Source organism: Oncorhynchus gorbuscha, linkage group LG16, assembly GCF_021184085.1.
Source record: "Oncorhynchus gorbuscha isolate QuinsamMale2020 ecotype Even-year linkage group LG16, OgorEven_v1.0, whole genome shotgun sequence".
Taxonomy (NCBI): Eukaryota; Metazoa; Chordata; class Actinopteri; order Salmoniformes; family Salmonidae; genus Oncorhynchus; species Oncorhynchus gorbuscha.
The window spans coordinates 36,069,258-36,194,408 of record NC_060188.1 but is presented as its reverse complement, the minus strand read 5'-3'; the positions used below and the strand labels follow the sequence as shown (position 1 = coordinate 36,194,408).

At 42.6% G+C, this 125,151-nt stretch overlaps 3 protein-coding genes across 7 annotated transcripts; 1 reads left to right on the top strand and 2 right to left on the bottom strand.

Moving 5' to 3' along the window:
- Positions 1-18,817: 18,817 nt before the first annotated feature.
- Positions 18,818-34,968, bottom strand: jpt2 (Jupiter microtubule associated homolog 2). 2 transcript variants are annotated; one of them, XM_046306662.1, is made up of 5 exons: positions 34,811-34,968; positions 25,489-25,637; positions 21,469-21,617; positions 21,303-21,351; positions 18,818-21,077 (listed from the first exon to the last, which is right to left on the bottom strand). In XM_046306662.1, the coding sequence occupies exons 1-5, from the start codon at positions 34,864-34,866 to the stop codon at positions 20,833-20,835; spliced, it is 648 nt and encodes a 215-aa protein (XP_046162618.1). In that variant the 5' UTR covers positions 34,867-34,968; the 3' UTR covers positions 18,818-20,832. The 2 variants fall into 2 exon arrangements, with proteins under 2 accessions (XP_046162618.1, XP_046162619.1); XM_046306663.1 differs by having other exon boundaries at positions 21,469-21,584.
- cramp1 (cramped chromatin regulator homolog 1) lies at positions 34,519-89,910 on the top strand. Of its 4 annotated transcripts, none has more exons than XM_046306661.1 (20): positions 34,519-34,598; positions 38,472-38,842; positions 41,040-41,245; positions 53,662-53,815; positions 54,429-54,512; positions 54,870-54,918; positions 56,738-56,823; positions 57,066-57,189; positions 61,480-61,561; positions 61,836-63,008; positions 63,460-63,634; positions 66,488-66,651; positions 70,184-70,258; positions 70,377-70,458; positions 70,750-70,860; positions 77,126-77,286; positions 77,506-77,698; positions 77,812-77,976; positions 82,220-82,365; positions 88,086-89,910. In XM_046306661.1, exons 2-20 carry the CDS (start codon positions 38,473-38,475, stop codon positions 88,197-88,199), a joined length of 3,714 nt encoding a protein of 1,237 aa, XP_046162617.1. In that variant the 5' UTR covers positions 34,519-34,598; position 38,472; the 3' UTR covers positions 88,200-89,910. The 4 variants fall into 4 exon arrangements, with proteins under 4 accessions (XP_046162617.1, XP_046162616.1, XP_046162615.1 ...); XM_046306660.1 differs by lacking the exon at positions 34,519-34,598 and adding an exon at positions 34,690-35,027; XM_046306659.1 differs by lacking the exon at positions 34,519-34,598 and adding an exon at positions 36,688-36,788.
- Positions 89,911-114,934: 25,024 nt separating this feature from the next.
- Positions 114,935-122,398, bottom strand: dhrs7b (dehydrogenase/reductase (SDR family) member 7B). Its single transcript, XM_046307278.1, has 7 exons — positions 122,241-122,398; positions 116,807-117,006; positions 116,507-116,625; positions 116,177-116,390; positions 115,934-116,026; positions 115,568-115,720; positions 114,935-115,463 (listed from the first exon to the last, which is right to left on the bottom strand). Exons 2-7 carry the CDS (start codon positions 116,955-116,957, stop codon positions 115,258-115,260), a joined length of 936 nt encoding a protein of 311 aa, XP_046163234.1. The 5' UTR covers positions 116,958-117,006; positions 122,241-122,398; the 3' UTR covers positions 114,935-115,257.
- Positions 122,399-125,151: the final 2,753 nt, after the last annotated feature.

Below are 125,151 nucleotides of genomic sequence, written 5' to 3'. Positions count from 1 at the left end.
GAACAGAACCGAAAACCAGAAAATAATGACATTTTTCAAGAAACATAAGCGGAACCTGGAACAAAAGTGATCAATACTGTTCTGGAATTGAACCGATATTTTAATAACTCCAGGCATTTTTTTCTGCGCGCTAACCAAGGTTGCCAGGTGCACGGTGTACCCTCTGACGCATTGGTGCGGCCGGCTGGTTTCCGGGTTGGATGCGTGCTGTGTTAAGAAGCAGTACGGCTGGTTGGGTTGTGTAACGGAGGACGCATGACTTTCAACCTTCGTCTCTCCCGAGCCCGTACGGGAGTTGTAGCGATGAGACAAGATAGTAGCTACTACAACAATTGGATACCACGAAATTGGGGAGAAAAAGGGGTCAAATTCAAAAAAATTAAAAATTAAAAATAAGAAGAGACTTTCTCGGGCCAAGAAACACGAGCAATGAACATTAGATTGGTGGAAATCTGTCTAATTTGAGAATTTTTGGTTCCAACCGCCGTGTCTTTGTGAGACGCAGAGTAGGTGAACGGATGATCTCAGCATGTGTGGTTAACCTCCATGAAGCATGGAGGAGGAGGTGTCCTTTGGTCTGATGAGACCAAATTTGAGAATTTTTGGTTCCAACTGCCGTGTTTTTGTGAGACGCAGAGTAGGTGAACGGATGATCTCTGCATGTGTGGTTCCCACCGTGAAACATGGAGGAGGTGTGATGGTGTGGGGGTGCTTTGCTGGTGACACTGTCAGTGATTTATTTAGAATTCAAGGCACACTTAACCAGCATGTCCTCCACAGCATTCTGCAGCAAAACACCATCCCATCTGGTTTGCGCTTAGTGGGACTGTCATTTGTTTTTCAACAGGACAATGACCCAAAACACACCTCCAGGCTGTGTAAGGGCTATTTGACCAAGAAGGAGAGTGATGTAGTGCTGCGTCAGATGAACGGGCCTCCACAATCTCCCAACCTCAACCCAATTGGGATGGTTTGGGATGAGCTGGACTGCAGAGTGAAGGAAAAGCAGCCAACAAGTGTTCAGCATATGTGGGAACTCCTTCAAGTCTGTTGAAAAAGCATTTCTCTGGTTGAGAGAATGCCAAGAGGGTGCAAAGCTGTCATCAAGGCAAAGGGTGGCTACTTTGAAGAATGTAAATTCAAAAATATATTTTGATTTGTTTAACACTTTTTTGGTTACTACATGATTCCATTAGTGTTATTTCATAGTTTTGATGTCTTCACTATTATTCTACAATGTAGAAAATTGTAAATAATAAAGAAAAACCCTTGAATCATTAGGTGTGTCCACTTTTCACTGGTACTGTAGGTATTCACACCGCCGATACATATTAGACATGTTACATGTTAGAATCACCTTTGGCAGTGATTACAGCTGTGGGTCTTTCTGGGTAAGTATCTAAGAGCTCTGCACACCTGGATAATTCAATATTTGCACATTATTATTTGTAAAATTCTTCAAGCTCTGTCCAGTTGGTTGTTGATCATTGATAGACAGACATTTTCAAGTCTTGCCATAGATGTTTAAGTCCATTTAGGCCACTCATGAGCATTCCATTTCTTTTCCTGCTAAAAAAAAACTCCCTCGTCCTTGCTGATGACAAGCATACACATAGCAGGTTGTAGCTACCACCATGCTTGAAAATATGAAGAGTGGTACTCAGTGATGTGTTGTTGGATTTGCCCCAAACATAACGCTTTGTATTCAGGACATAAAGTTAATTTCTTTGACACTTTTTTGCAGTTTTACTTTAGTGTCTCATAGAGCCCCACAGTGGAGGTGTCATAATACCCATCAAATCTAGGGGTCAAACAAGGAAATGGTTCCAATCATATTCCCATACAGGATTGTAGAAACACTTAAAATAAGGGCTGTGTTTTGTGTAGGCTTACCCTGGCGTGACGTTTTGATAACCATGTATATCTCTCTTGGACAAGTAGACTTTTATCAATATACTCGCCTCCATTTACTCTCAGATTCGAAAATTCTAATTCGTATCAAAGTAGACATCATGCAAAACTACAAATCCCTGAAAGCTCCTGCACGTCATCTCTAGCTGACACTTTTACTAACAGGTATTGTGACAATTTTAAAATTGCACAAGACAGTTCACAGAATTTCCTATTTAAAGAAATATAGCCAATTTATTAATGACTACATTTAGCTTACATTAGATAATTAATCCAGAGATTCTTACCTTTGCCTCGATTCGGCAGTCTCGTCTTGGCATTTGTAGTTCTTTATGATTAGCCACATTAGCAGCTAATTAGCATAAAACAAATTGGGGGTAAATACAGTCACCTTGTCCTAGAAATGTACATGGTTATCAAAATGTCACGCCAGGGTAAGCCAACACCAAACACAGCCCTTATTTGAAGTGTTTCTAAAATCCCCTATGGGAAAAATCTATGGTTGAAAAACGATTGGAACCTTTTCCCTGTTTGACCACTAGGTTTAATCGGTATTATGATTCATACTCACAAACTTTTACAAATGCACAATTTGTAAGTATCACCACCTGGTACAGCAACTGCACCGTCCATAACTGCAAGGCTCTCCAGAGGGTGGTGCGGTCTGTCCAACGCATTACCGGTGGCAAACTACCACCCTCCAGGACACCTACAGCACCCGATGTCACAGGAAGGCCAAAAAGATCATCAAGGACATCAACCACCCGAGCCACTGCCTGTTCACCCCGCTATCATCCAGAAGGCGAGGTCAGTACAGGTGCATCAAAGCTGGGACCGAGACACTGAAAAACAGCTTCCATCTCAAGGCCATCAGACTGTTAAACTGCCATCACTAGCACATTAGAGGCTGCTGCCTATAGGCATAGACTAGAAATCACTGGCCACTTTAAGGAATGGAACACTAGTCACTTAATACCTTTTACAGATCTTGCATTGCTAATCTCATATGTATATACTGTATTCTATACTATTCTGCTGTATCTTAGTCCGTTCCACTCTGACATTGCCCATCCATATATGTGTATAGTCTTAATGCATTCCTACTTAGATTTGTGTGTATTGGGTATGTGTTGTGTAATTTGTTAGATATTACTTGCTCGATATTACTGCACTGTCGGAGCTAGAAGAACAAGCATTTTGCTACACCCACAATAACATCTGCTAATCACATGTATGTGACCAATAAAATTGGATTTGATTTACCGTGGTACTCTATTGCAAATAGAATGCATATTTTTTATTCTGTAAAGGCTTCCTTTTCACTCTGTCATTTAGGTTAGTATTGTGGAGTAACTACAATGTTGTTGATCCATTCTCAGTTTTCTCCTTTCACAGCCATTAAACTCCAACTGATTTAAAGTCACCATTGGCCTCATGGAGGAATCCCTGAGCGCTCTCCTTCCTTTCCGGCAACTGAGTTAGGAAAGACGCCTGTATCTTTGTGGTGACTGGTTCTATTGATATACCACCCAAAGTGTAATTAATAACTTCCCCATGCTCAAAAGGATATTTAATGTCTGCTTTTTGTGAATTCTGTTTGAAATTCACTGCTCAACTGAGGGACCTTACAGATAATCGTATGTGTGGGGTCCAGAGATGAGGTAGTCATTACAAAAATAATGGTAAACACTTAATAATGCACAAAGAGTGAGTCCATGCAACTTATGTGTCATGTTTAGCACATTTTACTCCTGAACGTATTTAGGCTTGCCATAACGAAGGGGTTGAATACTTAGTCTCAAGACATCTCAGCGTTTCGTTTTGTCATACTTGAGTAAGAGTAAACATATGGGTGTTTCGATAAATTGAGGGGCCTAAATGTGTGACATCAGTGTCAACATTTTTAAATGCTTTGATATACATTTAAATATGATTTTCTTGCAGCTTCACATGTGTAGTTACAGGAATACATTTCTAGGTTGGTACAATGAGACCATAACTCCAGCAACAACAAAACATCTACATGTAATTCAAAATGTCACAAGAAACATGGACACCGCATCTTACTTTGTCATACCTAGTTGCCAGGTCTTTTTGTGCTTTAGTCAACTTCTCTAACATGCCATGCTAAATATTCCTGAAGAATGAGAAATATAATCAGTATTTCCCTATGTTTTAATAGATTATATAATATAATACAATGAGTTCTGTCAACAAAATCATTGACAATAATAACCAATAATGAAATCATTATAATCAGTAAACTCTTCTAGCATTGTGTGTTTGTGAGTCTATCTGAAAAATAGCTGTCAAAATTTTCCTTCCTCTGCCCTTGTTTCCTACACTCCTTGTCTTGCCTCTCCTTGAAAGTGCATTGTAGCCTGAGGAGAGGAATCTTCACTGCTCTCCCCAACTTGCTTTGAGAAGGAGGTGAAGAATGGGCGAAATAAGGGGAGAATCTCAATCTCAACGACTCCAACACCATCATTAAGTTTGTTGATGACAGAACAGTTGTAGGCCTGATCACCAACAACGATGAGACAGCCTATAGGGAGAAGGTCAGAGACCTGCCTGTGTGGTGCAAGGACAACGTGATCAAGACAAAGGAGATGATTGTGGACTACAGGAAAAGGAGGACCGAGCATGCCCCCATTCTCATCGATGGGGCTGTAGTGGAGCAGGTTGAGGGCTTCAAGTTCCTTGGCGTCCATATTACCAACACACTAACATGGTGTCCAAGCACACCAAAACAGCTGTGAAGAGGGCACGACAAAACCTATTCCCCTTCAGTAGACTGAAAAGGCTATCCTCAAACGGTTTTACAGCTGCATCATCGAGAGCATCCTGACGGTTTGCATCACTGCCCTTTTATGGCAACTGCTTGGACTCTGACCGCAAGGCACTACAGAAAGTAGTGTACAGTACATCACCAGGGCCAAGCTTCCTGCCATCCAGGATCTCTATACCAGGCAGTATCAGAGGAAGGCCCTAAAAATGGTCAAAGACTCCTACCACCCTGGTCATAGACTGTTCTCTCTGCTACCGCACGGCAAGCGGTACCGGAGCACTAAGTCTAGGTCCAAAAGACTTCTAAATAGGTTCTACCCTCAAGCAATAAGACTCCTGAACATCTAATCAAATGGCTACCCAGTCTATTTGCGATGCCCCCCCACACACTTCTATGTTGCTGCTACTCTCTGTTATCTATGCATAGTCACTTTAATAACTCTACCTAAACACAGCAAAAAAAGAAACATCCTCTCACTGTCAACTGCTTTTATTTTCAGGAAACTTAACATGTGTAAATATGTGTATGAACGTAACAAGATGCACCAACTGTGACATAAATTGAGACAGACATGTGACTAACAGAAATTGAATAATGTGTCCCTGAACAAAGCGGGGGTCAAAATCAAAAGTAACAGTCAGTATCTGGTGTGACCACCAGCTGCATTAAGTACTGCAGTGCATCTCCTCCTCATGGACTGCACCAGATGTTCCAGTTCTTGCTGTGAGATGTTACCCCACTCTTCCACCAAGGCACCTACAAGTTCCTGGAAATTTCTGGGGGCAATGGCCCTAGACCTCACCCTCCGATCCAACAGGTCCCAGACGTGCACAATGGGATTGAGATCCGGGCTCTTCGCTGGCCATGGCAGAACACTGACATTCCTGTCTTGCAGGAAATCATGCACAATGCTGGAGGGTCATGTCAGGATGAGCCTGCAAGAAGGGTACCACATGAGGGAGGAGGATGTCTTCCCTGTAACGCACAGCGTTGAGGTTGCCTGCAATGACATCAAGCTCAGTCCCATGATGCTGTGGCACACCGCACAAGATCATGACAGACCCTCCACCTCGATCCCGATTTAGAGTGCAGGCCTCGGTGTAACGCTCATTCCTTTGACGATAAATGCGAATCCGACCATCACCCCTGGTGAGACAAAACCGCGACTCGTCAGTGAAGAGCAGTTTTTGCCAGTCCTGTCTGGTCCAGCGACAATGGGTTTGTGCCCATAGGCAACGTTGTTGCCGTGATGTTTGGTGAGGACCTGCCTTACAACAGGCCTACGAGCCCTCAGTCCAGCCTCTTTCAGCCTATTGTCAGACAGTCTGAGCACTGATGGAGGGATTGTGCATTCCTGGTGTAACTGGGCAGTTGTTGTTGCCATCCTATACCTGTCCCGCAGGTGTGATGTTCGGATGTACCGATCCTGTGCAGGTGTTGTTACACGTGGTCTGCCACTGCAAGGACTATCAGCTGTCCGTCCTGTCTCCCTGTAGCGCTGTCTTAGGCGTCTCACAGTACGGACATTGCAATTTATTGCCCTGGCCACATCTGCAGTCCTCATGCCTCCTTGCAGCATACCTAAGGCATGTTGACGCAGATGAGCAGGGACCCTGGGTATCTTTCTTTTGGTGTTTGTCAGGGTCAGTAGAAAGGCCTCTTTAGTGTCCTAAGTTTTCATAACTGTGACCTTAATTGCGTACCGTCTGTAAGCTGTTTGTGTCATAATGACCGTTCCACAGATGCATGTTCATTAATTGTTTATGGTTCATTGAACAAGCATAGGAAACAGTGTTAAAAACCTTTACAATGAAGATATGTGAAGTTATTTGGATTTTTACGAATTATCTTTAAAAGACAGTGTCCTGAAAAAGGGACATTTCTTTTTTTGCCTAGTTTACATGTACATATTACCTCAATTACCTCGACAACGGCACATTGACTCTGTACTGATACCCCCTGTATATTGCCCCACTATTGTTATTTTACTGCTGCTCTTTAATTATTTGTTATTTTATCTCATACTTTTTAAGGTATTGTCTTAAAACTGCTTTGTTGGTTAAAGGCTTGTAAGTAAGCATTTCACTGTAAGGTGAAACACCTGTGAAACACCTATTGTATTATTTTGTATAATTTATTTCCCTGAGCCTCATTTAGCCCTTGAAATGCTCAGTCTGATCATATGGGCGTTATCAAACAAATGTTTAGATATTTCCATGCACAGCTCTGATTGGCTGATAGGATGGTCTAGAGCCCGACCCCTTCCCAGATTAACAGTAATTGGTCTATTATAATCAGATCACATTGTGACATCAAGATGTGGGCCAAAAGTTCCATCCCACCTGAACAGGCTGAAATTCCAGGCATTTTTTTCAAACGGCTCTTACACACACACATTGTTAAACCTGAAGGGGTTGCTTCTGGACAGAACCTCACTACCCTCTGGGTGTGTGGTGGAACTACAGCATGACTTCAGATAGTGGTGGGAGATTTCATTCCATTGCTATACACACAGATGGATTTGCACAGGTGTCAGAGGTCAGAGGTTCTGAGCGCACTGGAGCAGATTTTCATCAAGGATCTCTCTGTACTTTGCTCCATTCATCTTTCCCTCGATCCTGACTAGTCTCCCAGTCCCTGCTGCTGAAATACATCCCCACTGCATGGTGCTGCCACCAACATGCTTCACCGTAGGGATGGTGCCAGGTTTCCTCCAGTCATGACGCTTGGCATTCAGGCCAAAGAGTTCAATTTTGGTTTCATCAGACGAGATCATCTTTTTTCTCATGACCAGAGTCCTTTAGGGGCTATCATGTGTCTTTTACTGAGGAGTGGCTTCCGTCTGGTCACTCTACCATAAAGGGCTGATTGGTAGAGTGCTGCAGAGATGGTTGTCCTTCTGGAAGGTTCTCCCATCTCTACAGAGGAACTCTGGAGCTCTATCAGAGTGACCATCGGGTTCTTGGTCACCTCCCTGACCAAGGCCCTTCTCCCCCGATTGCTGGGCGGCCAGCTATAGGAAGAGTCTTGGTTGTTCCAAACTTCTTCCATTAAAGAATGTATTTTTTTATTTTATTTAACCTTTAACAAGGCAAGTCAGTTAAGAACACTTATTTTATCTTATTTACAATGACAGCCTACCAAAAGGCAAAAGACCTCCTGCTGGGACGGGGGCTGGGATTAAAAATACAAAATAAAATAAAAAATAACATAAATATAGGACAAAACACACATCAAGACAAGGGAGACAACACAACACTACATAAAGAGAGACCTAAGACAACAACATAGCAAGGCAGCAACACATGACAACTCAGCATGGTAGCAACACAACATGGTAGCAGAACAAAACACGGTACAAACATTATTGGGCACAGACAACAGCACAAAGGGCAAGAAGGTAGAGACAACAATAGATCACACAAAGCAGTCACAACTGTCAGTAAGTGTCAATGATTGAGTCTTTGAAGAGATTGAGATAAAACTCTCCAGTTTGAGTGTTTGTTGCAGCTCGTTCCAGTTGCTAGATGCAGTGAACTGATAAGACGAGCGGGTTAGGGTTAATGGGTGTTGTATGTGGAGGATGAGGGCTGCAGTAGATATCTCAGATAGGGGGGAATGAGGCCTAAGATGGTTTTATAAATAAGCATCAACCAGTTGGTCTTGCGACACGTTTACAGAGATGACCAGCTAACAGAGGAGTATAGAGTGCAGTGATGTGTCCATAATTTTTTCTTCAGGCTAGGGTCCTTTTTTCTCAATTTCCATCTGACTGACGTGCCCAAAGTAAACTGCCTGTTACTCAGGCCCAGAAGCCAGGATATGCATATAACTGGTACCATTGGATAGAAAACACGTTGAAGTTTGTAGAAATTTTAAAATAATGTATGAGACTATAACACAATTGATAGAATCCAAAGAACAACCAACCAGAATTTTTTTGGAGAGCCCATGCTATTACAATGGAAAGCATAGGGGCATATGCAATTCCAGCTCCCATATTGCAATTCCTATGGCTTCCACTAGATGTCAACAGTCTTTGTTCAAGGTTTCAGGCTTGTAACTTGAATAACGAAGAAGAACTATGAGTTTTAGTACGACGACACCAGTTTGGAAATCCGTGTTTGTTTGCATGAAGAGGACGCACACCTGCTAATTTTGCTTTCCAATTGAACATACTTCTTTCCGTATGAAATATTATAGTTTAATTACATTTTAGGGTATCTGAGGAATAAATAGAAATGTATTTTGACTTGTTGAAACAAAGTTTAGGTGCAGTTTTTCAGATTCCTTTCTCTGCAACGAGTGGATTATGCAAATCGATGGTGCCAACTAAATGGACTTTTTGGGATATAAAGAAGGATTTTATCTAACAAAACAACACTACATGTTATAGCTGGGACCCTTTGTATGACAAATCAGAGGAGGATTTTCAAAAAGTAAGTTAATATTTAATCACTAGTTATGATTTTATGAAGCCTGTGCCGGTGGATAAATATGTTGATGTGGGGCGCCGTCCTCAAACAATCGCTTGGCATGCTTTCGCTGTAAAGCCTATTGGATATCGGACAGTGCAGTTAGATTAACAATAATTTAAGCTTTTAACCGATATAAGACACTTTTATGTACCTAAATGTTTAATATCCATAATTTTTATGATTATTTATTTGATTTGCGTGCCCTCCAATTTCACCGGAAGTTGTCGACACCTAGCACTAAGAAGTCCTGTAAGGAGCATTGGTGGCAAATCTGATGGCCGAATGGTAAATGGTAAAGAACATCTAGAACTCGAGAGCACCATAACCTGCCGATCTATAAATGATCTCTCCGTAATCTGGCATGGGTAGGATTGTCATCTGAATCAGGGTTAGTTTGGCGGCTGGGGGTGAAAGAGGAGCGATTACCATAGAGGAAACCAAGTTTAGATTTAACTTTAGCCTGCAGCTTTGATATGTGCTGAGAGAGGTTTTTAGCAAACCAGACCAAAGACCCATCAGAGACACTAATATTCCTTAGCCAGCCCACAAGAATAGAATGGTCTACCATATCAAAAGCTTTGGCCAAGTCAAAAGAAATAGCAGCACAACATGCTTAGAATCAAGGGCAATGGTGACATCATTGAGGACCTTTAAGGTTGCAGTGACACATCCATAACCTGAGCGGAAACCAGATTGCATACCAGAGAGAATACTATAGACATCAAGAAAGGCAGTCAGTTGATTATAGACAAGTTTTCCCAACACTTTTGATAAATAGGGCAAAATAGAAATAGGCCTATAACAGTTAGGAACAGCTTGATCTCCCCTTTAAATAAAGGACGAACCGTGGCTGCTCTCAAAGCAATGGGAACCTCCCCAGAAAGAAGAGAAAGGTTAAAAAGGTTGGAGATAAGCTTGGCAATGATAGTGGCAGCAACCTTAAAGAATAAAGGGTCTAAACCATCTGACCCAGATGTTTTTTGGGGTCAAGTTTCAGGATCTCCTCTAGCACCTCGGACTCAGTGACTGCCTGCAGGGAAAAACTTTGTAGCGTGGCAGGGGAAAAAGAGGAAGAAGCATCAGGGATAGTTGCATTAGAAGGGGTGGGAGATGAGGAAATGTTGGACGGGCAAAGAGGCATGGCTAACTGATAGGAATCCCGACTTAATGAAGTGGTGATTAAGGAGCTCAGCCATGCCCTTCTTGTCAGTAACAACCACGTCATCAACTTTAAGGGACATGGGCAACTGTGAGGGGGAGGGTTTATTCTCCAGGTCTTTGACCGTTTTTCAGAGCTTTTAGGGGTTAGACCCACAGAGAGAGAACTGCTCCTTAAAGTACCTTTGGCCTTCCGGATAGCCTGAGTGCACTTATTTCTCATTTGCCTGAGCGAGAGCCCGTTAGCCTGAGAATTTGTGTGCCGAGCATTTGGCCAAATGATATTTTTGAGGTGGAGTAACTCTGCGAGATCGCGGTCGAACCAGGGACTGAACCTTTTTTAAATTCTCATTTTCTTTATGGGGGCATGTTTGTTAACAATACCACTGAAAATATTTAAAAAAGAAGGTTCAAGCATATTCGACAGAGGGGATCAAGCTGATTCTATACCATTTTACAGAAATCCACCAAGAATGATGGAGGCCACGGTGTTCTTTGGGAGCTTCAATGGGGCAGACATTTTGGTACCCTTCCCCAGATCTGTGCCTCGACACAATCCTGTCTCGGAGCTCTACGGACAGTTCCTTCAACCTCATGGCTTAGTTTTTGCTCTGACATGCACTGTTAACTGTGGGACCTTATATAGACAGGTGTGTGTCTTTTCAAATCAATTGAATTTACCACAGGTGGACTCCAGTCAAGTTGTAGAAACATCTCAAAGACGATCAATGGAAACAAGAGTTCCACGTTCCCGATTGCTCCATTTTAACTTGGAGAAAATAAAGGATCAAAACTTAAAAACGGACTGTAATCTTACCTCAGGAATCTTGACATAATGACAATAATTAGCCTATGTCCATGACATAGGCTAATTATCTTGACTACAGTAACAGACACAAATGTTTTGTACAGATCAACATTAATTCCCGCACTATGGCCGTTGTTCAATTGCGTGCAGTATCACATCCACTCTATCACTTGACTATCATTCAGAAAATCCTTTCCTGAATCAACTGATGTTGCACAATACATTTCCCCATGTAACTAAACAGCTAGGCATCAAATGCTATTATTATGCCTAATTACTGAAGAACCCCTTTAATGACAGAATCGATTTTTGTGATTAATCGTGACAAAGTTACTCTTTCTGTTAGAAACATGCGATTTTGCAATCCATACATTGTTTTGGATATGTGTGCCCATGAAAACTGTTCACACCATAACATAGGGAGATAGGAAATGTTATGAGGTTACAGTGCACTTCCCGAGATCTCCATACAAAAGTCAGACATCAATATCCAGGAATATTACAGGATCAAGTTCAATGAGCAGTTCAATTGTAAAATGCTTAATATATAACGACAAACAGCAGTATCATAAATGTAAGGAAAGACATCTCATGATTTTTGCCAATATATGTATAGACTCCAACAAATAGAAAGGTTTTGATTCAACTAATGCATTATATTGAATGTATTTATGTTACCCCTTTATACCCTAATGTATTCACATGAAGAAGAAAAAAATGCTATTAATGACTTTAACAGCTCCAAACAGATGTCCACTGCAATAAATGCTCACTGGCTAGTTTATAGAAAGACCGATGAGCCAGGGAGCAATTTCAGCACTATGCAGAAATCATTCTGCCATTTCCTGGTTGCTAAAAATCGAATAGTTCGCCTAATTTCAGTTTATGTTAAGCACATATAGTGTACAGAATCATTGTACCATCTAAACTGCAGTGAAAAATATTTTCCATAACCCAAAATATTGGATTTTAAGCTGGTGTACAAAACAAAAGTAAAAGAAGCAACACTCAACTTAACGGGAAGCATAGAAATAGCACACAGATCTACTGCTTTGGAGACGTGATTTGAATGAGAAAGAAGTGTGTTTTAATACAAAATTGCTCACGTAAAAGTCACCCAGTAAAAACACTAGTTGAGTAAAAGTCAGTGATCAATTAATCTTATGCTACATAAGACAAATAACATACATTTTTCTAAATTAATCTAATCATTATATTTTGTGCACCTGAAATTGTTGTTCGAGTGTAAATGGCTTAGGTAGTCTCCTCATACGGTTCCCTGGCGTCATTATGAATGCACATTGCAGGTGAATAAAAAAGGTTGAGTAATGGCAGTACATTGGGGTTTATAGTGTAGGTTTCTCCCCCCTTTCCCGGCCACTGTGCTTCCACTTCCCATTGCTCTTTGGGGTCTACGCAGGGTTACTGTAAAATAACCGTTTGCTGATGTAAAAATGGCTTTATAAATACATTTAAGTGGTTGATGATTATTATAATTTATGAAACAGTGAGGGTGCAGCCCAGTGGGGGGGGGGGGGGGCAGGATGTAATCATTAGTCCAGCAGTTGCAAAGGAGAGTTTCTATTTGACAAATTCAGATATGTTAATCCCTGTTTCGTTCTGTTTGCTTCCATTCAAGAAACTCACGGACGACTAGTAAAGCTCAAACCAAGTTTATTCACCAACTGGGTCACAGAGCTGCAGAGCCCCACCAGCACAAGTACTTATACCCCCTTTTAGGTGGAGTCTACTCCTTTTCTCTAAACATTGCATCTTTGTTGATAGGCAGGAAGTTAAGTGATGTGGGTAATAAACTGTTCCTTCTCCCTTCATGTGACCTGACGTTGGTCCCCATTCCGCACGAATCCACAGCTATCCACCCTTATCAGTGACCGCAACCATGCGATTGCCTTTTTCCTTACTTGGAGAGTTACTAAGCCCATGGCTCATATCCCCCCTTAATTGACCCCACCATATACATTCCTCCTATCTATATAAACATTAACTTCTAGTGTAGCAAGTATTTCAAATTACAACTGAACAGCCCCTCCTATTTGAATAGTAATGTCATAGTGTTCAACATCAAACTTTGAAATTACATATAAATGAACGAAAAATAAAAAATAAACATGATTGATACTCACAGATGATTTGTCTATTTACACCTCAGATTTATGGCCTCTGATCTATAATCCCACTATGCACACTCTTATTTCCATCTCTCGTCGGACAACACTTCAGCTGGAACTTCATAGTAGTCTCTATATTGTGCACAGTTAGCTGTCCTTCCTCTCCTACGAGCTATCCCTGATATCACTATACACAGAGGAGTGGTAATCGCTATACACAAATATTCTAATACCCCCTTCCTTAATTCATGAGCCACACAGATCTCCGCTCCAGTCCATTCCGCTTTACATAGAATTGGGAAAGTTAATGCCTTGGTTTTTGGGACTTCACAGAATAGACTGCAACTAACACCCTTATGCAAACATTCTGTCTCAAACACAGGCCCCGTATGTACCTTGCCTCCGACCACAAATACATTTGCAGATAAATCATTCCATATCTAACCCATAACAGATTAGTCACTACTGCTAATCCACTTAAAAACATACAAACAATTTCCAACAATCCCTTGTCTGGAACAATGATCATTCTCATGTTCCACGACACCTAGAAAACATTTTGACTTGAACAGGGAGAGAAAATACATGTTTAATCATTTCACACCATCCTTGATGCGAATGAGACTGGGGCAAGAACCGTCCATCCATTCTATGCCAATGGGATGCTAGTCTCCATGCCAGTCTCCTTCATCCTCAGGTGTCAAAGCAAGATTGACTATGAGCCTTGTACGTAATTAATTGTCCTGTATCATCCAGCAAGCCAGATGTATTGATGTGCTTTAACTTTAAGATTCTGCTGACATGGTAAAACAAGAAGCCCTTACTATCAATGTCCCCCTCATGATTAGCCCAAGCTACTATTGGTTCTCTAATAGCTCAGTTGGTAGAGCATGGCGCTTGTAACGCCAGGGTAGTGGGTTCGATCCCCGGGACCACCCATATGTAGAATGTATGCACACATGACTGTAAGTCGCTTTGGATAAAAGCGTCTGCTAAATGGCATATATTATTATTATTATATTAATAACCTCCCTCTCAGAGGACACTAAAATATAAGGTTTCCTGGGAGGAAACCCTCCCTAGACTCAATCAATTTGAGCAGTGCATCCTCCCCTCACTTTGTGCAGCGCCCTCTCGCTCTCCTTTCCTAATCATAATTAAAATATTTGATAAATTATCCAACCCAAATTCAGAATGACAGTCCTTAGTGCTTTACGTTGATTCTATCACTCAAATTCAAGACCCCCAACTTAGCACACACTGACACTGTTAGAATGTACATTTGCAAACAGGGACAATATATAAAAGTGTGTACTACTTATATCGCATATATGAACTTCTCATTAAGGCCCCCGTTTGTTCCTGTTTTACTGTCGCGAGTGGCATGTCAATGACAGATCGGTAATCTCAATGCATTTTTAACCTAAATTACCATGAACTTCCCAGTGTGTAGACCTCCAAAATCAACCTGATACCCCATATAAACAGTTTATGGTAACCCTAAATCTATTTACAGGCACAGTTGACCACCCCCTCCTCCCCAGCACGCTTCTTCTGGCATATCTTCTTTTTCTTCTTGAGATAGCGTTATAGTTCATCTTCCCAATGGCACATATTCAAAATGGATGGCCCTTGATAATGTCTCTCACCTGAGCCACCACTGTCCTTTACAGTCCATTATGTCTTGCCCATTGTCCTACCAGTACACCAGCAGCATGAAAGAAGTTTGGACGGGATCTCTCTTCATGCTCACTCTACGAGGACTCATGTCGCACTTCTGAGAGAAAAGGCATGAGAGAAAAAGGCAGTTGAAAGCTTCGACTAGTGAATGCCATTTTTTTCAGCCGGGGGGTGAAACTCACATTGTTCTCGTCGATTTATTCCTGTAGTCACTATTGCCATAACTTCAAGAGCCTGTAAGTAAGCATTTCACTGGAAGGTCTACACCTGTTGTATTCGGCGCACGTGACCAATACAATTTGAAAAACAAAAGTTTAAGGTATTTCTGATGAATAATATCCAAAACAACTATTTACTGTCTGACCAATGATTACCTTCCTAATTTTCTTCATACAAAATTCCTCAGACAAATGTCAAAGAGCATACCAGCACACTGTTCAAACCATTTTCCAAATTGGCTTATACTGGCGACCTCACCGCAGAGGTACTGGGTCAGGGAGTTCGAGCGCTAAACCTTAAGGGAGAAATCCCGACATTACAGCAGACCCAATCTGGCGAGTTTTGTGTCGAAAAACAAAGACAAAAACAAGAACCAAAACAACAGCAGCAATACACATAACAACACACATCACTGGAGGTGTGGAAAATCTCAATCCATTTGGAGTAACTGTCAACCATTATCAACATATCTTTTCCTTTTATAGGCAGACGTGAACAAAAACTATTTGCATATTTACCAAAGGGCCAGGGCCCCAGGAAACTTGTAATTTCCCCTTTGAACACTACTCATATCGTGATTCATTCGTGAAAAAAAACACTGTTAAAGCCTGTTAAATCAAAAATAAACTAAGAATAACAAATCAAATTAGAATTACAACTCTTGATAACGCCATTAGGAAATAATTGGATCCCATAAGGTAATGTTAAAATAGACTAGAGACAGGTGTCCATAATTCATATTATACTTACATCTCACCTAATGTCTCTATCATTTCTAGTGAGGTTGATCAGGCCTCACCAGAAAGTCAGGACAAAGGTCATTCAATACCCTTACATTTTCTTTCCCTGTACTTCAGAAACCATTAAATAAACATTTTAAACATTTCCATCATTCTGCGTACATACCCAGTTAACAACAAAATTAGAAAGATCCCACACAATAAATCAAACACGGTATTAACACCACTAACAAATATTCATAACCGTTGGATTGTGTGTGTCCTGGTGTGTGTAGTGAAACGTAGGGCAAAAACACACAAGCCAGGCCTTACTTATCTGGGAGTTCCCTTTACAGCCGGATCCATATACCTTTATACTTTGTAAAACTGCAGAATTTCACTAACTGCTCTCCCAATGAAACATTTCAAAGAGAGAGACAAGGTCACCCCATCCTCTCCTGGAAGGGAATTTCGTTAGTATTCACTATGCTACATCTTAAATCAGCAACACAAAAGTTTTAATTACAAACAAAACATGATAATGATAAGTCCACTGTCCTCCCTCCAATCCTTAATTGTTTGTTTTAATCCACCCCAATGTTTATGTACCCTTTATTTAGCATGTACTACCCTTAGACACGGCCACATTTATCTCGCCACCGAGTCTAAAGATTTACTTCCGTATATGACAGGTCTCTCTTTTCCCCATGATTTTCCGTAACCACTGCACTAAAATGCCCTTCATGTTCATAAACCAAAATTTTAAAGGTCATTTTAAGTTCGGTAGCCCCAATGGTGTCACTCAACAGAATTTCTTCTTAAAAACTCTACTAACAAATACTCACAAAATTAACTCCACTCTAATTTCTGGTGACCCCTCCTCCCTTTCATCAATTTTATAAATCTATTTCAGAATCAGACAAATACAATTTTCTGAACTTGCGAAGAGTGTTTCGCCGTGCCAATTCTCCTTGTTACCTTATAGAATCCATTCCCCTGGTATTTCGCATAGATCAGTAGGATAGTCAGTTTTACAAGGGTATGTTTAGCAGCATGATTGAAGAAGGCTGTGTTGCAAAATAGGAAGCTGATTCTAGATTCATTTTGGATTGGAGATGCTTAATGTGAGTCTGGAAGGAGAGTTTATAGTCTAACCAGACACCTAAGTATTTGTAGTTGTCCACATATTCTAATTCCGAACCGCCCAGAGTAGTGATGCTGGGCGGGCGGGCGTGGGCAGCGACCGGTTGAAGAGCATGCATTTAAGAGCAGTTGGAGGCCACGGAAGGAGTTTTGTATGGCTTAGAAGCTCATCTGGAGGTTAGTTAACAGTGTCCAAAGAAGGGCCAGAAGTATACAGAATGGTGTCGTCTGCATAGAGGAGGATCAGAGAATCACCAGCAGCAAGAGCGACATGATTGATATATGCAAAGAGAGTCGGCCCAAGAATTGAACCCTGTGGCACCCCCATAGCCTGCCAGAGGTCCAGATAACAGGCCCTCCGATTACACTCACTGAACTCTATCGGAGAAGTAGTTGGTGAACCAGGCAAGGCAGTCATTAGAGAAACCAAGGCTGTTGAGTCTGCCAATAAGAATGTGGTGATTGACATAGTCAACAGCCTTGGCCAGGTCGATGAAGACGGCTGCACAGTACTGTCTTTTATCGATGGCAGTTATATCGTTTAATACCTTGAACGTGGCTGAGGTGCACCCATAACCAGCTCGGAAACCAGATTACATAGCGGAGAAGGTACAGTGGGATTCGAAATGGTTGGTGATCTGTTTGTTAACTTGGCTTTCGAAAACTTTAGAAAGGTAGGGCAGGATGGATATCGGTCTAACAGTTTGCGTCTAGAGTGAATAAACAGAGTAAAAACTCACACACGACTAGTAAAATTCAAACCAAGTTTATTCACCCACTGGGTCACAGAGCTGCATAAGACAAAGACATGTCCCCACCAGCACAAGTATTTATAACCCCCTTTAGGTGGTCTCCTTTTTTCTACACATTACATATTTGTTGCTATGCAGGAAGTTAAGTGATGTGGTTAATAAACTATTCCTTTTCCCTTCATGCGACCTGACCTCAGCCCCCATTGCTCACTAATCCACAGCTTTCTACCCTTATCAGTGACCTCAACCATGTGACTGTCTGTGACCAGGCGAAAAAAAACCTTTCCAAGCTAAACCTTAATATCATGACTGCTACACATAACCAACATCGTTGTCCCCTCAGTCAACATAGCTACTAGAACTAACATGTTAGTAAAGCCACTACAATCTGCAAGCAGTTTAGCAATTACACCTGCGGACCCCGGTGGTAATAAACTAATAGAACCAAAAGCTTACCTTGGGAGTTCCAGTATTGGATTGCCATAGCCAGGTGTTTGAGTATGCTAAACTAGCTAGCTAAGTGAAAGTTTTTTTCTATAGCTAGCTCTCACTCTTCTTAATTTGGAAGAAATTACACCATTCAACTCCTGTCTTTCTCAGAGTCAACTACTCACATGTTATGCACTGCAGTGCTAACTAGCTGTAGATTATGCTTTCAGTACTAGATTCATTCTATCATATTTTGATTGGGTCCACAACATGTCAGTTCATACTGCAAGAGCTCTGACCGGTTGGAGGATGTCCTCCAACCTTCTTTGGAAGAGGGTGCGAACCAAGAGCTTCCTAAGTTTTGTATTGAAGTCAATGTACCCAGCGGACAGAAGCTAGCTGTCATCCAGCTACACCATGGAACTACCCTGCAGTGCTATTGTAAACCATAGCAAAAGCGTGTTTTAATAATTTGGTGCCATGTGAATATATTTAGTAAAGTTTTATTTAAAGAAAGTATAACTTAATGTTTCACTATTTGCAACCACCAAAGGGGGAAATTAGCATAGCAGCCATAAACACAGCAATAAAAATGATCACATGTAAATTGATAAAGCACTTTAATTTTATAGTTGTTAAAGGTCGATTGAACATATCAACTGTGAAGAATAAGTGAATGGAATTTCAAATCATGACATTTCTTTCATTCAGAGGGTTGACAACGCCTACAATAAAAGGGGTGCGGTCAAGATCCTATTTCAAAAAGCTAACAGAGGATGAACCCTCCCAACGTATTCGTCTGGGTTGTATTCACTAAACACCAGAAAGAAAAATGGGCCAAAACAGGAAGGGACCACCTGAACTTATCCAATAACTAGTTTTTCACTGCAAAACCTTTGCTATTATGCACCAACACCATGCTGAAAATGCAATGATTCACGATTCCATGATTTAATCAATATATTGACACAGCCAATACCTAAGCCCTGGAAACAGCAAAATAGACAAAAAGACAGTCAGAAAAGTTTTATTGCAATACACAGGTTATTTTTCCCTCTGCTGTGAACTTTGCCTGCCAACACTCCAACACTCAGGGGTTAAGATGGCACCAGGAGACCTTTTGCGTTCCAGACTGCCTGCAAACCGGCCACACAAATCAATTTAATACCGCGCCATCTAGTCAGTTGATGCCGTTACTAACCAGGTTTCCATCCAACCTTTTTATGAAACTAAAGTAGGTCCCATTTAACTTATTTTTTATTCAGTACATGAGAATTTAATAGCAAAATAAATATTTATGTGCAGTACGACATCATGCAGTCTTTAATCCACAACAAGTCAATTTGATAGAAACATTGTGGGAACATGCAAATATTGTTTTTATGCAGATTTTGAATTATTTGCATGAAAATCGGTTGAATCTGCTAGGCCAAAAGCTAACACCCTCCAAATATATGCTGAACCAAAGTGTTAATTAAAAGGTGTATAAGTTGACGAGAAACTAGTCATACTGGTTACTGACATTAAAAGGCTTATCCAGGCGTGGTAAGATTTGGTGTGCAACTGCTACGTAGACAGCCTGGAACGTGGTGCGGTGTGTGGTTGGCTAGGGGTGACTTAACGTCTCCAAGTCCCCACCCGTATTTTGCCCGGTCATGTACTATTCCAGAGTTCACTTGTGTACAGTAGCCGTTTTAATTTAAAACATAGAGGCCTCCGAGTGGACACCATCCTCTGATAACAGCAAGCAATTGTAACAGAGCAGGAAACAACCACAACATACAATACATTCGGCCATTTGCATGATCGATATATAAAATCATAATGAAATTTATTCCGAACAAGAACTTTGGGGGTGGGCAATACATAATGGGTACTGCCTGTGGCTCTTTGCTTTGCACTCACTAGTTAGTTGATTTTTTTCTTTTTTTCTCCCTGAACAAGAGTTTGTTTCTGGCTCCAGACAGAGACTCAAGATAGGTTTGATTATTAGAGGAGAGAGAGAAAAGGAGTGGGATGAAATGGAGGACAGAATGAAGATAATATAGGGATATGTGTTATTATCAAAGTGACAGTAAAGAGTGATTGTGATCACTTAAGGGCTTACTATGACAACCGTGTTCATTATAAATGTTTTCGGTATAAGTGACTAAATGAACTCACCCTGCCTTTGTAATCAACACAACATTCAAAACCATGTAATAAAAAAACATTTACAGCAAGAAATAGAAACCTTGCAATGAAACAGAAATTTAACCATTTTGAATGATTGGACAGGAATTTAGCCTGTAAAAATTATTGAGAATTTTCTTCCAGCTTGATAGCCACAAAATAAAATGAACAGGGAGGGAAGGACAGAGTGAATAGGGAAAATTAAGAGAACAGAGAATAATAGTGGGCATAGGTGGTGCCCCAAATGGCACCCTGTTCCTATACAGTCCACAAATTTTGACCAGGGCCCATAAACTAGCGTCCTGTCCAGGGGGTGTACTTGTACATCAAGCAGCCTCACGCAACAGAAACAAGAGATCCGTTCTGGCTCGGACAAGGGTTACTTATATAGGGAATAGAGTGCCTTTTGGGATGCATACATGAATAGATGGGATGGAGGAGCTGGTTCAGTAAAAGACCACGCTAGACTTCCCCCCTTGGGGGTTAAGGACCTTGTTGTGGGAGCGGGGGCGAGGGCCGAGGTGGGGCTCGTGGTCCTTCAGTGAGAGCTCACTAAGGGAGGCCTCTGGCTCTGGCTTCTTGGCCAAGGGAGCAGGTGCAGGTTCCACTGCTACTTTGGTGGGTGTGGGGGGAGGGGAGGCAACGTTCTCTTCCTTCACCTCCTTGGCCAGGCTCGCCTTTGGCAGAGGAGCTGAGAGCAAAACAGAAAGAGATAAGAGAAAAAGATTAAACCAAGAGAGATTTACCTGGTACATTAGACTTGGTGTCAATGCATCTTAAAGAAACCAATGTGTAATTAATTACTATGCAATTATTAGGTCATTATTATTAGCTCGGTCAACAAGTAATTTCTAGTAACTGCCCGGTTGACAGCGGGCTGTAAAGTGCCATAACACATTATCAGTGTCGAACTCACCTGGGGGCTCGGGTATGGGCATGGGACTTTCACCAACAGAAATATTGTCCTGGGAATAATAGGGATAACATGTCAATATAGCCTACACATCGTGTAAATTAGCAATCCATAACCATTAGTAGTTTGGAATGGGAGAGATAAGGGGGATAAGGGTGGTCTGGATTACCTTTGGCTTGTTGGAATGGGCTTTGACCGAGGGAGGGGCACTCTCTAACCCCCCGAATATGTTGCTGGTGTTGCCGCCTGAGGGTACTACGGGTCTCCGTTGCTCGGCTGGGGCATCTGGAGAACCAAATATCCCACTGCTTTTACCTCCTGCATTAAGGACAGCGAGTCAAATATGATTTTTTTTTTTTTACATTCACCAGGAATTTTACCTGGTGAAATGGCTCCGTCTACATCTTACATTAAAAAGTGAAGATTATTGAAGGCATTGAGGAAAAGGACAAACAAGTCAAATCTCTACACTCCAACCACTTTTTTTGCAATTAACATTTCAATTGAATTTTCAATACTCAAACCTCTTATCTGACCCTTTACTTGCAACATGACGACGAAACCCCCTCCAAACAAATTGAACCAGGCCACAAACCTCAACATACACACACACAAAGCTCAGTCCTACTTTCACTATGCTACAGCTATGGTTATTGTGAAGAGCTTGTTGCACAGCCTGGACTGACATGAGGCAATACATTTCACAGTAACATTTGAATATCTGGGTGTGTGCAGTCATAATTATTTCTAGAACATTCTACCACAGAGGCAGAAAGGCTGAAAGCCAACCAGCTCGATGTGCAGAGAAACAATAGAAACTCATGATAACATTTTAAATTTAACCATCGGAACCTTGGCCACAATTTAGACATATTGATCCAGTCATGTGATGTCATTAGATTACATGTGGTCCAAACCTCTTAACTAATGAAAATCTCGGTCCCGGGTTCCATGAGGAACATTTTTGCAGCAAAGATTTTAATTTACCGGATATCCAATATGCATCCAGTGTGTACCGCATTAGGGCGTCCACCCACTATACTCAAAATCACATTTAGATTGTAATTAATCTTAACAGAATAGAAATGAGCCTGTAACGATGTTTCGCTTCCAAGTGCTACTGCATAAGCTCGATTTAAATACACCAACTGTGCATGACACACATCATTACTCTAGTCTATCAATACATTCCAAATCTTTATACAATACGACAGCATATGTAGTGTATGTTGATCTTGCCTAGGGCGGCAGCAGAACTGCTAAGACCGGGCCTGAAATCATTTTTATTTATCTTATTTACTTGCATTTGCGGCGGACCTTGGCCTGCTCAAAGTTAGCCGCTGCCGTTGGGAAGTCAAAACTGTCCAACTCCTTGGAGCAGCTTGCGATGAGCATCAGCCTCGTTACTTTGTCCTCAAGAAGGTGTGACCTTGAGGCCATCTATACTCTGTTTTGGGGAAATAATTCCGTCTCGGTGTGAACACTATAAACGGGGATAATCAATATCGTTTTGCAATGGATTCTTTTTGAAAATTCGGACAATTTGGCTGGCAACCATTTCATTTATTGGCTTTTCACTTGTTTATTTTTTGCCAAAAGACAGCATTTACCGGCTAACGGAAACCCTGGCCAGGGTGTAATCCTACACTGGACTCAACAACGAATAGGCTGGGCTGTGGCTCTTAAGCATTCAGTTATTTCACTGCATGGAATGACAATGGCCTAACACTGATCGATACTAGGCTAGAATAGATCCTCGGCGTACACATCACTGACAATTTGAAATGGTCCACTCACACAGACAATGTGGTGAAAAAGGCACAACAGTGCCTCTTAAACCTCAGGAGGCTGAAGAACCAGCTTGGCACCTAAAACCCTCACAATTTCCAGATGCACAATTGAGAGCCTTCTGTGGGGCTGTATCAGGGCTATCCAGAGGGTGGCGCAGTCTGCCCAACACATCACTGGGGGCGAACTACCTGCCCTCCAGGACACCTATACCACCGAAGGCCAAAAAGAACATCAAGGACAACCACCACCCGAGCCACTGCCTGTTCACACCGCTATCATCCAGGAGGCGAGGTCAGTAGGGGGCAGCATTCATCAAAGCTGGGATCGAGAGACTGAAAAACAACTTCCATCTCAAGGCCATCAGACTTAAATAACCATCACTAGGTGGCTTCCACCCGGTTACGTAACCCTGCAAATTAGAGGCTGCTGCCCCATAGACATATACTTAAAATCACTGACTACTTTAACCTCTCGGGTAGGGGGCAGCATTCGGAATTTTGGATGAAAAGCATGCCCAAATTAACCCGCCTGCTACTCGGGCCCAGAAGATATGATATGCATATAACTGGTAGATTTGGATAGAAAACAATAAAGTTTCCAAAACTGTTAAAATAGTGTCTGAGTATATCAGAACTGATTTGGCAGGCGAAAACCTGAGAAAAATCCATTCAGGAATTATTATTTTGTTGTTGGTTTTGTAGTTTTTCATTCAATGCCATTACAGTATCCATTGACTTAGGACTCAATTTGCAGTTCCTATGCCTTCCACTAGATGTCAACAGTATTTAGAAATTGTTTCAGGCTTGTATTCTTATAAATGAGAGAGTAAGACAAGTCTGAATGAGTGGACCCTACCGTGTCGCAGAGCTTTTTCATGCGCAATCCCGAGAGAGTGCATTTCTTGTTTACCTTTTATATTGAAGGTGTTATTGTCCGGTTGAAATATTATAGATAATTTAGGCTAAAAACAACCTGAGGATTGAATATAAACATCGTTTGACATGTTTCTATGAACTTTACAGATACAATTCGGGTCTTTTGTCAGCGTTTAAGCTCGTGGATTACTGAAGAAAAAGCGACCAAAACAGAGGTTTTGGGATATAAAGACACTAAATTGAACAAAAAGAACATTTATTGAGTAAATTAATGTCTTCTGAGTGCCACCATATGAAGATTAAGATTAAAGATCAGATTAAATTTCTCTCTATTTCTGAGTTTTGTAATGCTTCTGCTTGGCTGGTTACGGTTGTAATAATTTCTCAACTGGGCTATGTTCTGGGCTAGGTATATTCTGGGCTAGGTATGCTTTTGCCGAAAAGCATTTTATAAATCTGACACCGTGGTTGGATTAACAAGAAGTTCATCTTTAAACCTACGTAAAATATGTTTTGTTTTCTGAAGTTTTATAATGATAATTTCTGTATTTGAATTTGCCGCTCTGCAATATCACTGGATGTTGGCCAGATACTCTAGAGAGGTTAATGATGGTAAACTAGTCACTTTAATAATATTTACATATTTTTGCTTTAGTCATCTCATATGTATATACTGTATTATATTCTGTATTTTGGTCTATGCCACTGACATTGCTCATCCTAATATTTATATATTCCTTTATTCCATTCTTTGGTCCTTCTGTAGCTCAGTTGGTAGAGCATGGCGCTTGTAACGCCAGGGTAGTGGGTTCGATTCCCGGGACCACCCATATGTAGAATGTATGCACACATGACTGTAAGTCGCTTTGGATAAAAGAGTCTGCTAAATGGCATATTATTTTATTTATTATTATTCTTTAGGTTGTGTGCATTGTTGTGCATGGTTAGATATTACTGCACTGCTGGAACTAGAAACACAAGCATTTCGCTACACCCGCAATAACATCTGGCAAACATGTGTATGTGACATATTTCAATTTTATTTGGCTGGTTGAGTCTTGTGACACTGAAGTGACCTGTTGCCCTTTTCAACACACACACACAGGTTTTGGGGAAGAGATTGTGAATAAGTTCACACTCAATGTCTCTTTTTCTGAACCTAAAAAAGGCTAACGTAGCACCTTAGTGGCAGTTTTCACACCACATAGACCTGAAAAGGCTCTTACAGCTCCAGGACCAGGGAGCCCTCTCGACTTGTAGGAAGAATCTTCCCTTTCCACTATTGTGCTGACATGAACTGTACTTTCCTGGCTCAGATATTTTCCTTTCACAGTCCTTTCTATCATGGTTCCATCATCTATGGTGGATGCGTAAACATTATTTTGTATTAATGACTAAAAGAACAGACTGCCACCCATGGTTTGGAACCATAACCAGGCCAGTGCAAAGCAGCTTGGATCAATTCAGCCTAGTAATGTGAAAAGGGAATTTGTATGCACAGTAAGGGGCCTTTGATTTCTCACCTGGGGGGTTGGTTCGTCTGATGACACCCTGGGGCTCTGGCGGGGCAAAAAGGTTGGAGGCCATCTTGTGGGGCCGTCTCGACGCAGCTGCTTCTTCCTCGTAGCCACCGAACAGGTCGCTGGAGCCACCTCCGGGGGGACGCAAGACTCTGAAAAGAAAACATCAGAATCATGTTGGTTCACGTAGAGTAGTGGATTCCAACCTTTTTTGGTTACTGCACCACCAAATGGTTTTGCTCTGCCCGGAGTGCCCCCTCATGTGCTTTATCAGTAGGCCTATGGTCTCATGAGTCTTCGCAAGAAACCCCTGTGGATAGGCCAAATGCATTAAAACATTTTCATTAAAATCGTTTTTATTCCGAACTAAAAGTTTAGTTGCTAAGGATTCCACGACACGGTTAGTCTTTACGGCTGGGACTGCAAGTTTGTGTTCATTTGTGTGTGTGGATTCCGCGAGTGCAAGCTGGCTGAACTACAGACACATGTCATAATCGTGGGAAAGACTCATTATCTTTTAATAAAACAACTGGTTGCAGTAAAGAGCCAATCTGGATACGAAGGAGATCCTGAGGGAAATTGACAAGTACCAACAGTTTTACGCTATGGAGGAACAACATAGTCCATCATGGAAAGATCCGACCACTTCAAAATAACTTTAAACCCAACAATTAAAAAAAATAAAAAAATAAATGAATCTACAAACACGGATGATTTACTTACCATTGAGGTAGAGGCTAGTGCTCTGGCTGGAATTCATGCAACACTGGAACAGTTGTATGAGGAGGTAGCAAGGCTACAGGGGAGTTTGGAGTTCAGCCAGAGTGAAATTCTCACGCTCCAAAGAGAAAACAAGACACTCACAACCAAGGTAAAAATTCACGATTCCAACATGGACCTTCTACTCAGGGAAAACAGGGTGATGAAGGAGTCGCTACTAGATATAAAAAGTTGTAGCATGCGTGAAAAATATTTTTTTCTTCCTGGGATTCCTTAAAACGCATTCAATAATCCAGAGGGCGCGATCAGAGAATTCATACAATCCGCCTGAAAACTTCCTATAGAGACTGTAAACAAGGTGGTTTTCCACCGAGCACACAGACTTTGAGCGACAAGACCAAGTGGCCCCGACCGATCACAAAATTTGAACACTACCAACAAAAGGAGCTGATCAAAAGCAGAGGAATGGAGCGCAAAAGGACTAAATTCGTTGTCAATGTCCAATTTCCAAGGGAGATAAACGAACGTTGTAAGAGACTATCTGGTGCAAAGACAACAAAGGAAGGGTGGTAGGCGTGCCTTTGTCATTGTGGACAAACTCTTTATAGATGGACAGCTATTCCAAGACGGCACCATAACACCGCTGCTGTACTAAATTCTACAGGGACTTCAGGTTATGAAAAAAAAGAAGGTATGGTAAACTGCAAAATTATCTGAACATTATGAAGTGAATATGAACACACACGTACTCAATTACATGCTTGCTTACACATACGGACTTAGGCATACACACCTGATCTCACTCTTCTTTCTCTCCCTATTGTCAAGAACTGTTTTATAATTTAACGCGTTTATCGTTTGTCTATCTTTCTTATGTATTTGTATACAAGTTTGCTTTCAACAAGCAAGGGGAAGATATCAGAATAGGGGCATTGGGGAAAAATAACATATGGTACAGAATACATTTGTACTGTAGTGAAGCCATCTCTAGAGTAATGCAAGGTCTCTTTCATGATCATGTGAAATGTCAATTGCTATGGGAATGCTGGGATGTTTTACCAATTATGTTATAAGTAATTAATAGGCAACTATGATGGTGATACGATATGGATTACAATTATCATCATGAATATTAAGGCTATACGCACTACATGTTACACACAGACACGTAACCATACAAATTGGCAAAGTAATTATGTATTTGGATTATTATTTATCACACATTACAGACATCGTACACACTCAATATTTCACATCCAATATCATACACAACCTACTTAGATTTGCTACAGACAATATCTGGTCTCAATTTTCTAACATTTGTGGCATTGGCTCACAGGTAAACATAAAATAAAATAAAATAAGTATTTGGTCACCTACAAACAAGCATGATTTCTGGCTCTCACAGACCTGTAACTTCTTTAAGAGGCTCCTCTGTCCACTCGTTACCTGTATTAATGGCACCCGTTTGAACTTGTTATCAGTATAAAAGACACCTGTCCACAACTTCAAACAGTCACACTCCAAACTCCACTATGGCCAAGACCAAAGAGCTGTCAAAGGACACCAGAAACAAAATTGTAGACCTGCACCAGGCTGGGAAGACTGAATCTGCAATAGGTAAGCAGCTTGGTTTGAAGAAAGCAACTGTGGGAGCAATTATTAGGAAACGGAAGACATACAAGACCACTATTAATCTCCCTCGATCTGGGGCTCCACGCAAGATGTCACCCCGTGGGGTCAAAATTATCACAAGAACGGTGAGCAAAAATCCCAAAACCATACGGGGGGGGGGGCATAGTGAATGACCTGCAGAGCGCTGGGATCAAAGTAACAAAGCCTACCATCAGTAACACACTACGCCGCCAGGGACTGCAGTGCCGGACGTGTTCCCCTGCTTAAGCCATGTCCAGGCCCGTCTGAAGTTTGCTAGAGAGCATTTGGATGATCCAGAAGAAGATTGGGAGAATGTCATATGGTTAGATGAAACCAAAATATATATTTTTGGTAGAAACTCAACTCATCATGTTTGGAGGACAAAGAATGCTGAGTTGCATCCAAAGAACACCATACCTACTGTGAAGCATGGGAGTGGAAACATCATGCTTTGGGGCTGTTTTTCTGCAAAGGGACCAGGACGACTGATCCGTGTAAAGGAAAGAATGAATGGGGCCATGTATCGTGAGATTGAGTGAAAACCTCCTTCCATTAGCAAGGGCATTGAAGATGAAACGTGGCTGGGTCTTTCAGCATGACAATGATCCCAAACACCATGCCCGGGCAACGAAGGAGTGGCTTCGTAAGAAGCATTTCAAGGTCCTGGAGTGGCCTAGCCAGTCTCCAGATCTCAACCCCATAGAAAATCTTTGGAGGGAGTTGAAAGTCTGTGTTGCCCAGCAACAGCCCCAAAAGAGGAGATCTGCATGGAGGAATGGGCCAAAATACCAGCAACAGTGTGTGAAAACCTTGTAAAGATTTACAGAAAACATTTGACCTCTGTTATATACCCTTTGTTGGCAATGACAAGTAATTGAGATAAACTTTTGTTATTGACCAAATACTTATTTTCCACCATTATTTGCAAATAAATTCATTAAAAATCATACAATGTGATTTTCTGGATTTTTTCTCTCATTTTGTCTGTCATAGTTGAAGTGTACCTATGATGAAAATTACAGGCCTCATCTTTTTAAGTGGGAGAACTTGCACAATTGGTGGCTGACAATACTTTTTTGCCCCACTGTATCTCAGTTTACTCACTTATGGCACTTGCCTACTTCTGATAATTAAGTTTTTCAAATCATGAGCAAAAAATATTTAGCTTTTTCTGGGACGCTAAACCAGACAAAATAAAACGTGTCTATCTATATAATGAGTATGAATAGGGTGGGTTGAGATTATTAAATATAAAAATCACTAAACCCCTCTCTAAAAGCTTCACCCATTCAAAAGATTTATTTGAACCCTAAATGGTTCTCAAGTAGATTACGAAAAACTCATCCATTGTTTAAAAAAAATGCCTTTTTGCAGATGGCCATGTGTCAATTACGATTCATTGAAAATAATACTTTTTCAAAGTACCTCTCTTTCAAACAAGCATTGCAGAGCTGGCTACAATTTCACCCCCCTGAAGAGATGGAACAAATATTATGGCTGAACTCAAATGTGCTGGTTGATAAGGGTATTTTGTTCTTAAATTATATTGTAAATTGGAATAGTAGAGTTATGTCCTTCATGGAGTTAGCAGAATTGTACAGAAAGGTCTGCTCAATCCAAGAGTACAACCAATTGATTACAGCATTGCCCCAAAAATGGAGGAGGCGGGTGGCAGTGGGAGGAGGTAGGGAACTGGTCTGTCTGCCCAATATAAAGGATCAAAACTGGCAGAGGAATAAAAATAGCATAAATAGGAAAGTATTCAAGTTTCAATTGAGGACCAGGATGTTGACAACTGTGCCAAACAGATTGCAAAATAGTTGGGAAGAGATTGTTGATGTACCGATTCCATGGTATGTGTTGATATATAAAAACACAAGATTCAAGACTGTGCTTTTCAGCTAAAATTATTATAGAGAATTGCCACCAACAAAATGTTGAATATTTGGGGCATAAAATCATCAAAGCTCTGCAGATTTTGTGGTGAGGGAGGATACAGAATCAATAGACCATTTGTTTTTGTATTGCCCTCGGGTAGCCTGTTTCAGGTTAAGGAATGGCTGAAAATGCATAGCATTGATCTAAAATTGACCCTAGAAATAGTACTGTTAGGAGATTTGGAGAGACCGGGTCAGTCAATTACTAATACTCTTAGTAAAAGTATTTATCTTCAACTCGCAATCTGTGGATTCTATTCGATTAGATAGATTGTACGTTAAACATCACAGCATATTTGAAAGATTTGTTGCGTAGAAACCCAAAGTGGGTGGCCAGCAGATAGATAGAATGGGCTGAGGGAAGCTGAGGGTTGATATATTGAATTGGAGACAAGAGGGAGTGAAGTTGCTGTGTGAGAGAGAATGATGGTGAAAGATAAAAGTACAAAGCATACAAAAAAAGTACATTTGAAATGTACAGTGGCAGTGTTTTTAGAACTAATGCCAGTTTGCCTGAGGCTGATGCCGTGCAGGTGTTTGTTCACATGCATATACAGAGGTCGACCGATTATGATTTTTCAACGCCGATGCAGATACCGATTATTGGAGGACCAAAAAAGCCGAAACCGAATTAATCGGCAGATTTCTTTCTCTGTATTTGTAATAATGACAATTACAACAATACTGAATGAACACTTATTTTAAGTTAATATAATACATCAATAAAATCAATTTAGCCTCAAGTAAATAATGAAACATGTTCAATTTGGTTTAAATAATGCAAAAACCAAGTGTTGGAGAAGAAAGTAAAAGTGCAATATGTGCCATGTAAAAAAATGTACGTTTAAGTTCCTTGCTCAGAACATATGGTGGTGGTTCCTTTTAACATGAGTCTTCAATATTCCCAGGTGAGAAGTTTTAGGTTGTAGTTATCATAGGAATTATAGGACTATTTCCCTCTATACCATTTGTATTTCATATACCTTTGACTATTGGATGTTCTTATAGGCATTTTAGTATTGCCAGTGTAACAGTATAGCTTCCATCCCTCTTTTCACTCCTCCCTGGGCTCGAACCAGCAACACAACGACCACCATCGAAGCAGCGTTACCCATGCAGAGCAAGGGGAATAACCATTCCAAGGCTCAGAGCGAGTGACGTTTGAAACGTAATTAGCGCGCGCTAACTAGCTAGCCATTTCACTTCGGTTACACCAGCCTCATCTCGGGAGTTTGATAAGCTTGAAGTCATAAACAGCACAATGCTTGACGCACAACGAAGAGCTGCTGGCAAAACGGCCAAAAGTGCTGTTTGAATGAATGTTTACGCGCCTGCTTCTGCCTACCACCGCTCAGTCAGATACTTGTATGCTTAGTAAGAATATATGCAACGCAGGACACGCTAGATAATATCATCAACCATGTGTAGTTAGCTAGTGATTATGATTGATTGATTGTTTTTTATAAGATATTTTTAAGTAGCTAGCAACTTACCTTGGCTTACTTCATTCGCATAACAGGTAGTCAGTCTCCTTGTGGAGTGCAACGAGAGAGGCAGGTCGTTATTGCATTGGACTAGTTAACTGTAAGGTTGCAAGATTGGATCCCCCGAGCTGACAAGGTGAAAATCTGTCCTTCTGCCCCTGAACGAGGCAGTTAACCCACCGTTCCTAGGCAGACATTGAAAATAAGAATGTGTTCTTAACCTGTTAAGTCTACCCCCTACTTTTTCTAACATTCTGTTAAAAATCGCGCAACATTTCAGCGCCCTGCTACTCATGCCAGGAGTATAGTATATGCATATGATTAGTATCTGTGGATAGAAAACACTCAGACGTTTCTAAAACTGGTTAAATCACGGCTGTGACTATAACAGAACGTGCGTTTCATCGAAAAGTGCAGGAAAATCTGATCACTGAAAATGGGAAAATATATCAATGCGCCACTTGAATGTATTGTTGAACCCGAACTACATTACCTGGAGCCGAGATTGCAATTCCTACAGCTTCCACTCGATGTCACCAGTCTTATCAATTGCCTAGGCTTTGTTTCTTGGTCAAACAAAGAAGAGACAGCCCATTTCTTCCGGTCTCCGACCGGTTGTTTTCAAGTAGAAATTTCTGAACATGAATTGAAGACATGAAGCTATTGAATATACATCACCCCGTGATCAATTTTATAGATTATTAACGTTTACTAATACCTAAAGTTGCATTACAAAAGTATATCGAAGAAAGTTTATCGTCGACTTTTTTAATTAAAAAAAATGACGTTGCGTTTTAAAACGGTCTTTTTTCCTGTATCACACACTTTTGATAGATCGATATCTAGGCTATATATGGACCGATTTAATTGAAAAAAAGACCCAATAGTGATGTTTATGGGACATCTAGGAGTGCCAACAAAGAAGATCGTCAAAGGTAATGAATGTTTTATATTTTATTTCTGCGTTTTGTGTAGCGCCGACTATGCTAATTATTTTGTTTACGTCCCCTGCGGGTCTTTTGGGGTGTTGCATGCTATCAGATAATAGCTTCTCATGCTTTCGCCGAAAAGCATTTTAAAAATCTGACTTGTTGGCTGGATTCACAACGAGTGTAGCTTTAATTCAGTACCCTGCATGTGTATTTTAATGAACGTTTGAGTTTTAACGAGTGCTATTAGCATGTAGCGTAGCGCATTTGCATTTCCAGATGTCTAGATGGGACGCCTGCGTGCCAGGTCGGATCAAGAGGTTAACTAACTATATATATTTTTAAAAATCAGCCAAATCTGTGTCCAAAAATACAGATTTCCAATTGTTATGAAAACATTAAAATCGGCCCGAATTAAAATCGGCCATTCCGATTAATCGGTCGACCTCTAATATACACACACTCATTCAAATAAACACATGCAACACACACATACAAGTAATAGCACCAGACATGCACACAAATGTATACAGTTGGCATTGCGGTTATGATTTCAGTTGTCCTTAGTTTTAAATAAAAATAAATATTTTCTCATTGTTTTCTTTTGTCTTTTCCTTTTTAGTTCATTCCCTTAGTTGGGGGGTGGGAAATTGAATTAACTGTATTTTATTTATATTTTCTTCCTGGGGGGGTGGATCTTGGAGGGTTCGGGTTCACGTTTTTTTTAGCCTGGTGAGAGATTGGTCAACATGCCCTTGAGCAGGGGATTGACCCTGGATGTGTCTGTGTGTCACTCTGAATGGGAATCTGTTGGATGACTGGCATGATGTAGTTATGGAGCGGCTTCACTGAAAGTACATTGTATATTTCAAATGTTCAATAAAAACAGTGGTTTTTTAGTTTTTTTAAATGGAGAATGTACCATAACGAAAAGGTGCATATAGCAAAATCTAGGAATAGAATATGCTGCATGCACAAGTTCTTATTTAACCCTCCTGTTGTGTTAGTTTCATGTTAAATAATTATGTGTCCCCGGTCCAAAATGACCACCTCATTATAGCTGATCATAAATCCATAAAAATCCATACATTATCACCTAATGTTGTGTTAAATCTTTATCAACTTAAGTTCTTGTTAACATTACAGGTTTTGAAGGTCTATTTGCCATGTATGGCCTTTAGGCCTCATTGACCTGAGCTCATATGACTCGTTTGAGTTAAAAAAAAGCATAATGTATGGATAGTTTTGACTATAACAAATACTCAGATGAAACATAGTGCTATTTATCACAGACTACTTTGTGTCAAAGTTTAACAACCACTCTCTCCTCCTCGCCAGTGTCATGATCAAAGATATGATCAAGCGCCTCAAATACAGCATATTGTTTGGTCATTGCGCTGCCAGAATGAATTGTGAGCAAGGTCTCAATAAAGCTTTTATATATCAGAGCTGCGAGAAAAGTTATAATATTGAAACAATGTTCCGATTGTGAGAAAACCAACAGGTGTGGTTCCTGTGGGGGGAAGATTCTATTGGAGAAAGGTTCACATGGGGGTTGCCATGAAAGCCAAGAAAGAGAGTGAGGTGTGTATGCTCAAACACACATGCATGTGGGAGTCTGGGAGAGGAAGTGTGTCCATCTGATGGGCATGTGCCTGAACGCAATTGTATACACTAATTGTCGTCTCACCCATTCATTTTTGACCAGGAACACCACAGGTGTACAAAAGTTAAATTAAACAGCTAAAATGTAATGATAAGTATCAAAGTGGATTTTGTGTGTTCAGATGCCCTGTGTGGACAAAGTCATGGAACCTTATGTCAATCAGGTTTAATTAACTACATTTTTCTGAGAGAACTTGTAAATCGGTCCAATTCGACCGGAACACAACAGGAGGGTTAAGACAGGCCACATTAGCTGTGGCTAAAGACCAAATAATCGAGTTACCTACTAATTGTAACACAGTATGACTACAGGCTACATAGGCCACTGACTTAAGTACTGTTTAAAAGTCACATTTAGCTGTGTAGCTGATCACACAACTCAAGAGTGACAGAAGCAATATTTAGCCAGTTAGCTGGCTGTTCTTGAAAAGTTCGTAGTGGGGCTAAACAACCATAGTTGAAAGATAAAAAAAAAAAGTTAAATATCCAATTACCCAAACCTTTTAGAAATAGGTTGTTGTAAACTGGGTGTGGGTGATCGTGCCCATTTTGAAAATGCAAGCAACAGAACAATGAACGTCAAATAAATTAGCTGGCTACGCTGCAAAAAAAAAAAAAAAAAGATTCCACGAGCTTCCATTTCCGCAGCCCCCCCAAAAAACCTCGCCCTGCTACGTCGGGAGCAAAGCCCATAGAAGCTAACTACCTGTACCAGACGAAAAGTTAAGTACTGACAAAACTTTATATTTTATCACTAACTTGTCTTATAACTAGTTAACGTTACTCTCATCAGTGTCATCTAGCAAGCTACATTGCTTGCGGGCTCGCGGCCAATGAACATACGGTAGTTTTCAAAAACATCATAGCTAACATTAGCTAGTTGCTTGAATTTTGCCTGCTGCAAATAAAACCTGTGGGTGCAATTCCATGTTACCTTGAACTTGGCTTTGCGCCATTATCGAGTCCTGAAAACATGTTCGTCGAAGTCATTGTGATGGCTGTCTTCGTGTGGGGGAGATAGATGTCGTAGCTAGCTCAATTTAAAAAAGTTTTGTTGCCTTTCAGAAACCGGGTAAAGCCCCCTTCACACTCGATAGGATGAGCCAGCAATGGGAAGAGCCTCAATGGTCAAAAACATTATCAGTCTAAAGGTATGACTAATTTCATTGGTTAAATTACTAAGGCTATAACGCCCTCTTTCAATTGTGATTTGGCTTTCCGCATGTCTGTCAAATTGGGTGCACGAGGTTTTACTCGCCTGGAATGGCCCGGTCTTTGAGCGGCATTTCCATAACTGGAAAACGAACCAACCTTAAGAGTTGAAACGGTTCCAGGTATGCAGTTTTCATTTAGCTTTTGTTTATTTTATGTCTTTCACTTGCTTTGACAAGGTAAACATATGTTTCCCATGCCAATAAAGCCCCTTGACTTGATAGTAAATTGGTGGCGCATGTCAAATCATCTATCTATCTATAGACATCTATCTATCTAGACTAGATTATATTTATATGGCCCATTTCTATACCCAACCTTGCAGATGAAGGGGTTCGATTAATCTCACCCGGGTGCCCGTGTAGGCGTGTTATGCACTGACAAAAGGCTCCCGGGCTTGAACTAGTAGGTTCCAGACTGTCCTGCGACAGCGAAATCGGCTCAATTTAGCATGTGTGGTCATTTGTATAGCGCTTTGAATTACAGCAAAAATCTCAAAGTAGCTCGTAAAACAACAAAACATTTCAGTGAGGCCATTTGACATTTTTGTCTGGAAGATCTTCCACGGCCATCCACAGAGCAGAGGCAGGTGAAAGTCCCCACTGGGTCCACGTCTCTTCTGACTGAGGCCCAGATGAACGGTTGAGCAAGGGGGAAACAAGTCAGAAGCCAGGACAGTTGGTAAAATAACTGACTTTACAGTCTTGCACTGTTGTGGATCAATCAATCAAAACATAGCTGGCAAAATAAGAGTTTATTTAAAAAGATTCCGTCAAAAAACACCTAAAACGATTAAAATATGTACGATATTTAGAGCATTCTGCATTGGCGACCTCACGGCTCCAATGGCAACCATGGATTCTGGGTGTTCCGATTTGATGTATTTATTTATTTTATTTCACCTTTATTTAACCAGGTAGGCAAGTTGAGAACAAGTTCTCATTTACAATTGTGACCTGGCCAAGATAAAGCAAAGCAGTTCGACAGATACAACGACACAGAGTTACACATGGAGTAAAACAAACATAATAATACAGTATAAACAAGTCTATATACAATGTGAGCAAATGAGGTGAGAAGGGAGGTAAAGGCAAAAAAGGCCATGGTGGCAAAGTAAATACAATATAGCAAGTAAAACACTGGAATGGTAGTTTTGCAATGGAAGAATGTGCAAAGTAGAAATAAAAATAATGGGGTGCAAAGGAGCAAAATAAATAAATAAAGTTGGATACAGTTGGAAAAGAGGTAGGGCGAAAGTGATTGCGTTTAATCTGTCTTCCCAATGAAAACTAGCGAGAAAATGCAAACGTTTATTTTACGATTTTTTGACGATGCACCTTGTTGTCAAAATGACCGAATGGCGCAGATTACTGTTCGATTTGAGAAGAGCACTCCTCCCTGCTTTCGCCGGATGACGTGTTTTGGCCCGGTTTAACCCGGGCGAATGTAAAATAACTCCCTGCTCACTCAACAACGTATGTAGATTGTGATATCCAATTGGTTCATTTGCATCATGCTTCTCATCAACAATTTGAGCTCTTGGATGTCAATCATATGTATTTCTCCCTCAACTGACCAATCAGGAGGTTTGTTTTCGAGTTGAAGTGGGCGTGCTTGTGCAAAGAGAGGGACTGTCAATCGGAGTTAGTTTAGCTTGCAACGTTTTCTTATGAAGACGTGAACACTAAAGTCAAGAAAAGGTAATTTATGAATTGCTTAAACTCTATATCTCACAAAAACTGAATTCAATACTGTGCATAATGTCGTGTGAATTTGTGCTTGAGACTATTTGTTTGCTAGTAAGTAACGTTAGTTGGCTAGGTTTTGGCCGCACATCGCTAGCAAACGTGGCCCAAAAAAACTTAGCTATCTAATGTTAGCTAGTAGCTAGCACCCGTGCAGCTGCTTTCTGGAGTGTGTAACCCGCTCCTCCTAAAATGTACCTATCGAAATGACACGGGTCACAAGAGGAAAGATAACAGCTGATTATGTCTACTGATTTATCATCTGAGGTGAGGATAGCAACCACAAAATAAAGCAATCAATCAATTAGCTACTGCTATACTTCTGCAGGAACATTTTAGTTTGATAAGTTTGCTCACTATTAGGTTGGACAATCATGATTAGAGAACACATCTGACAGTAATACGACATTATTGTTTGTGTCTGGTTTCCCTTAATGTGAATGTATTTCAAATAATTAAGGGTGCTTATTATTGTATATGTGAGACGTGCCAGTTGTTTTAAAGTTGTAGGCACAGTAGTAATGTTCCTGCCTCAAAATATTTGGAGATGGGTGAATCATAAAAAGGATGAAACGCCTGTGTCCGTGCGTGTCATTATGTTAGAAGTAATATGTTACTTGCAAATTATAGAGACGTTAAATGCAGTGTTCGATCTATATGTGTATGGTATGACATTATTGTAGTTGAACACTCATAATATTATATTGATTCGAATGCTTGTGGTTGGTTTCTCCAAGTGTACTTTATTTAATATGATGTATAAGGTATCCGTTGTTGCTTTCTGAAGCTGAGTTAATATCAGAAACAACTGTTTGATGCAGTTAACATGTCGTCGAACATCTTAATGATGAAAACAATTCTGGTGATGATGACGTAGTGATAAGCAAAGTTGAGACTGCGAGCGTTCTCTGCTCTTTTGTGGCTGTAATAAAAACTAAAACCAGCTAGCTTATTATTCAGATTACATTTAGCGTTTAAAGTGTGTTATATAGTAACATTTTTGGTCAAATATTTCAGCATATACCGATAATATTCACTTTGTTTAAGGCAATAAATTGAGTAATATTGTGGTACTCCGATAGTGAACAGTTGAGCTGCGCAGAGAGTTCAATTCAGTCGAAGCTTGAGCGAGGAGAAGACAGTCGCGGCTAGACCCTGTTCGTGCTTTGAATATGCCCAATTTTATATACTGTTGCATACCAAAACCGTCGGTTCGATGGTGAAAAGAAAGAAGACATCATCTGCTGTCGAAGAGCATGAAAATGGGTAACCTTGTCTGATAAAGAAGCACTTTAAATAGGGGTCGAATGTATCGAAAGGTTTTACGTTGTCGTTTCAGCGGGCGCTAAACTCAGGGGCGCTCGTATTTGAATTTCGGATAAAAATAAAACCATGTAAACTGTTAGAAGTTTAAGATAACTAACAAAAACACACGAGCAATGTATATTTATATTTTGGCTTTCAAAATGTAAATGAAAACACAGACCCAATTTTCGTGTTTCGATGGGACGGTGAGAGGGGATTTGAAACAAACAGCGGCGGCCATGTTGAGAGAAAGAGAACGTCGTCTTTTTTAAGTTGATTTACGTTGTGATGTCTTTTAAATTTCAATCATGTGTGTTGATTGTGTTTTGCCAGGATGACAGTTGGGCTGAGAGATGGCATCGGTGTCGATGGCCCGAATAATTCGGGCAGAAAGCTTGAAGGTTGTGACGAGGAGGAGAGCGGAGATCAGGGGAGCGAGGAGCGTAGTACAAAGAGAGACGAAGTGGAAATTCTTAATCCTTCAACTACGGGTTGCTCCAGTTCAGCACCGGTTATTACCACCTCCGTATCGAACCCATCTGGACCTTGCTCGAGCCGACAGCCCCCGTCCTCGACAACACCCACCCCACCGAATCACGACCAGCATCATTTTTTGAGATCCAGCGTTCGACCGCCGAGCAAACGAATCCGGAAGGATTCCATCGCCCCAACTATCAATGGTCACAGCGGGGCAAAATCGAAAGGTATGCCGTGAAAGTGTTTGTGCTTGGGGGTCACAACCCCATCCCTCTTCTCCCCGTTGGTAGTGGACTTAGCTACTTTTGCTAATCCATTGATGATGGTTGAATATGGTCAGTGTTCAGAATGCAGGATATTGCGTTTATGCTGGCACTATCGAAACAAAACGGAGACATTAATTGTTTCTAGGCAGGAGCCTGGAAACCATCATTAACTGCATTCAAGTTGGGAGGCCATCCCATATTATTGCTTATGAGAGGGAGCTCATATAGGATAACTCTTTATGAGTTGTTAGCATTAATTTATATTTTATTAAATGCTAATTTTGTGTTATTGGAATAGTACTCAACTCAGTACTAATTATGACTCAACATATTATTTTTAGAAGCAGTGCTCACTCTGTTGAGGATTGGGTTGTCTGTCCCCCCTGACCTGCACATTGTGAGGTGAAGGCCAGTGTTGCTCCAAGCCAGCCTTGAGTGTTGTTTTTGGAACTTCGCTCCACTCCTCGTTGCAGGCCTGGCAAATGGAACAGACTTGTTTTCCTGCTGCCTCACTTTGCCAGCACTTCAGCCACAAGAGGGGAGGGTCTCTGTGGTGTGTTTTTGTAGGACAATGATGTATGTGACACACTGGCCTCAGTCTGACTTTTTGTGCTAAAACTGATATTCTAAGTTTTTTTTTAAAGCTATTGGTCTCTCATTGTATTTGTCACATGCGCCGAATACAACAGGTTTTTGAGTGACATGCTTACTAGCCCTTAACCAACAATGCTTTAAGAATTTTTAAGATGTATTATTTTTATTAAGGGTTAAGTAAAAAAAACAAAAACATTTAAAGTCACAAATAATTAAACAGCAGCAATAAAATAACAAGCGAGGCTATATACATGAGGTACCGGTACAGAGTCAATGTGCTGGGGCACCGGGTAATTGAGGTAACATGTACATGTTGGTAGTGTTAGTAACTATGCATAGATAATAAACAGCGTAAAAGAGGGGTCTGGGTAGCCCTTTGATTAGCTGTTCAGTAGTCTTATGATTTGGGGGTAGAAGCTGTTAAGAAGCCTTTAGAACTTATAATTGGCACTTGGGTACCGCTTGCTGTGCGGTAGTATAGCGAACAATCTATGACTAGAGTGGCTGGAGTCTTTGGCAATTTTTAGGGCCTTCCTCTGACATGGCACACTGCCTGGTATAGAGGTCCTAGATTGCAGGATGCTTGGCCCCAGTGATGTACTGGGCCGTACGCACTACCCTCTGTAGTGCCTTGTGGTCGGAGGCCGAGCAGTTGCCATACCAGTCGGTGATGCTCTCTATGGTGCAGCTGTATAACCTTTTGAGGATCTGAGGACCCATGCCAAATCTTTTCAGTCTCCTGAGGGTAGTAGGCTTTGTCGTGTCCTCTTCATGACTCTTGGTGTGTTTTGGACCATGATAGTTTGTTGATGTGGACACAAAGGAACTTGAAGCGCTCAACATGTTCCACTACAGCCCTGTCGATGAGAATGGGGGCGTGCTCAGTTCTCCTTTTCCTGCAGTCCACAATCATCTCCTTTCTCTTGATCACATTGAGGGAGAGGTTGTTGTCCTTGCACAACACGGCCAGGTCTCTGACCTCCTCCCTATAGGCTGTCTCATCGTTGTCAGTGATCAGGCCTACCACTGTTGTGTCATCGGCAAACTTAATGATGGTGTTGGAATCATACCTGGCCATGCAGTCATGAGTGAACAGAGAGTACAGGAGGGGACTGAGCACACATAAACTGTCACAAACCATCTCAGGGAAGCTTGTCTTGCATACCCGTCGTTCTCACCAGGGTCTAGACATGACCGAAGTTCAGCATCGTAACCGACTTCAGTGGGCAAATGCTCCCATTCGATTGCCACTGGCATGCAGGAGAAGTGTGCTCTAAATGGATAAATTCCTGTTTCAACTACCTGGCAGATGGCAGACAGTGTGGATGGTGTCATGTGGGTGAGCGGTTTGCTGAGTGCTCCATGGTGGGGTTATGATATGGGCAGGAATAAGCTACAGACAACGAACACAATTGTATTTTGTTGAAGGCATTGTTGGTTAAGGGCTTGTAAGTCAGCATTTCACGGTAAGGTCAACATCTGTTGTATTCGGCGCATGTGATTGGTTGCATTTGTATTTATGTTAATTGTACTTTTCCTCACCTTCTTTCCCTTTTTCACACAGGGTCAGAGAATGGTCCCTCTCACCAAGTGTCAGCTGGTCACTCCGGCTCCACGTCAGTCTCTATAGGGCCCTCGGGTAAGGCGGCCCCTAGAGGCCAAGGACCCGGGGTCAAGGAGGAGCCGGTGGGCAGCCAAAAGAGACCCCGGAGACAGTGGGAGTCCTGGAGTGCAGAGGACAAGAACAGCTTCTTCGAAGGGCTCTATGAGGTAAGTCAACTTTGAGTAGTACGAAATATAAATAAATGTCACTTTTCAGGACACTGACTTTTAAATGGATCATTCGAAAAATCCAAGTAACTTTGCAGATCTTCATTGTAAAGGGTTTAAACACCCTTTCCCTTGCTTGTTCATTGAACCATAAACAATTAATGAACATGTCTTTGGAACGGTCGTTAAGACACTAACAGCTTAGACGGTAGGCTTTTAAGGTCACAGTTATGAAATCTTAGGACACTAAAGAGGCCTTTCTACTGACTCTGAAAAACACCAAAAGAAAGATTCCCAGGGTTGCTGCTCATCTGCATGAACGTGCCTTGGGCATGCTGCAAGGAGGCATGAGGACTGCAGATGTGGCCAGGGCAATAAATTGCAATGTCTGTACTGTGAGACACCTAAGAGAGCGCTACAGGGAGACAGGATGGACAGCTGATCGTCCTCGCAGTAGCAGACCACATGTAACAACACCTGCACAGGATCGGTACATCCGAACATCACACCTGCGGGACAGGTACAGGATGGCAACAACAACTGCCCGAGTTACACCAGGAATGCACAATCCCTCCATCAGTGCTCAGACTATCCGCAATAGGCTGAGAGGCTGGACAGAGAGCTTGTAGGCCTGTTGTAAGGCAGGTCCTCACCAAACATCACTGGCAACAACGTCGCCTATGGGCACAAACCCAATGTCGCTGGACCAGACAGGACTGGCAAGAAGTGCTCTTCACTGACGAGTTGTGGTTTTGTCTCACCAGGGGTGGTAGTCGGATTCGCGTTTATCGTCGAAGGAATTGGCATTACACCGAGGCCTATACTCTGGATCGAGGTGGAGGGTCTGTCATGGCCTGGGGCAATGTGTCACAGCATCATGGGACTGAGCTTGTTGTCATTGCAGTCATTGCAGTCAATCTCAACGCTGTGCGTTACAGGGAAGACATCCTCCTCTCTCATGTGGAACCCTTCATGCAGGCTCATCCTAACATGACCCTCCAGCATGACAATGCCGCCAGCCATACTGCTTGTTCTGTGCATGATGTGGTAGCCACACCAGATACTGACTGTTATTTTTGATTTTGACCCCCCCTTTGTTCAGGGACACAATCAATTTGTCTTAGTGACATGTCTGTGGAACTTGTTCAGTTTGTCGCAGTTGTTGATTCTTATGTTCATACAAATATTTACATGTTAAATTTGCTGAAAATTAACTTAGTTGACAGTGAGAGGACGTATCTTCTTTTTTTTTACTGAGTTTATATCAACCTTATTACTTTGTGTGGGGCAATTGGATCACATAGAGTAATTTATCACTAAGACTACTATGCACTCCTTCTAGAAAACCACAGAATATGCAAACTGAAGTACTTACTCATAAGGAATTAGAACATTTTAGGCTATCACTTGGGGAGAGAAATCTGATGGTGCCTGTTTAACTATAGACGTTTGTTAAAACCCGATACAGTCTAAGCTGTGGGGGTTCTGCTAGCATATATGGAATTGTTTTAAGGTCATACCAATGATCATTTTGCTATTTGATTTTGAATTAAAACACCTTTTAAGTATTAAAATAATTTGATACATTTTATTTGGCCTTACTGCCCATTCAAACGCATTGAATAACAGATTCACAACATGGAACAGTCCCCAAAAATTATGTAAGTGATGTTTGCTCTGAAGTATCTGAATATTCTGAGAGATGCATGAAAGGTCAGGAAACCGATATTTTTGCATGTATATATACACTGCTCAAAAAAATAAAGGGAACACTTAAACAACACAATGTAACTCCAAGTCAATCACACTTCTGTGAAATCAAATTGTCCACTGATTGACAATACATTTCACATGCTATTGTGCAAATGGAATAGACAACAGGTGGAAATTATAGGCAATTAGCAAGACACCCCCAATAAAGGAGTGGTTCTGCAGGTGGCAACCACAGACCACTTCTCAGTTCCTATGCTTCCTGTTTTGGTCACTTTTGAATGCTGGCGGTGCTTTCACTCTAGTGGTAGCATGAGATGGAGTCTACAACCCACACAAGTGGCTCAGGTAGTGCAGCTCATCCAGGATGGCACATCAATGCGAGCTGTGGCAAGAAGGTTTGCTGTGTCTGTCAGCGTAGTGTTCAGAGCATGGAGGCGCTACCAGGAGACAGGCCAGTACATCAGGAGACGTGGAGGAGGCCGTAGGTGGGCAACAAAACCCAGCAGCAGGACCGCTACCTTCGCCTTTGTGCAAGGAGGAGCATTGCCAGAGCCCTGCAAAATGACCTCCAGCAGGCCACAAATGTGCATGTGTCTGCTCAAACGGCCAGAAACGGACTCCATGAAGGTGGTATGAGGGCCCGACGTCCACAGGTGGGGGTTGTGCTTACAGCCCAACACTGTGCAGGACTTTTGGCATTTGCCAGAGAACACCAAGATTGGCAAATTCGCCACAGGCGCCCTGTGCTCTTCAGATGAAAGCAGGTTCACACTGAGCACATGTGACAGTCTGCAGACGCCGTGGAGAACGTTCTGTTGCCTGCAACATCCTCCAGCATGACCGGTTTGGCGGTGGGTCAGTCATGGTGTGGGGTGGTATTTCTTTGGGGGGCCGCACAGCCCTCCATGTGCTCGCCAGAGGTAGCCTGACTGCCATTAGGTACCGAGATGAGATCCTCACACCCCATGTGAGACTATATGCTGGTGCGGTTGGCCCTGGGTTCCTCCTAATGCAAGACAATGCTAGACCTCATGTGGCTGGAGTGTGTCAGCAGTTCCTGCAAGAGGAAGGCATTGATGCTATGGACTGGCCCGCCCGTTCCCCAGACCTGAATCCAATTGAGCACATCTGGGACATGTCTCGCTCCATCCACCAACGCCACGTTGCACCACAGACTGTCGAGGAGTTGGCGGATGCTTTAGTACAGGTCTGGGAGGAGATCCCTCAGGAGACCATCCGCCACCTCATCAGGAGCATGCCCAGGTGTTGTAGGGAGGTCATACAGGCACGTGGAGGCCACACACTACTGAGCCTAATTTTCTTGACTTGTTTTAAGGACATTTATTTACATCAAAGTTGGATCAGCCTGTAGTGTGGTTTTCCACTTTAATTGAGTGTGACTCCAAATCCAGACGTCCATGGGTTGATACATTTGATTTCCATTGATCATTTTTATGTGATTTTGTTGTCAGCACATTCAACTATGTAAAGAAAAAAGTATTTAATAATATTTCATTCATTCAGATCTAGGATGTGTTATTTTAGTGTTCTCTTAATTTTTGTTGAGCGGTGTATATTTAACCCATTACTTTTGCCACTTACATTTACATTTAACATTTAAGTCATTTAGCAGACGCTCTTATCCAGAGTGACTTACAAACTTTGGGCTCGGCGTTCCGCTAGCGGGACAACTTCCAGTGAAACTGGATGGCGTGCAATCCAAATAAATAATCGTAAAAATTATGGATAGTAAACATTTATATATATTCAAATGTCTTATATCAGTTAAAAGCTTAAATTATTGTTAACCTGTTGGTACTAGGGGGCAGTATTTTCATTTTTGGATAAAAAAAAACGTTCCCATTTTAAACAGGATATTTTGTCAGGAAAAGATTCATATAATTGACAGCTTTCGATAGAAAACACTATCCTTTCCAAAACTGTAAAGATATGGTCTGTGAGTATAACAGAACTGATGTTGCAGGTGAAAGCCTGAGAAAAATCCAATCCGGAAGTGCCCCAGGTTTTGAAAGCGCTGCGTTCCAATGACTCTCTATTTGGCTGTGAATGTACCATCAACGGGCTTACTTTTTCTACGTATTCCCCAAGGTGTCTACAGCATTGTGACGTAGTTTTCCGCATTTCTGTTGAAGAATAGCCGTAGGCAGCCACATTACGTGAGTGGTCACATGGTGGCTCTGAGAGAGATTTTCGCGTAAAATACAGAGGGACCGATTGGAGCTACTAGAGAAAAACGAATTGTCCCGACGGATATATTATCAAATAGATATTAGAAAAACACCTTAAGGATGGATTCTAAACAACGTTTGCCGTGTTTCTGTCGATATTATGGAGCTAATTTGGAATATTTTTGGGCGTTGTAGTGACCGCAATTTCTCAGCCAAACGTGAAGCACAGACGGAGCTGTTTCGCCTACAAAAATAATCTTTTGGGGAAAAAATGAACTTTGGCTATCTACCTGGGAGTCTCGTGAGTTAAAACACCTGAAGTTCATCAAAGGTAAACTATTTAATTTGATTGCTTTTCTGATTTCTGTGACAAGGTTGCCTGCTGCTAGCATAATGCTATGCTAGGCTATGATAAACTTACACAAATGCTTGTCTAGCGTTGGCTGTAAATCATATTTTTAAAATCTGAGATGACTGGGTGATTAACAAAAGGATAAGCTGTGTTCCAATAGATTTCACTTGTGATTTTCATGAATAGGAATATTTTCTAGGAAGATTAATGTCCGTTGCGTTATGCTAATTCGTGTCAGGCGATGATTACGCTCTCGGATCCGGATTTGAGAGTCACAAGAAGTTTTAATATAACTGCAGTCCGATTTTACAGTAGCCTTTACAGCTCAGCAAAAGGATGCCATGCAATTGTTTGAGGACGGTGCCCCACATGAAAATATTTTTCCACAGGCTTCATAAAATCACAAATAGCGATTTAAATATTCACTTACTTTTTGAAAATCTTCTGCTGATTTGTCATCCAACGGGTCCCAGCTATAACATGTAGTGTTGTTTTTGTTAGATAAAATCCTTCTGTATATCCCAAAAAGTCCATTTAGTTGGCAACATCGATTTTGAGTAATCCACTTGTTCAACGTGCCAAGTTAGGAATCTGAAATTCTACCCCTAAACTTTGTTTCAAGAAGTCAAAATACATTTCTATCTAATCCTCAGATACCCTGAAATGTAATCAAACTATAATATTTCATACGGAAAATTGTGTTCAATAGGAAAACGATATTAGCAAGTGTGTGTCCTCTGCGTCGCTCGCGCATACACAAATTTCCAAGTCTGTTTCCCTGTAGTAAAATTCATAGCCTGAAACCTTTAACAAAGAGTATTGACACCCAGTGGAAGCCATAGTAATTGCGTACTAGGAGCTAGATACATTTTTCTCCCTACAAGTTCCATTGGAAAGAGGATGTGCTCTCTCAAATAAAAATTCTGGTTGGTTTTTCTTTAGATTTTCTCCTACCATATCTATTGTGTGTTAGTCTCCTAAATTATTTTAACATTTTCTACAAACTTCAGAGTTTTCTTTCCAATGGTTCCAATTATATGCATATGCTGGCTTCAGGGCCTGAGCAACAGGAAGTTTACTTTGGGCACGTCAGTCAGGTGGAAATTGGACCCTAGCCCTAAGACCTCTTAAGTCACCATATATACAGTACCAGTCAAAAGTTTGGACACTTACTCATTCAAGTTTTTTCCTTTATTTTGATTTTTTAAATGTTTATATTGTAGAATAATATTGAAGACAAATGATGAAATAACACATATGGAATGATGTGTTAAACAATCAAAGTAGCCACCCTTTCCCAACCGTCTTGAGGGAGTTCCCACAAGCTGAGCACTTGTTGGCTGCTTTTCGTGCAACCTACGGTCCAACTCATCCCAAGTCATCTCAATTGGGTTGAGGTCGGGTGATTGTGGAGTAGAGGTGGGTGATATATCAATAATTATCGAGGTAATTACTTCCCTCAATTTGATAATGTTTAGATGCATTTTCGATAATGTCAATATATAATAATTTGGTACAGCAGTCCATTTCACCTTTGTGACACAGCAGGAGCATGGGGAGAAGTGACAATGTGCATGTGTAGAGGTATACGCCACTAAAAACCACTTTGCACCTCGTGATGGAGTAGCTTTTATTAACCACGAAAAATGCGTGATTTAGGCGGACACAGTGGCAGTGATAACCATGGAGAAGGAGCAGCTTCCAACGAAGAAATTATTGATTAAAAAGGGTTAAACTAAAAGTACAGGTATTGGAGTGGCCATCACAAAGCCCTGACCCATAGAAAATCTGTGGGCAAAACTGAAAAGGCGTGTGGGAGCAAGGAGGACTACAAACCTGACTCAGTTACACCAGCTCTGTCAGGAGGAATGTGCCTAAATTAATCCAGTTTATTGTGGGAAGCTTGTGGAAGGCTACCTGAAACATTTGACCCAAGTTAAACAATTTAAAGGCAATACTACCAAATTCTAATTGAATGTATGTAAACTTCTGACCCACTTTGAATGTGATGAATGAAATAAAAGCTGAAATAAATAATTATATTATTCTGACATTTCACAATCTAAAAATAAAGTGGTGATGCTGTCTGACCTAAAGACAGGGAATTTTTACGAGGATTAAATGTCAGGAAATGTGCAACTGAGTAAATGTACTTGGCTTCGGTGTATGTAAACTTCCAACTTTAACTGTAGATGTTCTTGAGTCCATCATCCAGGCATTGACCCAACTCCTAGAATTCGCAAATGCTCTTTCCGGTGAGTCATGTCAGTGGTTCTTACCTGAAGCCAATACTACACCTGTTCAATACAGAGGTCATGAAACCTGATGATGGCGAAACAGAGCTCACCCAAATCATCAAAACGATAGTTATGGCCTCTGAATGGGAAATATGATGACCTCCTGGACATGGCCTCGTTGGTCGACCCTCGGTTTTAAACACATTACCTCTAAGAGGAGAAGGTGGGCCACATAAAAGCAAGAGCTGTCTCTGATGGTCAATGAGGGACATGAAATCCCAAGCCCAGCACAGGGAGATGTTGCTGCTCCTTCACCACAACTACCAGCTAAAAAGAGAAAGTCACTAGGCAGTTTTTTTCAAAAAGTCATGCTCCACCACCACAGGTCTTACTGAAATCCAACTGGTAGAAGAGGAACTCAGCTGCTACTTTCTCTTGATGCTGACCTTGAAACCAATCCACTGGACTGGTGGAAGATCCACCCCAAAAACTTTCCCCAAGTCAGCCACCTGGCAATGCGCTACCTGTGCATTCCTGCTACCAGCTCCCCCTCAGAGCGTGTTTTTAGCACAGGTGGCAACATGGTGACCTGCCATAGGGTAGCTTTAAAGCCAGAGACCGTAGACAGACTTGTCTTTCTTGCTTCTAACAGTTATAATACACAGACTTGCACTATTTGTTTTTACATTTCCTGTTCTACTTCTGTCATGGCCTACCTCTTCCAAGATGGCGTAGCAGTGGGATGTTTTGATTATCTTGTCCTTGTATCTATTGTATATATTTTTAAAGAAAGAAACCATCTAATTTTTACATCTACGGACTGAACATACACTCCTGCAACCTGCCTCACCCAATGTGGTATGGATCTGCAATATTTTTTCTACTTAAGAACCATAACCCCCGTCAGAAGCTAGCCAGCTAACTAGCTAGCGGTCATCACCGTTAACTCTGACATTTTCCAGCTTTAGCCCGCTCAACTCCTGCACAGCGCGATATCAACCCAGATAATTTCGGACTGCTTTTCTCCACAGTATCTCCGGATTCCTACCGCAAGCTCTGAACCTTTACTCTGGATCGTCTGTTAGCTAGCTGCTAGCCGAGTGGCTACTCCTTATGTGTCTGTCCCAACACAAGCACCAGTTAACCTGGAGTTTGCCTCGAGCTAGGCCCATCTCCCGGCTAGCTGAAGAAATCCATTACATAATCCCTGGGCTTCAATTACCGAGAAAGAGCCCCGCCGATCCATCACGACTGGTTAACGTCCAAGGGGGTTTCAACAGGCTCCCCCGTTGAGACTTCCCCGAGGCCAATCTGCTAGCCCCGGCCTGCTAGTGGTCTGAATCACCCTATGATTACTTGGCAACACATGCCTCTCCCTAATGTCAATATGCCTCGTCTATTGCGGTTTTGGTTAGTTGTCTTTGTCTTATTTCACTGTAGAGCCTACAGCCCTGCTCAATATACCTTAGCTAGCCCTGTTGTTCTACCTCCCACACATGCGGTGACCACACCTGGCTTAAATGGTGCTTCTAGAGACACAACCTCTCATCGTCTCACAATGCCTAGGCTTACCTCCACTGTACTCACACCCTACCATACCCTTGTCTGTACATTACGCCTTGAATCTATCCTTCCGTGCCCAGATACCTGCACCCTTTTACTCTGTTCTGAACACACTAGACGACCAGTTCTTTGAACCTTTAGCGGTACTCTTATCCTATTCCTCCTCTGTTCCTCCTCTGATGTAGAGGTTAACTCAGGCCCTGTGTGTCCCCAGGCTCTCTAATTTGTTGACTTCTGTAACTGTAAAAGCATTGGTTTCATGCATGTTAACATCAGAAGCCTCCTCCCTAAGTTCGTTTTATTAACTGTTTTAGCACACTCCACCAACCCGGATGTCCTAGCCGTGTCTGAATCCTGGCTTAGGAAGGCCACCAAAAATCCTGAAATTTCTAACTATAACATTTTCCGACAAGATAGAACTGCCAAAGTGGGTGGAGTTGCAATCACTTGTAGAGAGAGCCTGCAGAGTAATGTCATACTATCCAGGTCTGTGCCCAAACAATCCAAACAACAAAAATCCACCTTAAACGAGTCTATCACCGTTGCTGCTTGCTATAGACCCCCTTCAGCCCCCAGCTGTGCCCTGGATACCATATGAGATTGGGGGTGATCAATTCAATCTTCAGAGTAAGTACTGTTAGGTGACCTAAACTGGGACATGCTTAACACCTCAGCCGTACTATAATCTAAGATAGATGCCCTCAGTCTCACACAAATTATCAAGGAACCTACCAGGTGCAACCCTATATGCGTAATCATGGGCACTCTCATATCATCCTGACCTCCTTGCCCTCTAAATACACCTCTGTCTTGAACCAGGATCTCAGCGATCACTGCCTCATTGCCTGGGTGCGTAATGGGTCCGCGGTCAAACGACCACCCCTCATCACTGTCAAACGCTCCCTAAAACACTTCAGCGAGCAGGCCTTTCTAAACGATCTGGCCCGGGTATCCTGGAAGGATATTGACCTCATTTCGTCAGTAGAGGATGCCTGGTTGCTCTTCAAAAGAGCTTTCCTCTCAATCTTAAATGAGCATGACCCATTAAAAAATGTAGAATTAAGAACAGATATAGCCCTTGGTTCACTCCAGACATGACTACCCTTGACCAGCACAAAAACATCCTGTGGCCTTCTGCATTAGCATCAAATAGCCCCCGCGATATGCAACTCTTCAGGGAAGTCCGGAACCAATATACTCAGTCAGTTAAGAAAGCAAAGGCTAGCTTTTTCAAACAGAATTTTGCTTCCTGTAGCACCAATTCCAAGAGGTTTTGGGACACTGAAAAGGCCATGGAGAATAAGAGCACCTCCTCCCAGCTGCCCACTGCACTGAGGATAGGAAAACACTGTAATTACCTTTTTTAAATCTACAAATATCCCCCTGCTTCTCCTTCACCCAAATCCAAACAGCTGATGTTCTGAAAGAGCTGTAAAATCTGGATCCCTACAAATCAGCTGGGCTAGACAATCTGGACCCTTTCTAAGATTACCAGCCGCAACCCCTATTACTACCCTGTTCAACCACTTTCGTATCGTCTGAGATCCCTAAAGATTAGAACACTGCCACTGTCGTCCCCCACTTCAAAGGGGGAGACGCCTTAAACCCGAACTGTTATAGACCTACAGTTGAAGTTGCAAGTTTATATACACCTGAGCCAAATACATTTAAACTCAGTTTTTCTCAATTCCTGACATTTAATCCTCGTAAAAATCCCTGTTTTTATGTCAGTTAGGATCACCACTTTTATTTTAATGTGAAGTGTCAGAATAATACTAGAGAATGCTTTAATTTCTTTCATCACATTCCCAGTGGGTCGGAAGTTTACATACACTCAATTAGTATTTGGTAGATGAAGCTTTTTAGTATTTGGTAGCATTGCCTTTTTAAATTGTTTAAATTGGGTCAAACGCTTCAAGCTTCCCACAATAAGTTGGGTGAATTTTGGCCCGTTCCTCCTGACAGAGCTGTTGTAACTGTGTCAGGTTTGTTGGCCTTGCTCGCACATGCTTTTTCAGTTCTACCCACAGATCTTTTATAGGAATGAGGTCAGGGCTTTGTGATAGGCGCTCCAATACCATGACTTTGTTGTCCTTAAGCCATTTTGCCACAACTTTGGAAGTATGCTTGAGGCCGTTGTCCATTTGGAAGACCCACTTGCGACCAAGCTTTAACTTCCTGACGGATGTCTTGATGTTGCTTCAATGTATCCACATATTTTTCCTCCCACATGATGCCATCTATTTTGTGAAGTGCACCAGCCCTTCCTGCAGCAAAGTACCCCCACAACATGATGCTGTTTCCTCATGGCACTTGATGGTTTTTGCGACTGCACTTGAAGAAACTTTCAAAGCAATGATGCACCGTCATTTCTCTTTGCTTATTTGAGCTGTTCTTGCCATAATATGGACTTGGTCTTTTACGAAATAGGGCTGTCTTCTGAAAACCACCCCTACCTTGTTACAACACAACTGATCAAATGCATTAAGAATCAACTTTTAACAAGGCACACCTGTTGTTTGAAATGCATTCCAGGTGACTACCTCATGAAGCTGGTTGAGAGAATGCAAAGCTGTAATCATGGGAGAGGGTGGCTACTTTGAAGAATCTTTCAAATTATATTTTGATTTGTACAATTTTTTTTGGGATAATACATGATTCAATGTGTTATTTCATAGTTTAGATTTTTTTCACTATTCTACATTGTAGAAAATGGTACGAATAAAAACCCTTGAATGAGTAGGTGTGTTAACTTTTGACTGGTACTGTACTGCCATTAATTTTTTAAATATTCAACTCGTACCGGTGGACCTTCATGCTTTTCTTGTGAGGCCTGTGGGCTTCCTAGAGCAAAATAACCAACATTTACGTGTTCGAGAGTCGTCCTTTCCATAGCGGGGTCATAACCGTGAGGACGCTGCGGACTATTTTGTGAGGAGACCGGTATTTGGGATGTCTCATGGTCTGACGAACACCGCTCTTACCTTTCACCGCAGATGTGTAAGTGCGACATCAACGGATGTGGAGGATTTGAGACATCCAATGCAAAAAAAACTGTCTCTTCCTTAAACCTACTGATTTTAATGGGGATTTTTCTATGCTAATCTGAAGGTGCTGGTCCCTGAAGGCATTCAAAATGCAGTTTGTGCATTCACTTTGATGTGGCAACAGTGATGGGTAGAGGAGAGTCAAGAGTGTTGTACCAATGCGTGCGGACGGTGTTGTAACTCGTTTGAAGGCCAGTTGTGAGGGTTTGCATCCGGAGTGGACGCAGGGCAAAGAGTGGGAGATGTATAGAAACCTCCTTTCAGTGTTCGTTGCGCCTTTGCAGGATGGGTCTGTACTTTCAGAAGTTCCATGACATGCAGGCAAAATGCAATCCCTAAAGTCAAACTGCATGCAGAGACCTACATATGGTATCCACAAGTTCATCTGACTCTGGAGAAGAATATAAAGTGCCTCATTGCCAAAATCCAGAGGTTTCCCTTTAAACAGCTAAGTTTGATCGGTAGCAGATAATTCTATTTTGATTTTAAGATTAGAATAGCAGAGGAGAGGATGCCTTTTGTCTTAGTTGTTGGGAAAGTGGCCAAAGTAGCTGATTTTTGTGTTAAGTTACATTGTTTACATTGAATAGAATGCGATGTTTGGAGTGACTATCACAATGGAACCTTCAGAATGCTGAGAAATTCCTGTATGTGGATGGAGGACAAAAAAATGGCTGTTTTAGTATTTTAAAAATAGCTCAAACTATTCCAGACTAGTCTACATGTTTTAAAGTTTGAACAGCGTTTCTAGCGTAAACCGTGTAAGAGGATTAGCTTTGTATAAAAATAAATAAACCTGTAAGTCCAAAATAATTCTTACAATATCTAGTGTTGCTGCTGTCGCAAGCCTTAAGTCGAAGTTTGTTGGAGATTTAAAGTGGGGACTCTTTCTTTGCAAGCCCCACTAATAATAATTGATTGCATTTTGATTGCAACTTTCCACCTACAGTAGGTGCTCAGTGCTTATCATTATAAGCGGGGGAAACACCTGTTCCACCACACATGTAGCACTGCAACCATTTTATGCCAGAACACTCACCATAAATCAGTTATTATGGTGGAAAGGTTAGGAGTGTTGTATGCCATTTGGAAATTTAGGTGGCTATGATTTGAAAGGGGCCAGGTTGGGAATTTAGCCAGGACACCAGGGTTAACACCCCTGCTCTTACAGAAAGTGCCATGGGGTTTTTAATGACCACCGAGACTGCACTCTATGTCCTGTGTTCTCCCATAGACCAGAGGGAAGAGTGCCCCCTCCTCCAACACAACTTCCATATCTCTAATAGTGTCGGTCTTTCTCTCTCGCTCTCTGTAGCATGGGAAGGACTTTGAGGCGATCCAGACGAACATAGCTTTGAAGCATAAGAAGAAGGGGAAGCCAGCCAGCATGGTGAAGAACAAAGAGCAAGTCCGACACTTCTACTACCGCACCTGGCACAAGATCTCCAAGCACATCGACTTCGCCAACGGTAAGCTAGCTTGTCTCTCTGTATCGCTCTCTTCTCTCGTTATTTTTCAAATAGAACTCTCCACTCACCTCTTGCTTGTTTACACAGTCTTATTTTCTTTTTTTATGCCCGTGTTTCGGTTTGTTGACTAAAACATTGACCTTCAAAATCAGTGTGAAACTTTGCCTGCGACCTGTATGCAAAGTTTAATTTGCGAATGCCAACTGGTCTTCATAAAAAGCAGGTTGGTTGCTATCTGCGTTCATTTCTTCTTTTGAATCCTATCATGTTTGATACAGACACACACCTGCAAACAACTCATTAAATGTGCAAGAGCGAAACTGTCTTTGGTCCTTCTGTAGCTCAGTTGGTAGAGCATGGCGCTTGTAACGCCAGGGTAGTGGGTTCGATCCCCGGGACCACCCATACGTAGAATGTATGCACACATGACTGTAAGTCGCTTTGGATAAAAGCGTCTGCTAAATGGCATTTATTATTATTATATTATTGATCTCACCATCAGTGTGAGACCTGTCTTTAAATTGGTTGTGGAGCACCCAAGATCACTGGTGTGCTGCAGTTGTTTTCTTTTCACTTTTATCCCATAACATGCCCAGTTCCTCCTGTCCCACAGTGTACTCCCGTGTGCTGAAGAAGTCTTCTCAGGAGCTGTATGGTCTCATCTGCTATGCTGAACTCAGGAAGAAGGTTGGAGGATGTAAGTCAAGCAGGGGTGTGTGTGTGTGTTGGGGGGGGGGGGGTATCTGTCTTGTCTTGGATGGTGTGTTTGACATTGGCCTCAGTCTGGCTCTGTTTCTGGGGCTGGTTGGCCACAATGGAGCTGATTTTAATTGTTTAGCTGGACAGGGCCGGTGTCATGAGGGACAGTTAAGTGTGGCGAAGGTCATGAAGGATGTGATGTTACTATGTCTGTGTTAATCTTGTGTCCAAAGATAGCTAGCTTTTCAAACTCCTGTTGGAGGAAATTTTTAGATATGTTAATGTTTGTGTTGTCTTCACAAAGCAAGATCAAGGAGGTACTCACTAGCTTTTCTAACTCTGTTGTTGTTCATAGTGATGGACGATAAGAACGTGGCCAAGCTTAACGAGCTCATCCAACAGGGGTAAGACTGAGACCAAAAATGATAACAATGTAACCACAGCTTTTAGAAATATACCACCTCTTTTCTCCAAGACTTTAGGGTTAAAAGTAGTTGATTTGTTTATAAATAGTTTACACATTTGAAATTAACCATTATATACACCTGTTTTTTATGTACACCCATCTAGTACCTCGTCGGTACCCCCTTTGCCTTTAGAACAGCTTGAATTTTTCAGGGCATTAGTTACAAGTCGGAAACGTTCCACAGGGATGTTGGTCCATTTTGATGCGATGGCATCGCACAGTTGCTGCAAATTGGACGGCGGTACATTGCCGCCACCAATCTGTATGGTTGACACCAGGAAGAATGGGTCCATGGACTCATGCTGCTTACGCCCAATTCTTCCTGTGCCATCAGCATGACGCAACAATAATCGTGAATCGGGACTGGCACTGTCAATGTTTTTTGTCCCACTATTCTCGGGAAACCCTGGAAACAGTCTTGTATGAAAAGCCCATGAGGTCTGCCGTTTCTGAGATACTGGATCCGGCATGCCTGGCACAGACTTATTATACCACGCTCAGTCGCTTATGTCACTCGCTTTGCCCATTCTAATGTTCAAACAGTAACTTGATGCCTGTCTGCTGGGTTTATATAGCAAACCACGGTCACGTGACTCACTGTCTGTAGCATCGAGCCATTTTCGTGAACAGGGTGGTGTAGGTAATAAACTGTCCGGTGTGGCGATATACTGAACAAAAATTTAAACACAAAATGTAATGCGTTGGTTTCATGGGCTGAAATAAAAGATCCCAGAAATGTTCCATATACAAAAAAATATGTATTTCTCAATTTTGTGCGTAAAGTTGTTTCCCTCCCTGTTAGTGAGCATTTCTCCTTTGTCAAGATAATCCATCCACCTGATAGGTGTGGCATATCAAGTAGCTGATTAAACACGATCATTACACAGGTGCACCTTGTGCTGGGGTCAAGAAAAGGCCACTAAAGATGTGCAGATTTGTCACACAACACAATGCCACAGATGTCTGAAGTTGAGTGAGCTTGCAGGAATGTCCACCAGAGCTGTTGGCAGAGAATTGAATGTTCATTTCTCTACCATAAGCTGCCTCTGACTTCGTTTTATTGAATTTGGCAGTATGTCCAACTGGCCTCACAACTGCAGACGACATGTAATCAGGACAGCCCAGATCCTCCACATCCTGCTTCTTCACTTGCGTGATCATCTGAGACCTACCAACAGGACAGCTGATGAAATTGAGGAGTATTTTTGTCTGTAATTAAGGCCTCTTGTGAAAATAAAAAATACAAATTCTGATTGGCTGGGCCTGGCTCCAAATTGGGTGGGCCTATGCCATCACAGGCCCACCAATGGCTGCGCCCATGCCCAGTCATGTAAAAACTATAGATTAGGGCCTAATTTATTTATTTAAATGAACTGATTTCCTTACTGTTAAATTAGCTAATGACGGAGGTAGCTTATGGTAAAGAAATGAACATGAACATTTCTGGCAACCGCTCTCGTGGACATTCCTGCAGTCAGCATGCCAATTGCACACTCCCTCAACTTGAGACACCTGTGGCATTTTGTTGTGACTAAACTGGACATTTTATAGAGGCTTTTTATTGTCCCCAGCACAAGGTGCACATGTGTAATGATCATGCTGTTTAATCAGCTTCTTGATATTTCACACCTGTCAGGTGGATGGATTATCAACACTTTACATGTTGAGTTTTTGTTCAGTGTAGATGGTTGATATTTTGTAATTGTCATTTTTGTTGTAGTTTGTGTTTATCTCATGTTTCTGCTCTATTCTCCAAGGGCCACCACGGTGCGTTCTAAAGGCAGGAACCTACGCATCAAAGCTCCCATGTGCCGTGCGCTCAAGAGGCTATGTGACCCAGATGGTGAGTATACATACACACGCACAAACACACATTGACAGACACTCACACAGCAGGGAGAGCGCGGAAGTGTATGAATGGGGACGTTGAGTCATGCATGTGGGCAGGAGGAGATGGATTTCCATGGCAATACTCGGGAAGGGGGCGGATGAGTAGGGGAGAGTAAGTGGTGGTGGTAATGATGCTGATCATCTTACAAATTGTATCCCTCTTTCCTTTACACCTCCCTCTCACTCACTCTCTAGGAGTGAGTGATGAAGAAGACCAGAAGCCTGTGCGTCTACCTCTGAAGGTTGCCGTGGAGCTGCAGCCGCGTAGCAACCACTCCTGGGCACGTGTTCAGAGTCTTGCCCATAATCCCCGCCTCAGGTCAGTGTCAACTAACTATAAAGACTATCATTTCTGTTTTTTTTCTTTTTGTGATAACTTCCTGTATACGAAAGGTGTACTGCAGGGGCAGTATTGGGACCAGTTCTCTTTTAATATTTATATAAATAAAACTGTTGAAACGTGTATTAATCTGTATGCAGTTCAACATGCATAACAGTATCCTCTACAATCTGACTTTGTTGCCTTACAACAAGCACTGGTTGGTTTAAAACTTGTACATAATGCGGGCTAAATGCATGTTCTCTAATTCTTTCAGATGGACTACATATTTATTCGTTGAGTGTTTTGCCCATAGATCGGGCATTTGGATTGATCAACACTTAACGTTGAAGAAACATACGGATGAAATTCATGGCGTTGTTTTGTTTTATAGTATGAAGAGTACAGCTTAACGTAGCTAAATAAAATCAAAAGGATATTTTCTCCAAACGATATGAGGGTGTGTACATGCAGCTGTTGTGTTGCACTGTTAAGAAAGTCTTGCTATCTGTTTTGATTTTTAATACATTCTAAGGCTGCATGACGCATCTAATAATTTGGGAAAAATTAGCATGAAAGGCATGAACTCTGCTTAGTTTTTTTTCGCCGGCTAAATACGCTTGATCCGTCTCATTCACATTTTGACAAGTACTTGATAATGCCTCGAATTTCCCGCCGGCATCCCCTTTTTGTGGCCGTAATCCCCCCTAAAAAAATACCTTTTTTGGCCAGTTGTGCCCCTGGCCTGAAAAATAATAATAATAATTCCCTTCTTCGTGCGCTGACGCACCTCTCGGTTATCTAAATTCTTATTAGCCAATGCCAGTATCGTGATCGGGTCGTTCTCAAGTGAAGACCACCACGTCGGGGATGCAACTGTGCGTGTCCTTATCGAATTCCGAGGCGCATGTTGAAGATGTTGGAAGAACTGTCCACATTTCCTTTTCGTCAGCCAACAAGATGAGTAGGCCCAACGAACAGCAAAAGCACTAGCCTATGTCAATCTACTATACCCCATAGTACAAAAGTTTACCTATTCTGTGATAAATAAATATTTCAAACAATCTGGGACAGTTGTGGGATGCGATAGATCCCAAATTAATACAACTAATAGCTTCAAAAAAGCAATGAGGCTTACACAACAGATCAGAACATTTAGCTTAAAATGTTGATAAACTATCAGGCTATTTCTTCACATTAAAAGTGCAGCAATGTGCACATGGCAGTAGACTATAAGCGTGAATGTTCCAAAATGCAATCAATTAGCGGGAAAACGTCATTCTGAAAAATCACTACAAATGCGATTTATAATAAAAGCATTACATGCATTAAGGTGCATTTTTATTTTAAAAATTATCTTCCCCAAACTTCAAACTCACGTGCTGCGTGTACTGTATGCCAGTTAGGCTAAATACCCGTTGTAAAGCGGATTAATATTCTTAATTTTAAGTTACTTGTCCACTTAAATTGTGACACAAACCTTATCAAAAAAATATATGCCTAATGGGCGAGGCTACATGATATGTGCGACTGAGTTGAAAAAGTTTTTTTTAAGGAGTGCTGTTTCTTGCTTTACTGCACACAAACTGGGCATCATTCACAAATGATAATATTGCCACCCATCAGACTATTCTTAATTTAATCTGGTCTTTACATATAATTTAGTACATGTGTGAAATTTGTTTTGATTTAGAATCGGCTATTATCATGCATCTGTCTTGGAACAGGGGCAGGGGGAAAAATACATGTCATCTATGCACTTAAATAGTGAATGGAGGATGCTTTTCCCGTGGTTCATTTTCATGCCATGAGGTAGGCTATACTGTTGTAAAGAGAAGTAATGTGCTTACTATTAGAACAATTAAATAAATAAATATAGTAGGCCTAGCCTATAGAAAGTTGATGGTAGCCTCTATTAAAAAGAGGATATCAAAACTGTTTTCTCACTTAATTGCATAGCCTATAGAAACATGAGCATAGACTCAACATTAAGTGATTTACTAAAATTTTGATTTTGATTTTGCATTGATGTCAGAGTGATTAGAGGGACAACTGTGCTGAATACCAGGCAGTTAGCAAGTTTGGTAGGCTACTAATGCAGCATCAGCGCTTGGAGAAGCCTAATTACCGTGACTAAACAGTCATTTTTTATTTTATTTCACCTTTATTTAACCAGGTAGGCTAGTTGAGAACAAGTTCTCATTTGCGACCTGGCCAAGATAAAGCATAGCAGTGTGAACAGACAACACAGAGTTACACATGGAGTAAACAATTAACAAGTCAATAACACAGTAGAAAAAAAGGGGAGTCTATAGACATTGTGTGCAAAAGACATGAGGTAGGCGAATAATTAAAATTTTGCAGATTAACACTGGAGTGATAAGTGATCAGATGGTCATGTACAGGTAGAGATATTAGTGTGCAAAAGCAGAAAAGTAAATAAATAAAAACAGTATGGGGATGAGGTAGGTAAAAATGGGTGGGCTATTTACCGATAGACTATGTACAGCTGCAGCGATCGGTTAGCTGCTCAGATAGCAGATGTTTGAAGTTGGTGAGGGAGATAAAAGTCTCCAACTTCAGCAATTTTTGCAATTCGTTCCAGTCACAGGCAGCAGAGAACTGGAAGGAAAGGCAGCCAAATGAGGTGTTGGCTTTAGGGATGATCAGTGAGATACACCTGCTGGAGCGTGTGCTACGGATGGGTGTTGCCATCGTAACCAGTGAACTGAGATAAGGCGGAGCTTTGCCTAGCATGGACTTGTAGATGACCTGGAGCCAGTGGGTCTGGCGACGAATATGTAGCGAGGGCCAGCCGACTAGAGCATACAGGTCGCAGTGGTGGGTGGTATAAGGTGCTTTAGTGACAAAACGGATGGCACTGTGATAAACTGCATCCAGTTTGCTGAGTAGAGTGTTGGAAGCAATTTTGTAGATGACATCGTCGAGGATCGGTAGGATAGTCAGTTTTACTAGGGTAAGTTTGGCGGCGTGAGTGAAGGAGGCTTTGTTGCGGAATAGAAAGCAGACTCCAGATTTGATTTTCGATTGGAGATGTTTGATATGATTCTGGAAGGAGAGTTTAGTCTAGCCAGACACCTAGGTACTTATAGATGTCCACATATTCAAGGTCGGAACCATCCAGGGTGGTGATGCTGGTCAGGCGTGTGGGTGCAGGCAGCGAACGGTTGAAAAGCATGCATTTGATTTTACTAGCGTTTAAGAGCAGTTGGAGGCCACGGAAGGAGTGTTGTATGGCATTGAAGCTCATTTGGAGGTTAGATGGCACAGTGTCCAAGGACGGGCCGGAAGTATATAGAATGGTGTCGTCTGCGTAGAGGTGGATCAGGGAATCGCCCGCAGCAAGAGCAACATCATTGATATATACAGAGAAAAGAGTCGGCCTGAGGATTGAACCCTGTGGCACCCCCATAGAGACTGCCAGAGGACCGGACAGCATGCCCTCCGATTTGACACACTGAACTGTGTCTGCAAAGTAGTTGGTGAACCAGGCAAGGCAGTCATCCGAAAAACCGAGGCTACTGAGTCTGCCATTAAGAATATGGTGATTGACCGAGTCGAAAGCCTTGGCATGGTCGATGAAGACTGCTGCACAGTACTGTCTTTTATTGATGGCGGTTATGATATCGTTTAGTACCTTGAGCGTGGCTGAGGTGCACCCGTGACCGGCTCAGAAACCAGATTGCACAGCGGGGAAGGTACGGTGGGATTCGAGATGGTCAGTGACCTGTTTGTTGACTTGGCTTTCGAAGACCTTAGATAGGCAGGGCAGGATGGATATAGGTCTGTAACAGTTTGGGTCCAGGGTGTCTCCCGTCACCGTTGGTGTGGCTGTAATACGGTTACTGTGACTAAATCTACTTTTTTCCCCCAAATTTTGTTGTGCTGTATTTTTATTTTACATTTGTATTGATTGCTTTTTCCTTTCACATTGCATTTGATTGTTGTATTACTTTGATCAGGGCACCCTTGAGAATGAGTGCCTGGTCTAAATGGGTTTTCCTTGAATAAATAATAGATTTTTTTATAAATCAAGATGGGCAGAAAAATCTTTATGCTTTTGGGACACCCAACCCTGATTGTTTGGATCCCTAAACATAGCGGCCATTACATGAAGCATATTGTCATGATCATATTGGGTTTTTCTAGGTTGTGTTGTGCTGAACATGCCCCTGTCAGTGTTTGAGGTGTGTGTTGTCTACAGGAGTTCTCTTTGCTGAGAAATGTAGTATTTTCTAACATTGTTTGTTCTTCTGTGTGGTGATGTAGGATGGTGGTGGAGCTACATAGGAAGGTGTCCAGCCTGATTGAGTTCCTGAAACAGAAGTGGGCCGTCCAGGACCAGCGGATCGTATCCTTCCACGTCACAACGGTTATGTCATGTCCGTCTTATAGCACTTAGACCACAACCTAACTGATTATATTTTTTATCTGGTCAAGTATAGAATCACATGAAATTAGCACCAGACACAACCTGCTGGTATAAAAATAAAAATAAAAACGTCTCAAATGAGCTGATCCATAGAACTTCAAGAGAGAAACCGATAATATTTAGCCAAGTTGATGCTCAATTCTCATTTTTGTTTGACATCTCTGCTGACCCTCCTTGACCGTACTGTGTTCAGCTGAAGAGCCTGCAGGAGCGCGAGGCGTTAGGGGGAACCCAGCATCACAGTGGTAGCGGCAGCCCTGCTCTCCCCTGTAGAGAAGACAAGGAGGACCTGTTCCTATACCCAGCTGAGACCAGCACCTTGACCCCCCTGCCCAGCGTAGCCCGTGTGGTTCACTCCAAGGCCTCCTGCACTGTCCACTGGCAGGAGAGTGGCAAGCCCCGGCCCGGCCCCAAGGAGTTGATCCCCACCGCCCAGATTCTGGGCATCCAGGGGGCCCCGCTCCTCCTCCCCCGGGGGGGCGTGGCCAAACCTGGACGCGGCGGTGGTGGTGGGGATGCTCGGCGTGTTGGGGGTGAGACCCCCATATCCACACCTGAAGGAGGAATGTTGGGAGGGGGAGCAGGGCCAGAGCACAAGAATCTGAACCAGATAACATCACCTATACCGCCACTTCCTCCTCCTTCGTCTTCGCTGCTGTTGTCTATGACTCAGAAACAGGAGGGTGGTGTAGCCGCGGGGCAGGTGGAACAGGAGAAGGGGCTGGGGGAAGGACCAGGGGTAGGGGAGGCCTTGGGGGCCAAGGGAGGAGATGGGGACTCCATTTCTCAGGACCAGGGGGGTAGTTCTTGTTCTGCAACTGTTCCGTACAGGCTTGAAGAGCGGGCCACAGGGGTTAATAGCAGTGACGGAGCCTCTCCAGAGAGGAACTCCCTCCCCCTGTTGGACCCCCTGTTTCCCACCACACCTCCACCGGCACTGCGACAGGTGGAGGACGTCCCTCCAGACCAGGGGCAGGGGAGCGCAGCAGCCCCAGGAAAGGAAGAGTCTGGTGGGGTTGGTGGTGGTGGTGGTGGTGGTGGAGGAGGAAGCAGCACACCAACCCTGGTGTCCTGTGGTCGGTCGGCCCAGCGGATCTGTGATGAGGGCTGGAGCTCGCGCGGGTCAGACAGCAACGTGACTCTGGCAGAGCTGTACCTGATGCTGGGGAAACCTGGGAAACTGCAGCTGGAGTACGAGTGGCAGCCGGCTGCTGTTGCAGTCCCGGAGATGGGGGACGAGGGGCTACAGGGACCAGGGCAGACATGCCCACAGCTACAGTCACCACGCCCCCTGCCCCCGCCCTCCACCCACCGTGTCCTGCGCTGTCTGCTCCGGCTGGTGTCATCAGAGGTCAATCCCAAACCTGTGAGTTAACACCGCCTAGTGATGCAAATTCTTCATAGCCACTGGCCACATTTGAATTCTCTACACTTCGTCCTAAGTGTGCACTCCTGCACTCTCCCTCATGGATTTAAAAGTAATCGACTGGAAAGGGAAAGGGGGATGCCTAGTCAGTTGTACAACTGAATGCATTCAACTGAAATGTGTCTTTCGCATTTAAACCAACCCCTCTGAATCAGAGGTGTGGGGGGCTGCCATAATCGACGTGTGAGGATTATGGTGCAAATGCCCTCTAGCCGTGCTTACACCAAACATTTAAATGCATGAGGTGGAGGGATCGAGTGCACACTTCTGGAGAAGGGTAGAGAATTGGAATGCAGGCACTTTGTAGGAGACTTTGTAAACAGATTATGGGATTTAATAGCCTTAAGTAATTTTGTTTTCTTCTAATGCCCTCTTCTTTCCTCTCCTTCAGGCCCCAGAGCTGTGCTCCACAGCCACGTCTCCGGTAAAGCCATCCCAGGAGGAACAGTCCCTCACCCCCCCAGGCAAGGCCCCGGCTGTGGGGGTACGGAGCCCCAACTGTGGACGACCACAGCCCCTGGGGGTCCGAGCGACAAAGCTGATGTTACCAAACACTGGGTCCTCCGGTAGCTTACCAAACTCTTGTCACATGCAAATGCACACACACACACACACACACACACACACACACACACACACACACACACACTAGAGGTTGACCGATTATGATTTTTCAATGCCGATACCATTTATTGGAGGACCAAATAAGCCGAAACCGATTAATCGGCCGATTTATTAAAAAAAAATATATAAAAAACATTCTAATTTTATTATTTTTATATATACATACATACTTTTTGCCCCCCTGTATGTATTTAGTCAGCCACCAATTGTGCAAGTTCTACCACTTAGAAAGATGAGAGGCCTGTAATTTTCATCATAGATACACTTCAACTATGACAGACAAAATGAGAAAAAAAATCCAGAAAATCACATTGTAGGAATTTTTTATGAACTTATTTTGCAAATTATGGTGGAAAATAAGTATTTGGTCACCTACAAAGAAGCAAGATTTCTGGCTCTCACAGACCTGTAACTTCTTCTTTAAGAGGCTCCTCTGTCCTCCACTCGTTACCTGTATTAATGGCACCTGTTTGAACTTGTTATCAGTATAAAAGAGACCTGTCCACAACTTCAAACAGTCACACTCCACTATGGCCAAGACCAAAGAGCTGTCAAAGGACACCAGAAACAAAATTGTAGACCTGCACCAGGCTGGGAAGACTTAATCTGCAATAGATACGTAAGCAGCTTGGTTTGAAGAAATCAACTGTGGGAGCAATTAGGATATGGAAGACATACAAGACCACTGATAATCTCCCTCGATCTGGGGCTCCACGCAAGATCTCACCCCGTGGGGTCAAAATGATCACAAGAACGGTGAGCAAAAATCCCAGAACCACACGGGGGGACCTAGGGAATGACCTGCAGAGAGCTGGGACCAAAGTAACAAAACCTACCATCAGTAACACACTACGCCGCCAGGGACTCAAATCCTGCAGTGATCCAGAAGAAGATTGGGAGAATGTCATATGGTTAGATGAAACCAAAATATTACTTTTTGGTAAAAACTCAACTCGTCGTGTTTGGAGGACAAAGAATGCGGAGTTGCATCCAAAAAACACCATACCTACTGTGAAGCATGGGGGTGGAAACCTCATGCTTTGTTGCTGTTTTTCTGCAAAGGGACCAGGATGACTGATCCGTGTAAAGGAAAGAATGTATTGTGAGATTTTGAGTGAAAACTTCCTTCCATCAGCAAGGGCATTGAAGATGAAACGTGGCGGGGTCTTTCAGCATGACAATGATCCCAAACACACCGCCCGGCAACGAAGGAGTGGCTTTGTAAGAAGCATTTCAAGGTCCTGGAGTGGCCTAGCCAGTCTCCAGATCTCAACCCCATAAAAAATCTTTGGAGGGAGTTGAAAGTCCGTGTTGCCCAGCAACAGCCCCAAAAACATCCCTGCTCTAGAGGAAATCTGCATGGAGGAATGGGCCAAAATACCAGCAACAGTGTGAAAACCTTGTGAAGACATACAGAAAACGTTTGACCTCTGTCATTGCCAACAAAGGGAATATAACAAAGTATTGTGAAACCTTTGTTATTGACCAAATACTTATTTTCACCATAATTTGCAAATAAATTCATTAAAATTCCTACAATGTGATTGTCTGGATTTTTTTCTCTCATTTTGTCGGTCATAGTTGAAGTGTACTACCTATAATGAAAATTACAGGCCTCATCTTTTTAAGTGGGAGAACTTGCACAATTGGTGCCTGACTAAATACTTTTTTGCCCCACTGTGTATAATTATATGAACACTTAACTTAATATAATACATCAATCATCAATTTAGCCTCAAATAAATAATCTGTTCAATTTGGTTTAAATAATGCAAAAACAAAGTGTTGGAGAAGAAAGTAAAAGTGTAATGTGTGCTATGTAAGACAGCTAACGTTTAAGTTCCTTGCTCAGAACATAATAACATATGAAAGCTGGTAGTTTCTTTTAACATGAGTCTTCAATATTCCCAGGTAAGAAGTTTTCTGTTGTAGTTATTATAGGCATATTTCCCTCTCTACAATTTGTATTTCATATACCTTTGACTATTTGATGTTCTTATAGGCACTTTAGTATTGCCAGTGTAACAGTATAGCTTCCGTCCCTCTCTTCGCTCCTCCCTGGGCTCGAAACAGGAACACAACTACAACTGCCACCCTCGAAGCAGCTTTACACATGCAGAGCAAGGGGAACAACCACTCCAAGGCTCAGAGCGAGTGACGTTTGAAACGCTATTAGCGCGCGCTAACTAACTAGCCATTTCACTTCGGTTACACCAGCCTCATCTCGGGAGTTGATAGGCTTGAAGTCATAAACAGCGCAATGCTTGATGCACAACAAAGAGCTGCTGACAAAACGCACAAAAGTGCTGTTTGAATGAATGTTTACGCGCCTGCTTCTACCTACCACCGCTCAGTCAGAATATATGCAACGCAGGATACGCTAGGTAATATCTAGTAATGGATCCCCTGAGTTGACAAGGTGAAAATCTCGTTCTGCCCCTGAACGAGGCAGTTAACCTGACCGTTCCTAGGTCGTCATTGAAAATAAGAATGTGTTCTTAACTGACTTGCCTCGTTAAATAATGGTGTAAAAAAAAATGGCCAAATCGGTGTCCAAAAGTACCGATTTCCGATTGTCATAACTTGAAATCGGCCATAATTAATCGGCCATTCCGATTAATCGGTCAACCTCTAACACACACAACCTACACTTATCGAATCTTCTCCAGTAACTCCATAGTTTTAGGTCCGAGGACCAATTCTTGAAGTAGTGTTTGTCTTTTACCTGAATCTTTGTATGACATCTCATGTACACCAATACTAATTAACTGTAACCTTGGCTTTGAACCTCTCAGGTCGTAACCTCCCGCGGTCTCTGCTGGTGTCTGGGGGGGACTCAGATGGTGGGGTGTTTGCCGTTCCCACCACCCTGCCCCCCAACAGCTCCCGACACTCCCGCATGTTCTCTCCCAACAAGGAGGCCGAGCTCGCCTTCCGACAACAGCTCGACTCAATCAACGTAAGGACGTTTTGCATACTCACTCCATATTTTGTCTGTCTCAGAAAAATAAACTAGCTGGACTCTATCCATATCTCTTCATTCCTTCCAATCTTTTTATTTTCCCTCTTCAGGGATGCAAACTCGTCACTTTTGTAGATTTTTCGATATACAGTGTATTCGGAAAGTATTCAGACCCCTTGACTTTTACCAAATTATGTTACAGCCTTATTCTAAAATGGAATACATTTACTTTTTAAAATCCTCAATCTACACACAATACCCCATAATGACAAAGCAAAAACAGGCTTTTGGAAATCCTTGCAAATAAAATAAAAAACAGAAATGCCTTATTCAGACCGTTTGCTATTTGAGCTCAGGTGCGTCCTGTTTCCATTGATCGTCCTCGATGTTTCGACAACTTGATTGGAGTCAACCTGTGGTAAATTCAATTGATTGGACATGATTTGGAAAGGCACACACCTGTCTATATAAGCTCCCATAGTTGACAGTGCATGTCAGAGCAAAAACCTAGTCATGAGGTTGAAGGAGTTGTCTGTAGAGCGCTGAGACAGTATTGTGGGGAAGGGTACTAAAAATGTCTGCTGCATTGAATGTCCCCAAGACTGGGGCGAAAGTTCACTTTCCAACAGGACAATGACCCTAAGCACACAGTCAAGACAACATAGGAGTGGCTTCGGGACAAGTTTCTGAATGTCCTTCAGTGGCCCAGCCAGTGCCTGGTCTGATCGAACATCTCTGGAGAGACCTAAAAATAGCTATGCAGCGATGCTCCCCATCCAACCTGACAGAGCCTCATGGTCATGCAACAATAAATGCGCTCCTTAATTTACGGGGCAGGGCTAGGTCTGTGTGGAACGCAGCATGTGGAGAGGGATGACGCAAGAAGCGGTGTAAACTATGAAATGGATGTTACACACAGCATATCACATTTAACACACTAAACATCCAAATACCGTTATAGAAGGTAAAGTTAAAAACCCAAACCGATCCGTGCATCAATACCGGAATATAGTAAAATATCGTATAGATTCTCCCACTGTTATTCCAATATTTTTTTCAAATCAATATCACGTGTGACAGCTGTGAGCAGCCAACTGCATCCCCTAACCAGCCATTTGCTTACTCAGCTGCTTCTCTCTATCCGTTCTTTCGGCACACCTCCATCAGTTTTCAAATGTTATTTACTGTGATGACGAGCTGGGGCTAGCAAACAGTGATGGGATTTATGTTACATTTGTTCAATCATTGGAGCAGCTCTCTGCATAAGTGAAGTGCATATATACAGTCAGGTCCATAAGTATTTGGACAGTGACACAATTTCCATAATTTTGGCTCTGTGCACCCCCAAAATGGATTTGAAAGAAAACAATCAAGATGTGCTTTAAGTGTAGACTTTCATCTTTAATTTAAGGGTTTTGTAAAAATAAAAAAGTATCGGAATTACAACCAATTTTTTTCAACGTAGCCCACCAATTATAGGGGCTCATAAGTAATTGGACAAATAACATGATCATTCATTTAAATTGTGTGTATTAATACTTGGTTGTAACTCCTTTGCAGTCAATGACTGCCTGAGGTCTGGAACACATAGACATCACCAGATGCTGGGGTTCTACCCTGGTGATGCTTTGCCAGGCCTTTACTGCAGCTGTCTTCAGTTCCTGCTTGTTCTTGAGGTGTTTTACCTTCAAGTGAAATGCATGCTCAATTGGATTCAGGTCAGGTGATTGATTTAGCCATTGCAGAACATTCCACTTCCTTGCCTTAAAATGGTATTGGGTTGCTTTCGTAGTATGCTTCAAGTCATTTTCCATCTGCACTGAAGTGCGTCCAATGAGTTTTGATGCATTTGGCTGAGTCTGAGCAGATAATATAGCCCTAAACACTTCAGAATTCATCCTGCTGCTTTTGCCAGCAGTCACATCAATAAATACAAGGTAGCCAATTCCATTGGCAACCATACATGCCCACGCCATAACACTGCCTCCACCATGTTTCATAGATCAGGTGTTTTTTATTTATTTTTATCTTGGCAAACTGATCTGGTCTTGTTTTTGAGGCATAGCAATGGTTTACATCTTGTGGTAAACCCTCTATTTACTCTGAAGTCTTGGTTGTTGACTTTGACACAGATACGCCTACCTTCTAGAGGGTGTCCTTGATCTGGCCACCTGTGAAGTGTTTTTTCTTCACCAGGGAAACAATTATTCTGTCATCAACCACAGTTGTTTTCTGTGGCCTTCCTGGCCTTTTAGTGTTCCTGAGCTCACCAGTGTTTTCTTTTAAAGAATGTACCAAATAGTTTTCGCCACACCTAATGAGTTTTGTGTTTTTTTTTTTTTTGCCTAATGATGGCTTGTTTCACTGGCAGTGCATGCTCTTTGGACTCCTCAATGCATGCTCATCTCAATATTAACAGCAACAGATTCTAAATGTAAATGCCATACTTGAAGTCAACTCTCGACCTGTTATCTGCTTCCTTGTAAATTATCTGAGGGAATAACACACACCTGGCCATGGAACAGCTGAGCAGCCAATTGTCCAATTACTTTTGGTCCCTTAAAAAGGGGATGATCACATATAAAAAGTGCTGGAATTCCTACACCATTCACCTGATTTGGATGTAAATACCGTCAAAGTAAAGCTGTAAGTCTGCACTTTCAGCTCATATTCAAAATTGAATTTCAACTCATATGCTGTGGTAGACAGCTAAAATAATAACTTGGTCAATGTCCAAATATTTATGGACCTGATTCTTTATTTTGCCTGTAGAGGAAAATCTGAGTACACTGACCCTCACGCTTAGGTCTTCAACAGTTAATGCCACAAGTTTCTAGCCCAAACCCTTTTCTACAGCGAATTGGTGCACGTTACATCATTTTATAAACCATGTTGCGGGCCCTTTTTAAACTACTTGTGGGCCGCAAGTGTTTGGTTTGATAACAAATTACCTTGTTTAGTAATGTTACCTGGCTAGTTAGATATCAACATGGTACCATGGCTATGCGCATGTTTGGATGGTACAGGAAAAATGTGAAAGGGATAGATAGCCTACTCGAAGAGATGCTTCAAAGGTAGGATGCATATGCCTAATCAATGTAATTCTAAGCTAAATCTGAATCATATCTGTTTTTCTTCTGGTGTTCCTTAAATTATTTTTGGTGCCTAACTGTTGGGAGGTGTGTGGTGTGAGAGTGTAGGCTATGTGTGTAAAGTTGTAAGCTAAAGATGGTTTCATTTAGGCCAAACCTGAGTGTAACCCTTACTGCCACAATGAAACTGCAGATCATTATACATTTTATATTCCTTCTGGCTAATCACAGGTAGGCCTTTTGGATATGTGCAAATCAGCTATTTTCGACAGTCACGATTCTACTCTGTATCGTGATACTTGATTTGGTATCCTATCGTTAGTAAATGTTGGTGTTGCGACAACCTCATTCTGAAAAAGGCCCATTTTTCTTGTAGTTTAGTTGTTGTTTTTGAACCTTTTTGGAGCCTCACCAATTTGCATCACTGCCTCTTACAGATGCAGTCAGACATTTTCCTGCCGAAACAAAGGAAAAACCGAAGCCGGCCACTTCGAAAGCCCCTCGTGGTCCAGGTAAGTCTTTAATCTTAGTCCATTGTTTGGTGCACCTATTGAATTGACAGTTATTCTTAGGACAGCTTGAAATCTGAACAGAATGTTTTAATGTGAAATTGTTGTTTTTGTTCCTCAGAGAACTCTGCTCCCCCGCACCACTGGAGACACTCCTCAACACGTCTGCTCCTTCTCCATCCTCTCCAACTCATCTGCCACAGGTATGCCACCTGTCAACATAACCCTAGTTTAAAAATGATAAATTAATTAGAAAACATGCTTTTACTTACCTAATCACAGGAAGGAAGTAGGAATGTTTGAAGTATCGGAGAAACATATATTTTTTTGTAATTATGCTGCAGGAATAAAAAGCACTGGGGAGCAGTAATATTTTGTGTTCAGGCCCAAAAATGTTTTATCCAACTATCTGAACAGGGCTAGAAGTACTCAACCACACTCACCTCCATAGTTTGGACTTGACTGACTTTTTTCTTCTTACTGCCCCCCCCCAGGAACAGGCTCCTTCCGGCCAATCCAGCCCCGTCTCTCTCCCGCCACCCGTCCCCTCCTCCCCAGAACTCCGCCTATTACCTCTGGCCCTGGGATGTCCAGTCAGCTCTCCAGTACGTACCGCTTCTCTCTACCTATTCAGGGCCTGAAACTAACTTTTTGGTCCATCAGCCACTGTGGCAGGTAGTTTAAAAAGAAAATCTACCAGCTACTCAGATTTCTTTAAAAAATTACACAGAAATTATCAAATAAAACCGATAAGCATGCTTTGATGTTTCTAAAACAAATGTATTACTATTAACTAGCCAAGACACACGAGGACAAAGTCTCACTTGAGTAGACTTTAGACCTACCTTGATGCCTGTGCGCAGCTGTGCTATACAGGATTCGTAGTTCTTTAACTTTGTGCGATTAATTTACCAGCTAAGTAACAAAATGGCAGAAAATCCTTGAAACCAGCTACTGCAGCATTTACACTATTTATATATGCATTTAAATATATATATATATACACACACACACACACACACACACACACACACACACACACACACACACACACACACACACACACACACACACACACACACACACACACACACACACATATACTAGAGGTCGAACCGATTATGATTTTTCAACGCCGATACCGATTTATTGGAGGGCCAGAAAAGCCAATGCCGATTAATCGGCCAATTAAAATGATATAATATTTATTTGTAATAATGACAATTAAAACAATACTGAATTAACACTTCTTTGAACTTAATATAATACATCAATAAAATCAATTTAGTAAACAAAGTGGAGAATAATGTAAACGTGCTATGTAAGAAAGCTAACGTTTCAGTTCCTTGCTCAGAACATATGAAAGCTGGTGGTTCCTTTTTAACATGAGTCTTCAATATTCCCAGGTGGTCCTTCTGTAGCTCAGTTGGTAGAGCATGGCGCTTGTAACGCCAGGGTAGTGGGTTCGATCCCCGGGACCACCCATACGTAGAATGTATGCACACATGACTGTAAGTCGCTTTGGATAAAAGCGTCTGCTAAATGGCATTTATTATTATTATTATAAGAAGTTTTCTGTTGTAGTTATTATAGGACTATTTCCCTCTATACCATTTGTATTTTATTAACCTTTGACTATTGGATGTTCTTATAGGCACTTTAGTATTTCCAGTGTAATAGTATAGCCTCTGTCCCGCTCCTCCCTGGGCTCGAACCAGCAACACATCGACAACAGCCACCACACCGAAGCAGCGTTACCCATGCAGAGCAAGGGAAACAACCACCCCAAGGCTCAGAGCGAGTGACGTTTGAAACGCTATTAGCGCACGCTAACTAGCCAGCCATTTCACTTCGGTCACAACCAGCCTCATCTCGGGAGTTGATCGGTTTGAAGTCATAAACAGCGCAATGCTTGACGCACAACGAAGAGCTGCTGACAAAACGCACTAAAGTGCTTTTTGAATGAATGTTTACGCGCCTGCTTCTGTCTACCACTGCTCAGTCAGATACTTAGATGCCGTGGATTGATGGCAGCATTCGCGTGAAACTGAAAGCGCGAACCACTGCTTTTAATCAGGGCAAGGTGTCTGGCAACATGACTGAATACAAACAGTGCAGCTATTCCCTCCGCAAGGCTATTAAACAAGCTAAGCGTCAGTACAGAGACTAAGTGGAATCTCAATTCAATGGCTCAGACACAAGAGGCATGTGGCAGGGTCTACAGTCAATCACGGACTACAAGATGAAATCCAGCCCAGTCATGGACCAGGATGTCTTGCTCCCAGGCAGACTAAATAACTTTTTTGCCCGCTTTGAGGACAATACAGTGCCACTGACACGGCCTGCAACGGAAACATGCGGTCTCTCCTTCACTGCAGCCGAGGTGAGTAAGACATTTAAACGTGTTAACCCTCGCAGGGCTGCAGGCCCAGACGGCATCCCCAGCCGCGCCCTCAGAGCATGCGCAGACCAGCTGGCCGGTGTGTTTACGGACATATTCAATCAATCCCTATACCAGTCTGCTGTTCCCACATGCTTCAAGAGGGCCACCATTGTTCCTGTTCCCAAGAAAGCTAAGGTAACTGAGCTAAACGACTACCGCCCCGTAGCACTCACTTCCGTCATCATGAAGTGCTTTGAGAGACTAGTCAAGGACCATATCACCTCCACCCTACCTGACACCCTAGACCCACTCCAATTTGCTTACCGCCCAAATGGGTCCACAGACGATGCAATCTCAACCACACTGCACACTGCCCTAACCCACCTGGACAAGAGGAATACCTATGTGAGAATTCTGTTCATCGACTACAGCTCGGCATTCAACACCATAGTACCCTCCAAGCTCGTCATCAAGCTCGAGACCCTGGGTCTCGACCCCGCCCTGTGCAACTGGGTACTGGACTTCCTGACGGGCCGCCCCCAGGTGGTGAGGGTAGGCAACAACATCTCCTCCCCGCTGATCCTCAACACGGGGGCCCCACAAGGGTGCGTTCTGAGCCCTCTCCTGTACTCCCTGTTCACCCACGACTGCGTGGCCACGCACGCCTCCAACTCAATCATCAAGTTTGCGGACGACACAACAGTGGTAGGCTTGATTACCAACAACGACGAGACGGCCTACAGGGAGGAGGTGAGGGCCCTCGGAGTGTGGTGTCAGGAAAATAACCTCACACTCAACGTCAACAAAACTAAGGAGATGATTGTGGACTTCAGGAAACAGCAGAGGGAACACCCCCCTATCCACATCGATGGAACAGTAGTGGAGAGGGTAGCTAGTTTTAAGTTCCTCGGCATACACATCAGACAAACTGAATTGGTCCACTCACACTGACAGCGTCGTGAAGAAGGCGCAGCAGCGCCTATTCGACCTCAGGAGGCTGAAGAAATTCGGCTTGTCACCAAAAGCACTCACAAACTTCTACAGATGCACAATCGAGAGCATCCTGGCGGGCTGTATCACCGCCTGGTACGGCAACTGCTCCGCCCTCAACCGTAAGGCTCTCCAGAGGGTAGTGAGGACTGCACAACGCATCACCGGGGGCAAACTACCTGCCCTCCAGGACACCTACACCACCCGTTGTTACAGGAAGGCCATAAAGATCACCAAGGACATCAACCACCCTAACCACTGCCTGTTCACCCCGCTATCATCCAGAAGGCGAGGTCAGTACAGGTGCATCAAAGCTGGGACCGAGAGACTGAAAAACAGCTTCTATCTCAAGGCCATCAGACTGTTAAACAGCCACTACTAACATTGAGTGGCTGCTGCCAACACACTGTCATTGACACTGACCCAACTCCAGCCATTTTAATAATGGGAATTGATGGGAAATGATGTAAATATATCACTAGCCACTTTAAACAATGCTACCTTATATAATGTTACTTACCCTACATTATTCATCTCATATGCATATGTATATACTGTACTCTACATCATCGACTGCATCCTTATGTAACACATGTATCACTAGCCACTTTAACTATGCCACTTTGTTTACTTTGCCTACACACTCATCTCATATGTATATACTGTACTCGATACCATCTACTGTATGCTGCTCTGTACCATCACTCATTCATATATCCTTATGTACATGTTCCTTATCCCCTTACACTGTGTATAAGACAGTAGTTTTGGAATTGTTAGTTAGATTACTTGTTGGTTATCACTGCATTGTCGGAACTAGAAGCACAAGCATTTCGCTACACTCGCATTTAACATCTGCTAACCATGTGTATGTGACAAATAAAATTTGATTTGATTTGTATGCTCAGTCAGAATATATGCAACGCAAGATACGCTAGATAATATCTAGTAATATCATCAACCATGTGTAGTTAACTAGTGATTATGATTGGGGTGGCAGGGTAGCCTAGTGGTTAGAGCGTTGGACTAGTAACCGAGCTGACAAGGTATTTACTTGAGGCTAAATAGATTTTATTGATGTATTATAAACCCTGAGCTGACAAGGTACAAATCTGTCGTTCTGCCCCTGAACAGGTAGTTAACCCACTGTTTCTAGGCCGTCATTGAAAATAAGAATTTGTTCTTAACTGACTTGCCTAGTTAAATAAAGATGAAATAAAGGTGTAAAAAAAAAAACGTCAAATCAGCGCCCAAAAATACCGATTTACGATTGTTACGAAAACTCGAAATCGGCCCTAATTAATCGGCCATTCAGATTAATCGGTCGACCTCTAATATATAATTATAATCTTTAGAAATGCAATGGAACGCAGCTACCTCTGATGGGAGCACGCCTGACTGAGCTGATGGCCTTCTGGCAGACCCCTTACTCAATCAGCTCTTATTCTCTCCTTCACAGAAGTGTAGGGCGATTATGATTTTTCAACGCCGATACCGATTATTGGAGGACCAAAAAAAGCCGATATCGACTAATCGGCCAATTAAAATTATATATATATTATTTAGTTGTAATAATGACAATTAAAACCATACGGAATTAACACTTAATATAATACATCAATAAAATCAATTTAGTGTGGTTAGAGCGTTGGACTCGTAACTGGAAGGTTGCAAGTTCAAACCCCCGAGCTGACATGGTACAAATCTGTCGTTCTGCCCCTGAACAGGCAGTTAACCCACTGTTCCTAGGCCGTCATTAAAAAATAATAATTTGTTCTTAACTGACTTGCCTAGTTAAATAAAGGTAAAAAAAATAAAAAGTCTGAAACAAGGTTCTAAATACTGTTGACATCTAGTGGAACCCTTAGTGTACATCTTGTCCGATTGCACTTCCTATCTTGGATAGGCAAAGAGTTGAAAAACTACAAACCTCAGATTTCCCAATTCCTGGTTGAATTTGTTTCTCAGGTTTTTGCCTGCCATATGAGTTCTGTTTTGCTCACAGACATCATTCAAACTGTCTTAGAAACTTCAGAGTATTTTTTTATCTAAATCTACTAATAATATGCATATCTTAGCTTCTGGGCCTGAGTAGCAGGCAGTTTACTCTGGGCACCTTATTCATCCAAGCTACTCAATACTGCCCCCCCAGCCATAAGAAGTTAACTCAATCATCGGTGTGACCGCTCTAGGTCGTGGTTGTTATCGTTTGGGACTGCACTGGTTATGGATCGCATATATTAGTAGCAACATTGTTGCTAAGCTTTGACATACAAACCATCAGACGGTTCAACTGCAAGCCTGAAGTCAACAGCTAAGATCTCTCCTGCTCTCTCTTTCTCTTACCTCTATTGTTCCATTGCTTTACACTGCAGCAGACTTTCTATTTTTCCCATGCGCTTCCCGTTGATGTTCATTGTCGGACTATTATTGCTATGCCAGAAGTATTTGGGTTGACATTTTAGTTAAAGGGGAGGTTGCTTGCAAGTCTGTATTGTTATTTGAACTGTATTGAAGTGGTGTGGTACTGATGATATGTGGCCGAGAAGATTTTGGACATTTTAAGGCCTTTGATTTGTAAATGAACACACCCACATTCATAGCCTCTGCACTCATCCACTGGGAAGTAATAGAGATTATTGCAAATCCTCAAATGTTGATGACTGGGTTCTTTCTTGTAAATTGTTTCTATGAAGTTGCCGTTCAATTGTTCTGCTATTATTATTAATATTATTATTGTTGTTGTATATGTTGTATGAGGTATTATTGGTGGGGTTACCCCTGTGCTGTGACATGGGTTTCTATTGTGTGTCTAAGCCAGTGAAGAGTAAAGATATCTGCAAACAGGCTACACTCTAGGCAGTCTCTTCTGCTGATGTGTATGGGTCTGGTAGTGGTACTTTCTCGATCCTACTCTTTTCCTTTCAGGAGAATTAATACCCGCCTGGTGCCCGAACAAAATCATTATCTTTACACGTCTCTAACAATACCGCTACAACCTCACAGATGCTCTTGTGGAAGAAAGTCCCCTCGGCAATGTTCCAATATCTAGTGGAAAACCTTCCCAGAAGAATGAAGGTTGTTATAGTCGCAAAGGGGGTACCAACTCCATATTAATGCCCATGAATTAGGAATGATATGTTTGACGAGCAGGTGTTCAATTGCTTTGGTCATGTAGAGTATATTGCAATAAATGTGATCATACTTGGTTATTTCATTAACAAATGTGAGAAATTCTCGCACTGTGGAGCCCTGACCACCCACCAACATGGCTGGTGAAATAGACCTCTTACCCGCCAATGCCAAAACCGACTTGAATTTGGCAGGTGGTGGGTGTTCGTTTAGGCCCTGGTCATGTTTTATTTTTCTCTTGTTTTTCACCTTTTTAGTCCATCTATTTTAAGGCCAATCTAGGCCAGGCCCCACTGATGCTGGAAATTAGCGTACTCCGACTCTTGACAATTTAACGGGGGATGATTTTATGTTTTTCCATCCAGGTGCCATTGACCTGGCAGCCAAGTCAGCAGGCATCATCCCAGGCAGTCCCTGTCGAGAGCTGGAGGCCCCCAGTCCAGACGGAAGGCCCATCTCAACCTCTCAACCTGGAGTGGTGTATGCTGGTCCTCCCCAGCCACAGCTCCTCCAGCAGGCCTCTGAGGTGAGTGGAACGCTGAAAGAAGGGAAAGAAAAACGGTCATATGGAGAGATCTAAAAGACAATGTACCCTATCTCTACCTGGGTCGTGTTCAAAAGGCCGGACACTGTTTTGTACAAGGGAGGTGCTACAGGAACCTGTCCAATAAGAGCACAGATTTTTCATATATTTTTTACACATGAATTCTAACCCTGTATCATTCTTTCCCTAACCCTCCACCAGGTTTCGCTACAGAACGGCCTCCCCCCTCCGTCTCCAGGAGTAGCAGGTGACTCGCTCCTCTCCCCGCCCAGCGTGGCTTCTCTGCTGGACATCTCTCTCCCGGGACCCCCAGAGGAAGCGATGGCTCCTGGAGGGCCACAAACACACATCAGTGACTCAATCATTGAGCTGGCCATCAACTCAGCACACTACGGTAAGTGAAGGGGGCGTTGTTAGAGGTGCGTGTGCTTCTAAAATAAGATTTTGTACTGTTTGTAGTGTAGCCTGATCTGTTTACATCTCTCTTGTGCTGTCGCTCTCTCTCAGGTGATGAGGCATCCCTCTCTCCTGCCAAGCTGAATGGTAGTGAGTGCTCTAAGCTCCTACCCTGTACCTCAGTCAGCCCCTCCAGAGGCTGGATCCCTTCCCCCAGCCACGACCCTCAGTGGTACCCCAACGACTCCACTGACTCTTCATTTGGCTGCCTGCTTTGTAAGACGGACACACATACTTTTATATGTACAGTGGGGCAAAAAAGTATTTAGTCAGCCACCAATTGTGCAAGTTCTCCCACTTAAAAAGATGAGCCAGGCCTGTAATTTTCATCATAGGTACACTTCAACTATGACAGGCAAAAAAAAAGCAAAAACAAATCCAGAAAATCACATTGTAGGATTTTTAATTAATTTATTTGCAAATTATGGTGGAAAATAAGTATTTGGTCACCTACAAACAAGCAAGATTTCTGGCTCTCACAGACCTGTAACTTCTTCTTTAAGAGGCTCCTCTGTCCTCCACTCGTTACCTGTATTAATGGCACCTGTTTGAACTTGTTATCAGTATAAAAGACACCTGTCCACAACTTCAAACAGTCACACTCCACTATGGCCAAGACCAAAGAGCTGTCAAAGGACACCAGAAACAAAATTGTAGACCTGCACCAGGCTGGGAAGACTTAATCTGCAATAGATACGTAAGCAGCTTGGTTTGAAGAAATCAACTGTGGGAGCAATTAGGATATGGAAGACCTACAAGACCACTGATAATCTCCCTCGATCTGGGGCTCCACGCAAGATCTCACCCAGTGGGGTCAAAATGATCACAAGAACAGTGAGCAAAAATCCCAGAACCACACAGGGGGACCTAGTGAATGACCTGCAGAGAGCTGGGACCAAAGTAACAAAGCCTACCATCAGTAACACACACACTACGCCGCCAGGGACTCAAATCCTGCATTGCCAGACGTGTCCCTCTGCTTACGCCAGTACATGTCCAGGCCCGTCTGAAGTCTGCTAGAGAGCATTTGGATGATCCAGAAGAAGATTGGGAGAATGTCATATGGTTAGATGAAACCAAAATATTACTTTTTGGTAAAAACTCAACTCGTCGTGTTTGGAGGACAAAGAATGCTGAGTTGCATCCAAAGAACACCATACCTACTGTGAAGCATGGGGGGTGGGAACATCATGCTTTGGGGCTGTTTTTCTGCGAAGGGACCAGGACGACTGATCCGTGTAAAGGAAAGAATGAATGGGGCCATGTATCATGAGATTTTGAGTGAAAACCTCCTTCCATTAGCAAGGGCATTGAAGATGAAACTGGCTGGGTCTTTTAGCATGACAATGATCGCAAACACACCGCCCGGGCAACGAAGGAGTGGCTTCGTAAGAAGCATTTAAAGGTCCTGGAGTGGCCTAGCCAGTCTCCAGATCTCAACCCCATAGAAAATCTTTGGAGGGAGTTGAAAGTCCATGTTGCCCAGCAACAGCCCCAAAACATCACTGCTCTAGAGGAGATCTGCATGGAGGAATGGGCCAAAATACCAGCAACAGTGTGTGAAAACCTTGTGAAGACTTACAGAAAACATTTGACCTCTGTCATTGCCAACAAAGGGTATATAACAAAGTATTGAGAAACTTTAGTTATTGACCAAATACTTACTTTCCACCATAATTTGCAAATAAATTCATAAAAAATCCTACGATATGATTTTCTGGATTTTGTTTTTCCTCATTTTGTCTGTCATAGTTGAAGTGTACCTATGATGAAAATTACAGCCCTCATCTTTTTCAGTGGGAGAACTTATACAATTGGTGGCTGATTTTAATGTTTTTTTTTGCCCCACTGTGTGTATGTATGTATATGTACAGTTGTGTTTATTTATTTACATGAATGTACAGTTGAAGTCGGAAGTTTACATACTGTTGGAGGCATTAAAACTAGTTTTTCAACTACTCCACACATTTCTTGATAAAAAACTATAGTTTTGGCAAGTCTGTTAGGACATCTGCTCGGTGCATGACAAGTAATTTTCCCAACAATTGTTTACAGACAGATAATTTCACTTATAATTCACTATCACAATTCCAGTGGGTTAGAAGTTTACATATACTAAAAAACAGCTTGAACATTACAGAAAATTATGTCATGGCTTTAGAAGCTTCTGATAGGTTAATTGACATTTGAGTCAATTGGAGGTATACCTGTGGATGTATTTCAAGGCCTACCTTCATGCCTCTGCTTGACATCATGGGAAAATCCAAATAAATCAGTCAAGACTTCAGAAAAACAATTGTAGACCTCCACAAGTCTGGTTCATCTTTGGGAGCAATTTCCAGACTCCTTGAAGGTACCTTGTTCATCTGTACAAACAACAATACGCAAGTATAAACACCATGGGATCACGCAGCCATCATACCGCTCAGGAAGGAGACACGTTCCGTCTCCTAGAGATGAATGTACTTTGGTGCGAAAAGTGCAAATCAATCGCAGAACAGCAAAGGACCTAGTGTGGTTGGACCATTTCAGTTTGTCCATGATGTGTACGCCGAGGAACTTAACTTTCCACCTTCTCCACTACTGTCCTGTCAATGTGGATAGGGGGGTGCTCCCTCTGCTGTTTCCTGAAGTCCACGATCATCTCCTTTGTTTTGTTGATGTTGAGTGTGAGGCTGTTTTCCTGACGCCACACTCCGAGGGCCATCACCCCTCCCTGTAGGCCGTCTCGTTGTTGTTGGTAATCAAGCCTACCACTGTAGTGTCGTCTGCACACTTGATGATTGAGTTGGAGGTGTGCATGGCCACGCAGTCATGGGTGAATAGGGAGTACAGGAGTGGGCTGAGAACGCACCCTTTTGGGGGTCCCCAGTGTTGAGGATCAGGGGGGTGTCGATGTTGTTTCCTACCCTCACCACCTGGGTGTGGCCCGTCAAAGTCCAGGACCCAGTTGCACAGGGCAGGTTGAGACCCAGGGTGTCAAGTATAATGACAAGTTTGGAGGGCACTAAATGCTAAGCTGTAGTCGATGAACAGCATTCTTACATAGGTATTCCTCTTGTCCAGATGGGTTCGGGCAGTGTGATTACGTCGTCTGGACCTATTGGGGCATTAAGTAAATTGGAGTGGGTCTAGGGTGTCAGGTAGGGTGGAGATGATATGATCCTTGACTAGTTTCTCAAAGCACGGGGGCAGTAGTCGTTTAGCTTAGCTTTCTTGGGAACAGGAACAATGGTGGCCCTCTTGAAGCATGTGGGACCAGCAGACTGGGATATGGATTGATTGAATATGTCCGTAAACACACCAGCCAGCTGGTCTGTGCATGCTCTGTGGACATGGCTAGGGATGCCGTCTGGGCTGGTTGCCCTGCGAGGGTTAACATGTTTAAATGTTTTACTCATGTTGGCTCTGGTGAAGGAGAGTACGCAGGTTTTGGTTATGGGCCGTGTCGGTGGCACTGGATTGTCCTCAAAGCGAGCAAAGAAGTTGTTTAGTTTGTCTGGGAGCAAGACATCGGGGTCCGCGACGGGGCTGGTTTTCGTTTTGTAGTCCGTGCCACATTCCTCTCGTGTCTGAGCCGTTGAATTGCGACTACTTTGTCTCTATACTGACGCTTAGCTTGTTTGTATTCGGTCATGTTCGGTCATGTTTCCAGTCATCTTGCCCTGATTTAAAAGCAGTGGATCGCTCTTTCAATTTTGTGCGAATGCTGCCATCAATCCACGGTTTCCGGTTGGGGAAGGTTTTAATAGTTGCTGTTGGTACAACCTCACCGATGCACTTGCTCGTAAACTCAATCACCGAATCGGTGTATACATCGTTGTTCGATGCTATCCTGAACATACCCCAATAAATGCACCCTCGGGATAGGTGGTTTCCAGTTTACATAGAGTCCAATGTTCTTTCTGGGCCGTCGAGGTGTCTGCTTGGGGGGGAGATGTACAGGACTGTGATAATAATCGGAGAGAATAATCTTGGTAGATAATGCGGTCGGCATTTGATTGTAAGGAAATACTAATAGAGTTTATGTAAACTTCTGACCCACTGGGAATGTGATGAAATAAATAAGTTGAAATAAATAATTCTCTCTACTATTATGCTGACATTTCACATTCTTAAAATGAAGTGGTGATCCCAACTGACCTAAAACTGACCTAAATTTTTTTACTAGGATTAAATTTCAGGAATTGTGAAAAACTGAGTTTAAATGTATTTGGCTGGTGTATGCATAAACTTTCGACTTCAACTGCATGAATCCAAACACACGTACAGTATATATGCTTACGCAGCCATTATCACCCGTCTCTGGCAATGATGATTTTCTATTGAACTGAACCTGATGATGAAGCCAATTGAAGCAGGATTACTCTGAGCCCAGAAGCATTAGCTCAACTGAGATTGTCTTGAATTGTTGTCTCAATTTCAAACAATTTTAACTCATTTACCCCCCCACCAACAGCGAGCCTGGTGTCCCCTGATAAGGGCAGACGAAGCTCCCTGACTCCCTCTGGCCCCTCCAGTGGAACAGCCCTCCTCGGACCCAGATTTATGGACTGCAACTCCCATGATTCCTTTCAGTCCCGCGGTCTGCCAGACGTAGCGGAGGTAAGACCACCCCAGTAGGAAGCATATTACTACATCCCTCCCTTGCACAATTTTAACCTTTTTGTTTCTTTACAGTTTTAATCAAATGTATTTGTCACATGCGCCAAATACAACAGGAGTCCTTATTGTAAAATGCTTACTTACAAGCCCTTAACCAACACTAGTTTTAAGAAAAATAAAAGAACAATAAAAGAACAAGAATGAGGCTTTATACAAGGGGTACCAAGTCTACGTGAGGGGGTACAGGTTAGTCAAAGACATGCCTACTCAGGACACACCTACTCATTCCAGGGTTTTTCTTTATTTTTACTATTTTCTACATTGTAGAATAATAGTGAAGACATCAACTTGATATAACACATATTGAATCATGTAGAAACCAAAAAAGTATTAAACAAATCAAAATATATTTCAGGTTCTTCAAATAGCCACCCTTTGCCTTGATGACAGCTTTGAACTCTCTTGGCATTCTTTCAACCAGCTTCACCTGGAATGCTTTTCCAACCATCTTGAAGGAGTTCCCACATGCTGAACACTTGTTGGCTGCTTTTCCTTCACTCTGCGGTCCAACTCATCCCAAATCATCTCCGTTGCGTTGAGGTCCGGTGATTGTGGTGGCCAGGTCATCTGATGCAGGACTCCATCACTCTCCTTGGTCAAATAGCCCTTACACAGCCTGGAGGTGTGTTGCGTCAGTGTCCTGTTGAAAAACAAATGATAGTCCCACTAAGCGCAAACCAGTTGGGATGGCGTATCGCTGCAGAATGCTGTGGTAGCCTTGCTGGTTATGTGTGCCTTGAATTCCAAATAAATGACAGTGTCACCAGCAAAGCACCATCACACAACCTCCTCCATGCTTCAGTGGGAACCGCACATCCGGAGATCATACGTTCACCTACTCTGCGTCTAACAAAGACACGGTGGTTGGAACGAAAAATCTCAAATTTAGACTCCTCAGACCAAAGGACAGATTTCCACTGGTCTAATGTCCATTGTGTTTCTTGGCCCATGCAAGTCTCTAATTCTTATTGGTGTTGCTCAGTAGTGGTTTCTTTGTGGGAATTTGACAATGAAGGCCTGATTCATGCATTCTCCTCTGAACAGTTGATGTAATAATAATAATAATAATATATGCCATTTAGCAGACGCTTTTATCCAAAGCGACTTACAGTCATGTGTGCATACATTCTACGTATGGGTCTGTTACTTGAACTTGGAAGCATTTATTTGGACTGTAAAGTGACTAGTTAATAGATCATAAATATAGAGTAGTGGCAACATTTAAATAAAAAAAATTGAAAGTGGTGTCAATGCAAATAGTCCAGGAAACCATTTGAGTAGCTGTTCAGTAGTCTTATGGCTTGGGGGTAGAAGCTGTTAAGGAGCTTTTTGGACCCAGACTTTGTGCTCCGGTACCGCTTGCCATGCAGGAGCAGAGAGAACAGTCTGACTTGGCAATTTCTATGGCTGTCCTCTGACACCTCCTGGTATAGAGTTCCTAGATGGCAGGAAACTTGGGTCGTACGCACTACCCTTTGTAGCACCTTGCGGTCAGAGGCCGAGCACTTACCGGGGACGCAACCGGTCTCACTCAATTGAGGTCATTGCCATGATATATGGGCAAAAAAACTAGGCCTTAATTTGACCAAATCTTGCAATTTTAGATAAACACTTGGGTGAACTTTTGGAATCATGGAAATAGAATGTTTATTCTAATTCTATAGTTAGAATATAAATAATAGGGGGCACTTTGAATGCAGTGTTTCACATGACAACGAATGAAAATGCCATGGACGAGTTAATGTGACAGGGTAGGATCCGAAGTGATGTTCCGTGGACCCTATAATCTTTGGCTACATTAAATCTTTATTCATGTAGCCAACATATTCATGCTTCGCCTATTCCTCATTGATTTAGAAGATACTGTTACACAAACAACATGCTGATTTAGGCCTCCACCAACACTGGTATCAGGCTTGTATTAGCCAGCTACATTTGCTCTGACTCAGTACTTTTATTAGCTTAGCTCGTTAGCTAGCCAGCTAACTAGCGATTAGCATTAGTGGCTAACACAAACTAATATTGGAATTATAGAACACTTGTGGATTTATATTAAGATTAAATTAAAAACAACATTGTTGCATGTGCTGCATTGACCATGCAGACTGAACGAATGTGTCTCGTGCTCAAGCGACAACAAATGCGCTCTTTGAGTGACGGGTTGGGACTAGGTCTGTGTGGAAAGCGGCATGGAAAGAGAGCGGAGAGGGATGACTCAAGTTGCGGCATAAACCTATACAAATGGACGTTACACACGCCGTATCACATTTAACAAACCAAACATTCAAATACCGTTATAGACTGTAAAGTGAAAACCCAAACCGGTCTGTGCATCAATAACGGTATATACATTTACATTTAAGTCATTTAGCAGACGCTCTTATCCAGAGCGAATATAGAAAAATAAAGTATACTGCCCAGCCCTAGTTTGGACCATGATAGTTTTATTGGTGATGTGGACAGAAGCTGTCAACCTGCTCCACTACAGCCCCATTGATGAGAATGGGGGCATGCTCGGCCTCCTTTTCCTGTAGTCCATGATAATCTCCTTTTTGTTTTGATCACGTTGAGGGAGAGGTTTTTGCCACACTACCAGGTCTCTGACCGCCTCCCTATAGGCTGTTTCATTATTGTCGGTGATCAGGCAAGCTTAATGATGGTGTTGGAGTTGTGCTTGGCCACGCAGTCATGGGTGAACAGGGAGTGCAGGAGGGGACTAAGCACCACCCCTGAGGGGCCCACATGTTAAGGATCGGCATGGCAGGTATTGTTGCCTACCCTTACCACAGCCCTTCAGGAAATCCAGGATCCAGTTCCAGAGGGAGGTGTTTAGTGGAGAGGTCGACCGATTTATGATTTGTCAGTGACGATACCGATTATTGGAGGACCACAAAAAAAAACCGATGTCAATTAATCGGCTGTTTTTTAAATGATTTTTTAAATTTGTAATAATGACAATTACAACAAATACTGAATACTGAAATACTGAAACACTTATTTTAACTTAATATAATACATCAATAAAATCAATTTAGCCTCAAATAAATAATGCAAAAACAAAGTGTTGGAGAAGAAAGTAAAAGTGCAATATGGCCATGTAAGACAGCTAACGTTTATGTTCCTTGCTCAGAACATGAAAGCTGGTGGTTCCTTTTAACATGAGTCTTCCATATTCCCAGGTAAGACGTTTTAGGTTGTAGGAATTATAGGACTATTTCTCTCTACCATTTGTATTTCATATACCTTTGACTATTGGATGTTCTTATAGGCACTTTAGTATTGCCAGTGTAACAGTATAGCTTCCGTCCCTTTCCTCGCTCCTACCTGGGCTCGAACCAGGAACACATTAACAACAGCCACACTCGAAGCAGCGTTACCAATGCAGAATAAAGGGAATAACCACTCCAAGTCTCAGAGCGAGTAACATTTGAAAAGCTATTAGTGTGCACCCTGCTAACTAGCTAGCCATTTCACTTTGGTTACACCAGCCTAATCTCGGGAGTTGATGGGCTTGAAGTCATGAACAGTGTAATGCTTGAAGCACAGCAAAGAGCTGCTGGCAAAACGCACAAGTGCTGTTTGAATGAATGCTTACGAACCTGCTGGTGCCTACCATCGCTCAGTCAGACTGCTCTATCAAATTATAGACTTAGTTATAACATAATAACACACAGAAGTACGAGCCTTAGGTCATTAATATGGTAGAATCCGGAAACTATCATCTCGAAAACAAGACGTTTATTTTTTCAATTAAATACGGAACCGTTCCATATTTTATCTAATATTTCTGTTACCTTGCACAACATTCAATGTTATGTCATAATTACGTACAATTCTGGTAAATTAGGCGGCCCAAACTGTTGCATATACCCTGACTCTGCGTGCAATGAACGCAAGAGAAGTGACACAATTTCACCTGGTTAATATTGCCTCCAAACCTGGATTTCTTTTAGCTAAATATGCAGGTTAAAAAATATATACTTCTGTGTATTGATTTTAAGAAAGGCATTGATGTTTATGGTTAGGTACACATTGGAACAAGGACAGTCCTTTTTTGTGAATACGCACCGCATCGATTATATGCAACGAAGGACACGCTAGATACCATGTGTAGTTAACTAGTGATTATGATTGTTTTTTATAACATAAGTTTAATGCTAGCTAGAAACTTACCTTGGCTTACTACATTCGCATAACAGGCAGGCTCCTCGTGGAGTGCAATGAGGCAGGTGGTTAGCGCGTTGGACTAGTTAACTGTAAGGTTGCAAGATTGAATCCCCGAGCTGACAAGGTAAAAATCTGTCGTTCTGACCCTGAAAGAGGCAGTTAACCCACCGTTACTAGGCCGTCATTGAAAATAAGAACGTGTTATTAACTGACTTGCCGATTTTAAATAAAGGTGTAAAAGAAATTTCCAATTGTTTTGAAAACTTGAAATCGGCCCTAATTAATCAGCCATTCCGATTAACCGGCCGACCTCTAGTTTAGTCCCAGGGTCCTTAGCTTATTGATGAGCTTTGAGGGCACTATGATGTTGAACGCTGAGCTGCAGTCAATGAACAGCGTTCTTTGTTGTGAGCCATGACCAGCCTTTCATAGCATTTCATGGCTACTGACATGAGTGCTACGGGTCAGTAGTCATTTAGGCAGGTTACCTTTGTGTTCTTGGGCACAGGGACTGCTTGAAACACAGGTTGAAAATGTCAGTGAAGACACTTGCCAGTTGGTCAGCGCATGCTCGGAGTACACATCCTGGCAAGCAGTCTGGCCTTGCAAATGTTGACCTGTTTAAAGGTCTTACTCACATCGGCTACGGCGAGTGTGATCAGTCGTCCGGAACAGCGGGTGCTCTCATGCATGCTTCAGTGTTTGTTGCTTGCCTCAAAGAATGCAAGTCACTTATACATTTACATTTAAGTCATTTAGCAGACGCTCTTATCCAGAGCGACTTACAAATTGGTGCATTCACCTTATGACATCCAGTGGAACAGTCACTATACAATAGTGCATCTAAATCTTAAAGGGGGGGTGAGAGGGATTACTTATCCTATCCTAGGTATTCCTTAAAGAGGTGGGGTTTCAGGTGTCTCCGGAAGGTGGTGATTGACTCCGCTGTCCTGGCGTCGTGAGGGAGTTTGTTCCACCATTGGGGGGCCAGAGCAGCGAACAGTTTTGACTGGGCTGAGCGGGAGCTGTACTTCCTCAGTGGTAGGGAGGCGAGCAGGCCAGAGGTGGATGAACGCAGTGCCCTTGTTTGGGTGTAGGGCCTGATCAGAGCCTGGAGGTACTGAGGTGCCGTTCCCCTCACAGCTCCGTAGGCAAGCACCATGGTCTTGTAGCGGATGCGAGCTTCAACTGGAAGCCAGTGGAGAGAACGGAGGAGCGGGGTGACGTGAGAGAACTTGGGAAGGTTGAACACCAGACGGGCTGCGGCGTTCTGGATGAGTTGAAGGGGTTTAATGGCACAGGCACTTATCTCGTCTGGTAGGCTTGTCACTGGGCATCTTGTTTAGAGTTTGAATCCATTATATTGTAGTATTTTTATTTATTTTTATAACAACAAATTCATTAATGTTGGTCACTCACTTGTCAATACTCTGGAAGCATGTTCTTCAGCCATTCAGTGACTATCTAATATGTGGTTATCTTCATCCCTGCAGGTCGACACCCAGCTGGCCTGCATGATGAGTGAGAGCAGCGTGGATTACATCGCCCGCTTCAACGATTTGGCACAGGAGCTGGCTGTCACAGAGCCGCACCTCACACCCTCATAAATTTGAAATAATCTGGGGCAGGGTTTAGGATCTGTCTGTCAGAGTTGCCCCTCCCACTCCTTCAGAAGTGCAAGGATTTTGGGGGTGGAGAGACACTCCTTCACCTATATAGTTTGTGAAAGAAAGTGCAATAACCAAGGCCATTGGCCCGAACAGAAGAAGCACTCAGATCTACCTTGGCACAGTCCAACTGGAACAGGTTTAAACTCTTTGATTGTTCCTAATGGGTTCCGAAATGGTTTCTTCTGGTTCTGAAGGCCTGTGGACCGGTTTTAACTGGTTCTGATTGGTTTGGAATCGATTTCAACTGATTCTGATGGGTTCCATCTGGCTTGTTTGTTTGGACCATTCTGTCTGTTCTGCCTAGCGAGCCACCCTTTTAAAAAATAAAATAAAAATAAAAAAAACTTCAAATATGAATCCCGTTTACAAAACACAACCTCATGTAAAGAAACAAACAATGCCATATATGAACAAAAGCCGGGGTCTGTCCTTGTCCTCTTGTCTCCCTCTTCCCTCTGAGAAGTATCAAACTGAAGACATTTGAATGCAAAATGTAAATGTCAGACAAACTTGAAAATAACTACTGATGAACTTCTGAACTGCTGGTAGCGTGTCCTTCTCCGTCTTGTCAGTTTAATACGTCCATGTGAACGAACACCACTTAATAATTTAATCTGTTGAAACTGAACAAGCCATATGAGTGGAACTGATATGAATTTGTATCCCAGGCCAAGCATTCGTGTCAATGCAAAAAAGTTTGACACTCCACTTGAACATCTACTCTAACTCACCATGTTTTCTTCTCAACCAATGCTTTGAAACTTCCTAAAAGCTCATTTCAGTTTTCTGTAGCAAAATATTTTGTAACTTTGCGCCCTACTGAATGCAACCCTTGTGTGCTTTTGTTTAACACCACACGGCACTCTATCCTATGATGCCTGGTTGGTTGTCAGTCGAGGGGTGTGTTTGAGGTCCCCAGCTGACTAAAGGATCAATCATATTATGAGGGTTTTTAGACACAGAAATATGGTCACGCTCCAGGATGACTAAATTGGAGATGCTGCATTGCATCAACCAATGTTTGTATCATCAACTATGCAGTCCGGCATCAGATTACTACGCACGAGTTCCTGCCTGACTACATTGCAGCAAATGCCAGAAATTATGAAGCTTGTTTCCAGGACTATCTGTCCAAAATGGCACCCTATTTCCTATATAGTGCGCTGCTTTTGACCAGAGCCTATAGTGCCCATGTCAAAAGGAGTATGCTATGTAGGGAATAGGTTCCCAATTCGGACACACCCAATGACTAGTTGTCAGCTAAGCATTTTGATATGAGTAATCACATTGACACAATGTTCAAATACTAAATGTCATATTTTTATTTTTTAACACACTAAAATAAATGTTCAAGCTACAAATGTGGATTATGTCTAAAGACTTCTGTAGCAGATGTCTTATAAATTGGGGCATGGAGTCCTTTCTCTTTGTGTAACTTTAATCTATAACAATTCCAGTATTCACTGCGCTTTTGTAACATAATACTGTAAATTATTCTTATTTGGACTATTTATTGTAAACCGGTTGAGAAATAATTGTTTTAAAATGAGCCATGTAATATTTTTGCATTGTAATTTCAGAAAAATACCATAATATATCAGCAGTAATATTGGAGTGTTTAACAATGTTTAATAAAAAATGTAAAATATTGGGCCCATACAAAATTGGTCGTCATTAGTTACTTTAGGAACAAAGTCAAGAGTTTGTGTGATATTGTGCGTTTTATGGTTCGCGGGCAATGACCAATCAGATGAGGTGGTGTGCGTATGCCAACCGGCTTGCGGGGGAGACGAGAGCCATGCATTTCTTTTATCTAGTGTTCCATCAATGATTCCATTTTTTTATTAGCTATAATAAAACCAACAAAATGAAAAGGGTAATCAGATGTCTTATTCAAAGTCCGCTTGCAAGCTTATGTTTTCTCGTACTCCTGGTTACTTTTCTTAACCCAAAATAGGTTTACTTCAATATCTGTATTTTTAAAATGGCATGTAGACAAAACAAATTGACATCTTGATTTTAGATATATTTTAGTCACTTAACGTTGCCTTGCAGTCCACTTTTTTTGGTATGATGTACCAGTTTCCATTTGTATAAAGGCATGGAATATGGCAAAACACTTTAATAATTAGACTTACATGGCACTTTTCTAGACACCAAAGATCTTTACAGTAATATAATAATAATAATATATGCCATTTAGCAGACGCTTTTATCCAAAGCGACTTACAGTCATGTGATCCCGGGAATCGAACCCACTACCCTGGCGTTACAAGCGCCATGCTCTACCAACTGAGCTACAGAAGGACCACCAGTGTAAGGGGTACGGCGGAGCTCAGGTCCTCACTAGTATATACAACCTTATGTTATACGAGGGCAATTGTATTTACGTAGCTAGGGCTGATGGTGAGGACTTTTGAAGAGCAGAATCGACAACCTCTGCATAATCGAGAAGGTGTTTAGTTCACAGTTAACAATAGCTATCTGAAACGAACAAGTGGTCTGGCTTTGGCCCTAAGTGAGAGCAGGTCCGCCGGAGCCAGTGAGACAGATGCCGGTCTGCATAGCTGAAGACAGACAAATCTGAGCCTTTTGGGTGACACACTGGGGTAAATGCTGTATGGAAATGTGCAATTACAAAAATAATAGTAATTATTAGCCCATCCATGCTCTTCAGAGGACAAACTTTTTTTTTTTTTACTCTCAACTGAGTTCTTTTCATTCCAAAGGCTGTGTGTCTGAAGGTCAACAGATGAGCCTCCCGCTCTTTTCTATTCCATCAGTGTCACTCAGAGGTGTGGTTATTTCACAAGCAGAATCAATGGCAGAAATTGCCCTGACATTACCTAGTTGCTAAAACACGGTAAGTTGTTTATATTCACTTAGCTTCCACATGGGTGAGACATTCTACACATACAGTGCATTTGGAAAGTATTCAGACCCCTTTCCTTTTCCATATTTTGTTACACTACAGCCTTATTCTAACGTGTATTAAATTGTTTTTTTTGCACAACCTACACAATACCCCATAGTGACAAAGCAAAAACAGGTTTAGACATTTTTGCAAATTTATTACAAATTACATAAGTATTCACACCCTTTGCTATGAGACTCAATTGAGCTCAGGTGCATCCTGTTTCAATTGATCATCCTTAAGATGTTTCTACAACTTGATTGGAGTCCAGCTGTGGTAAATTCAATTGATTGGAAATTATTTGGAAAGGCACACACCTGTCTATACAAGGTCCCACAGTTGACAAGTGAGTCTTCCGGGTTGGAGCGAGCGGTCGCATCCGCACTTCGCTCCGCAGGTAGTATAACTTTTTCATTACATTTCATTATAGTACAACGGTTTGATTTGTCTAATCTTAGCAATTTCTTCTTAGCTAGCTACATAGCCGTCTTTGTATCAAAGATAATTGCGTAATTATCGTATTTCGTCGTCCTAACGTAGTCTTCACTGCTATTTGCCCAGCAGCTAGCCAGCTAGCAAACGTCCACCGAATAGCAGCACTGTAGAAACTATTACACTCAACTGAACGACTTGATTAGTGTAGTGTTAGCTAGCTACATAGTTGTCTTTGCTGTCTTCGTATCCAAGATAATTGTGTAGTTTAGAGTGTGTAGTCTTAGAGTGATAATCTTAATTTACCGAGGTTAGCTAGCCAGCTATTTGTCGTCCTTAACGTAGGAGACACTGCTAGCTAGCCAACAGCTAGCCAACGTCTACCGAATAGAACAACCCGGTCGCATTCCGCTTCGCTCCACAGGTAGTATCACATTTTCACTTCATTTCATTACAGTACAACGGTTTGATTTGTTTGATCGTAGCTAGCTACATAGCTAGCTACATAGCCGTCTTTGTATCAAAGATAATTGTGTAGTCTAGAGCGACTTTCTAGGTTAGCTAGCCAGCTATTGTCATTCTTTTAACGCAACGTAACGTAAACAACACTGCTAGCTAGCCAGCTAGCCCCCGAATAGCAGCACTGTAGAAACTTACACTCAACGGAACGACTTGATTAGTGTAGTGTCAACAACGCAGCCACTGCCAGCTAGCCTACTTCAGCAGTACTATCATTTTAATCATTTTAGTCAATAAGATTCTTGCTACGTAAGCTTAACTTTCTGAACATTCGAGACGTGTAGTCCACTTGTCATTCCAATCTCCTTTGCATTAGCGTAGCCTCTTCTGTAACCTGTCAACTATGTGTCTGTCTATCCCTGTTCTCTCCTCTCTGCACAGACCATACAAACGCTCCACACCGCGTGGCCGCGGCCACCCTAATCTGGTGGTCCCAGCGCGCATGACCCACGTGGAGTTCCAGGTCTCCGGTAGCCTCTGGAACTGCCGATCTGCGGCCAACAAGGCAGAGTTCATCTCAGCCTATGCCTCCCTCCAGTCCCTCGACTTCTTGGCACTAACAGAAACATGGATCACCACAGATAACACTGCTACTCCCACTGCTCTCTCTTCGTCCGCCCACGTGTTCTCGCACACCCCGAGAGCTTCTGGTCAGCGGGGTGGTGGCACCGGTATCCTCATCTCTCCCAAGTGGTCATTCTCTCTTTCTCCCCTTACCCATCTATCGCCTCCTTTGAATTCCATGCTATCACAGTTACCAGCCCTTTCAAGCTTAACATCCTTATCATTTATCGCCCTCCAGGTTCCCTCGGAGAGTTCATCAATGAGCTTGATGCCTTAATAAGCTCCTTTCCTGAGGACGGCTCACCTCTCACAGTTCTGGGCGACTTTAACCTTCCCACGTCTACCTTTGACTCATTCCTCTCTGCCTCCTTCTTTCCACTCCTCTCCTCTTTTGACCTCACCCTCTCACCTTCCCCCCCTACTCACAAGGCAGGCAATATGCTCGACCTCATCTTTACTAGATGCTGTTCTTCCACTAACCTCATTGCAACTCCCCTCCAAGTCTCCGACCACTACCTTGTATCCTTTTCCCTCTCGCTCTCATCCAACACTTCCCACACTGCCCCTACTCGGATGGTATCGCGCCGTCCCAACCTTCGCTCTCTCTCCCCCGCTACTCTCTCCTCTTCCATCCTATCATCTCTTCCCTCTGCTCCAACCTTCTCCAACCTTCTCCAACCTATCTCCTGATTCTGCCTCCTCAACCCTCCTCTCCTCCCTTTCTGCATCCTTTGACTCTCTATGCCCCCTATCCTCCAGGCCGGCTCGGTCCTCCCCTCCCGCTCCGTGGCTCGACGACTCATTGCGAGCTCACAGAACAGGGCTCCGGGCAGCCGAGCGGAAATGGAGGAAAACTCGCCTCCCTGCGGACCTGGCATCCTTTCACTCCCTCCTCTCTACATTTTCCTCTTCTGTCTCTGCTGCTAAAGCCACTTTCTACCACGCTAAATTCCAAGCATCTGCCTCTAACCCTAGGAAGCTCTTTGCCACCTTCTCCTCCCTCCTGAATCCTCCCCCCCCTCCTCCCTCTCTGCAGATGACTTCGTCAACCATTTTGAAAAGGTCGGCGACATCCAATCCTCGTTTGCTAAGTCAAACGACACCGCTGGTTCTGCTCACACTGCCCTACCCTGTGCTCTGACCTCTTTCTCCCCTCTCTCTCCAGATGAAATCTCGCGTCTTGTGACGGCCGGCCGCCCAACAACCTGCCCGCTTGACCCCATCCCCTCCTCTCTTCTCCAGACCATTTCCAGAGACCTTCTCCCTTACCTCACCTCGCTCATCAACTCATCCCTGACCGCTGGCTATGTCCCTTCCGTCTTCAAGAGAGCGAGAGTTGCTCCCCTTCTGAAAAAACCTACACTCGATCCCTCCGATGTCAACAACTACAGACCAGTATCCCTTCTTTCTTTTCTCTCCAACTCTTGAACGTGCCGTCCTTAGCCAGCTCTCCCGCTATATCTCTCTCAGAATGACCTTCTTGATCCAAATCAGTCAGGTTTCAAGACTAGTCATTCAACTGAGACTGCTCTTCTCTGTATCACGGAGGCGCTCCGCACTGCTAAAGCTAACTCTCTCCTCTGCTCTCATCCTTCTAGACCTATCGGCTGCCTTCGATACTGTGAACCATCAGATCCTCCTCTCCACCCTCTCAGAGTTGGGCATCTCCGGCGCGGCCCACGCTTGGATTGCGTCCTACCTGACAGGTCGCTCCTATCAGGTGGCGTGGAGAGAATCTGTCTCCTCACCACGCGCTCTCACCACTGGTGTCCCCCAGGGCTCTGTTCTAGGCCCTCCTATTCTCGCTATACACCAAGTCACTTGGCTCTGTCATAACCTCACATGGTCTCTCCTATCATTGCTATGCAGACGACACACAATTAATCTTCTCCTTTCCCCCTTCTGATGACCAGGTGGCGAATCGCATCTCTGCATGTCTGGCAGACATATCAGTGTGGATGACGGATCACCACCTCAAGCTGAACCTCGGCAAGACGAAGCTGCTCTTCCTCCCGGGGAAGGACTGCCCGTTCCGTGATCTCGCCATCACGGTTGACAACTCCATTGTGTCCTCCTCCCAGAGCGCTAAGAACCTTGGCGTGATCCTGGACAACACCCTGTCGTTCTCAACTAACATCAAGGCGGTGGCCCGTTCCTGTAGGTTCATGCTCTACAACATCCGCAGAGTACGACCCTGCCTCAAACAGGAAGCGGCGCAGGTCCTAATCCAGGCACTTGTCATCTCCCATCTGGATTACTGCAACTCGCTGTTGGCTGGGCTCCCTGCCTGTGCCATTAAACCCCTACAACTCATCCAGAACGCCGCAGCCCGTCTGGTGTTCAACCTTCCCAAGTTCTCTCACGTCACCCCGCTCCTCCGCTCTCTCCACTGGCTTCCAGTTGAAGCTCACATCCGCTACAAGACCATGGTGCTTGCCTACGGAGCTGTGAGGGGAACGGCACCTCAGTACCTCCAGGCTCTGATCAGGCCCTACACCCAAACAAGGGCACTGCGTTCATCCACCTCTGGCCTGCTCGCCTCCCTACCACTGAGGAAGTACAGTTCCCGCTCAGCCAAGTCAAAACTGTTCGCTGCTCTGGCCCCCCAATGGTGGAACAAACTCCCTCACGATGCCAGGACAGCGGCGTCAATCACCACCTTCCGGAGACACCTGAAACCCCACCTCTTTAAGGAATACCTAGGATAGGATAAAGTAATCCTTCTACCCCCCCCCCACCCTTAAAAGATTTAGATGCACTATTGTAAAGTGGCTGTTCCACTGGATGTCATAAGGTGAATGCACCAATTTGTAAGTCACTCTGGATAAGAGCGTCTGCTAAATGACTTAAATGTAAATGTAAATGTAATGTAAATGTAATGCATGTCAGAGCAAAAACCAAGCCATGAGGTCAAAGGAATTGTCCGTAGAGCTCCGAGACAGGATTGTGTCGAGGCACAGAGAGGTGACCAAGAACCCAAGGGTCACTGACAGAGCTCCAGAGTTCCTCCTCTCCTTTTGGAAGGTTCTCCCTTCTCTGCTGCACTCCACCAATAATGCCCTCATGGTAGAGTGGCCAGAAAAAAGCCACTACTCAGTAAAAGGCACATGATAGCCCGCTTGGAGTTTGCCAAAGGGCACCCAAAGGACTCTGTCTATGAGAAACAAAATTCTCTGGTCTGCGAAACCAAGATTGAACTCTTGCCTGAATGCCAAGTGTCACTTTCTGGAGGAAACCTTGCATCATCCCTACGGTGAATCGTGGTGGCAGCATCCTGCTGTGGGGATGTTTTTCAGCAGCAGGGAGACTAGTCAGAATCGAGGAATAGATGAACGGCGCAAAGAACAGAGATCCTTGATGAAAACTTGTTCAGGACCTCAGACTGGGGTGAAGGTTCACCTTCCAACAGGTCAAGTCTCTGAATGTCCTTGAGTTGCCCGGACTTGAACCCAATCGACCACCTCTGGAGAGACCCGAAAAAAGCTGTGCAGCGACGCTCCCCATCCAACTTGACAGACCTTGAGAGGCTCTGCAGAGAAGAATAGGAGAAGCTCCCCAAATACAGGTGTGCCATGCTTGTAGAGTCATACCCAAGACTAGGCTGTAATCGCTGCCGAAGGTGATTCAACAAAGTACTGCGTAAAGGGTCTGAATACTTAATTTAGTAAATGTGATATCAGTTTAAATGTAAATGTGCAAATATTTCAAAACTATTTTTTCTTCCCTTGTCGTTATGGGGTGATGTGTGTTGATTGAGAGATAAAAACATTCAATCCGTTTTAGAGAATGGTGATGCTGGAGAGACCGAAGAGTAATAGGAAAGTCTAGTGCGGGGTGAGTTGGGCTAGCAACTCTGCGAGGCAGCATGCCAAAAGGAACCATACCCCCAGGTCCTTCTGAGAGGGGTTTAGGTGGACGGATAACACTAACGACAAGGCTTGTAGAAAGTGTAACAAGATGCCCCTGCATAAAACTGTAGGAACAAAAGGACTACAAATCCACCAAACGAAGACGAAGTGCTGACCTGAGCCAACAAAGCAGCAGTGCACAGACTTGGTATCTGGTGAGACGCAGGAGGTTTCCAGTCAGGAAACACACCACAGATGGAGGCTGCCATGCCTTCAGAGGAGGAGGAGAAAGTCAGAGACCCCAGAGGATGTGGAACCCAGAGCAAGGAATGTCAAGTGGCCACAGATGAACAACAAAGCAGTCTGGCAACAGCTAGATGATACCATGGACAACATCTTCGAAATAACACTTTTGGGAAATGTGGAGAAGACACTCACTTCCCTGTCCAAGCTTGTGCAGTGAAAGTTTTGACAATGAAGAGGCCAAGAGAGCAACGGGCAACCCAACAGACAGAAAGTGGAGGTTTTAAGGCTTTGCAATGAGCTGCAGTCACTCGTAAAGCGCTTCAGGGAGGCAGATGCCACACAACGCAAAGCGCGAAAGGAACTGCAGGACACAGAGTAACCGTGAAGTCACTCCTGAATGCGGAAAGGGCAAGAACAAGGAGATGGGAGACAGCAAAGGAGAGGGCCAAGTTTATCTCCAACCCCTTCCACTTAATTTCATTTACACTGGAAGGGGAGAGATATGGCAGTCTTCAGGCAATTAAGGTGGACATAGAAGGGTACCTACCTCAAAGAAACATACTCCTACCAGGGAAGGAACTAACCTTTTGGACCGTGCCTGAGAATCGACCAACCCTAGTTCCAACATGGAGGGAAGTCGTGGTGAAAAAGGCCAGAGCAAGATCGGAACCTGGTCCAAATGGATTTCCATACAAGGTCTACAAAATGTGCCCTAAACTCCTATGCAGGCTATGGAAGAAATGAAACTCACTTGCCTAGTTAAAGGTTAAACAGATGGAGGCATGACCAAGTTGAGGTAACTGGCCGATATCCTCGAAGGAGAGGAGGAAAAAGATGACTCCCACCAACAAAGGCCACCACATCAACTTCGTCAGGCTTGGAGAACTGGGAGCAGGCAGAGCCGAGAAAGATGGTATCCTAGAACAAGCCAGGACGTGGGAAATGTGTGCTGACCTGGATAGACTGCTAAGCTTCCCCCTGACATTGTCACTACTCTCCATCCACACCATGATATTGGCAGAGAAGGCGAAAAAGCTGCGAAGAGATATACCCAGCACAAGAATGTATGCACACATGACTGTAAGTCGCTTTGGATAAAAGCGTCTGCTAAATGGCATATATTATTATTATTATTATATACCAGCACAAGATGGCAAAGTATGCAATCCTGGCAAATGAGGTGCAAGGAAAGGCATGGAGTGTCTGCGTTTACCCAGCTGAAGTCAGCTGCCACTGTGTCCGAATACCCTTGCTTGCGTTCTAAATAGTAGGCATTTTAGGTATGTTAAAAAAAGTTGTATATTAGCAATCAACAAATCAAATGTATTTATAAAGCCCTTTTTACATCAGTAGTTGTCAAAGTGCTTATACAGAAAACCAGCCTAAAACCCTAAGAGCAAGCAATGCAGTAGTAGAAGCACAGTGCCTAGGAAAACCTCCCTAGAAAGGATAGCCCATGAAGACCACCCCCCCCACCCCCACCGCACGAGCCACAAAACCGGACAAGAAGTTCCCGCCGCCAGTGACTCAACCCATTCCAGTCGAGTATTGTGAAAAAAGCCTGGCACGATCTGATGCACCCCTTCTTGAGACGGCAAAGGTTGAGACAGTCTACGTCTCTGACATGGATCAGCAGACCATTCCATAAAAATTGAGCTCCAAAGTAGAAAGCCCTGCCTCCAGCTGTTTGCTTAGAAATTCTAAGAACAATAAAGAGGACTGTGTCATGAGCGTAGGTGTAGGTATGTACGGCAGAACCAAATCGGAGATATACTGTAGGTAGGAGCCATGTCCATGTAATGCTTTGTCGGTTAGCAGTATAACCCTTGAAATCAGCCCTACCCTTAACAGGAAGCCAGTTTAGAGAGGCCAGCACTGGAGTAATATGTTCAAATTTGTAGGTTTCAGTCAAGATTCTAGCAGCCCTATTTAGCACTAGTTGAAGTTTTATTTAGTGTCTTATCTGGGTAACCCGAAGAGTAGAGCATTGCAGTAGTCTAATTTTTGAAGTGACAAAAGCTTTTCTGTATCATTTTTTGACAAACAGTTTCTGATTTTTGCAATGTTACAAAGATGTGGGAAAAATGCTCTTTAAATATTTTTTATGTGTTCGTCAAAAGAGAGTTCAGGGTCCAGAGTAACGCCGAGGTCCTACAGTTTTATTTGAGACCAGTGTATTACCATCGAGATTAATTGTCAGATCTGACAACGGATCTTTGTTTTTTTGGGACCAAGAGCTAGCATCTCTGTTTTGTCTGAGTTTAAAAGAAAAACCTTTTCCGCCTTCCACTTCCTTGTCTGAAACATAGGCTTCCAGGATAGGCAATTTTGGGGCTTCACCATGTTCCATAGAAATGTACAGCTGTGTGTCGTCTAGATAGCAGTAAAAGTTAGTTAGTTATATAGTTTATAGTATAGTTTAGTTGGAATAGTGTCCAGTAGACAGCTGGAAGGTTTAGAGGCCAGGACTATTTTTGTGAATGTATCGAGAGGATTAAGAAAAACTTGAGCGTCTTCATTGGTCTAAGTTCTGTGCAAACTCAGGACAACTAAAGTATGTGTGAAATTTCTAAAACGTATGTTTTAAATGCTAGGGTGTCATACTAATTTAGTCTTTTCATCTAGTAGAATTACTGCACACTATTGAGGAAGATAATTGTCTTGAGGCCCATGTGTGTGACAACAGCTGATAATCAGATGAGGGGACGCGCTGTACCAGAAAGATGAGCCAAGTATGCTAATTTTTGTTGCTTGCTGCATTAGTTTTTACTAAACATAATGTTCTAAATAGTATATAGTACGACTAGTATGCAGTTTGAGTAGTAGGCAAAGATTTCGGACACGGCCATTGACTTGACACACTGACTTAGGTCTTATTTATAATGAGCAAAAATATAAATGCAACATGTAAAGTGTTGGTCACATGTTTCATGAGCTGAAATAAAAGATCACAGAAATGTTCGCTATGCACAAAAAGCTTATTTCTCTCAAATGTTGTGAGCATTGTCCCCTGTTAATGAGCATTTCTAATTTGCCAAGATAATCCATCCACCTGACAAGTGTGGCATATCAATAAGCTGATTAAACAGCATGGTCATTACATAGGTGCACCTTGTGCTGGGGACAATAAAAGGCCACTCTAAAATGTGCAGTTTTGTCACACAACACAATGCCACAGATGTCAAGTTTTGAGGGAGCTGGCCAACATCCTAGAAGGATTGGAGCAAAAAAAAAAACTTCTACCAACAAAGGCCAACACATCAACTTCGTCAGATCTGGAGAAGCGGGAGCACCCAAAACGTGCAATTGTCATGCTGACTGCAGGAATGCCCACCAGAGCTGTTGCCAGATAATTTAATGTAAATGTTTATCATAAGCCGCCTCCAACCTCGTTTAAGAGAATTTGGCAGTACGTCCAACCGTCCTCACAACCACAGACCATGTGTAACCACGCCAGCCCAGGACCTCCACATCCAGGTTCTTCACCTGTGGGATAGTCTGTGACCAGGCACTCGGACAGCTGATGAAACTAGGTTTGCACAACCCAAGATTTTCTGCATTTTCGGTGGGTAAATATTCATCTTTGATGGCCATTGGCACGCTGGATAAGTATGCTCTTCATGGATAAATCCTGGTTTCAACTGTACCGGGCAGATAGTATGGCATCGTGTGGGCGAGTGGTTTGCTGAAGCAAACGTTGTAAACAGAGTGCCGCATGGTGGCGGTGGGGTTATGGTATGGGCAGGCATAAGCTACAGACAACGAACACAATTGCATTTTATCGATGACAATTTGAATACACCGATATACCATAACAAGTACCTGAGGCCCATTGTTGTGCCATTCATCCGCTGCCATCACCTCATGTTTCAGCATGATAATGCACAGCCCCATGTCGCAAGGATCTATACACAATTCATGGAAGCTGAAAATATTCCAGTTCTTCCATGGCCTGTATACTCGACGGACATGTCACCCGTTGAGCAATTTTGGGATGCTCTGAATCAACGTGTACGACAGCGTGTTCCAGTTCCCGCCAATATCCAGCAGTGGGACAACATTCCACAGGCCACAATCAACAAGCTGGTCAATTTTATGCGAAGGAGATGTGTCGCGCTGCATGAGGCAAATGGTGGTCACACCAGATACTAACAGTTTAAGATATCTGTATTCCCAGTCATGCGAAATCCATAGATTAGGGCCTAATGAATTTATTTAAATTGAATGATTTCTTTATATTATATTATTATTATATTATCAACTCAGTATTATCTTTATAATTGTTACATTTATATATTTGTTCAGTGTAGAATGACAGGTTTAGCTGGTTGGACCAAACAGCACTATTGACAAACAAAATAATGAAAATGTATACAAAATAATGATTAACATTTAACACAATGTTGACAGGAAAATAAAGAAATACCGACACAACATTATACAAATGTAAGTATAGATTATTAATTGCTACACAGCTGTAGTTTCAAAATAGAAAAACAAGGACATGCTAACATTAACATAGTAATACCAGCGGTGCATCTTTGCAGAACGCTTGGAATATGAACATAGTGGTCAGAAAACGTCTTCAACATCTCTTCATTCAAGAAGTCGGAGTTTCCTGAAATATACGAAAAGTAGTCTATACTAGCATTGGCGCGTCATTCCAGCGGTGATCATCTAGGGATGCAAACAAAAAATTGTTTATATAAGAGTAGGTTGTGGGACTACAGAAATTAACGTACCTTTATAGTTAATCTCCATACAGATCTAGGTTGCTCTGTGAAGCAACCATTAGTGCTTATGAACACCTTTTGTATGCTATATAATATAAATATAAAGCCTGCAGTTGCTGTAGTCGTAATTAGACATGTCAGTCCAGCACCAAGTAACTTCCTGTGCAGGACAGATCACCAAGACTCAAATGTTCACCTAAAGAAGTTTATTTAACTCATTCACATGGCAGAATACCATTGAACTGAATGACGTGATGAATTTCAAAAAAATACATTTACATTTTAGTAATTTAGACCCTCCTATCCAGAGAGACTTACTTAGTGCATTCATCTTAAGATAGCTAGGTGGGACAGCCACATATCACAGTCATGGTAAGTACATCTTTCCATAAAGTAGCTATCAGCAAAGTCAGAGCTAAGGGTGGAAGAAAGTAAAGTGTGAGTGTTCATGAAGGGCACTGCTTGTGAAGTGTAGAATGGGGAAAATACACAGAATACACAGAATACACAGAATAAAAAACATCAAGAACACCTGCTCTTTGCATGACAGACTGACTAGGTTAATCCAGGTGAACACTATGATCCTTTATTGATGTCAGTTAAATCCACTTCAATCAGTAGATAAAGGGTAGGAGACAGGTTTTTTAAGCCTTGAGACAATTGAGTCATGGATTGTGTATGTGTGCCATTCAGTGGGTGAATGGGCAAGACAAAAGATTTAAATGCCTTGGAACATGGTATGGTAGTAGGTGCCAGGCGCACCGGTTTGTGTCAGGAACTGCAACACTGCTGGAATTTTCATGCTCAACAGTTTCATCTATCGCCACCCAAAGGACATTCAGTCAATTTGACACAACTGTGGGAAGCATAGGCCAGCATTCCCATGGAACACTTTCCACACCTTGTAGAATCCATGCCCCGAGGAATATTGGGAATATGTTGAAAATATATGAAATTGTTGGAGTAATCATTTTTAAATGTCATTATCTCCATTGTGAATTCATGCAATTGACCACGTTGGTGAATTTCTTACGATAACAATCCATATAAAGTATAGGTAATTTGTTAAATTTGAGGTAGGCCTAAGTGGGAAGGTGAAACCATTGTTGAAATACTATAAAAGCCTGAGATAATGGGAATTTTAATGAGTGATGGCTGATCTTGCTCTGTTGGAAGATTTGGCATGCGCTGCATTATACAGAGAGTTAGATAGGTGGGACTTTGTCTGCAGAAAGTACAGATTGGCTCATCAGATAATGTTTCCCAAAACCAATCGTATAGTATTTTTGTGAGGATTTAAGACCTAGTTTAAAAAGGCAAATGCATGCCATTACAGTGCACTCTCAGGTTTTTGTCAATGGACACTTTTCAGCAGGAGCTTGCCGATCTGCATCTCACAGCACTTGATAAGACAATATTTTGGATGCAGTCATCAGCAAACTGAACAGTAACACAATTTCCATACACCATCACGCAACAGGTTGAACTTGAGGGGTTTTTCCTTTGCCATGATGCCATCAATTGGTTCCCAAATACGAACAGAGCAAAAGACAGCACCAACCACATTGCCATAAAATAACCATCCCAAAACGATTTCAACTATGTGAACAGAAAAGGCTTCACTCCTTATGTGCAGGTGATACTGTAGTTTGTGATGCGTAAAATATGCTGCTGAATGTGGTTTCAAGGTGGCCTGGTGGAATGCAGAACAGCAATGTTGACCTATACAGGCCGGAGCTGTTGAGGGTGAATGGCTTATTGGTCAGTGTTGCCTACTCATCTGTAGTATATTTTCCATTGCTAAAGCAATTTGAATTGTCTTAATGGTCCTCTCTTTGTACCTATGTTTATTTTTTATTTTTACTGGGCAAGCCAAAACAGAGCGAGCCCCAAGAAATGTTTTGGTTGTACTCAATCTCTGACACTAGCACCTATTTCAGTTTTGGAAAAGTATTTTTTTTCGTAGCTTTTTTTGGTTGATCCGTTGTATTTTATGGTACGGCGTTATATATTCCCCACAGATTAAAGGGATAATATATACCATATATAGTTATTTAGGGGTGTTTCAAAATGCAAACAGCTAAGGTTGTGCACAAGCTCTGAGGCTGAGCACAATTGGTTGGATATTTATCAGTGGTTGTCTCCCAACGGGCACACAACGTCCTTTTGACGTCTTATTAAGCAATAAGGCCAGGGGAGGTGCGCAGAGTGCCTGGACACAGCCCTAAACTGTGGTATATTGGCCATATATCACAAACCCCTGAGGAGCCTTATTGCTATTATAAACTGGTTACCAACAGGCCGGAGACTGTATGTAATTGTAGCTGGGGATTTTAACAAAGCTAACCTGAGAACAAGACTTCCTAAATCTATCAGCATATCGAATGTGTGACACGAGCTGGTAGCATTCTGAATCATTGCTACTCTAACTTCCGTGATGCATACAAAGCCCTCCCCCGCCCTGCCTTTGGCAAATATGACCATGACTTAATTTTGTTGCTCCCAGCCTATAGACAGAAACTAAAACAGGAAACGCTCGTGCTCAGGTCTATCCAATGCTGATCTGACCAATCGAATTCCACGCTTCAAGATTGATTCGATCACGTAGACTGGGATATGTTCCGGATAGCCTCAGACAATAACATTGATGTATATGCTGACTCGGTGAGCGAGTTCATTAGCAAGTGCTTCAGAGATGTCGTACCTGTGACTATATTAAAACCTTTCCTAACCAGAAACTGTGGATTGATGGCAGCATTCGCACAAAACTGAAAGTGTGAACCATCGCTTTTAATCATGGCAAGGCGACTGGAAACATTACAGATTACAAACCGTGCAGCTATTCCCTCCACAAGGCAATCAAACAAGCAAAGAGTAAAAAGTAAAAGCCGGTTTTCGCTTTGTCATTATGGGGTATTGTGTGTAGATTGCTGAGGATTCTTTTTTATGTAATCAATTTTAAAATAAGGCTGTGAAGTAACAAAATGTGACACGATTTAGAAAAAATCTAGGCATATGTTGCAAGTCATGACTTACCAGCTAGTACAGGAGAGCCATTTGAACGTTAACGCATTTCGATAAAAAAAAGTTATTTTTGGCAGAAATGCCTTCTCAAACGTGAACTTTCATGTGTCCTTAATATCAAATTTGTATGTCATCTGTAACTACGAATAAAATTGTTAAATTATGTGCCTAGTTGGTTTAGCCAGAGAAAAGGACAGTAACCTTCCCGCTAGCCATGATTGGCTAAGACAATGAGTGGGCTGGACATGCATAGAAAAAAGTTTGGATTGGTCTGCCATATAGCGCGCGTCTGTGTATTGGAGCTGGTCAGTATGTCGAATGCAGCTTTTTTATGTATCGTGTAGTCAAACTGCATAAACCTAATGTCAAGTTAAAATGTACTGTTAGCCAGCTAACATTATGTGTATGCTCTCCACTTTCTGGAGAACCAAATTTTTAAATCAGTGTAATTCGAGTATGATAGCTAAGGAGATGGAGAAAACACCTGTCTGGATTACATCTTCAAACTAAGGACAACCATGCATGGCATCCGACAGGAGACGTGTTCAATGATGTATATGGGTAAGAGTCTAGCTAGCTACATTTTCAGATATGACACGTTTCTGATTTTGACAAAGTGGTTTCATTTCAAGTGTACAGTTAGCTGGCTGGGTTGAAAGCTAATGTAATGTGTATCATCTTAATCTTCATATCTCAGACACATTTATTTGACTAGTTATAGCCATTGAATCTGGTTGGCTAGCTACCTGCAGGGTAGTAACATCATGAGTTGGGATTATGGTCCATTGTTTAGCTAGCTAGCTATATATGTCTTAACAAGAGTCCACTATGCAAGTGTAACCGATATGAAATGGCTAGCTAGTTAGCGGGGTGTGCTCTAATAGCGTTTCAATCGGTGACGTCACTTGCTCTGAGAACTTGAAGTAGTTGTTCACCTTGCAGAGGGCTGTGGCTTTTGTGGCGCAATGGGTAACGATGCTCCGTGGGTGTTGATGTGTGCAAAGGGTCCCTGGCTCAAGCCCAGGTAGGGGCGAGGAGAGGGACAGAAGCTACAAGTATCCATTTCAATGGAATGTCACTGCAATTGTTGAGAAGTACTAGCTGGTAAATTCGCTCTGGCTATCTACTCCGATTTCAGACCAATATGTAGCTAGCTACATATTCAAATATTACGCGTTTCTAATTTCAAGTTAGTGTACTGTGAGCGAGCCAACAATCCGTTAGAATTCATTGTTTACTTAGCTAGCTATTTAGCTACATTTCTTACTTAACAAGACTCATCTTAGTGTGCCATAGGGCAGATTAACTGTTGAATTTTTAAACATTCAACACCTGTTGAATATGTCCGGTGTCAGCAAATGTCAGCTACAAAGCGTAATAAAATTGTTGCCCTCAGCACAGTAGGTCACCAACGCTCTGGATAACATGAACACAGCCTGAACCAGCTCTGCTAGGGTGAGTAAAATGGTCAGAGTGGGGTGTTCCCCCATTTGTCTGGAAGTAGCTAGCCAATGTTAGCCAGTAAGCTTGGGTGCTTGACTGTCGTTGTGAGGTCAGAGCTTTCGGATCAACCCTTCTTATTGGCCAGAGCGTCCAGTGTGCGGACAATCAGACAGCACAGATGCAGTCAGCAACGCTCTGGATAACATAACAGCCTAACCAGCTCTGCTAGGGCGAGTAATGTTCAGTGAGCTGTTCTGTCTCTCAGATGTCTGGACGTAGCTGGCAAATTAGTACAGAACACTCGGATCAACCATTAAAGAGATGGGTGGGGCTAAGGCTTAAGAGGGTGTGAACAATGTTGAATGGGTGTGGACTGAGAGCAAAATTGCAAGTTTGTTATAATACTTTTATTATCGAATAGAGGGTTCTTATAACTCTATTGTGTCTGTGTGAACTGAAAGTGGGCCTCTGTGAGAACACTGACGAGATTTACAATGTCTTTGGGGATACCGCATTCCAGAGCATGAGTTAATGTTTCTGTTCTATATGGTACCAGGGAGAGATGACTCCAGGGCCAGACTCTGGTCTTTACACAATGAGATACTGTCTGCTGTGAATTATAAGTATCTCTCATACAAATCTTAACCTTGTGACCCATTCCATGCATCTGTTGGTTGTTATGAACATCCAGAAGGATGGACCTTGCTATAAAGTGCTGTGGCTCCAATCCGCTCGCTGAGTTCTCAGTGATCACCTCCAGGGGTGATTACCGACCAGCTCCATTACTGCAGCAATTAAATAATAAAGTTTGATTGTTTTGAAGAAATCTAAAAGTCTCTCCTTTTTGATTACAATAATTACACCAGAAGACAAAGGGCTCTCCAAAAGTTGTACCAAAAAATTGGAAGATGGTTTTCTCAGAAGTTTACAAGTTGATCAACTTTCAAAGCATAATTACTTTCCCATTGTTCTCTCAAACGCAGTGTACGATATACAATTTAGAAAGTTGTAGGGTAAAAACAAACAAAATGACCAGGCCTTACTTAATTTGGGAGCTCCCTTAACAGCTGGATCTGGGTACCTTTAGCTGCTCTCCCAAGGCACTTGGCTTAAAAAGCCTTCCAAAGGGAGAGATACATAATCATTGATAAACATGAAAAAAAAACTTGGTAGCAGACATTCCATCAGTCGTATATAGAATTATACTTCAGACACATCAGATGATAGTGTCCCGTCAAGCTGAATAGGCACCTTCTAAAGTAAACAATCCCAGAGATCATCTTGTAATCATTGTCATTTTGACCTGTTGCATTGACATACAATTCTGAACAAACTGTCCGAGGGACATAAACTTCAAAATATAAAACCTGTTGTTGAGCAAATCTACTAGGACCTTCAAAGTCGGTGCTGACTTATCAGCTCAATAATCGTTATTAAAAACATTTACTTGGATCTACTTAATTCTGGACACAGTTCCATATAATGGAAACAGACTATTTTCGATGACATTACCTTCTTTATTAAATCCCTGGTGTTATCCAAAGTATGGAATTGAGTAATACATTAAGTCTTATTTAATTATTCATACCTCTGTCCCAAATTTCCCCACTGATTGAGTCCAGTGTGTACTGGCGTTCATCTATTGTTCCACAGGAAGCTTATCTAACCCAAACAACAGATGACAAACACGAGAGCAGTGGACCATGCTTTGAAGAGCCTCTAATTTAATATTAATCTTCTTCCAATTACTAAGATATTGCATTATTTGAATCCTATGTGAAAGCCAATTACTATTCACTTGGTTAATTTCACTAGTCTCCATATCTGTTTCCTTCCACCAGGACTCCCTTCTTTCCAATAGCAAGACCTTCTCAATCTACTACTACTAATACACACGGATCACTCTCAAACCACATTCTGCTTTTCCCCCATTGCAAGGTTTAAAACAAAACAAACATGATAACTTTCTCCATATTGGAAGGCATTGTTTTCATTTTAGTATACCTTCAAATGGTTAATCTATATTCTTATTACCAATCACTGTTGGGTTCTCACTTTCTACTTCAATACTCATTAAATGTCTATTATCCTGCTTTGGAGCGATATATATGTATTCACTGGGCTGGCACTGTCTATCAGTCCCCTGTAGATGTCATGGTCCATAATAAGTCTATCTAGCAAGGCAACCTCTCTGTGCACGGAACCCGCTAGCGGGCTGAAATTCCACAACATACGGTGATCGCTACATAAATAGTCATATTAAACATTCATGAAAATACGTTATTGAAGTTTCATACCGGAAGGAGAAACACATATTACGCACTGCATTGTTTGGTAAACGCGCAGATTCAGCTGTTTATTTATCAATCATTATGGCGACTAAGTCAGGGAAAGCTAAATCTAAGTCTAGATATACAGATGTACACACAATTTTAGAATAAATTGATTGGGAAGGTGAGACAGAGATTGTTGTAGGGCAATTCATTTAGCGATTGTGGAGGAATATTTTTTGGAACGGGAGAGGACATCGTTTTGTACTGGTAAGTTCTTATCATGCTAATGCCCTTGTTTGAAATTAATAATATAAAATATTATTAGTGATTTTTTACAATTTTTTTAGAAGCAATATATAAACATGTAATGTCATGAAATGTGAGATGCGTGTGTCTGCCACCCCACCCCAACCCACATGAAATAGCCTATTTGAGGCTGTTGAGGAGAGGGCAGGACCACATCAATGGCCAAAGTGAAATGGAGACAGATACAGCTGGTCTGTTGTAATATAATAAAGACAGTAGATCTAGCTGAAATGTTATAATATAAGACAGTAGATCTAGCAGGAAATAATATACTAATATATTCAACCTTTAACTCTCTCTCTATATATATATATCTGTTTATTATACCTGTTGATACAGGGCTCATATGTGAAACTATTCTAACTGAACATTTTCTTTCACAGTGACACTGACTCCGAATGGGAGTCTTATCCAGTGTCCTGTGTGAATTTAAGTTTGCTCTCTCTAATTCTCTCTTTCTCTCTTTCGGAGGACCTGAGACCTAGGACCATGCGTCAGGACTACCTGGCATGATGACTCCTTGCTGTCCCCAGTCCACCTGACCTTGCTGCTGTTCCAGTTTCAACTGTTCTGCCTGCGGCTATGAAATCCTAAACTGTTCATTTTTACTCTTGAGGTGCTGTCCTGTTGCACCCTCTACAACCACTGTGATCTCCACCCGGCACAGCCAGAAGAGGACTGGCCACCCCTCATAGCCTGATTCCTCTCTAGGTTTCTTCCTAGGTTTTTGCCTTTCTAGGGAGTTTTTCCTAGCCACCGTGCTTCTACACCTGCATTGCTTGCTGTTTGTGATTTTAGGCAGGGGCTATATAAATTGATTTATTTGAGAGAATATAAATAAATAGTTACCCATGTTATTTTGTAAATGTATATATTTTGTAAATGTATATACATATATGTTTTCATATTTTTTTATCAATAAATTATTTTTTTGGCGGGGGGTGTGTTAGAATACCATTTTGGTATTGGACAGAAACCCTAGATAACATTATAGATCTAAAAACTAAGCTCATAGAACTGGCTGGGGTATCAATTCTTTCAGCCACTCAGTAATCCTCTTTCACACTGGAGCTAGTCTCCTGACAGCTCTCATTAACTCAATAATTTATAGCTAGATTTCAATCTTATAACATTTTCAATCAACCATATTTCAATGTTATTCAAATTTCAATCAGTTTAATATCCAAATTTCAATCTTAATAGTACTAATTTCAATCCATTAATTGTCCAAATTTCAATCAGATTATTATCCATATTTCCATCTTGTTATCCAAATTTCAATCAGCTTAATATGTCATCTGACAATAACAACTTTCACATCCACATTCACTTAGATTACCAAGTGTGTTTGGGAATAGTACTAACATATTACCCGTATGCATCTTCAACGATTCTCTTGTTACTTGCTATGCACCATAGGTATCTCCTATACATATTTAATAACACCAGTAGTGGCTGCAGACCACATAGACATTTCTTATGAATGCCTACAGACAGTGGTCAGCGGGGCTTTCCATGGTACTGTTACGCCCTCGCTCCAGTCTTCTCATAAAATTAGTGAATAGCCTTTTATAAGATTATGGGTACATATTTAGGCGTTACCCACCTTGATTTAATGTATCATTTATTTTAGATTTTTATACAGATTCAAACAAAATTGACTTACTGAAATCAGTTGCCGTCCCTCAATTGTTCGCGGATGATGTCTCCTTCTGGGCAGCTCACAGTAAGGGTCTGGTCTGGGTGGGTCTTGTCGTCTTTTGGTCAGACAGGAATTTCCCTCACGCTTCATAAAATGTGCCACCAGTTTTTCTCGCAGACCCCCACTGACCCCCCCATCAGGCCAAATCAATCATCCTGTTCGTTGACACCAAATTGTTGTGGAAATTCTTCCACAGGGACACTCAGTCAATCTTGTATGAATCATTGTTTATTGTCAGTGCACTGGAGAGGTTCCAACCAACTCAATGCACCATATGTACACATGTCGATCAGGAGCTCTAACGGGGCAGTCCTGTTAGTCCCCTTATATACTAACAAGTTATATTTGCATGATTCATATTATTCTTCATTCATAATTAATGTTTGCCTCACGCATGTGACAGACCAATACCTCACAAGGCTTCTCTCTAAGCTGAGACCTTGAAACTGAGATATCCCTTTCTCTAAATAAGGTTTTGGGCGTACTGCCAAATTGCAGATACTGATAGTGAGGATTCGTTCAGTCACTTGCAGGAACAGAGAAATGGGTTTTTAGAAAAGCACGAAGATAACATTTTCCATCATACTACTCAAACTGTCTCCTGCAGAGAGGAACTATGATATCGGCAACCGGGAGCTGTTGGCTGTGAAGTTGGCATTAGAGGAGTGGAGACACTGGCTGGAGGGCGCCAAGGACATTTCTCATCCTCACTAACCATCGGAACCTGGAGTTTATACTGACAGTGTGCCGGCTAAACCTGCTCCAAGCATGGACATTCTTCACTAGATTTTAGTTCACCTTGTAATATCACCCAGGTTCAAAGAACATCAAAGCCATGTCACATCTCTATGATTCGGGAAAGGTTGCTGTCCTGAGTGCACCCATCATTCCGCCCTCCCGAGTTGTTGCCACCATGCTTTGGGACAAAGATGTGGACATAAGCCAGGCTCTGGAGAGAGAACCCATACCTGTTACCTGTCCTCCAGAGCACACCTACGTTCCCATGGGGATAAGGGATCGGCTGTTGACCTGGGCGCACACATCTCTCATTGCTGGACACCCAGGTATCACCTGCACTATTCAATCTGGTACTGGTGGCCCGACTTGGCACAGGACATCACTCGCTATGTCAACTCCTGCTCCGAATGGGCCCAAACTAAATCTCCCTGGCACGCTCCAGCAGGGAAACTCCTCCCCTCCCCATGCCTCAGCGTCCTTGGTCTGTCCATTAATTTCGTCACTGATCTCCCCTCTTCTGATACTTTCACTACTATTATGGTTGTTGTGGACAGATTCTCTAAATCCTGCCATTTTATCCTTCTCTCTGGTCATCCTATCGCTCTCCGGGTCACTGAGGCACTGTTCCAGGTCTTCCGGAGGAAGGTCATAGTGTCCCCCAATTCATGTCACGGGTATGAAAAGCCTTCATAGAGAAGCTCGGGGTCACGGTCAGCCTCACTTCCGTGTACCGGCATCAGTCCAACGGGCAGGTGGCTAGGATGAACCAGAAGCCTGGGAGGTTCCTTAGGTCCTGGCAGTGACTCGTGCAGAGTGGGCCCGGTTCCTTCCTTGGGCGGAGTACGACCAGAAATCACTGCGTCACTCCTCCACCGGGCTGACCCCCTTCCAGCCTGCCCTGGCTCTGTGGACCCCGAGCCAGACCAACGCTCCTGCGGTGGACGAGTGGTTCTGGCATGCAGAGGAGGTTTGGAACTATGCCCATGTAAGGCTCCAGCTCGCCGTCCGCAGGAAACTGAGTCCCCGGTTTGTGGGGCCCTTCAAGGTTCTCCGGAGAGTCAACGAGGTAACCTATAGATTACAACTCCCCACTAAGTACCGACTCTCACCCTCTTTTCATGTTTTCCGTCTCAGGCCGTTGGTTCCTGGTCCCCTGGCTGGGGCCGTCCCCTGAACACCCCTCCACCTGCCCTAGACATTGATGGGAGCCCTGCCTATGCTGTCAGGTCCTGTCTGGACTCCCAACGTCGTGGGGGTGGGCTCCAGTACCTGGTGGACTGGGAGGTGTATGTCCAGAGGAGCACTGTTGGGTCCCGGTGGATGAGATCCTGGATCCCATCATCCAGGATACCTTCCGGACCAAGCCGCACGTCAGAAGGGGGGGTACCGTCATGCCTGCTCTGGCGCTCAGCGGTCTACTAACCACCAGTCCTGGCAACCCACATTGCGCACACACCTGCTCCACATGATGTAAACCTGGACTTCATCATCACCCTGATTACTCTCCCCTATTGGTAGTTACAGTCAGGACTCGTGAGAGGTGAAGGTCGAGAGCCATGCTTCATCCGAAACACGACCCTGCCAAGCCGCACTGCTTCTTGACACACTGCTCGCTTAACCCGGAAGCCAGCCGCACCAATGTGTCAGAGGAAACACCGTACAACTAGCGAGCGTGTCAGCGTGCATGCGCCCAGGTCTGTAGTGGCGCCACTAGCACTGTGATGCAGTGCCTTAGACCGCTGTGCCACTCGGGAGGCCCCAGTCTTCAGGCAGTATTGGTTTTGTTTACGTTCAGTACGCTACTCCTGTTTTGATTATCTTCATGTTCCTTATTATTAAACAGCTCCTGCACCTGCTTCCTGACTCCTTGCGTATAAGTGACAAGTGGAGATGAATGACAATGACAACTTTGATGAGCAAGCCCTCCCTCTTGGTGAGTATTTAATTTATAACCCTTAAAGCAGGGGTTCCCAAATGTTGTTACTCATGGCCCCCCTTCCAGCATTGTGGAACAAACAAGATTAGCTTAGAATTCAGTCACATTATTTTATTGTATGAAGAATAAAAAAGTATATTTTCTCCAAATTAATTCCAAAGGATTGAGCACATGCGGCTATATGAAAGGAATGAGTTCTGCATTGTTTCTTGTGCAGGCTGCACACACTTCATCAGTCTCTCATTCACAATTTGACAAGCACTTGATAATATTCTCAACAGGCCTTGAATTCCCTGGCAGCTTCCCCCTTGTGTGGCCATAATGCCCCCTAAAAAACCCATGGCTTTTGCAGCCAAAGTGGATGTGTGCCCATGGGCTGAAATATAATAATTAGAATTCCCTTCTCCCAGCAGCCTTACTCCGAAGCACCTCTCACTCACATGGCTCTCTCAGATATCTCGTCCTTCATCGAATTCCGAGGAGTGTTTTGAAGATGTTAGAACGGTCCACATAAGATGAGTAGGCCTAACAAACAGCAAAAGCTCTAGCCTATGTCAATCTACTATCGCCCATAGTACAAAGGTTGACCTATTCTGTGCAAGAACATACTCTGGGACAGTTGCGGGATGTGATAGATCCCAAATTAATACCACTCGCATGAAACCTAAAAGCAATTAGGCTGATGCAACCTATCAGAACGTTTGGCTTAAAATGTTGATAAACTATTAGGCTATTTCTTCACATAAGCGCAGCAATGAGCTATGAGAGCGAATGTTCCAAAATGCAATCAATTAGCTGTTCTCAAAAGTGACCGCAAATGTGACTATAATAAAGCATTACATGCATAAAAGGTGCATATTTTTTCTTTCTTCCCCAAACTTGAAACTCATGTGCCGCCTATGTATGCCAGTTAAACTCTACATCAATTGTAAAGCGGCTTAATTTAAGTTATTTGGACACTTTTTGTTGTGATCCAAACATTATCAGAACATATAGGCCTATGGGCCTACATGTGTGCAACTATGATTTCAAAAAGACATGTGCTGTTTCTTGCGTGAGGTGTCCAACTATGATTTCAAAAAGTCGCAAAAAGGCAAGTGCTGTTTCTTGCGTGAGGTGTGCAACTATGATTTCAAAAAGACATATGCTGTTTCTTGCGTGAGGTGTCCAACTATGATTTCAAAAAGTCGCAAAAAGGCAAGTGCTGTTTCTTGCGTGAGGTGTGCAACTATGATTTCAAAAAGCCGCAAAAAAGGCATGTGCTGTTTCTTACGTTACTGCACACGCTGGGCATCCTTCACAAGTGATATTCTCACCCATCATTTAATCTTGTGTTTACATATAATAAATAATTAGTGAAATTAGTTTTGATTTAGAATGGCACATTATCATGCACCTGTCTCGGGGCAGTGAAAAAAAACATGTCATCTATGCACTTAATTAGCGAATGGAGGATGCTTTTCAGGTCGCCCCAAAAAGTTACATATCGCAGCTTTAATGTAAAATAGAACTTCTAGAAACGTTACATTGCATGAACATTGAGAAAATCGCTGGACTGACACTCGTGATATGCTCCAGAAATGTTTACATTTCTTGTTGGATTTTTTTGAAGATGCTTTTGATCAATGTTCACTCAAATTGTTCTGTATTCATGTAAATTGAAATTCTCAGTCAGCATGTGTTACCACGTAGTATATTGTATTAGGCTTCTGTACATGTTTTCACCCTGTCCTGTTTATAATTGTAATGTGCTTGTATACCTGAGGCCACAAATAAATATAATTTGAAAGAAATAAGGTTATTAGAAACAATCCCTGAATGTCTATACTATATCTGCACCATCAACAGATTTGTTCAAAAACAATAACCATCACATAATACAGTATTCACTAATGAAGAACTCAGATGACAGAGCAACTGAGTTTTCTAACAGGTCTATGAGCTAAGCCAGTAATGGTGGTATAGCTCAGGGGCACACAACGACATCAAATTGATCATCTGTAAATTTGTTTAATTCACAAATTATCATGAACAAACTCCAAAGCTAATCATTTCAACAAATGTAATGTACTCAATGTTCAGGTCGCTATTAAATGTTATTACACGTCAATTTCATAATTGTTAATGTGATCTACCCTGAACACGTCGCAAGATGTTAACCTTGAAGTTGAAGCAGTTTGTAAGATTTTCAGTTATTTCATCTAATGAAACACTACACATCACACTGTGGCTTTAAAACAAAATAACTTTTCCATTTGCAAGTTAGTGTGCATTAATTTATCCATTCCCATAGTTTTGCCACATCCTCTCCAACTTCTCACTCATCTTTGGATTTCTGCTCCTTGCGGGCCCGAGAGGCCATGACTTTGAAGAAGAGGGCGGGCCACAGGGTGCGAATGTAGATGGCCAGAGTGGGCAGGGGCCCAGCCAAAAGGACCTCTTTACTCCTGTGATGGACAGCCTTCAGGACCACTTGGGCCACATCTTTCGGTTCCCGCCCTAAAGCTGTCGTCTCATCCAGGACTTCACCAGAGTAGAAAGGAGAGAAATAAATAGATGACTAATGTAATTACAGAGGGGGAAGGGAAAGGCAGAGAAAGAATGGCCAGTTAATTCCTCTCCATTACCTCCATATTTGGAGCCATCACACGTGACAGCGTTAAGAGACAGGTTGGTTCTGATGTAGCCAGGGCTGACCACTGTCACCTGGATATTGTAGCGCTCCATCTCAGCCCTCAGACAGTCAAAGTAGGCCTGGGTGGCGTGTTTGGAGGCAGCATCTGCTCAAAACACATTGTTTTTATTCCTTTACTAGTACAGATATCACTGACAGAGCTATTTGCAGGTGGAAATAATACCCGTTTCACTTTCCTTTGGAAATGTTTGTAGATTTTTGTTATGTTACACATTTTCCAAAAGATCAAAATGTGATTTCCTGGATAATTATTTAACCTCAGTTATAGGGTTGGCATCACTATCTCTACATTACTCACAAGCTGATCTGTAGGGGATAGCAATCTTCCCCTGGACACTGCTGATGACCACTACGTGTCCCCTGTGCCGGCGAACCATGGAGGGCAGGAGGGCTACAGTTGGAGAGAGAGAGGGATGGAGAAAACTAAAAAAGTTGAGTGGAGAGAAAAATCAAGAGTCTACATGAGCTCAAGACACGAATGGCATTTGTCATTTGACCACAGAGAGAGTACATTTGGAAATCGGGTGATCATAACCTTTACCTTGAGTTAGAGCTATGGGCCCAAAGTAGTTGGTGTCCATGACGTCCCTCTGTATGGAGATGTGCGTCTCCAGGATGTTGCCGCGGTGACTGATGCCGGCGTTGTTGATGAGGACGTCCACGTGGCCGTAGCAACTCAGGATCTCCGTTGCGGCCATGGCAACCACGTCCGCTGTGTCGGACAGGTCAAAGATCACCATACAGGGGGTGTACGTCTGCCGGTGATGACATCACAGACATGTTATAAGAAAGAATCGCTCTCCCTTATGTTTTCATGTCAGCCCAGTAGAGGAAGAGGAGATGAGAAGTGAGTAAGTGTGTGTCTCCATACCTGCTGCTGGCTGTCTGCTGCGGTGGCTATGAGCTCCTGAACTACGTCCTGTAGCCTGGCTCCGTCCCGGCCACACAGAACCAGTCTTGCTTTGGCAGCATGGAACACCCGAGCACACTCTGCAACACAACACACACACTATATTAAAAGGTATAGTTCACTTTGAACTAGTACCTAGAACCTTTGAGTATGTTTTTTAAATTTTATTTTTGTGATTCTGTCTATGTAGCCTACATTGTGTATGCTGCGGAATTGCCTCATTGAGGACATTACGTTTTCTAATCCAAAATAACACCTCACCTCTCCCCAGGCCAGAGCTGGCTCCAGTGATGACCACTACAGTGTCCTGGATGGTAGCCCCCTGTTGGAGCCTCTGGAGCAGCCGGTAGAGCAGCACCAGGCCCAGCCCACCCAGGACCAGCGGCACCACTCCGCCCATTACACGCTCCATGGCTGGGATGATGGGGTCGGGTGGTCCGGTCCAAATCAGTTTACCCTGCCTGGACAACACACAACCACTTCTCTTCAGGATTTCCAAGCTGCTTCTGAAATGGCACCCTATTTTCTATATAAGTGCACTACTTTTGATAGGAATCAGGTCAGAAGTAGTGAACTGTGTAACCATTTCAGAGGCAAGTTAGAGGCTGCCAACCTGTGAGGATCAGCAGAAATCATTGCCCACCAAATTAAAATACCGTAAAACTTTTCTTTAATACCGCAGGCATTTATTTGCTTAAATCACTGAACACAACAGGCGCTAATTAGAGACCGACTTCTATTTGAGCCAGGTGTCTATTTCCTTAATGAACACATTTTTTTGCATTGTTTAATTCCAGAATTTTAATCCATTTCTAAATGTCCTGCACTAATTTGTTATGTACACACTGTGTCATGTTTCTTTTGTCTTAGTACGCTTCAGTAAAAAATACAACAAAAACAGAATAAGGCGAATAATAGTACATTATGAAACGCTGTGATAAGGCAGTGACCGTAGAGATTTACCTTCAAAATAAAAGTCCCACAATGAAGGTGGTAAGGAATTATACAAATGGTCGAAATTCGTAACATTTTGTGAGGAAATGTAAGCGGACTATTTTGTTTAACAATATGAAAAAAGGAATGAAGTTAATCGCCTTTATAGCACAAATAATAATATTGCATTGACATTTAACAGCATTAAAAGTAATGATTACTAGATAGTTATGGTAACAGTAAATGTTATTTTTTATAATACTTCTATTAATAGTAATAACAATATTAATAATAATAATGATCATCAAATTTAGAAAACACTTGTTAATTAGCCCATTGGTATTGCATGATGTTAGGGTTAGGGCTATATTTTTCATTGTGTATTTACCATTGCAAACCAATGCTGGCACTAAGACCACACTCAACAAGCTGTATAGGGCCATAAGCAAACAAGAAAATGCTCATCCAGGGGTGGTTCTCCTAGTGGCCGGTAATTTTAATTCAGGAAAATTGAAATCCGTTTTACCTCATTTCTACCAGCATGTCACCTGTGCAACTAGAGGGATAAAAACCTCTAGATCACCTTTACTACACACACAGACTCCATACAAAGCTCTCCATTTGGCAAATCAGACAATAACTCTATCCTACTGATTCCTGCTTACAAGCAAAAACTCAAAACAAGAAATATCAGTAACGCACTGGGTGCATGCCACTTGGGTGCATGCTCAGTTCCCTCCTGCCCTCCCTGTTAACCCATGAGTTTGCGACACGACGGTGGTAGGTCTGATCACCAACGACGATGAGACAGCCTATAGGGGGAGGTCAGAGACTTGGCATTGTGGTGCCAGGACAACAACCTCAACGTGGGCAAGACAAAGGACTTGAGGACTACAAGAAATGGAGGGCTGAACACACCCCATTAATTGTTTGACTAACTTCCTTGCACTGGCTCTTCACACCCACTAGATTCTACCCTCACATACACTACACTGTCACTCCAACACACACACACATGCATATTGACACCACACACACACACACACATTTTACATACATTGCTGCTACCCTCTTTATTATCCTGATTGCCTTGTCACCTTTACCCCTACCCACATGTACATACCTCAAATACCTCGTGCTCCAGCACATTGACTCGGTACCGGTACTCGTTATGGTTTTTATTGTGTTACTATTTCCTTTTTATTTAGAAAATATTTGTCCTACTTTTTAACTGTGCACTGTTAGGAATGAGCTTGTAAATAAGCATTTCACTGTAAAGTCTACACCTTTTGTATTTGGCACAATACAATTTGATTGATTTCCAAATACACAGAGTTTACACCCCAAGTAGCATCATTGCTCATCTGCAGCCCTTAAAGAGGGGCCAATCAGCTTAAGTCCAATAGTTTTTTCATATTGGGGACGCCATTTTCTGTAAATTGTGTCACAGTAAAAAGGGGGTCTATTCTATTCAGATGGGCTAACGGGACAATTTGGAGCAGTGGCAGTCGGTGCAGTTTAAGATGAGTTTGAGTTTATTTTTACAGAGTGCGCACATTAATCAAAATTTCGGTAAAAGTGCCGGTTTTAGCCAGCCGGCAAATTTTCAACCGCAGTCCCTGGGTAGGTTATTAAAAACAATAAACAATTAATTAGCAGTGTGCACAAGCAGAGCAACATAGGACAGGCAAGACGTTGCATGCACACTGAGCAATGTAGCACAAAAAGCAACAAGACAAAATCCATAAAAGCAACAAAGTGTTTCCACACCTAACAAGCTACAGACAACATGGAAAGTAGCAATACACAACTAGCAATTATGTTCAAAAGTCTGATTGTCCTTTAGCCATGTCTTCATGTTGTTTGTGAATGTGTGGTAGGTGGTGCAGTTGTGTGTCTGATGGCAGGGTATTCCAAACATGAGAAGCTCTCACAGAAAGCAGATTGACTAAAGGTGCTTTTCCTTAAGGGAACTATAGTCACCTCTCATGGCAGAACTTGTGGATCTGCTGCCATGTTTGGGTTCTCTGTTTAACAAAAGTACTGAGTGGAGGGGGAGCCAGGCCGTTTAGGATCTTGAATACAAGACATGCGTCAGTGTATTGCACAAGATTTTTCCAACTCAGGAGCTCCTGCTTTCTGAGGATGTAACAGTGATGATGGCTATTGGGGTTCCTATCAAGACTTTGAGAGCCTGTTTGCAGACAGACTGAATGTGTTTTAATGTTGTACAGCAAGCTTGGACCCAACTAGTCAAGTCAGTATGTTAAGAGTGGGGGAGTATCATAGATTTGAAGTACAGTTTTGCTACTTCTGTAGTCAAACAATTTCATATAAATCGGAAATTAGCTAGGTTGAATTTGGTTATTTGAGGGAGAACACTTTTTTTTTTTTTAAACAAGCATGGCCTTATTTCTATTACAGCACATTGAATGACTGTCATTCATATTCCATTCCCTCAGCTCAATGTAACATCGATAGGTTTAGGCTACTACATGATTGTAAAATTTTCCCTATACCCATCATGAGGTTGCTACAACCTAGCCTATGAACGAAAGTTTATAACGTAGGTTCACAGGTCGAGAGAAATTTAAGTAATCAAGGTGACAGACGGTGACACATTCGATTCCGCCTTGCACACTCTTGCCTACATCTAGCTGATCTAGGGTGTAATCATTAGTCCCAACAGTTGCAAACAAAAGTTTATTGGACAAATTCAGGTATGTTTATCCCCGTTTAAGAAACATTTCAACAACAGAATCGTCAGAATGAATACCCCCGATCACATACTAACAAAGTTCACTTTCATAGCAGCCACATGCAAACAGCATGATCACATCTACGCGCGCTCATAACACCTTTTCCCTTCGCCTGTGGACTTCAGTGCACAAGTCACAGACAGCTGATGTCCAGGCAAAAAAATAATAATTTCCAAGCCAAACCTTCATAAGCACTACACACAGCCTACATCGTTGTCCCCATATTAGCAAACGTCATAGTCAACATAGCTACTAGAACTAACGCGTTAGTAAACCCGCTACAATCATGCAGTACAGTTAGCAAGCAGTTGCAGTTACGCCGGTGGGCCCCCTGTGGCAATAAATTAATAAAACCAAAAGATTACCTAGGGTAGCCTAGTGGTTAGAGCGTTGGACTAGTAACCGAAAGGCTGCAAGTTCATATCCCCGAGCTGACAAGGTACAAATCTGTCGTTCTGCCCCTGAACAGGCAGTTAACCCACTGTTCCTAGGCCGTCATGGAAAATAAGAATTTGTTCTTAACTGACTTGCCTAGTTAAATAAAGGTCAAATAAAAAATAAAAAAATAAACATCGAAGAGTTCCAGTGTTGGATAGCCATAGCCAGCTAGCTAACATAGCATCCCTCTCTGTTTGAGTTAGCTAAACTAGGTAGCTGCACAAGTGAAAGTGCAAAAAAATACAACAAATAGGTCTATTGCTTCTTCATTTTTAAGAAATGAATTTGTTCAAAACTGTTCAACTATTGTCTTTTGCTCTCTGTGAGTCAACTACTCACCACATTGTATGCACTGTAGTGCTAGCTAGCTGTAGCTTATGCGTTCAGTACTAGATTAATTATCTCATCCTTTGATTGGATGGACAACATGCCAGTTATGCTGCAAGAGCTCTGATAGTTTGGAGGCCACCCTCCAGAAGTTGTTTTAATTCATGTGTATGTCCATGGAAGGGGGTAAGAACCATTAGCCTCCTAGGTCTTGCATTTAAGTCAATGTACCCAGAGGAGGACAGAAACGAGCTGTCCTCCGGCTACACCATGGTGCTACACTAGAGTGCTGTTGAGGCTACTGTAGAACTTAATTGCAAACAGTGCGTTTTAACCAATTATTTGGTTAAATATATTTATTATAGTTTTATCTGAAGAGGATAACTTTGTTTCACTATTTTTATGAAATTCACTGAGGAGGATGGTCCTCCTATGAGGAGCCTCCACTGATTCGGAGTACAATGCATTTCTCATCCCAGGGTTGAGGTTCGTTTTCCGCCGGCTCCACTGTCTTAGGGTGTTCAAATATTACATGTTTTACCCTGGTTCGGTTTCCGGGGGTATTTGTTTGAATTCTACACAAAACGTTTTGCTTTCACAACACATAAAAAAGTTTCTGGGTGTGATTAGTAAAAACATACACACTATATCATGTTAGGGAGCAAGCTTGTTTACACGGGAAAAAAAGTTCCACGTGACTCACAATACCTGGTATAATCTTTATCTTTTTTTCTTCATTTTACCAGGTAAATTGACGGAGAATACATTCTCATTTACAGCAACGACCCGTGGAATAGTTATCGGGGATGAATGAGCCAATTGTAAATTGGGGACCTTGCACCCCCTACTCACGCAGGTCCAAGATTCGTTCCAGCATGCGTTACACACATGCTTTAGAGCGCGGATCGACACAAATGCAGCTATAAGTAAGCGGATCTGCTGGCTAAATAAAAAGAAGCACACAACAGTAACAGCTGCTGTTATGTTCCGACCGTATACAATGACACACCGTTTGGTCCTCTAGCTAGTTTACTTTGCTACAAGGCAGAACCCTCACATTAAATACAGAAGAATCAGTCACTAGCTACACCAGTTGCTAAATCATTTGAAATATTCCACAACCAAGTCTTTTTACTAAAATATGAGCCTGCAGCTACTGACAGATGGCTAATAAACTCAACATGACTAACCAAAGTGCCGCAAATATCTTATGTAGCTATGCTGAAAACTTTACACACCTGACACCTGTCCGTTTGAATCGTCGTCAACATAAAGGTTTGATGATAATATTTGATAGTAATCTTTGTTCAAATCTGAACATCGACAATAGAAAGTAACCCGGAAGCAGCTAGGAAGTTTAATTCCAGCCAATCAGTTGTATGTGACGTTGGAAGGATTTCTGCCAATCACGTGTAGGCTGTCAATCAGTGCGCATTATTGCTAACCCGGGGTATTCCGTTTTTTAACCAGTGGAAACAGGTTATATTTCTTTAGTGTACAATAGTTTCAACTCAACACATATTTATATCTGTCACTGCCACGCGTCACCAAAGATTATGGATATACTGACAAGATTTACATGTCTCTCCGCCTTAACAATGGTAGTCGTTGTCCACGATGCAGAACAGCTAAAAAACACAGCGGGCTGTCTAGCAACATTCTATCCTTTCTTTGGATTGGTGGATACATCTCATTATTGTAATCCTGTTTTGAATATTCGATTAGGTTTGTTGACGTCAACTGCCTGTATGCTATAGCCTCATATCATGAATATGCGTAGACAACTCTTGAGAAAAAACACTTTATATCGGAGTTGCCGGGAAGTCACGTGTCCTACTTATATCAGTACACTCGTAACAATTTAAGCATTACGAAACGTATATTTAATCAAATAAACGTCACGTAGGAAATAAGCCATTCATTTTTTGTTGACCAAATTCGACACTCATTTCCCTCCATATAAAAACTCCTTGCTTGGTGTGCAAAACGACGACAATACGCCACCTGCTGGAGAGAGAGATATTACCACCGACTTGGGACTTTTCCTCTGGTATCACACCATTAACTGATGACTCTCAAATGCATATCAAGATGATCCAAAGGTAATAAGCTAGCACAATTACTAGAAGAAAAACATTGTACATGTTCTAAGTATTTTAACTGCAGTCCCAAGAAAAGACTTTCCAGGTTGTTCATTTTTAATTTTGTATAATATATTGCAAAGCAGCAATGTGAAAGAAAACACAGGCAAACAGGGTAAGTTGCCCTGTATTGATGATTGCCAAACAAGTATTTGGCTAATCAGGCCCCCACATCAAGCTGCAAAGCCTTACAATTTCAAATAATATTCAAAATAAAATTAAATACAGATAAACCATAATGGTTAGACACACTAAATTTAATGTTGCTCTCTTTAGTGCGATTTTTAATTTCTTTAAAATATAAATTATAATTTTCTTGTAACCTGGCTAAGTCGTGTGCACACAAGGTTGTCATGTTCTATTTTACATAGCAAACAACCTGATTTTTAAGATTAAAAAACACCACAAGACTACTTGCAACATTTGGGACTCCATAAACACGGTGTACTCCAAACATTAGGAACACCTTCCTAATACATGCTGACTCTAATGCTTCCCACAGTTGGCTGGATGTCCTTTAGGTGGTGGACCATTCTTGATACACATGGGAAACCCCACCAGCATTGCAGTTCTTGACACAAACAGGTGTGCCAGGGTCCTACTACCATACCCTATTCAAAGGCACTTAAATATTCTGTCTTGCCCATTCACCAATCAATGGCTCACAATTGTCTCAATTGTCACAAGGCTTAAACAACATCCTATAACCTGTCACCTCCCCTTCATCTACACTGATTGAAGTGGATTTAACAAGTGCCAACAATAAGGGATTATAGCTTTCACCTGGTTAGTCTGTCATGGAACGAGCAGGAGTTCTTAATTTTTGGTACACTCGGTGTATATGTCCCTTACATACACAACCCACTCTGCCCTGCATGTCCCCAGGCACCCTCATTTGTTGACTTCTGTGATCGAAAAAGCCTTGGTTTCATGCATGTCAACATCAGAAGCCTCCTCCCTAAGTTTGTTTTACTCACTGCTTTAGCACACTCTGCTAACCCTGATGTCCTTGCCGTGTCTGAATCCTGGCTCAGGAAGGCCACCAAAAATTCAGAGATTTCCATACCCAACTATAACATCTTCCGTCAAGATAGAACTGCTAAAGGGGGAGGAGTTGCAGTCTACTGCAGAGATAGCCTGCAAAGTAATGTCATACTTTCCAGGTCCATACCCAAACAGTTCGAACTACTAATTCTGAAAATTACTCTCTCCAGAAATAAGTCTCTCACTGTTGCCGCCTGCTACCGACCCCCCTCAGCTCCCAGCTGTGCCCTGGACACCATTTGTGAATTGATTGCCCCCCATCTAGCTTCAGAGTTTGTTCTGCTAGGTGACCTAAACTGGGATATGCTTAACACCCCGGCAGTCCTACAATCTAAGCTAGATGCCCTCAATCTCACACAAATTATCAAAGAACCCACCAGGTACAACCCTAACTCTGTAAGCAAGGGCACCCTCATAGACGTCATCCTGACCAACTGGCACTCCAAATACACCTCCGCTGTCTTCAACCAGGATCTCAGCGTCCACTGCCTCATTGCCTGTATCCGCTACGGTGCCGCAGTCAAACGACCACCCCTCATCACTGTCAAACGCTCCCTAAAACACTTCTGTGAGCAGGCCTTTCTAATCGAACTGGCCCGGGTATCCTGGAAGGACATTGACCTCATCCCGTCAGTTGAGGATGCCTGGTCATTCTTTAAGAGTAACTTCCTCACCATTTTGATAAGCATGCTCCGTTCAAAAAATGCAGAACTAAGAACAGATACAGCCCTTGGTTCACTCCAGACCTGACTGCCCTCGACCAGCACAAAAACATCCTGTGGCGGACTGCAATAGCATCGAACAGTCCCTGTGATTTGCAACTGTTCAGGGAAGTCAGGAACCAATACACGCAGTCAGTCAGGAAAGCTAAGGCCAGCTTCTTCAGGCAGAAGTTTGCATCCTGTAGCTCCAACTCCAAAAAGTTCTGGGACACTGTGAAGTCCATGGAGAACAAGAGCACCTC

Excerpts from the sequence above, each read along its gene's own strand:
- cramp1 (XM_046306658.1), top strand. The coding sequence starts at position 38,050 with ATGGTGAAAAGAAAGAAGACATCATCTGCTGTCGAAGAGCATGAAAAT. Across the intron at positions 38,843-41,039 it reads CAGCGGGGCAAAATCGAAAG|GGTCAGAGAATGGTCCCTCT; the intron begins GTATGCCGTGAA and ends TTTTTCACACAG. Across the intron at positions 70,459-70,749 it reads CTCCAACTCATCTGCCACAG|GAACAGGCTCCTTCCGGCCA; the intron begins GTATGCCACCTG and ends GCCCCCCCCCAG.
- dhrs7b (XM_046307278.1), bottom strand. The coding sequence starts at position 116,957 with ATGGAGCGTGTAATGGGCGGAGTGGTGCCGCTGGTCCTGGGTGGGCTG. Across the intron at positions 116,626-116,806 it reads CAGCTCTGGCCTGGGGAGAG|AGTGTGCTCGGGTGTTCCAT; the intron begins GTGAGGTGTTAT and ends GTTGTGTTGCAG. Across the intron at positions 115,464-115,567 it reads TGATGGCTCCAAATATGGAG|TCCTGGATGAGACGACAGCT; the intron begins GTAATGGAGAGG and ends ACTCTGGTGAAG.
- jpt2 (XM_046306662.1), bottom strand. The coding sequence starts at position 34,866 with ATGACTTCGACGAACATGTTTTCAGGACTCGATAATGGCGCAAAGCCA. Across the intron at positions 25,638-34,810 it reads GGCGCAAAGCCAAGTTCAAG|AGTCTTGCGTCCCCCCGGAG; the intron begins GTAACATGGAAT and ends TTTTCTTTTCAG. Across the intron at positions 21,618-25,488 it reads CAGACGAACCAACCCCCCAG|GAGGTAAAAGCAGTGGGATA; the intron begins GTGAGAAATCAA and ends TCCTTAATGCAG.